We start from the raw sequence: 144179 nt of genomic DNA, 5'->3' as shown, positions 1-144179 counted from the left end.
GTGTGTTTCTTTCTTTGTGTCTCAGTAAATAAACAAACACAATGTTTTCTCACTGCTAATGAATCTATCCAACATTTATGGGTTCATCTAACTGGCTCTCTCAGGAGCTATTGGAAAGTAGCACAACTGATGATTTTTAGCAAAAAAAAACACGATTAGTGACTGTCCCTTTAAGGTTACTATTACAAAACTGATTTGAAGCATTCTTGGTAATAAAGCAACCCTGTCTTACTACAATGACATTTAATGTATTGCACTATTTATAATCGTAGGGTTCATGACTCTTTATTGGGTAACAGAAGGTTTCCTTTGAGGGAGACACGTGACCCTCAGTTGATGTTGCATGACAACAACAGTCTGTGTATTTATGGAATGCATTACACCTGCAGGTTACTAGTTTCACTATGACAGCAGAATTTCAGATTCACTTGTTCAGCATTTAAAATATGAAAACTGTAAAAGAAATTTCTTTGAGAGAATATATCCATGGCTACATGTGTTATCTACAGCATTTCACGCATAACCTACAGGATTTCCTTTATGATCTTTTCAGAGTTGATGTTTACATTGTTCATAGGAAGAAGCAGGCCAATGACAACATCACCACCCAACTTAGTAACATAAAATTGTATTGCATTGGAAGTAAACACAAGATGGTTGCTCAGATGTTATAATACTTTTCCAGTTCATCCAGTGCTTTCAGTGTGAATCAGTTCAAAGGATTTGTTTTCTGCCCTACAGGTCTACATAAATAAAAATGAAATAGAGATAGATCAGATATTCTTTCAAACCCATTTGTAGCCCAAAGCTCTCCATCAATGGTTGAGAACCAACTGATCACATTGCATACTTGAGCAACCTGAACTGATTATTCTGTATTGAATCTTTAGTTTTTTTGCTTTCAGCTGATCTTACTGCTCTGCTAATTTGGGTGAAAAAGTGATATTGCATCAAGAGATAGTCCACTGAACTATTTGCCTGTTTAGTGCTGGATTTTCAAACCTTTCCCCCTGTCCAAATCCGCACCCCCCCCCCACCCCTAAACGAACCGGAAAAGAAAGAGAAAGTGAAAATGGGGTAAGGGCGGAGGACAGTTGATTCTTTTTCATCCAATGCTTTGTTAAAAGTCTTCAATGATGTCTTCATGCACTATTCCACAGCTTGTGGGCAAGTCAAAAAGGGAGTATTTTACTTCAGGTTATACCTGGAGTTAAATTTAACAATGGGGAAAATTTAGTAAGTACACAAAAACAGTGAAAGAAGTGTTTAATACATAAGGGGTTTCTGTCTGAAAGCAGTGGTCTTATGACCGTAGGCAGATATTTCTCAGTAAGACTATGGCAGTGTATGGGCCAGGAATGCAGGGAAGACAGTAGGAATGTGCAAGATTTACAACAGCAGCAACTTCAAATAGTGGGCCTACAACAAGAGATAGCTACTTTGGCGTGGCAGTGTAGTGGTGTATAGAAAACCTGGGCTCGATGAAGGAGATCAATGAAGACCTGCAGGCAGGAACAGTCAACCCCCAGTGCCACAGATGGTCAATACTGCCCTCAACTTTTATGCCACAGGGACTTTCCAGCTGCTCACAGGGGATGTATCAGGAGTTAACCCACTTTGTTCAGTTTTTTGACAACTAAATTTAAAAAAAAGAAAAGTGGTAAACTGCAAGATACAATAAATGTGAATTCATTGTATTTAGCTGTGCAGTGCTGTTGGTTTACATGTGTAAAGTGCTTGGCTGTTTATATTTCTCTATTGTGTGCCTCTTGTGTTGGTGATTGTTATCTGTTTGGGAACAGTTATAAGAACTTTATGGTAAATTTAGTCATGGAAAGCTTCTATTTTTCCATTAACACTACTGCAGTTACATTGTCAGGAAGTTCAGGTTTCAAAGTTTGGCATTGTCACTTTTTTATTTGTTTATGGAGTGTGAACAACACAGGCAAGGCGACATTTATATCCTATCCATTGTTAACCTGTGGTCCACCTTTCTGAACCACTGCTATCCATGTGGTAATCCCGCCATCACATTGATATTAGGTGGGGAATTCCAGGAAACTGAACTAGTGGCAATGATGACTCGCAACATATGCCCAAGTGAGGATGGTGTGTACTTGGAGAGGAATTTGAAAGCAGCGTTGTTCCAAATTATACTGTTCTTTTTTTGGAGGTGGAGGTTGTCGACATAAGCTTGGGGAGTTGCTGCAGTGCCTTTTGTAGATCATAGATACTGCAATCACAATGCAGTGGTGATGAATACTGAGCTCACAGCAGGGGTGTTGATCAAATGGATACTTTCTCCTGGAAGGTGTCAAACTTATTGAGGTGACACCCATTCAGACAGGAGGTCAGTATTTATTCCTGATTTTAGCCTTGCAGATGGTGGGGAGGCTTTGAGGAGTCAGAAGGCGAGCTGCTGATTGCAGAATGCCCAGCTGCTGCTCAGTTCTTGTTGCAATGGTGCTGATATGGCTGCTTAAGTTACGTTTTTGGTCAATAGTGGCCCTCAAAATTGTTGATGGCGAGACTCAGTGATAGTGGTGACGTGCAAGGTTGGGAGAGAAAGCAGGGTTTCTCCTGTTCAAGATGGTCATTACCTGTCACTTACATAGCACAAATATTGCCTGCCACCTGTCAGCCAAAACCTGAATGTTACCCAAGTCCAGCAATAGACAGGCATGCGCTTCTTTATCATGAGAGGAATTATGATCGGAGCTGAACACTACAGAATCATTGGCAAATAGCCCCAATCCTGACCTTATGACAGAGGAAAGGTCAACTGGTGAATGAGCTGAAGGTGATTGGACTAAGAATGTTTTCCTACTTACTTTCCAGAAAATAGGCAAAAAAGCACTTACCTAAGTGATTCTGAGCACATCTCTTACAACATTCTTTCCAAACCATGTTAGTGGAGATAAGCATCCCTTGCTCCAGCACTCCTCTGCCTTGCAATAGCATAACCTTCCTCTCACCATGAGCAATGCCATGGAAGATCTACTAGTAGATTTTAAACATTAAAACATCTATATAACATAAAGGAACTAGTAACAATGTATAATTGTAGCACTTTTTGTAAAAATGTGCAGATGTGCTTTTAATTAGAAGTGTAGGACAATTAGGAATGGGCAATAAATGTTGGCCTTGCCAGTGACGCTCGAATCCCATGAACGAATTAAAAAAAGCTTCTTCATTATAGTATCTGAAATTATATAGCTTTGCTTTAAATACCTCTTTATTTGCATAACCTTGGTTTTGCAGCTAAATCTCATGAAATAACCTATAGATATGCAATAACACCTGGCTTCAAAAATTTTGCTTTTATCCATTTTCTAATTTTACATAAATTTATGGAAACACTTTATTCTAAGTAAACATTAAGCTATAATTACTGTATAAGAAGTAAATGTTCACTTAATTCAGTTTCTTCTACTAAGCAAAGCACTGCCTGGAATTCTGTCCTTGAGTGCAACTTGGAAGTTAAATCCAAAATTGCACCCATTCTGCCAGTGTCAAGTTACACTAACTTTCCTGCAATTAGAATATGCCCAAATGTAAAATGGGCTAAAACCAGCCCAAACAATCAGGACCCAAGAAAAATGCCAAATTCGCACCATATATTTCTTCTTTTAGGCATGGCATGTTTAAGAACCTGCAATAGGCGAAGTTCTTCAATTTTTAATGTGACTTATGTTCATGCCATAAAAACCATTCAAAGAAACAGAAAATACAGAGCAGGTCTCTGAGGATAAATTTTTTAAAATGCTGAACAAAAATGCAACAAAATAACAGAAAAAATGATCGTTTCCTGCTGCGTTTGATAGTCTGGTTGTAGTTTGAAGAATGCTTCCTGCGCAAGAGCAATTGCAGGAATCTTGGCTATAAGTGTTAATTGTGTTTAATCATATGCAGGTGCAAGGTGTTAATTAGGGTCTTGCTTGAGTATATATAAGGAGACACTTAATAAAACTGGGTGAAGGTTTGAATGAGAAGCTGCATTTTGTAATCTTTTTACTTTGTAGAATAAATGCAAGATTGAGTAAAGATCGGCTCTAGCATAATCCTTCAACAACAAGCTTTCTGGAGTATAACAATAAGGCTCTGCAACTTGGGGGCAGGGCTAATATTATGGGCAGAGATGTTTTCAGGTGGAGAGGTTGATAGACAAGCGCAAAAGGTCAAGGAGATTTGGACAAAATTGTACTTATGGGCGTAACTTCCTTATGCACAAAATTCCCCAATCTTTAGGCCATGTAATTAATTTATACCCAGATTGCGGTGACTCTGAGTGCAAATGCATAGGAAATTCCAGGCATATATAAGAAATAATTTGATGGCTGAGCATATGGTCCTTTTAAAGAAATGACATTGACAGGCTGCCTGTTAATTGGTATTAATATATAATATTGTACAGCTTTTATTTTGTTGTCTTTCTATTGTGTGGAACAACAATTTATATACAACATCTGTAAAGTAGGGATGATTCAGTGCACTGGACACAATATTAATCTGAATCAATCTGAAATTAGTTATATTTAACCCTCACCATGTTGGGGAGACATACAACAAATCACATCATAGCCAAAGATGTTTTGCACAGTTCTTTAGATTAGAAATGAAGGCATAAGTGGAGTGAGATATATTAGAGGTATATGAGTGTGTTAGAGTGATAAGCTCTCATATATTAAATGCCTACTCATCTACCTATACCATTCAGTTTTATTCCCTTTTTAGATATATGCTAACAAGTACAGTTAAATAAGAGATAACTAGCCATTGGCTCCACTGTGCTGTTCGGCAGAACTCTGATTCTCAATTACTTTCCAAGTGCAATTTTTCCTTTATATTTTCCAATGTCATCCTACAGTGCATGTGCTGGTATATTTAGTTACAGAGTCATTTTTTTGTGTTGATCAGTCGCAAGTAAGTAAATAGAACACAGTATTAACTTTTAATATGCTAGAAAATGTAGAAAATTAACAGTCTTTCTGGTTGTCTTTTTTTGTCAAATGTATTTAGCTAACAATCTATGAACTAATTGATGATGATGAAACTTCTAGCAAGGGACCCTCCTCTTACTTTCTTGACCCCATTCCCATTAACCTCTGACCACCCAACCTCCTTTCCTGACCTCCATGCTGGCTGACATTGTAAATGGCTTGCTTTCACTAGGTTTTGGCCCCTTCTATTTCAAACCAACAACACCTCATCCTTCCTCAAAAAGCCATCCTCGGCCCCAATGTCTTTGCAAACTACTGCACCAACCTTCTATTCCTCTCCAAAGTCCTTGAGTGTGTTGTCATCTCACCAATCCATTCATATCTCTCCCCAGTACTGGCCAGGTTTACAACCCTCCAAAAAGATTTCTGCCACTATAATAAAAACAAAAAGTACTGGAAATACTCAGCAGATCTGGCAGCATCTGTGAAGAGAGAAACAGAGTTAACATTTCAGATCAGTGACCTTTCATTAGAACCACAGGTTCACTGACCTGAAACGTTAACTCTGTTTCTGTCTCCACAGATGCTGCCAGACCTGCTGAGTATTTCCAGCACCACTTGTTTTTATTTCAGATTTCCAGCATCTGCAGTATTTTGCTTTTATTTTAGGTTTCTGCCACCCCCAGGGCACCATAATGACCCTAACCAAGGTTATGACCATCATTCCACTTCCAACTTAGTGTGACCATGCTCATTTGGTTTCACTCTTACTTACCCAATCATACCCAGAGCATCTCCAGCAATGTCTTCTCTTTCTCTGTGGAATCCCAAAAATCTAACTGATTCTGTCCTATTTCTCATCAATCTTCTCTTCTTCATCGACATGCTGCCCCTTCATGGTATCATCTGCAGACATGATATCCTTTTCTGCATGAGCGTTGATGACTTTCAGATCTACCACTCCACCAGTTCTCTTGACCCTTCCACTGCCTCTGTTCTGTCAGACTTCTTGTACGACATTCAGTCGTGGTTGAGCCACAATTTCTTCCAGCTAAATATTGGGAAAAATGAATCCATTGTTTTTGGACCCGCCACAAACTGCATTCCCTTCCCTGGGCACTGTCTCCTGCTAAACTACATTGTTCGCATCCTCAATGACCTATTCAAGCAAGTACTCCAATGCAATATCCTCACAAAGACAAAGATAGCCTATTCCACCTCTATAACATCACCTGCCTCTTCTCCTACTGCAGTCCATCTACTGCTGAAGCTCTTATTTGTACTTTTGTCACCTCCTGACTCAAATATTCTAATCCAGCCCCATCCTCCATATCCATAAACCTCTGCTAATTCAAAGCTTTGTTGTTCATATTCTATCCCACACCAGGTCATGCTCACCCATCTGCCATACCCTTGCTGACTTACATCGGTTCCTGGTCCCCCAGATATCTCAAATTTAAAATTTTCATTTACGTATTTGTCCCTCCCCACGCCTGTAACATCCTCGAGCTCTACAAAGCCTTCCAACCCTCTGTGCCTCTGATGCTGGCCTCTTGTGTATTCCATTTTCCCTTTTTCCCAAGGCCATGTTAGTGCATTGGCTTACAGGATCAATGCACAGGAGCCCAGGCTAGATATGGAGCCCTGCAATCAAAGCTCACTACAAACTTACACGTAAATAGCACTGCCCGGTGATTGCATTAATCAGAATGCACATTTCAGGCAGTGACTGGAATTTGAGTTAAAAAGAAGAAATACTGGAAATACTCAGCAGGTCTGGCAGAATCTGCGGAGAGAGAAGCAAAGTTAACATTTCAGGTCAGTGACCCTTCATCAGAACTGACAAATATTAGAAATGTAAAAAGTTTTAAGCAAGTAAAGCGGGGGTGGAGTAAGAGATAACAAAAGAGAAGGTGTTGATAGGACAAGGTCACAGAGAATAACTGGCCTGAAGGTCATGGAACAAAGGCAAACGGTATGTTAATGGTGTGCTGAAAGACAAAGTGTTAGTCCAGAGAGGGTGTCAATTGACAGTATAATTTTAGTGTTGGGGTGGGGGATGGTAAGGGTTTAGTTACCTGATTGTGGTCACAAGTGATCCCAGTGGTGGGGAGATACAGTTGAAGCCTGTGAGTGAAACGGGAAGAGGAGAAGATGCCATTGGGGCCTCACAGCAGGCAGGAAGATGTTGTTATAATAAAAGCAAAATGCTGCGGATGCTGGAAATCTGAAATAAAAACAAGAAATGCTGGAACCACTCAGCAGGTCAGGCAGCATCTGTGGAAAGAGAAGCAGAGTTAACGTTTCGGGTCAGTGACCCTTCTTCGGAACTGACAAATATTAAAAATGTCAAAGGTTATAAGCAAATGAGGTGGGGGTGGGGCAAGAGATAACAAAGGAGAAGGTGTAGATTGGACAAGGCCACATAGCTGACCAAAAGGTCATGGAACAAAAGCAAACAATATGTTAATGGTGTGTTGAAAGACAAAGCATTAGTACAGAAAAGGTGTTAACGGACTGAATATTGAACAGTAGCAAGTGCAAACATGAAAAAAAAAGTGGGTAAGCAAACTGAACAAACTAAGATGAAATGAAATAAATGCAAAAAAAGGTTGTAAAAAATTTTAAAAAGAAAAAAAGAGAAAAAAGAAAAAACAACTAAAAATGAAAGTAAAATGGGGGGCTGTCATGCTCTGAAATTATTGAACTCAATGTTCAGTCCGGCAGACTGTAGTGTGCCTAATCAGTAGATGAGATGCTGTTCCTCGAGCTTGCGTTGATGTTCACTGGAACACTGCAGCAATCCCAGGACAGAGATGTGAGCATGAGAGCAGGGGGGAGTGTTGAAATGGCAAGCAACCGGAAGCTCAGGGTCCTGCTTGCGGACTGAGCGGAGATGTTCCGCAAAGCGGTCACCCAGTCTGCACTTGGTCTCCCCGATGTAGAGGAGACCACATTGTGAGCAGCGAATACAGTATACTACACTGAAAGAAGTACAAGTAAATCACTGCTTCACCTGAGAGGAGTGTTTGGGGCCTGGGATAGTGAGGAGAGAGGAGGTAACTGGGCAGGTATTACACCTCCTGCGATTGCAGGGGAAGGTGCCATGGGACAGGGACAAGGTGGTTGGGGTAATGGAGGAGTGGACCAGAATGTCGCGGAGGAAACGATCCCTTCGGAATGCCGACAGGGGAAGGGAGGGGAAGATGCGTTCAGTAGTGGCATCACGGTGGAGGTGGCGGAAATGGCGGAGGATGATCCTTTGGATATGGAGGCTGATGGGGTGGAAAGTGAGGACAAGGGGAACCCTGTCACGGTTCTGGGAGGGAGGGGAAGGGTTGAGGGCAGAGGTACGGGAAATGGGCCGGACACGGTTGAGGGCCCTGTCAACCACAGTGGGGGGGAATCCTCGGTTGAGGAAAAAGGAGGTCATACCAGAAGCACCGTCATGGAAGGTAGCATTATCAGAGCATTATTATAGGAAGATGTTGTTGATGGATTTGTAGAAGTCTATGCAGCTCTTCACAAGTTTGAATATTTAATCTTGAGACATTTTACCACACAGTTATGTTTTAATGGATGAAGTGCGGTGGGGTGGGTGGTGTTGTGTGGGGTGGTGCATATGCTCTTGGTGCCTAAAGCTCCAAGTATGCAGCTGGGTTGAACCAATATGTGTTCAGATTGTGGCCTGAAAATTCCACTGGGGTTCTCCTGATCTTCTGCCATAACATCTGTGGAAAGGCGAGAGAAATGGTGCAATCAACTGAAAGTGGTTATGGCAGATATTTCTCTGAGGATTCTGTTGCCCTCCTACTAAAGTCACAGTGAGGGATTGGGAGAATCTCTGCAGTATTTTCACATCTTTGTTTTAGTGTGAAGCAGAAATAAAGAAGGAATTGGATTGTGAATGGGAGGCACCATTACGACTCTTCCCTCAGTTGTTTCTGCCTTATTGCATATTTGTAGAATGAATGTCTTGAATATGACCCAGTGCTTTATTGGCAACTTTGACAGATTAATTAAAATTGTCTTGTTCTTTTCCCAGAGAATAGTGAACCTCTGGAACAGGCTTCCTGCTCCTGTGCTCATTCAATGGGCTGAATTTTATATCAGCACGGGGGCTCCTGGTGGCAGGCTGGAAGGCAGGCGCCAACCCCACAGCCCTCTATCAGAACCCTGGCTGAATTCAATGCCTGGCTGCCGTTGGGGACACCATCACTTCAAGAGCTGCTGGCCAATCAGAGGGCTGGCAGCTCAGCAGTATAAGCAGCAACACCGGGAGTGGTGGCCATTGCCGGTACTGCAGGGGGCACAGAGCAGCGAGGATGGAGGAGACCCTGGGACCAAGGTAATTGGGGTAGGCCCTAGAGGGGGATAGGGGGTGTGGTTGGTGAGGGCAGAGGGGGTTCTTGCTGCGGGGGTGGCCTGCGTCACCTGGGGGGGTGCCCTCTGTGGGCCATGGATTGCGCCTAGAGGAGAGCAACCCCCACCCCAAGCCCGCTAGGAGGCTGCTAGGTCTCATCTGGTTATCTCTCCACACAGTGGTGGGCCCTTCCGACATTTGTTAAATGTCACTAGAGTTGGGAGGTGGCTCAGGTGGCCCTTAATGGGCCACCTAAGTGGCTTAATTGACCTCCCAATAGGCCTCATCTGCCGCGGTGCCGGCCACAGACAAAATGGGGCAGGAGAACTTCAGGCATGCTGCCCAATGCCACCATTTTGTGTGTGCCACTAACCCCCACCCCCCACCACCACCTCCCAGCTCTTTTCCAAGGGCCAGATTAAATCCAGCCCAATTAATCCCTTCAAGGAAAGACCTGTTTATGGCTGGGATGGAAATCACCTCATACAAAAGGTAGGTACTGCATAGAATTATCAGATCCAGAGTGGTCTCCTGGACTAGTTTTGATTGCCTAAAGTGGTTGGAGAGGAATTTCCCAGATGTACTTTCCCAAATTGGTTTGGGTTTTTTGTCTGGTTTTTTGCAAGGTTGCGGGAGAGATGGGAAGTGTGTAGGACAGGCTGGATGGACCAAAGGGTCTTTTCCTGTCTCCATTGTTTGAATGTTCATATAGACGTATAGTATCAAATTAGCACCCAAGCTATGATATAATTAGAATATGTGCATTAGGGACCCATTGGAAATTATAACTATCTTTAAGGGGTAAGCACCAAATCCTAAGTACTGCAACCTGTGAAGAAAAGTAAATAGATTCCTTAATTGAGGACGACTCTATGAACAATGCTGGGTAGGCAATTTAAATGATTATTGTATCCAGTGATTCCTCAATAAGAATTCATTGTTTCAAGTGATACTGTGTGAGGATAAAGTAACTGTTAATGATGCAATGACTTCATAAAATACATTACAATCTGAAAACTGGTCCATGCAAACAGCATTTTGTGTGCTGAAAGATGAAGCATGTTGTATATAATCAATATAATGAAATCAGTCCCACTTCCATTTCCCCATCTTCCTCCCCAAGCCCTATTCTGCATTCCTGTCCTCAAGTGCAAGTCCCCTTCTCCGTTCCTCTTTCCTAATTTCCTCTCCAGCACTAACAATGGTTATTGCTGACATAACAAGTAATAAAATCTTTCAGTGCCTGTATGAAACAGGGATTAGGACCTTCAAGATGGCAGCTGTGATCTGTACGAGTCCATTGAGACCATTTCTGTTGCGATCTTTTTATTTGGCAGAGTAGCTATCTAGGCTGGACACACGACACCGTATTACATTATTCAGTGCTCCAGAGCTCAACAGCAGCACTTTGGGTGAAAAATGGGCTGCTTACACTGGCAGCAGTGGGAGAAGTTGCTGCTAATTACGCATCATGTCAGCTACCAGGGAGAGAAAGCTCAGGGCTGATGCTCCACAAACTCCTGTTGAACTATCAGGAAGGTGGGGAGGGGAAAAGCAGATGTGAAGGAGATTTTTAAAATATTTTATGCAACCTAATGCTGATTATATTGGGAAATCGTTCTAAAATGCTTTGAGTCCTTAAAAGGATAAAACTGCGATCACACACATCAGTTCACATGGCGACAAAGCCAAGCAGCAAAGCTTTGAGCTTGAAGATTTTTGGGGACAGAGTAATGGGTTCAGATGGCCAGATCAGGCTGAATGTTCCGCTGCATTACTCTTGTATTCTTTTCTCCAGTCAAGAGAATGAGACAGGCTATTACATGGCTTGCATTGGAGATATTAATTATTCGTTAAATGCTCCCTAGGCTGTCGTTACGCTGCTTTAGGTGACAGCTGTTCAATAAAATTTCAAAAAAGCTGCCATGATTGTTAAATGTTGATGTGCAAAGGGTCAAGAAATGGTTAATAGATCTTTATTTTCTGAATCTGAGGACACTGATGGTGAGGGAAAGGTGACAGAAGGTGTCAGGCATAAATTTTATTCAGTGTATCCATCTACCAATCCCTCATGAAAACTAGTGGGAAGTGCTAGCTAACCCATACTGGCTGAAATATATATTATATAAAATAACTACCTTTCACTGTCAGTCAATCGCCTTCTATGGAATGACTTTCACATGATAGATTTTCTTGAAGTGTTATCTGTAAATGCAAATACAAATGGTTTCAAAATACATGACACAGAAATAATTTAAATAAGTACTGCTTGCTTCAAACATAACAAATGAACCATTTTTTTATTCTGATTTTCACACTGTAGGTTATTAGAAGGGTATTCTAGTTGGTTAAATTAGCTTGTGCAATAGTTTACCTAGTTAATGTATGAGGGGCGATTGCAATAATACAATGAGCAGTGTGAAATGTGTGTCATTTTAAAAAAAATCTTAATTTTTAAAAGGATATCGCTTACATGGAAAGTGTTTGTTGAACAATTTTTTTGTTTTGGAGGCTGAAGGTTCACAGAGATGTTACCTGCAACTGATGTGATGTTAGCTTTTACATATGAACATACGAATATACGAATTAGGAGCAGGAGTAGGCCACTCAGCCCCTCGAACCTGCTCCGCCATTCAACAAGACCATGGCTGATCTGATTGTAACCTCAACTCCACATTCCCGCCTACCCCCAATAACCTTTCACCCCCTTGCTTATCAAGAATCTATCTATCTATCTACCTCTGCCTTAAAAAAAAGACTCTGCTTCCACTCCCTTTTGAGGAAGTGAGTTCCCAAGACTCACGACCCTCTGAGAGAAATAATTTCTCCCCTACTCTGTCTTAAATGGGCGACCCCTTATTTTTAAACAGTGACCCCTAGTTTTAACAGAAACGAACTAGAAAATGTTTGCCTAGCAGGTTTTCATAAAAAATAGCGTCCCCCTTTATTAAAAGCTAAAACAAAATGATTGAGAAAATTCACTTTGAGAGAGAAGCACTATCAGCTATCGTACAAACTTGTTGTAATAACTATTGTGGCAGGGAGGCAGCAAAAGTCTAGAACTGGCTGTTCCAAGAAACAAAGTGGTCTTAAAGGTCACTTTTGTGGCAATAAGCTTTGAGCAGCGAAATAGGCTGGCTTCCTTCATTCATTATCTTCTAATACTCATGCACATGCAACAAAGAAGATTAAAGCTGAGGTGGAGAACTGTAATGTATCTGACAAAGATTTCATACAAAATATCTTTTTTTTTCAAAAATAGCAACTTAGATGTTACACAGCTTTGCTGCTAATTTGTGTCTATGCCAAGCATCTTTTGTGACTTCATAGGATCAATCCATGATTCTTAAAATCAATCTACACTTCTAGTTTTGGGTAGCAGAGTCGGGTCGGGGAAGGTTGAAATGAAATGGTCACTGAAGGGATGCAATCATGAGCCTACATAAAGCTGGAGAGGCACCAACAACCTATTAACAGGGAACTATTGAGAAGCAGAGGAAATGGGATTAGTTGCCTCTGTTATTTTGTGAATATGCTGACATGCCCATATGTGTCTGTTTTTTTTGTTAGATTGTTTGGTGGCACTATGAAAGGGAGCTCCCTGATTTTGAGCAGATGGAAGGAGGATGTCAACACTCCAATCCACATGCCAGTAGTGCTTGCATGAGAACATTTTGAAAGGATGTGGAAGGTGCTCTGGTAACAACATGTCATATGTGAGTGTTGACAGGCTATTCAGCCTTAAGGGCGTCACAGATAAACCCCATCTTGCCCTCACCTTGCATGTGCACATTCCACAGGTGGGAAACCTGACTGCTTTACCTCCTTCAAAAATGACACATGTCTTGATAAACTTCCACCATAATCTTTTCAGTAGGACCACTGTTTCATGTTTTCATGTCTCACTTGAGACATTCCTGACTGATCCACTGCTGTGGAATACTAACTGTCCTTCCACTGCAGCATGATTTTGTGCCTCCAACTTTGTTTTATAAGCATCAAATGATATGGAGAGGCCCAAGAACCACTCATTCACTCTCCTGACTGTAGTATTGTGATTGGATACAAATTCAATTGAAGAATTTAATAAAAGGGCTGATTTTAACCCTGCCTACCCAGTGGAAACTAGATGGGTGCAAATGGCATGTGGGATATACCCACACCGAACCCTCCATCTTCCTGTGGGTTCTGATCTTAACCTACTTTTCTGAGCCATCGGAGGTCACCAGGGACCTCCTTTAAATATGCAGAGTGAGCTCTGATGGTATCATCAGGGCACAGCTGCAATTTTAACCAGAGGCCTGGTGGGAAAGCCAATTGTGGCTTCCCCACCAGGCCAACTCAGTGTGAAGAGGAGCTGGGGCCAGAAGAGGCCCAAAAGCGTAAGTGGATTTTCATTTTTTTAAAATTTCCTGTGAGATCAGAAAAGCAGGTGTGTTCTTCCAGGCCCCATAAGAAAAGTTTAGGCCTCCCCTGCTGGGCTTGGGCAGGAGACTATCAGGACCTAAATTAAAAAGCAGAACTTCAAAGGTAATAGTCTCTGGATTACCTGAGCCACAAGCAAATTGGAGTATGGTAAATAAGACTAGAGAGTTAAATGCATGGCTCAATTATTGGTGTGGGAGAAATGAGTTTCAATTCGTGGGGCACTGGCACCAGTACTGGGGAAAGTGGGAGCTGTATTGTTGGGACGGTCTTCACCTGAACCATGCTGGGGCCAGTGTTCTGGCGAGTCGTGTAACTGGGGCAGTAGAGAGGGCTTTAAACTAAATAGTGGGGGTGAGGGATCAAGTGAGAAAAGATATGATAAATTAAAGAGAGAGGACAAGCAAGAGAGCAAGGTAGCAATAAGGGAAATAATAATCAGAGCGTGGCAGGAAGGGACAAAATGCACAAAATTAAGAGTGTGCAAGCAGCTAAGGCTAGAGGCTGCGTAAATAGTAAAAAGACAGAACTAAAGGCTTTGTATTTGAATGCACATAGCAGTCCTAACAAAACAAATGAATTGATAGCTCAAATAGATAAATATGTATGATCTGATAGCCATTACAGAGACATGGCTGCAAGATGACAAAGGCTGGGACCTGAATATTCAAGGGTACATGACTTTTCAGAAAGACAGGAAGCTAGGAAAAGGTAGAAGGGTAGCTCTTTTAATTAATGATGATATGAACTAATGATAGTTCAATAGAGAAAGGTGATCTTAGTTCTAAAAAATCAAAATGTAGAATAGTAAAGGCAGGAAGTGACTTGTGGGAGTAGTTTATAGGCCCCCTAACAGAAACCGCACTGTAGGACGGGGTATATGGGAAGAAATAATGGGGGCCTGTGAGAAAGGTACAGCGATAATCATGGGTGATTTGAATCCACATATAGATTGGACGAATCAGATTCCAAAGGTAGCCTGGAAGATGAGTTCATGGAGTGTTTTCTTGACAGTTCCTTAGAGCAGCACATTCTAGGGCCAACCAGAGAGTAGGCAACTCTAGATTGGGTAATGTGTATCATGACCTCATATTAAAGGCTCCCCTAGGTAGCAATGATCACAACATGATTGAATTTTGTATTCAGTTTGAGGGTGAGAAGGGGGGATCGAAGACTAGCGTTTTAAACAGTGGCAGACATTTGAGGAGATATTTCATAACACTCAGCAAAGATACATTCCACTGAGGAAGAAAGCCTCTAGGGGAAGGACGCACCATCCATTAAAGTGATTTATGACTTTAACCCCTTATGTGGACTAAACCAAATCAGGAGTACATCCCTATAAATCTCCTTTAATTAAGTTCAAACCAGACAAATTCTCAGACACTTATTTGGGTCCAAAGAATTGTACTAGCTTGCCCTCAAAGAAAGAAAACCACCAGAGAATATTACCAGCTTTTGGATAGCCTATTAATATTTATGGCTAAGTCATAAATATATCAGATATTATAAGGGTCTGGGAAACTCTCTTCAATACGTATCACTCCACTTAAAGAGACACAGAGAGTGGGTTCTTGTAGCTGTATACAGAATACTACATGAGACAATTTATTAATTTTTAAAGATTTATTAAAGAATCTAACATAATAAAGTTAAGTGGATAAGTATATCACAATATCAAATATTACTGAGAGATGTATCACACATTCTTATTTCTAACATAGAATCCAAAAGTTTAACCTTGCTAATGTTACAGCAAAGTTATCTTAGAATAGCCAGAATATCCATCAAAATTTAAAGTAAACTTTTACCTAAAATCCCCCAAGCAAGGCATGGGATGAGATGCATTTCTTGTTTTTATTTCTGATTTCCAGCATTCACAATATTTTGCTTTTATTTTATGGGATGAGAAGTGTTGTTTGAGGATACAACACCTCTAAACTTTGCTTTCAAAATCTCTCATTTTTATACCATTTCTAAGGTGTCATCTGACCGACAACATTTATGTGACCTTCCTGTGTTCTTTTTAAAATCCATATTTGATAGTATCATGAACTGACTCTCCACTTAATGTTTTACTGGAAACCCCCTGTTTTCTGAAGTTGTAAGCTTTTATCTGGTCAAAATGTTTATAATTTTGTTTACTTGACCTCTTATTCCTATAAGTCCATTTTCTATAATTGCCTTTTAATGGTACCTTAAAACAACCTCCAGAGCCAATTTGTCTGCATCAACAACCCCATAAACTAATTAAGTCTATTGCGACCTCTTACTGAGGTCACACAGGATATTTCAATGTGTGTGTTTATCTTCCAATTCCCTGGCAACAGAAATTCTATTCTAACAGGGACCTTGAAATACTTAACTCTACCTTCTTAAAGGGCAATTTTAGTGAGGTCTGAAAACTGACCATTTATTCAGTCTTTACTTCTAAAAGGCATAATACACTAACTATTTCCAAATTCTACTTAATTAAGCCTATTATATCTATATTCTATCACACCGTGGCTAACTATGGAAGTTAAAGATAGTATCAAATTGAAAGAAAAAGTGTACAATTTAGTGAAGAGTAGTGGCAGGTCAGAAGATTGGACAGAATATAAAAAACAGCAAAGAATGACAAAGAATAATGAGAGAAATTAGAGTATGAGAGAAAGCTAGCTAGAAATATAAAAACAGATAGTAAGAGTTTCCACAAGTATTTAAAAAGGAAAAGAGTAAAGACTGTTGGTCCTTTAGAGAGAATCTGGGGAGTGAATAATGGAAAATAAGGAAATGGCAGAGGCATTGAACAGATATTTTGCATCTATCTTCACTGTAGAGGATACAAATAACATCCCAGAAATAATTGTGAATCAAGAGTTGAAAAGGAGTGGGGAACTTAAAACAATTACAATCAATCACCAGGGAAAGGGTACTGAGAAAATTATTAGAACTAAAAGGTGACAAGTCCTCAGATCCTGATAGATTTCATCCTAGGGTCTTAAAAGAAGTTGCTGCTGAGATAGTGGATACATTGGTTTTAATTTTCCAAAAATCCCTAGATTCTGGAAAGGTCCCATTGGATTGGAAAATAGTGGCTGGAATTTTACAGTGGGCTGACGGGAGCCGGACTCCAACGTAAATGTCGGTGCCAAACATGCTTCCGCCCAGCCTGGGGATCCGTCCCGTATTTTACGGATCCCCAGGCTTTAATTGGCCCGAGGCGGGACTTCCACCCACTTGAGGGAGGAGGTCCCGCCTCAGTGAGCTGCCGGCCAGTCAGCGGGATTGTGAGCGCCACCGAGAGCGGTGGCCACTGCTGGGACTGCAGCCCAGCCGACCGAGGAGGACACCAAGGAGCCGGGACTGAAGGTAAGTTTGGGTTGCCTCACCAGGGGAATCGGTCGTATTCTGGTGAGGCTAGGGTGGTCATTTGGGGGGAGGGGAGCGTCTTGGATCTCGGGGTTGGGTTGGAGGCGGGGTGGGGCCCTCAATTGGGCACTCTGTGCCCGATTGCCAGGCTCCCCCTCCCAGGGTGCAGAAAGGCCGGCAGCTATAGCTGGGCGGCCTTTCATGTCCCCGGCACACCTGCTTGCCATGGGTAAAATACCCGTGGAGGCGGGCAAGGGCTCTTAAGTGGCCGTTAAGTGGCCACTTAAGGGTCTTGATTGGCCTTGGGCGGGCGGGCCGCTTCTCTCCCCCCACCCCCCTCCCCCCACCGGAGTTCTGTAAACTTGGTTGGAGGTGGAATCGGGGCAGTTAGGCCTCCCAGAGCTTGCCGCTCAATTTTACGCCACCCACACGCTACCATCCGACCCGCTGGGGTGCTGTAAAATTCCAGCCTGTGAATGTAACTCCTCTATTTAAGAAAGCAAGAAACTAGAGGCCAGTTAGCTTAACATCTGTCATAGGGAAAATGCTGGAATCTATTATTAAGGAGGTTATAGTAGGTCATTTAGAAAATCTCAGTGCAATCAGGCAGAGTCAACATGGTTTTGTGAAAGCGAAATCGTGTTTGACTAACTTATTAGAGTTCTTTGAGGAAGTAACCAGCAACATGGACAAAGGGGAACCTGTGGATGTGATGTACTTGGATTTCCAGAAGGCGTTTGACAAGGTGTCAAATCAAAGATTGCTAAACAAAATAAGAGCCCATGGTGTAGGGGGTAGCATTTTAGCATGGATAAAGGATTGGTTAGATAACAGGAAAACAGAGAGTAGGCATAAATGGGCCGTTTTCAGTTTGGCAAGCTGTAACTAGTGGAGTGCCAAAGGGATCAGTGCTGCAGGCTCAACTATTTACAATCTATATGAATAAGTTGGATGAAGGGACAAAATGTATGGTTGCTAAATTTGCTGATAACACAAAGATAGGTAGGGAGAGTAAGTTGTGAAGAGGACATGAATCTGCAAATGAATATAGATAGGTTAAATGAATGGGCAAAGATTTGGCAGATGGAATATAATGTGGGGAAGTGTGACCTTGTCCACTTTGGCTAGAATAATAGAAAAGCAACATATTATTTAAATGGAGAGGGATTGAGAACTCTGAGATGCAGAGGGATCTGGGTGTCCTGGTACACGAAACACTAGAAGTTAGTATGCAGGTACAGCAAGTGATTCAGCAGGCAAATACAATGTTGTCATTTATTGCAAGGGGAATGAAATATAAAAGTAGAGATGTTTTGCTACAGTTGTACAGGGCATTGGTAAGACCACATCTGGAGTACTGTGTATAGGTTTCATCTACTTACTTAAGAAAGGATGTAATTGCATTGGAAACAACTCAGAGCAGATTCACTCGACTGATTCCCGGGATGAGAGGGTTATCTTATGCGGCAAGGTTTGGACAGTTTGGGTGTGCATTCATTGGAGTTTAGAAGGATGAGAGCTGATCTTATTGAAACATATAAGATCCTGAGCGGATTTGACAGGGTGGATGTTGAAAGGATGTTTCCCCTTGTGGGAGAGACTAAAACTAGGGAGCACTGTTTAAAAGTAAGGGGTCTCCCATTTAAGACAGAGATGAGGAGAATTTTTTTCTCTGAGGGTCATGAGTCTGTGGAACTCTCTTACCTGGAGATCGGTGGCGGGGTCCTGGATTGTTTTTAAGGCAGAGGTAGACAGATTCTTGACAAACAAGGGAGTCAAAGGGTATTTGGGGTAGGCAGGAAAGTGGAGTTGAGTCCACAAACAGATCAGCCATGATCTTCTAGAATGGCGGAGCAGGCTCGAGTAGCCAAATGGTCTACTCCTGATCCTAGTTCTTATGCATATTTGTATGTATGTACCTAAGCAGTTTAGGCCCGGCAGCTAAAATCTCCGGGGCCTCACTTTGTTGAGATGCGGACAAGTTGGAAGGTGGAATTTGAATTTAATTAATAAATCTGGAATTTAAAAATTTAAAAAGAAAAGCTAGTCTAATGATGGCCATGAAACCATTGTCGCTGGTTGTAAAAACCCATCTGGTTCACTAATGTCCTTTAGGGAAGGAAATCTGCTGTCCTTACCTGGTCTGGCCTACATGTGACTCCAGACCCACAGCAATGTAGTTGACTCTTACATGCCCTCTGAAATGGCCTAGCAAGCCACTCAGTTGTACCTAACCGCTACGAAGTCAATAAAAAGGAATGAAACCAGACGGACCACCTGGCATCGACCTAGGCCCCGGAAACGACAACGGCAAACCCAGCCCTGTCGACCCTGCAAAGTCCTCCTTACTAACATCTGGGGGCTTGTGCCAAAGTTGGGAAAGCTGTCCCACAGACTAGTCAAGCAACAACCTGACATAGTGATACTCACGGAACCACACCTTACAGACAATGTCCCAGACACTGCCATCACCATCCCACCGGCAGGACAGACCCACCAGAGGTGGCAGGACAGTGGTATACAGTAGGGAGGGAGTTGCCCTGGGAGTCCTCAACATCGATTCCGGACCCCATGAAGTCTCATGGCATCAGGTCAAACATGGGCAAGCTAACCTCCTACTGATTACCACCTACCGCCCTCCCTCAGCTGATGACTCAGTACAGACAGAAACGTGGAGGTTGTTTAGGGAGCACTTGCTGCTGGATGGGTTTGTCCCGATGAGGCAAGGAAGGGATGGTAGGGTGAAGGAACCTTGGATGACAAGAGATGTGGAACAGCTAGTCAAGAGGAAGAAGGAAGCTTACTTAAGGTTGAGGAATCAAGGATCAGACAGGGCTCCAGAGGGTTACAAGGTAGCCAGGAAGGAACTGAAGAATGGACTTAGGAGAGCTAGAAGGGGACATGAAAAAGTCTTGGCGGGTAGGATTAAGGAAAATCCCAAGGCGTTCTACACTTATGTGAGGAACAAGAGGATGGCCAGAGTGAGGGTAGGGCCGATCAAGGATAGTGGAGGGAACTTGTGCCTGGAGTCGGAGGAGGTAGGGGAGGTCCTAAATGAATACTTTGCTTCAGTATTCACTAGTGAGAGGGACCTGGTCGTTTGTGAGGACAGCGTGGAACAGGCTGATATGCTCGAACAGGTTGAGGTTAAGAGGGAGGATGTGCTGGAAATTTTGAATGATATGAGGACAGATAAGTCCCCGGGGCCAGACGGGATATACCCAAGGATATTACGGGAAGTGAGGGAAGAGATCGCTGCGCCTTTGGCAATGATCTTTGCGTCCTCACTGTCCACTGGAGTAGTACCAGATGATTGGAGGGTGGCAAATGTTGTTCCCTTGTTCAAGAAAGGGAACAGGGATAACCCTGGGAATTATAGACCAGTCAGTCTTGCGTTGGTAGTGGGCAAATTATTGGAGAGGATTCTGAGAGACAGGATTTATGATTATTTGGAAAAGCACGGTTTGATTAGAGACAGTCAGCATGGCTTTGTGAGGGGCAGGTCATGCCTCACAAGCCTTATTGAATTCTTTGAAGATGTGACAAAACACATTGATGAAGGAAGAGCAGTGGATGTGGTGTATATGGATTTTAGCAAGGCATTTGATAAGGTTCCCCATGGTAGGCTCATTCAGAAAGTGAGGAGGCATGGGATACAGGGAAAGTTGGCTGTCTGGATACAAAATTGGCTGGCCCATAGAAGACAGAGAGTGGTAGTAGATGGAAAGTATTCAGCATGGAGCTCGGTGGCCAGTGGTGTTCCGCAGGGATCTGTTCTGGGACCTCTGCTCTTTGTGATTTTTATAAATGACTTGGATGAGGAAGTGGAAGGCTGGGTTAGCAAGTTTGCCGATGACACGAAGGTTGCTGGAGTTGTGGATAGTGTGGAAGGCTGTTGTAGGTTGCAACGGGACATTGACAGGATGCAGAGCTGGGCTGAGAAGTGGCAGTTGGAGTTCAACCTGGAAAAGTGTGAAGTGATTCATTTTGGAAGGTCGAATTTGAATGCAGAATACAGGCTTAAAGACAGGATTCTTGGTAGTGTGGAGGAACAGAGGGATCTTGGGGTCCATGTCCATAGATCGCTCAAAGTTGTCACCCAAGTTGATAGGGTTGTTAAGAAGGCGTATGGTGTGTTGGCTTTCATTAACAGGAGGATTGAGTTTAAGAGCCGCGAGGTTATGCTGCAGCTCTATAAGGCCCTGGTTCGACCACACTTGGAATATTGTGTTCAGTTCTGGTCGCCTCATTATAGGAAGGATGTGGAAGCTTTAGAGAGGGTGCAGAGGAGATTTACCAGGATGCTGCCTGGACTGGAGGGCATGTCTTACGAAGAAAGATTGAGGGAGCGAGGGCTTTTCTCATTGGAGCGAAGAAGGATGAGAGGTGACTTGATAGAGGGGTACAAGATGATGATAGGCATAGAGTGGATAGCCAGAGACTTTTTCCCAGGGTGGAAAGGGCTATCACCAGGGGGCATAATTTTAAGGTGATTGGAGGAAGGTTTCGGGGAAATGTCAGAGGTAGGTTCTTTACACAGAGAGTGGTGGGTGCGTGGAATGCGCTGCCAGCGGTGGTAGTAGAAGCAGATACATTAGGGACATTTAAGCGACTCTTGGATAGGTACGTGGACGATAGTAGAACGAAGGGTAGGTATTTAGTTTGATCTTAGAGTAGGTTAAAGGTTCGGCACAACATCGTGGGCCGAAGGGCCTGTACTGTGCTGTACTGTTCTATGTTCTATGTACTCCACCATGTTGAACACCACTTGGAGGAAGCACTGAGGGTGGCAAGGGCACAAAATATACTCTGGGTGGGGGACTTCAATGTTCATCACCAAGAGTGGCTCGATAGCACCATGACAGACCGAGCTGGCCGAGTCCTAAAGGACATAGCTGCTAGACTGGGTCTGCAACAGGTGGTGGGGGAACCAACACAAGGGAAAAACATACTTGACCTCGACCTCACCAATCTGCCTGCTGCAGATGCTTCTGTCCATGACTGTATTGGTAGGAGTGACCACCGCACAGTCCTTGTGGAGACGAAGCCCCGCCTTCACATTGAGGATACCATCCGTGGCATTGTGTGGCACTAACACCGTGCTAAATGGGATAGATTTCGAACAGATCTAGCAATGCAAAACTGGGCATCCATAAGGCGCTGTGGGCCATCAGTAGCAGCTGAATTGTACTCAACCACAATCTGTAACCTCATGGCCCGGCATATCCCCCACTCTACCATTACCATCAAGCCAGGAGACCAACCCTGGTTCAATGAAGAGTGCAGGAGGGCATACCAGGAGCAGCACCAGGCATATTTCAAAATGAGGAGTCAACCTGGTGAAGCTACAACACAGGACTATCTGCATGCCAAACTGCGTAAGCAGCATGCGATGGACAGAGCTAAGCGATCCCATAACCAACGGATCAGATCGAAGCTCTGCAGTCCTGCCACATCCAGCCGTGAATGGTGGTGGACAATTAAACAACTAACTGGAGGAGATGGCTCTACAAATATCCCCAACCTCAATGATGGGGGAGCCCAGCACATCAGTGCGAAAGATAAGGCAGAAGCATTTGCAACAATCTTCAGCCAGAAGTTCCGAGTTGATGATCCATCTCGGTCTCCTCCTGAAGTCCCCAGCATCACAGATGCCAGACTTCAGCCAATTCGATTCACTCCACGTGATATCAAGAAACGACTGAAGGCACTGGATACTGCAAAAGCTATGGGCCCTGACACTATTCCGGCAATAGTACTAAAGACCTGTGCTCCAGAACTTGCCACTAGCCAAGCTGTTCCAGTACAGCTACAACACTGGGATCTACCCGGCAATGTGAAAAATTGCCCAGGTATGTCCTGTACACAAAAAGCAGGACAGATCCAACCCGGCCAAATACCGCCCCATCAGCCTACTCTCAATCATCAGTAAAGTGATGGAAGGTTTCATCAACAGTGCCATCAAGCGGCACTTGCTTAGCAATAACCTGCTCAGTGACGCTCAGTTTGGGTTCCACCAGGGCCACTCAGCTCCTGGCCTCATTACAGCCTTGGTTCAAACATGGACAAAAGAGCTGAACTCAAGAGATGAGGTGAGAGTGACTGCCCTTGACATCAAGGCACCATTTGACCGAGTATGGCATCAAGGAGCCCTAGCAAAACTGAGGTCAATGGGAATCGGGGGAAAACCCTCCGCTGGCTGGAGTCATACCTAGTGTAAAGGAAGATGGTTGTTGGAGGTCAATCATCTGAGCTCCAGAACATCACTGCAGGAGTTCCTCAGGGTAGTGTCCTGGGCCCAACCATCTTCAGCTGCTTCATCAATGACCTTCCTTCAATCATAAGGTCAGAAGTGGGAATGTTCGCTGATGATTGCACAATGTTCAGCACCATTCGCGACTCCTCAGTTACTGAAGCAGTCTGTGTAAAAATGCAGCAAGACCTGTAAAATATCCAGGATTGAGCTGATAAGTGGCAAGTAACATTCGCGCCATACAAGTGTCAGGCAATGACCATCTCCAACAAGAAAGAATCTAAACAATCTCCCCTTGACATTCAATGGCATTAAAATCGCTGAATCCCACACTATCAATATCCTGGGGGGTTACCATTGACCAGAAACTGAACTGGAGTAGCCATATAAATACTATGGCTCCAAGAACAGGTCAGAGGCTAGGAATCCTGCAGCAAGTAACTCACCTCCTGACTCCCCAAAGCCTGTCCACCATCTACAAGGCACAAGTCAGGAGTGTGATGGAATACTCTTTACTTGCCTGGATGCAGCTCCAACAGCACTCAAGAAGCTTGACACCATGCAGGACAAAGCAGCCCACTTGATTGGCACCCCATCCACAAACATTCACTCCCTCCACCACCGATGCACAGTGGCAGCTGTGTGTACCATCTACAAGATGCACTGCAGCAACGCACCAAGGCTTCTTAAACAGCACCTTCCAAACCCACAACCTCTACCACCTATGAGGACAAGGGCAGCAAATGCATGGGAACACCACCACCTGCAAGTTCCCCTCCAAGCCACATACCATCCTGACTTGGAACTATATCACTGTTCCTTCACTGTGGCTGGTCAGAATCCTGAAACTCCCTTCCTAACAGCTCTGTGGGTCTACCTACCTCACATGGACTGCAGCGGTTCAAGAAGACAGCTCACCACCACCTTCGCAAGGGCAATTAGGGATGGGCTATAAATGCTGGCCTGGCCAGTGACGCCTACATCCCATGAACGAATAAAAAAAAAAATTGTCATAATTATAATGATCTTGATTTATATAATGTGCCATTATTAATCAAAGAATGTTTACAATATTGAATACAATATTAAGTAAACACAAAATGCTTATTCCCGTCATTAATCGTCCTTTGATCTCACAAAATGGTAAATATAAAAGATCTGTTTTTCACCAGTCCAACACTGGATATAGAAAGTATATTAGTATATTTCTTACAGTTAAAGGATTTATCTTGGAACCCTATATATGTGTGTAGATTACAATGTACAGATCTTAAAACTGTTAAAAGCTTGTAGCCTAATTACTGCTTTTGAATTACACCATCTTCTAACTAACTAGTTTTAGCCTCGTTGATTATCAATCATTGTGAGCTTTGGCCCTTTGCTTTCTCAAAGTTTCCTCAATCATGCCTTTGATGATGTCTCCCAACTCTTTACCAATTCCATTTTAGTATTCTATCCCTTCCACCCACCCCTCGTTTGAGGGAGTTGTGCAACATTAGGGTTCTGTACAAGTAGTTTTTAAAAAATGGAATAGCTGATTGATGGCCCAATTCTAAAGAGTGGGTTGATGGTGTACAGTAGGTCTCAGAAAGATTAACATCCCAGCTATAGGAGTAAGAGATAAGACCTGGTTGGAGGTTTACATAAGGCACCTAACACCTCTTTTAAAAATTGGTTGCCGATTAATGGAGCAGGTGCTGGGCCTGCTCCGCTTAAGATACTTCAGCAAGACCAGCCGGCAGTGACATTTCCGCACATTTTTTTAAAAGATCATTGTTGTGGAGCCAGAATAAGCAGGAGTGCTTGTTTGACTCCCCAGTGCTAACAATCGTCTCCCTCACCCCCAATCTCTACAACCCCTCTCCCACACTTACCTTCAATCTGCTGCCTTAACAGGCAGCTCACTTATGAGGCCTGAGGCCTAATTTTGGACCAGCCTCAGGCCTTGCATTTGTGACATGTGGCTAACCAGCCCAAACAAATTTCTACCCTTCGGTGACCTCATATTTAGTGTTTTATGAGTACTCATGATATTCCATACATGAGTCCTTCCCCAAAAGATAAATATTCATTTGAGCGAGAACTCTACTTTTAATAACAAACTGTGATTACCATATTAACTCAAATATGGGTTCCACATTTCTAAAAAGAAAAGAAACAAATCATTTTAATGTTGGTTGTGGCCTACATGAGTTAAAAAAATTGTTCAGGATTCAAGTTTAAGACACAGCCAAGATATCCATCAAATGCTATTATGTTTCTTCTTTCTTTGAACTTGTACTGAATTATCTAACTGGTTCTGTGATGGAATAAAGGACAGAACATTAACTGAAGTATTAAGAGCACAGATGCTTAACTTTGCTCATGTCATGGTGGGGAAAAAGGACTTCAGCTATTCTCAGCAAATTTAGTTGGTTTCAATGACTACTCTGTTGTGTTATACATTCATTTTATTACTTTTTTTAAACATCAGCACATCTCTGTCTCTTAACCTCATATAGACAGAGGAATCGGCCAGGTGTGGTTAAAAACAAGAACTTTTATTCAACAATGAAGTTATTTCCTTCAGGTCAGGTCAAGTCACTTTGCAATTATCAATAAACAGACTATTGGAAAGTAAGCATTTTCTGAGAAAACCAGAAGTCACAGATATTAAATAATCAGCTGTACAATTCTTCCATCATTTCTTAATGGCTAGAGGTACAAAGTTCAGAACAAAATTAATACAAATTAGGATACCCTATAGAGAGAGAGGTCAACTCAGCCTTTACCTACAATTACTGCTAAAACAGATTGGCCCAGAATTTGCTGTACTAATGACAGTGCAACTGTCAGCGCTTGCCATTACTGTAGAAAATTGACAGCAACTTCTGGCATCCGCACATGTTCAGTTAAACACGGTGTCAGGCAAACCCCACCTGCCAAGACTGAGGCACACATTATTTCGTCACATGAACATTAAAACTTAAAATTGCAAGCCCTGACGGGAAAGATGTTTCCATGGTAACAGACAATGTTGAAACAATGGGGATCCAGCAGTTGCTTCTCCAATACACATAAGTAGTCAGACCAGTTTTGGAAACATAACTGGCTAGAGCTTTTGAATTTGAACTTCCAACCAAGGAGTTTGAGGAGACTGTTCCATATATTCAAAGAGAGCTAACTGCATTTTATTCTCTTCCCAGAGACAAGCAGGTGGAGGGAGCATGTGGCTTCGATGGGATTGCAGACTTCCCCATGATGCAAAGTCAATCATGAAAAGTTTCAACTAGATTCTATGCAGCACCATATGTCTGGGGTGCAGTTTTCTTTCCATTAAATAAGTTCACAGTGCTGTGGGCCTCAATATCTCCCTGACAGGAGAGATCATGTAGCACTTATTAGACTTATTTACAAGTCCTAGGACTGTGCAGCAACACAGGTAGATAAGGTGGTTAGGAAGGCATACGGGATACTTGCCTTTATTGGCCGAGCATGGAGTATAAGAGCCGGGAGGTTATGATGGAGCTGCATAAAATGCTAGTTAGGTCACAGCTGGAGTACTGTGTACAGTTCTGGTCATCACACTATAGGAAGGATGTGATTGCAGTGGAGAGGGTGCAGAGGAGATTCACCAGGATGTTGCCTGGGCTGGAGCATTTCATTTATGAAGACAGACTGGATAGGCTGGGGTTGTTTTCCTTGGAGCGGAGAAGGCTGAGGGGGGACCTGATTGAGGCATACAAAATTATGAGGGGCATTGATAGGATAGATAGGAAGAAACTTTTTCCCTTAGCGGAGAGGTCAATAACTAGGGGGCATAGATTTAAGGTAATGGGCAGGAGGTTTAGAGGGGAGTTGAGGAAGAATTTTTTCACCCAGAGGGTGGTTGGAATCTGGAACACACTGCCTGAAGGGGTGGTAGAGGCAGGAATACTCACGACATTCAAGAAGTATTTGAGCACTTGAAACGCCATAACATACAAGGCTACGGGCCAAGTTTGGGGAAATGGGATTAGTGAGGACGGGTGCTTGATGGTCAGCGCAGGTGTGTTGGGCCGAAGGGCCTTTTTCTGTGCTGTAAAACTCCATGACTCTATATAAGGAGCTAGTCACATGACTAACCTGTGCACATTAGGAGTTTCTTTTGCATTTGAACTCCCAACAAAGGTTTTTTTTGAGACAAAAGCCGTGTGCTCATGGAATAAAGACCTCTCTTGGAACTGAGAAAATCTCCTCTCCTGCCTGCCTTCATTTCTTCCCATGGAACTGAACCTTGTGAAAACATGTGAAACTCAAAGAGAGAAGTTTTAAGAAGATTACTGGGCCCCAATGAATCGCAAGACCATATCTTCAATCAAGGACTACAGCGAGCTTGAGAAACAGTAACAAGATATTGCCTCAAACTGTTCTACTTATCTTTTCTGCTGTTCTTTTCTATTCCTATCTGCATGTTTATATCACGTGTGCATGCTAGCATAAGCGCGTAGTACATCCGTAGGCGTGAACCGTATTAGAGTTTAGATTTATGGTTTTAATCAATTTCCTCTTTCTGCTTTAAACCAAAGAAAGCCTGTTTGTGCTCAGTTCTTTGCCTTATAATTGGAAACTGTGAACAAGGATTCACACAAAGGGGAGCTCAAAACACAATGTGTTTAAAAATTAAACCCTGTTACAATAAGACCAGGTAAAAATAGCAAAAGATCCCTAAACATTGCTCACCTGGTCGTAACAATGGAAATCTGGAAGTTGCTGTCAGTGATACCCTACTCCTCCACAGGGTGCACTTTTGTCGTCTTCTCAGATGCAATCAACAGAATTGGAGATTCGATGTGAACTTTGACCTTTTAGACACTGTTCTCGCTGAAAAAACGGCAGCACAGTGGCGCAGTGGTTAGCACTGCAGCCTCACAGCTCCAGGGACCCGGGTTCAATTCCGGGTACTGCCTGTGTGGAGTTTGCAAGTTCTCCCTGTGTCTGCGTGGGTTTTCTCCGGGTGCTCCGGTTTCCTCCCACAAGCCAAAAAGACTTGCAGGTTGATAGGTAAATTGGCCATTATAAATTGTCACGAGTATAGGTAGGTGGTAGGGAAATATAGGGACAGGTGGGGATGTTTGGTAGGAATATAGGATTAGTATAAATGGGTGGTTGATGTTCGGCACAGACTCGGTGGGCCGAAGGGCCTGTTTCAGTGCTGTATCTCTAATCTAATCTAATCTTATGTTGAGCCTTGTTGACTGAAGTATAACAGGGTTTTTAACAGCGTAGTAAGTCATAATTATGACTGACCAACGCTCTGGCTCTGAAAAACTACTTCTATAAGTGTGGACTTTCATTCACTCCATTCCATGATAATTCCATAATTTTCAAAAGTAATAAAAATAACTTTTATTTTATTTTTTAAAGTTTGTTTATGATGTTTCAGCTTCTACCTTAATCCCATGTGTATGTTCCAACCTTTATTTTGCTTTCTGGAAAATTATTAAAATGAAGGATTAGAGGGGAGTTGAAGAGAAAGTTTTTCACCCAGATGGTGGGTGAGGGTCTGGAACTCATTGCTTGAAAGGGTGGTAAAGGCAGAAAGCCTCATCACAATTAAAAATTACTTGGATTGAAGTGAAGTGCTGTAACCTATAGGGCTATGGACCAAGAACTGGAAACTGTGAATTGGCTGGATAGCTCTTTTTCAACCAGCTCAGATATGATGGGCTGAATGGCCTCCTTCATGTACCATAAATTTTGTGTGTTTCTATGTTTGTTCTATTTTTAAACTGTCCAAACTCAGAAGAGTGGGATTTCTAGACTGGATTTCTGTTGGAAATGAGCTTCAATAGAGGCAGAAATACCAGCTAACCTAATTGGCATATCTTTGTGTATGTTTCAGAAATCCTGCAGGATTCATCCAGGTTTTGTGACAGATAATATATGAACCTATTTGCCAGATTGTAAGACTATGTTTTCTGTGCCTTACAAGATCTTGGATGATCTTTTAAGGTAAATTTATTTTTTCTGCTGGAATGGGGATTAAGGGTTTTTCAGAAACAACATTTAAGTTATATGCATCAAGATCAAAAGAAAAGAAATAAGGGGAAACAACAGTGGAATTGAATCTTTTAGTCATAAAACTTTGGTGGGTTTTGGGAGGTGCTGCTAGACTGAGGAGAAATTATTTGACAATCCCCAACCATTATCTGATCACAGTGACCTGGAAGTCATTATTACTGTCATCAGATGCAATTTAGTAAATGCTCTGTTCACTGGCATTAACTAATGGCAGGGACAAGACGTTCTTGAATGTCACTGATGTACGATTTATTATCCCAATGTGACATTTCAGATTACATATTTTTTTGAACTAGGCAATGTTCTCGTAAAATAACAAAAGAAATTTTTGAATGAAAACCAGTGCACAGTTTGGTTCTTCAGTCACTCCCACAGAAATGGAAAAACTCACTTACCAGCCTTTTTAAACTAACGTATTTTAATTTGAAAATTGCAGTAGAATTTCTGTGTTATGCAAAAGAAAATAACAAGATCTCAAAGATGACTGCAATTGCTCAATCATCTGAGGTTTGGTTCATTTTTCTGACTAATGTTTTATCAAATGTTTTAGGGTTGAAAAGAAACTCCAATTTTGAAAAAGCTCAACTGTGTTCCTTATCAAAGTGGCTCATTTAATCCTTAAATCAACACCTTTTTAGATTTAATCAGTTTAAATTTGATTGCAGTTTTTGTGTTGGAATAAAACTGGGGTTTAATTCACGTAATTTAGTTTTGCTCCAGTACTAGCTTGGCATAATTTTGTTGTCAAATCAAGCTTTGTTGTTAATTTTACCCTCAATTTTTAAAAGCAGGAGGCATTTATACAATGTACAGCATTGTGTGAAGAACAGATAGGACAGTCACATAAAAGCAGTTATGTTTTTGATGCCTTGCACAGGTGTGATATCCAAAAGAGAGAAAAAAATAAATAGGCATTCTGCTATTTCAGCAGACAGATTATATGGAAATAGCCATGCGGAATCGAAGATTAGAATAAAGGCTTGGCAGAATTTATTCCTTTTTAATTCTGTTTAGTTTCTCCTTCAGCTCAATACAAAGTGTTTCATATTAATATCCTGTGTTAAGCCTTACAGGGAGCAATCATGATATCAACTGCTTTTCAGTGATGGTTCTTAGAAACAGGAAAAAGTATTGCTCATCTGTTTTCAATCATAGAGTATTTTTTGTTTCATGTTGTTCACCTCTCTTTATTCAAAGAAAACTCCAATATTATTGTGAGCGGTATATTCAGCCTCGCTCTCTAAGTTGTACATGCAGGAGTAATTGATTGGTGTTATGATCTATAATTGTAGGTGGCTGTTTCCACATTGACTTCATTCTCTCCCTCATTTTGTTTCAGCTAATTTTGACCTCAATCTCCTCCCTGAAAGAATTAGTGCTGAATGCCCTTGGGCCTAGGCTGTAGCTGAGGAATAATCTGGGTGGATAAAGACAGACAGACATGGTAGTGGGACTTGGTAATATTAGATCTCTGCTCCACTGAGCTGGAAGTGGGAGCAAGGATAGTAGTTTATTCCACCCCTGAAAGCCTGAATTATGAAAAGGACCTGGGGCCAGTGGGATGGTGCCATCTCCAGAATCCCAGTTGCACCTGCCTCCTCTGCCATAAACAAACTTGATGCCAACTAAATGAGTTGAGTTGTGTTGAGTGGAGCAGCAGAAGTGGGGACCACTGAAATGTTTCAGACCAAGGTCATGGCCTGGGCTACTCCATGAAATAAATGTATGACCAAGTAAAACCAAGCCTCTTGTAAAGGGGCCTATTTCTAATTTAATCAACTGTTCTAAACTGGCCCTGCATCATAGAATGTGGGTGCCCTTTCTCTGCACCCTGTAGCTACTTTTCTCCTTACAAGCATTCCTTGCTGTTTGCAGCCAGAATACACTTCCTTCTTCAGAGGTGCTGGTTGACTTTAAGTGTCATCAGTGAAGCCCGATTTCTCACCCACCAAATAGCAAAAGAGCCAATGATTGGAGTGAGTAGTGCTGCATGCTTATCTGGCTCACCAATTTCACATGGTCCCTGGAACACAGGTACTGCAACAACAACTTCCATTTGCAGAGTGCCTTTAATGTTGAAAGGGGTCTCAAGGTGCTTTACAGAGGTCTAAGGGGAAAAAGTGGAAATAGGCTGGAAAGTACCAAATAGAAAATACTTTATGCATAGTATACAAGATCCATTGGATACTGGTTTGAGAACAGAATGGCTAGTGATCCCTGCTTGAACTTTCTTAAGAAGGAGTTGTGATTAAGAAACTGGAGATGCGGGTCAACAGTACAGTGTCTTTAATGGCACATTGGTGCATAGCAGTCTGTTGGCCAGAATCCACACATCGCTCTGACTGCTGTGGGTTTCCTGACCCTTGAAAATGTAACATCTGTGCTCAGCCTTCAATACAACCTGTATAATTAAATATGGGACTCTACTGAATGGCTGTGCTATTTCTAGTTCCTGGTTGATATATATGTTGGACTGACCATCTACAATCCTGCTATTTCAGTGATAAAGGAAATAGTATGCTGCAGTTAACTAGTGGTGAACTCTGAGGCTATGCTCCTCTGCAGTACTTACCCATCTGAGCTATTGAGATGGATGTTAAAAGTCTTGTAGTATTATTTGAAGAACAAGGATTTCTTCTTAATGTCATGGCCAACTGTCCTCTTCTAACCAGTATCACCAAAAACACACTAAATGGCCATACATCTCATTTATTTCTTGTGGAAGTTTGACATTCACAACATGATTGCCATATTTACTTCTATAGCAACAGCAACTGAACTTACATTATTTTAAAGTATTGAGGAATTTTGAAAGTCATGATAAGGTATAAATGCAAGTATACTCTTTATCATAAGTAGTTCATAGAGAGTTTCTGCAATTTGTTTTTATAGAGAATTTATAGCACAGAATGGGGCAATTGGACCCAACTATTTGTGTTCCACATGAGCCTCCTCCCACTCTACTTCTAACCCCATCAGCATATCCTTTTAGTCTTTCTCCCTCATGTGCTTTTTTAAAAACTTCCCTTTAAGTGCATGTTTTGTTATAAGTAGTATGTAGGCTAACTTTCATAGAGTCGTACAGCATAGAAACAGGCCCTTCGGCCCACCGCGTCCATGCCGACCATAATGCCTATCTATACTGCCTGCCTGCATTAATTCCATATCCCTCTATGCCTTGCTCATTCAAGTACCTGTCCAGATGCTTCTTAAATGTTGCTACTGTTACTGCCTCCACCACCTCCTCTGGCAGCTCATTCCAGATACCCACTATTCTTTGTGTGAAAAATTTACCCCTTTGATCCCCTTTAAACCTCCTCCCTCTCACCTTAAATCTATGCCCTCTAGTTTTAGTCACCCCTACCATGGGAAACAGACTCTGGCTATCTACCCTATCTATGCCTCTCATAATTTTATATACCTCTATCATGTCCCCTCTCAGCCTCCTTCGCTCCAGGGAAAACAGACCCAGCCTATCCAATCTGTCTTTATAACTCAAGCCCTCCAAACCAGGCAACATCCTTGTGAATCATTTCTGCACCCTCTCTAGCTTTATCACATCTTTCCTGTAGTGCGGCGACCAGAACTGCACACAGTACTCCAAATGCGGCCTAACCAACGGTTTGTACAACTGTAACATGACGTCCCAACTCTTGTACTCAATGCCTCGGGCGATGAAGGGAAGCATGCCATACGCCTTCTTCACCACCCTGTCTACCTGTGTTGCCACTTTCAGGGAACTATGTACTTGCATCCCAAGGTCTCTCTGCTCAAGAACACTCCCCAGGGCCCTGCCATTCACTGTATATGTCCTGCCCTGGTTTAACTTCCCAAAATGCATCACTTCACACTTGTCTGCGTTAAATTCCATTTGCCACTCCATTGCCCACTTTCCCAGTTGATCTATAGCCTGTTGTAACCTTAGACAACCTTCTTCACTGTCCACTATACCACCAATTTTGGTGTCATCTGCAAACTTACTAATCATGCCCTTTACAAAGAACAAAGAACAGTACAGCACAGGAACAGGCCATTCGGCCCTCCAAGCCTGCGCCGATCCTGATGCCTGCCTAAACTAAGCCCTTCTGCACTTCCAGGAACCGTATCCCTCTATTCCCATCCTATTCATGTATTTGTCAAGATGCCTCTTAAATGTCGCTATCGTACCTGCTTCCACCACCTCCCCTGGCAGCAAGTTCCAGGCACTCACCACCCTCTGTGTAAAGAACTTGCCTCGCACATCCCCTCTAAACTTTGCCCCTCACACCTTAAACCTATGTCCCCTAGTAACTGACTCTTCCACCCTGGGAAAAAGCTTCTGACTATCCACTCTGTCCATGCCGCTCATAACTTTGTAAACCTCTATCATGTCGCCCCTCTACCTCCGTCGTTCCAGTGAAAACAATCCGAGTTTATCCAACCTCTCCTCCTAGCTAATGCCCTCCAGACCAGGCAACATCCTGGTAAACCTCTTCTGTACCCTCTCCAAAGCCTCCACGTCCTTCTGGTAGTGTGGTGACCAGAATTGCACGCAATATTCTAAGTGTGGCCTAACTGAAGTTCTGAACAGCTACTGCATACTCTATGCCCCGACCTATGAAGGCAAGCATGCCGTATGCCTTCTTGACTACCTTATCCACCTGCGTTGCCACTTTCAGTGACCTGTGGACCTGTATGCCCAGATCTCCCTGCCTGTCAATACTCCTAAAGGTTCTGCCATTTACTGTATACTTCCCACCTGCATTAGACCTTCCAAAATGCATTACCTCACATTTGTCCAGATTAAATTCATCTGCCATTTCTCCGTCCAAGTCACATCCAAGTTTACATTCACATCCAAGTCATTATTATAAATGACAAACAACAGAGGGCCCAGCACCGATCCCTGCGGTACATCACTGGTCACCGTCCTCCAATCTGAAAAACAACCCTCGACTACCAGCCTCCTATCACCAAGCCAATTTTGTATCCAATTTGCTAGCTCACCCTGGATTCCATGTGTTCGAACCTTCTGGACCAGCCTACCATGCAGGACCTTGTCAAAGGCCTTGCTAAAATGCATGTGGATGACGTCCATCGCCCTGCCCTCGTCAATCCTCTTGGTCACCTCCTCAAAAAACTCAATCAAATTCGTGAGACATGATTTCCCACGCACAAAGCCATGCTGACTATCCCTAATCAGACCATGCCTTTCCAGATGCATAATATCCTGTCTCTCAGAATCCCTTCCAATAACTTTCCCACCACTGATATAAGGCTCACCGGCCTGTAGTTCCCTGGCTTATCCCTGCTGCCCTTATTATATAAAGGCACAACATTAGCTATCCTCCAGTCTTCCGGTACCTCACCCGTGGCTAACGATGATACAAAAATCTCTGCATGGGCCCCAGCAATCTCCTCGCTTGCTTCCCATAGCATCCTCGGATACACCTGGTTATGCCCTGGGGATTTTTCCACCTTAATGCGCTTCAAAACCTCCAATACCTCCTCCTTTGTAATGTTGATATGCTCCAGGATATCGGTGTTCCCTGCCTTGAACTCACTAGCTTCCATGACCTTCTCCACGGTAAATATGGATGAGAAATATTCATTTAAGACCTCGCCCATTTCCGTGGCTCCACACATAGATTGCCACACTGATCCTCAAGGGGTCCCACTCTCTCCCTAGCTACCCTTTTACTCTTAATATACTTATAGAATCTTTTAGGATTCTCCTTTATCTTTATCTGCCAGGGAAATCTCATGGCCCCTTTCGCCCTCCTAATTTCCTTCTTAAGTGTAGTCCTACGTCCCCTATACTCCTCGAGGGACTCGCTCGTTCCCAGCTGCCTATACCTGACATATGCCTCCTTCATTGTCCTGACCAGACACTCAATATCCCTCGTCAACCAAGGTTCCCTAAACTTGCCAGCCTTGCCCTTCCAATTAACAGCAACATGCCGGCCCTGAACTCTTCCTATCTCACTTTTAAAAGCCTCCTGCTTGCCAGATGTCCCTTTACCTGTAAACAGCCTCTCCCATTCAACTTTTGAGAGTTCCTGTCTGATGCCATCGAAATTAGCCTTCCCCCAATTTAGGACTTCAACCTGAGGACCAGTCCTATCCTTTTCCATAACTATCTTGAAGCTAATAGCGTTATGGTCACTGGTCCCAAAGTGCTCCCCCACTGACACATCAACCACCTGCCCATCCTCATTTCCTAAGAGGAGGTCGAGTGTAGCCCCTTCTCTAGTAGGGCCATCCACATACTGCTTCAGAAAACTGTCCTGGACACACTTAACAAATTCTTCCCCATCTGATCCCTTAGCACTAAGGCAGTCCCAGTCAATATTAGGGAAGTTAAAATCACCTACTATTACAACCCTATAATTCCTACACCTATCTGTGATTTCCCTACATATATGCTCCTCCACTTCCCTCTGACTATTGGAGGGCCTATAGTATAATCCCATTAAAGCGATCACCCCTTTCTTATTTCTAAGTTCTACCCATATGGCCTCGCTGGACATTCCCCCCGGGATATCCTCTCTAAGTACTGCCGTGATGTCCTCCCTAATCAATAGTGCAACTCCCCCTCCTCTCTTACCTCCACCTCTGTCACGCCTGAAGGATCGGTACCCCGGGACATTGAGCTGCCAGTCCTGCCCATCCCTCAACCACGTTTCCGTAATAGCTAGAATATCACAATCCCATGTACCGATCCATGCTCTGAGTTCATCTGCCTTACCTGTAAGGCTTCTTGCATTAAAGTAAATGCAGTTTAGCCTACCAGACCTTCCACGCTCCCTGTCCTGCCCCTGCCCGGCCTGCCTACTGGACTTGCTTGCTTTAACCTCTACATTTGCCTCAACTATCTCATCGGAGAGACTACTACTTTGGGTCCCATCCCCCTGCAAGACTAGTTTAAACCCTCCCGAGTAGTACTAGCAAACCTCCCTGCAAGGATATTAGTCCCCCTCCAGTTTAGATTCAACCCATCCTTCTTGTACAGGTCACCTCTGCACCAGAAGACATCCCAATGATCCAAGTAGCTGAAGCCCTCCCGCCTACACCAGCTCTTCAGCCACGCATTCATTTGCCTAATCCTCCTATTCCTACCCCCACTAGCACATGGCACAGGGAGTAATCCTGAGATTACAACCCTAGAGGTCCTGCTTTTTAACCTTCTGGCTAACTCCCTATATTCACTTTGCAGGACCTCATCTCTCTTCCTGCCTATGTCGTTAGTACCAACATGGACCACGACCTCTGGCTGCTCACCCTTCCCTTTCAGAATGTCCTGCAGCCGAACTGAGACATCCTTGACCCTAGCACCAGGGAGGCAACACACCATCCTGGAGTCTCGTTTGTGGCCACAGAAACGCCTATCTGCACCCCTTACGATAGAATCCCCTATCACTATAGCTCTTCCAACCTTTTTCCTGCCCTGCTGTGCAGCAGAGTCCTCCGTGGTGCCACGAGCTTGGCTGTTGCTGCTTTCCCCCGCGACCTCTAGCAACGAGAAGGACAAGGGCAGCAAATGCATGGGAACACCATCACCTGCAAGTTCCCCTCCAAATCACACACCATCCTGACTTGGAACTATATCGCCGTTCCTTCACTGTCGCTGGGTCAAAATCCTGGAACTCCCTTCCTAACAGCACTGTGGGTATACCTACCCCAAATGGACTGCAGCGGTTCAAGAAGGCAGCTCACCACCACCTTCTCAAGGGCAATTAGGGATGGGCAATAAATGCTGGCCTAGCCAGCGACGCCCACATCCCATGAATGAATAATAAAAAAAAAGTCATCCCCCTCAACAGTATCCAAAGCGGTATATCTGTTTGAGAGGGGGATGGCCACAGGGGACTCCTGCACTACCTGCCTGCGCCTACTACTCCGTCTGGTGGTCACCCATCTCTTTTCTGCCTGTGCAGCCATTACCTGCGGTGTGACCACCTCACTAAACGTGATATCCACGATGGCCTCAGCATCGCGGATGCTCCACAGTGAATCCACCCGCAGCTCCAGCTCTGTAATGCGGGTAGCCAGTAGCTGCAGTCGGATACACTTCCTGCACACATGGTCACCAGGGATACTGGAAGCGTCCCTGATTCCCCATAATGCGCAGGAGGAGCATATCACGGGGCTGAGCTCTCCTGCCATGACTTACCCTTAGGTTAATTAGTTACTCCCTTAATTAAAAAATACTAATTATACTAGGGGCCTTGTTCTACCCGCTCCACTCTAAAGTCCTTAAAATAAACACTTTAGTAGTACTCACCTCATAACCAGAGGATTTTTTTTCAACAAAAAAAACTTTCCCTTTTTTTAAAGATATTTTAACAGCTGCTACTCACCAACCAATCACCTTGCAGCTCTCCTCTGACGTCACTGTTTGCCTTTTTTTTTTCAAAACTCCGGCGCGCTGGAAGAGCTCTGACTGCTCTCACACAGGTCCGCTCCGCTCCGCTCCCAGAAGGTAAGAGACTGGGCCTAGATCCTCAGGCTCGATTTATAGGCTCTGCTCTTGGCGTTCTCCCCACAGATCCGCTCCTCTCCGCTCCTGGAAGGTAAGAGCTTTCCTTGGAGCTATTAAAAGGGATAGCCAAAGGTTTGGTCAAAGAGGTGGTTTTACCAAGGGTCTTACAGGAGCAAAGTGAGATAGAGATGTTTTGGGGAAGAATTCCACAGTTTATAGCTAGACAGTTGAAAGCATGGCAGCCAATGGCGTGGGTCAGGGACGGGGTGGTGCACAAAGGGTCAGTAACAGAGCAGTGGAGAGTTTGCGGGGGTGATTTGTAGGCCTGGAGGAGATTACATAGATAAGGAGGGGCGAGGCCAAGAAGGGCTTTCAGAACAAGAATGAGAATTTTAAATGGAGGTGTTAGGAATTGGAAGCCAGCGTAGCTCTGCAAGGAGAGGGGTGATAGGTGAAAGGAATTTGGTATGGGATAAGATACTGGCAGCAGAGTTTTGGAACAGTTGAAATTTGCAGTGTGGAAGACGGGAGGACAAAGGAAGAGCATTGGAATTTTTTTTAAATGTCAGGCAGGAGAAAACTGTTGGTCCATCTAGCCTAACTATCCATAATATTGCCTTGGTACATTTCTAATCAAGCTAAATCCCATTTGTTGACAATAAGCATCTAGTTTATTTTTGAAGCCCATTAAGGCTTCTTGTTCCACCACCCATGCCAGTAACCTGTTCCACATACTTACCAATGTTTTAATAAAAGTTTCTCTTACATTTCCTAGTTATTTTTGGTGTTAATTTGCAAATATGACCCCTTGTATTTAACTTTTATACACATCAGAATAGTTGAGTGAAGAGATGACAAAGTCATGGATAGGGGTCTCAGCAGAAGATGGACTGAGGGAGGGATGGAGGCGTGCGATAACATGGGGTGGAAGTAGGCAGCCTTTGCGATGGAGAGTATATGTGGTCAGAAGCTCAGCTCATAGTTGAATAAGACAGCAAGATTGTAAACTGTCTTGCTTGGTCTGAGACAATGGCTGGTGAGGGGGATAAAATCAGGAGTTTGTGGGAGGCAGAAAATGAAGGCATCAGATGAAATGTTGAATTGGAGGAAATTGTGGCTTATCCAAGACTAGATATCACCTGCTTGAAGCATCTGTGGGCAGCATATTGATTCATACCCTTCGTGAGGCACTGGGAGAACAGTTGACAGCAATGCTAAACGTGACTGCCACTAGCCGTGTTGTCCCTGTGGTGCAGCTCGGCTACAGATCTCCTCGCAGCAGATCGCAACTGGTGGCCTGCTGACCAGAGACTGTGAAGGCAATTTTGCTTGGTCGTTGCCAGGTAGGTGTGCTATAACTTATAGATGTAGTTGGTGAGATAATAGCAGGTGAGGACAATCTGCCTTATGTGCCTATTGATATCTCTAATATGCCTTTATTCATCTTGCACCACTTGAAGCATGAATACTGTGTTTGGGATGTAGTAATACCAATTCCTGTCATTAATTTTAACTTGACTTAGAGACCGCCACAGGATTCTGCAGCTTGTCTGCTTTGACACTCACAGGCCTCTCAGGAAAGTTTATATTGCCGGAACCTTTTCTCATGTCCCTTCTTTTTTACACTTTACATTTTTTTGCTCAAGTCTTTCAGATGTTTCAATTAAATTTGCTTTCTGATAAAAAAAAATTCTAAACATAAATTGATAAAATGCAAAAACAAAATCAAGGGGAAAAAAGTCCCAAATAATAAGAACAAAAATAAACGTCTAAAAACTGTTGGAAAAATTAAAATTAAAAGATTATATTGAAGTATCTGTCTCTTCACTAATTCATTGCACATGGAGCTTCCCTTTCTGCTCACCCTGGGGCTGGATTTTAAGAGCCCGCTGTCGCTCCCGGTGGTGAGCTCAACAAATGGTGCGCCGCACGTCCTAGAGCCGCTGCGATCTCCTGCATGGCAGCTTATTTAAATAGCCGGGGTGGCCCAGCTCCCCCCTAACCACGTGGAGGGGGGTGAGCTGTCTGTCACAAGCAATGGCGTCAGCTGCCTGTGGGCTGGAGCCGTTTTTAAAGGGCAGCCAGCCCTGCTGGAAAACTTGAATTTTTAAAGTGAACCCACCCTCCTCCCCACAACAAAATTTACAGAATAAAATTGTAATGCCCCTTTCCAATAAAAATTACAGTAAGTTTTTGCCCTTCCGCCCAAAACACTTACCTTTGAATTCTGACCTTCCCCCACCCCACCCCCACCAAGTCTTCAGTAAGTTGAAAGTGCACCCCTTCCCACCATCCCCTACACTAATTATGTTTATTTGACCCCGTTTTCTCCTACCCCTCCCCAGCAATATCATGCTTGCTTTCCCCAGACGGGGAATTGAAAGCGAGGGAGTGCTGGCTTCCACGCCAAAGGTCGCGGCAGGCCCAGAGGATTCAAGGTAAGTTGATTCAAATTTATTCATCTCATTAATTTAAATATTTAAATCCAAGTGCCATCACCCAGCGGCGAGGGGGCCACCACGGAGCCTTGCCGCCGCTGGGAAGATCTGGCCAGGTCCTCCCGGCATCGGCTTCCGTGGTGGGCCTCTGTCACAACCAACTTCAGGCCCAACCCCCCGGCATGGAGCTCTAAGTCATGGGCTTGATAAAATCCAACCCCTGATGTGTGAATGGGGTGCACATTGGCACATGAGAATGGTGAAGATCGTGCTATTCCGATTGAGCAGGGTCCCACCAAATAATTCTCCACCCATTTTCCTGGCCCTTACTGATATTTTGCATTGGTGAGAACAAGTCAATCGGATGGAAAATGCACTCTTATATTCTTATAAATTAGTATTGCTGCATCAGAATCATTGAAACAAAATGTGTAATTTCCACAATCTTTCAGTCCTGAAGCCAGAAGTGCAATGATTTTTTTTTATTTGCCTTGTCATCTGCCATTGTTCTCTTGTACTTGTTTTATCATTCATTCATTCATTCATCTCTTGTGTTTCCTATACCAATTGGCCATCACACACTGGTTTTTGCCATATCATGCAAAAGTGATACCAGTGTGTGACATAGTTCTTCCTGTGTCACACACCCCTTGCATCTCTAATGCTTCCTGTCATTCTAGTGCTTCCTGTTACATGCCTATTGCTCTAATGTCCTTCCTGTGTCACACACCTGTTGCTCTAAACTCTGTCCTGCGTTACACACTCATTGTCCTCTAACGCTTCCTGTGGTCATGTGTCTATTGCTTTGTTGCATTTCTCCTGTCATGCAGCCCTTATTTTCTCTCACTTACCCCAACATGCACCGATTGCATTCTTGCACTATGTCATGCACTCACTGGGCTGGATTTTGTTGAGCTCCCGATGTCGGGCTCCGTGGTGGAGTTGTGGGAGATGGGGTGGTGGTGGTGGGGGTGTTGCTGGAAGATTGCAGCAGCCTGCCACGGAGCTGGATGCCGAATTGCCTGGCCTGATCTTCCTGGCGGTGGCGAGGCTCCATGGTGCCCACCCCCCCCCCCGCTGCTCGGCAAAGGGATCCAATTTTAAATCTTGAAATTAACTTTATGCATAGATTTAAATGCAATTAACCACAATCTTGCTGTCGGATCCGGGATGGGTGGCACTCACGCACCTTCACTTTCCCATCCAGGGAAAGCTGGCACCTGGCACTACCGAGGTGGGGAAGGGGGGATCAGAGCATTTTTAGTGTGGGTGTGGGTGTGGGGGGAGGGGGGGTTGGGGTTGGTGGGGAACAGGGTCTACTCTGCATTTTTAGTGTGAGGGGGGGGAAGGGGTGACAAATGCCAGTTAATTAAGGAAAGTCAGCATGGATTTCTTAAGGGAAATCATGTTTAACTAACTTGCTGGAGTTTTTGGAATGGTAACAGAGAGGGTTGATGAGGGCAATGGTGGACATGGACTTTCAAAAGACGTTTGATACAGTGTCACACATCAGACTTGTGAGCAAATATGTAGCTCATGGAATAAAAAGGACAGTAGCAACCTGGATATGAAATTGACTGAGTGACAGGAAATGAAGAATAGTGGTTAATGGATGTTTTGCGGGCTGAAGGAAGGTTTGTAGTGGCATTCCCCAGGGATCAGTGTTGGGTCACTTGTTTTTCCTGATATATGTATTAATGACCTAGACCTTGGTGCACAGGGCACAATATCAAAGTTTGCAGATGATTTGAAACTTGGAAGCATTGTGAACTATGAAGAGGATAGTGTAGCACTTCAAAAGGACATAAATAAGTTGGGAGAATGGACAGTCAGGTGGCAGATAAAGTTCAATGCAGAGAAATGTGAAGTGATTCATTTTGGTAGGAAGAACATGGAGAGACAATATAGAATAAAGGGTACAATTCTAAAAGGGCTGCAGGAGCAGAGGGACCTAGGTGTATATGTGCATAAGTCATTGAAGGTGGCAGGACAGGTTGAGAGAGCAGTTAGTAAAGCATACAGTGTCCTGGGCTTTATTAATAGGGGCATAGAGTACAAGAGCAAGGAAGTTATGTTGAACTTGTATTAGACACTAGTTCGGCCTCAGTTGGAGTATTGCTTCCAGTTCTGGGCACCGCATGTTAGGAAAGACATGAGAGCATTGGAGAGAATACAGAAAAGATTCACGAGAATGGTTCCAGGGATGAGGAATTTCAGTTATGAATATAGATTGGAGAAGTTAGGACTGTTTTCCTTGGCAAAGAGAAGGCTGAGAGGTGATTTGACAGATGTATTCAAAATCATGAAGGGTCTGGACAGAGTAGATAGAGAGAAACTGTTCCCACTTGTGAAAGAATCGAGAATGAAAGGGCACGATTGAAAGTATTTGCTAAGAGAAGCAAAAGTGACTCGAGGAAAATCTTTTTCATGCAGCGAGTGGTTAAGATCTGGAATGCGCTGCATGAGAATATGGTGGAGGCAGGTTCAATTGAAGCATTCAAAAGAGAATTAGACAGTTATATGTCTGGGAAGAATGTGCAGGATTATGGGAAGAAGGCAGGGAATGGAACTGAGGGAATTGCTTTTTCAGAGAGCCACTTGGAAAATTGCCCAAGTATGTCCTGTACACAAAAAGCAGGACAAATCCAACCCAGCCAATTACCGCCCTATCAGTCTACTCCCGATTATCAGTAAAGTGATGGAAGGGATCGTCGTCAGGGCAATCAAGTGGCACTTTCTCAGCAATTACCTACTCACTGATGCTCAGTTTGGGTTCCGCCAGGGTCATTCAGATCCTGACCTCATGACAGACTTAGTCCAAACATGGACAAAAGAGCTGAATTCAAGAGGTGAGGTGAGAGTGACTGCCCTTGACATCAAGGCAGCATTTGACCGAGTATGGCATCAAGGAGCCCTAGCAAAGCTGGAGTCAATGGAAATCAGGGCGAAAACTCTCCGCTGGTTGGAGTCATACCTAACACAAAGGAAGATGGTTGTAGTTGTTGGAGATCACTCATCACAGTCCCAGGACATCACTGCAGAAGTACCTCAGGGTAGTGTCCTCAGCCCAACCATCTTCAGCTGCTTCATCAATGACCTTTCCTCCATCATAAGGTCAGCTGATGATTGCACAATATTCAGCACCATTCGCGACTGCTCAGATAATGAAGCAGCCGATGTCCAGATGCAGCAAGATCTGGACAACATCCAGGTTTGGCTGATTAGTGGCAAGTAACATTCATACCACATAAGTGCCAGGCAATGACCATCTCAAACAAGAAAGAATCTAACCATCTCCCCTTGATGTTTAATGGCATTACCTTGGCTGAATCCCCCACTATCAACATCCGGGGGGGGGTTACCATTGACCAAAAACTGAACTGGATCAGCCACAAAAATACAATGGCTACAAGAGCAGGTCAGAGGTTGGGAATTCTGCGGCAGGTAACTCACCTCCTGACTCCCCAATGCTTATCCACCATCTACAAGGCACAAGTCAGGAGTGTGATGGAATACTCTCCACTTGCCTGGATAAATGCAGCTCCAACAAGAAGCTTGACACCATCCAGGACAAAGCAGCTCGCTTGATTGGCACCCCATCTACCACCTTCAACATTCACTCCCTTCACCACCGACACGCTGTAGCAGCAGTGTATACCATCTACAAGATGCACTGCAGCAACTTACCAAGGCTGCTTCGACAACACCTTCCAAACCCGCAACCTCTTCCAGCTAGAAGGACAAGGGCAGCAGATGCATGGGAACACCACCACCTGCAATTCTCCCCCCAAGTCATACCCCATCCTGACTTGGAACTATATCACCACTCCTTCACTGTCGCTGGGTCAAAATCCTGGAACTCTCTTCCTAACAGTACTGTGGGTGTATCTACACCTCAAGGACTGCAGCGGCTCAAGAAGGTAGCTTACTACCATCTTTTCAAGGGCAATTAGTGATGGGCAATAAATGCTGGCCCAGCCAGCGATGCCCAAATCCCATGAATAAATAAAAAAAACTCTTCTGCCCCATTAAATTTGGTGACCTCTGCCTCTGATGCTACAGCAGATGCATCTTCTAAGCTATTTGACCCTGTTTGCCAGACAGAACAGAGCAATTTCTTCATAGGATGTGTCTGTTGGATAAATATTAAACAATTATGCTTCACTTGAATAAAAATAAAAAAAAGTTCTATTTTTCGTGGTGTTCTACAGATCTTCACTGCTGATGTAACTGATTAAGCTGACTGGAAGATTCCAAGGCAAACGTGTCATGTGATGTAAAGATGTTGCCTTTCATCTTTTGTGCTAAAGGAAAAAACATAACAAATAGTCAGACCTGTATTTCCTGCAAATTTATGGATCTTGACATTTTTTTCCTGAAATGCGTCATCTTCCATTTAACATGATGACTACTTGTTATTGAGGCTGGAATTAACATTACTGCTGTTTTCCTTAATTCTGTCCATATCTCCTAAAAGTGGTGACTCAGGCAAGGGTACAATTTCATGGGCACCAGTTGCCTTTTGGTAACTCAGCAAATGGCCATTCTTCATGTAGGAGTTCAAAGCATGAGTGTTGCAAGCTATTGGAATATCGTGAACTTCGTCCCTGCCCTCATCCAGCAACTATTGAGGGATCAACTATTCACTGTATTCATTAACAACTCAGATGATGGAATAGAAAACCACATATCCAAATTTGCCAATTACACAAAGATTGGAGTATTGTAAGCAGAGCCCATGAAACCATAAAATTACAAAGGGATATCGATAGATTAAGTATATGGCCAAAACTGTGGCAAATGGATTTCAATGTAGGCAAATGTGGGATTATCCACCTTGGACCTAAAAAGGCTAGAACTGGGTGCTTTCTAAATGATGAAATACCTGAAACAGTGGAGGTCCAAGGAGACTAGGGGGTCCAAGTACATTATTCCATGAACAGGTACAGAAAATAATCAAAAAGGCTAATGGAATGCTGGCCTTCATATGTCAAGGACTAGATTACAATGGGGTAGAAGTCATGCTTCAGCTATACAAAGCCCTGGTTAGATCACACCTGAAGTACTGTGAGCAGTTCTGGGCACCACACCTTAGGGAGGATATATTGGCCTAGGAGGGAATGCTATGTAGATTCACTGAATGATAGCTGGACTCCAAGGAGCTGATATTAAACAAAGTAGGATTGTATTCCCTGGAATTTAGAAGGTTAAGAGGTGAGTTGATCCAAGTATTCAAAATATTAAGAGGGTAGATTGGGAGAAACTATTTCCGCTAGGTGGAGAGTCTAGGATGATTGGGTGTAGTTAAAAAATTAGAACCAGGCCTTTCAAGGAGTGGAATTAGGAAATACTTATTCACACAAAGGGCAGTAGAACACACTTCCACAAATGGCAATTGATGCTAAATCAATTGTTAATTGAGCCACGGCTCAGTTTGTAGCATTCTCACCTGAGTCACAAGGTTATGGGTTCAAGTTCCAGTCCAGGACTTGAGCACAACAATCTAAGTTGACACTTCAGTGCAGTACTGAGGGAATGCTGCACTGTCAGTGGTGCTGTCCTACAGGTGAGATGCTAAACCGTCTGCTCTCTCAGGCGATAGATCCCATGGCACTATTTCAAAGAACAGCATGGAAGTTATCGCCAGTGTCATGGCCAATATTTATCCCTCAATAAACATCACAAAAAAAGAGGTTATCTGGTCATTATCGTATTGCTGTTTGTTGGAGTTTGCTGCGCACAGATTAGCTGCCGCCCTTCCTACATTACAACAGTGACTACACTTGAAAAGTGCTTCATTGGCTGTAAAGAGCTTTGGGATGTCCAGTGGTTGTGAATGGTGCTATTTAGATATAAGTCTTTCTTTTAAAACTGAGATTGGTAGATTTTTGTTCGCTAAAGGTATTAAGGGATATAGGGAAAGGGTGGGTATATGCAGTTAGGTCCCAGGTCAGCCATGATCTCATTGAATGGTGGAACAGGCTTGAGGGGCTAGATGGCCTATTGCTATATCCTATCTAGATATGTGCATTCATTTTCCGCAGGAATGTCTGGATTGTGATCTAGAGAGAGCAAACCTTGAGGCTTCCAGATCTGTATGGTTCAGTACTAGAGCAATGGTGCATTTAAATACTGGGCCACTCTTCTTATCAGGCTACAGCATGACCTGCATAGTGAACATTTCTTTTGTTACTGTTGTAAATACTGGTCTAATATCTAACAGGTTTGATTGTACACCGCGAACAATTGACATTCAGGCCATGTATGTTGTAACTGGGACAATGCAGTTGCTAAATTAGACTCTAAATTTAAATAACTGTAGCTAATTTGACTGTTTTGATTTATATTGAGCACTTTAAAAGGTACCTAATTACATTTAGTCTTCTCTTGGGTCAATACAACCAGTTTCAGCTTTATGTAATTTTACACAAATCAGGTGATTTTGCTCAACATTACAGCCCTTTTTACCAGTAATGGAAACCCTGCTAATGAAGGGAGTTTACTGGAATGCCATACAAAATGCAGAAAATGTGCTGCACATTAATCACAGATCAATCGACTCTGGATGATGGACTATGAATCCCAATTAGCGTCATTAACCATGGTGTCAGGGACATTGAGTCCGCTCTGTTTCACCTGCTTTAATCACAAATGAGAATAACACGAAAAATAAATGTTTTTTTCTCTGCGGCTAAATATTTGATAAATGATACCAAGATGTGTATGAATGCAGGCACAGTCTGGAACGCAGCAGTGATCAATATTATGTGGGGCCACAGCTGCACAGAAACGATTCAGTTCATGAGTTTTGACCTTATAAACATAGATGCCAATCCAGCAAGTAAAAATAATGTGCACGCTAAGCTGGAATTATCCACTTTGTGATACATTGTTGGCTCACATGTGGCTTTTTCGATGTGGGTGATTTTAGGTACTCTGGGACTTGGCGCAATTATTCCCATGACACTATTTAACAGCCATGGCGCTACTAGTCTCCTTTCAGACAGTTGTTTGAGGTTTTTGTCTTGTTTGTTTTCCCCATCCAATTCAGTTGCCAGTCAGGTTGATCACAGCTGATTCTCCAACTTCCTTTTGCTCCTTTACATTTTCAATAAAAGGGCACTTTCCCCTTTTTCTATCTGTAGTGAGGCCTGGAAGAACTCACTCCTAATCTGGATTACATATTCATCTGTTTCTGTATCACTCCAACTCTGACTGATCAACAGTAGCTGTAACCTCAGCAATTTTTCCCTTGACATTTTTCGCTACCCTTCCTACCTTTCATCACGTTGTTGCGCACAGTTCTGCTTTAGTTCCCTCAAGAGGGTTAGCCATAGCGAGTGCCACAATTGGCCTCAACGTCCTCAATCTGGGTGAGGTTAGTTAACCAGACACCCTGTTTCTGACCGCTATCCAGTGGGTCCTGCTGGAAAGTGTCCATCTGTGGATGTCTGATGAAAATAGAATGAAGCTTTAACTGTGATGCTCCCCACAGTTGAATAGCATACTGACACAATTGAGAAAAGGCCAATGGAATGAGGTACTGGATTGTAACTGGTGGATTTGTACCCCAAATGCATGAGCACCATCAGGAGAGGAGAAAAAAATGGCAAATCAAAAAGAAAGAATAATACATAGCACTAAGACTGAGATTCAGATGATGATAAGCGATTTAAACTTTGTCCTCTTGTGTTAAGACAGTATCCAATGTAGTATAGTTTTGTAACATTTTCTCCGCCATGCCTGTTATGGAGATCATGGGCTGAATTTTGTCAGAGACAATGAAGTCACGCTGCCGGAGCTGAAAGCAGGAGCTGACCCCGCTTCGGCCGGCGGCAGGACCCTGGGCGGCATATTGCCGGCGGCAGCCAATGAAGAGGCCCAATTAGAGGGCTGGCAGCTCAGCATCACCACCACTAGTGGCGGCCATTGCTGAGGCTGCAACTCCAGGATGAGGGCACCTCAATGGGAGGGTGCCCTCGAAGACAGGTCACTGTAACTGGGGGGGCCCCCAGTGATCGGGGGGGGGGGTGGGGGGGGAGGGGGGAAGATGTTCTTGAACACCAGCGGTGCCATTGCCACGAGGATGGCCACTGCCACCGGGGTCTCATCCGTGCTTCATGGAGTGTCCATTAAAGAGGGATCCTCCCGGAACCCACTGGGAGGCCGCCAGGGTTTACCTGGTGATACCCCATGCAGCGGCAGTCCCTCCCAGTGCGGGCAAAATTCCCATCGATGTGGGAAGTGGTCCTTAATTGGCCACTTCAGTGGCTCAATTATCTGCTGGTGGGCAGCCGAGCGGCTAAGTTTCCCATCGCTGGCAATATGGCATGCCAGCGTGAAAATGTTGGACTCCCTGCCATTTTTGCCAGCCTTCCAGCTCATTGCCAGGGGGCCAGAAAAATTCTGCCCCATCAGTTTTCTTCAGCTGGGAAATAGGGAATAAATCACACAACTTCTTTCATAGTCATAGTCATAGAGAGATACAGCACTGAAACAGGCCCTTCGGCCCACCGAGTCTGTGCCGACCATCAACCACCCATTTATACTAATCCTATATTAATCCCATATTCCCTAACACATCCCCTCCTACATTAATCCCATATTCCCTACCATTCTCCTACCTACACTAGGGGCAATTTACAATGGCCAATTTACCTATTAACCTGCAAGTCTTTGGCAGTGGGAGGAAACCGGAGCATCCGGCAGAAATCCACACGGTCACAGGGAGAACTTGCAAACTCCAAACAGGCAGTACCCAGAACTGAACCCAGGTCGCTGGAGCTGTGAGGCTGCGGTGCTAACCACTGCGCCACTGTGCGTTGTTCTATATTTTTAATTTCAGATTTGAACTCATGACCGTCATTAAACAACATAACTTATTGGACCTGACAGTAATCTTCATTGGTTTATATAGTTACTTTTTTTAAAAAACAACCTTGAGAATTATGCGTCAATCTTACAGATCACCATTTGGTCATTAACATGTGACACCACACTGAAATTCCTTTTTGCCAATACAGGCACACATATTGAGAGAAGCAGTCAATTGGTGCCATCAGTTATTACCAGGTACTCCTTCTTGATGCAATGTTACAGTTCATGTTTGATGATCAGCACTGTTTTGGGACTTGCAGTGGCCTAACAAAGCCAATCAACAACAAGATGGTTTGACCTTACAGTAAAATATATTTAATTCCACCAGTCAGTAGCTATACATTAATCGGTATAATAAGGCTGGTTTGATTCCCCAATCTCAACATTTTTACATTGATTTTTCCCATTGATTTTTTTTAACTGATCTCACTATTAAAAATAAATGGAATATCTGATACAAATTCAGGCCAAACTGCAGACTACTAATGACTTCAGCAGCGCCTTTTATAGTCAAGGGGTAGTTTTGGAGCAGCTGCCTTTATCTCATTTAAAAATTTTCAAAACCCTGGTGTCTAATCCTGTGAGTTGGCTTGTGGTAAGCAGCAAATTTATCAGCAGTAAGTTTCACAGAAAATAAACAATTCTGGGCCTATAAGTGAATTCTGCACAGAAAAGAGAATCTCCTGTGTAATACGACTCAGGCTATTATTGCTATGAGTTTCATTTTAATACGTACCAACTGTTCCTGTATTAAAGTTGTAGTATCTCTTCTCTTGGGCTTGCTGCAACCCCATGTTAAATCCCAGCATTAGAAGCAGTTTAGATATTGCTAGGTTATAGAGCCATTTGAAAAGAGGAAATAAAAAATATAAGCAGTGGGGAAAGTAAAACTCAATGTTTTACCGCTCTTGAAGGCAGCTTGGTAATTGGAGTTACCAAACAGCTTTGCAGGCCCATTAATCTGTAGCTCATCACACCTGTTGCCATTTTAACAGCAACTACGTTGCTGCCACTTAACAGCTTACCTCAGTAATTTTTCCCCCCACATCGCTAGACATAGTGATACATTTTTATTTCCCATTTTCAAGTAACTATGTAACTGATGACGTGTAAACCACTTTTGATGTCGCTCTTGAACAGTAATTGCCACTAAAAAAACTTTAACAATTACCTGTGTCAAAATGCAAGCATTGCAGTGAGCAGATAAGCACTGCAAAGATTTTGTTGCATTGGCAATCACACTCACTCTTAGTTTTCAAAAATCAAAGTTTGTATTCAACATAATGAGGGATAGTGGATACAGGGCTTGTTGTGGTGCCAACACAGCAAAGCGATAATGCAGTTTGAAGAGAGAGAAACAGGGTTAACGTTTCAGGTCGATGACTTTCATCAGAATTATTGAGCATAGCTGTTATTTCTTAAATTATAAACGAGCAGGCGTGAGCTTCCACTCTTTCAGCTTTCTATTGCTGTATAAAAAATTTAAAAGATGCCCTTCATAACAGCTGCAGAGCAGTCTAGTTTCTTTCGAGAAGTAAATGGATAACAACAGATATCTGAGAGTGCAACCCTCAAAACAGTTTGCATTTTGACACAGAGCTGCATTCAACTTGTAAAGCTGGCTGAGAACTCCCCAGATAATATTTTCGTGTCTCTTTAAACAGTCTTAGTCATCAGTAAACACTCGTCCCCTCCCATGATGTTGGTAGAATTTTGTACTGTTGCTCCTGAAAACTGTTGGTATCCCTGCCAAAATATATCACAGTGAACTTGAAGGCAGTTGTGTCACAGATCAAGTCCAGACAAGTAACAGTAGACATGCAGACCGTAAAACATCCTTGATAAGAAAGGTACATGGAACAGATTTTACTGTGCATCTATTATTCTATTTTTAAACGTCTGTGTCTATCAGCCGCTGGGATCTGATGACCACATAAACTGTTTGAGTGTTGCACTCTCAGATATCTGTTGTTATCCATTTACTTCTCGAAAGAAACTAGACTGCTCTGCAGCTGTTATGAAGGGCATCTTTTAATTTTTTTATACAGCAATAGAAAGCTGAAAGAGTGGAAGCTCACGCCTGCTCGTTTATAATTTAAGAAATAACAGCTATGCTCAATAATTCTGATGAAACTCATTGACCTGAAATGTTAACCCTGTTTCTCTCTCCACAGATGCTGCCTGACCAGCTAAGAATTTCCAGCACTTTTTGTTTTTATAAAAGCTATGCCTGGGTTGAAGTAAACTGTGGCAAAAATAGGAATTTGTGTCTTTGGTATTATTATATGGTTTTATAAAGATAATTCTGTTTTTAAAGTACCATCAGCCACCTGTGTCTCTGAGATGTGTTTGTGAAGCTTTCTTTGTTTTGTGACCATGTTAGTCCAATCCCCATGACTGGCCACAATGTAAATAGCCTTCGTCACTGCTGGATTGATGTTCATCTGCGTAGTCTGTCAGTTGAATTTGCTAAAATTTTGCTTCATTAATTTATTCTGTGTGGATCACTGACATGAATGTATTTTTGTTGTTTCGTGTTCATGGTCTAAAGAGTGTGCAGGGACAGAGGGATCTGGGAGTTCATGTGAATAGATTTTTGAAGGTGGCAGAACCTATTGAGAGAGTAGTTAGCAAAGCATATGGGATCCGGGGCTTCATAAATAGAAGTATTGAGTACAAAAGCTGGGAAGTTATGCTAAAACTTTTATAAACCTCTGGTTAGGCCACAACTGGAGTATTGTATCCAGTTCTGGTCATCACTATTTAGGAAAGATATGAAGGTCCTTGAGAGGGTGCAGAGGAGATTTACCAGAATGGTTCCAGGGATGGTGGATTTAGCTACAAGGTTAGGTGGAGAAACTGGGGTCATTCTCCTTGGAGAAAAGGAGGTTGAGGGGAGATTTGACAGAAGTGAACATGATCATGACAGGTTTAGATAAGGTAGACAAAAAATAAGCTGTTCCCATTAGCTGATGGAACAAGGACTGGCGAGCACAGATTTAAGGTTTTTGGCAAGAGATACAGGGAGGATATGAATATATGAATTAGGAGCAGAAGTCGGCCATTTGGCCCCTCAAGCCTGCTCCACCATTCAATAAGATCATGGCTGATCTGTTAGGACTAAAAGTGACTGTGACCCTGGCGTAATTTGAGCACACAATCTCTGATCTGGAGTCAGACGCGCCACCGTTGCGCCATGAGGCCCACATCACTGGAGATGATCGAGGATTTCAAAAGGAAATTGGATAGGTACTTGAAGGAAATAAACTTGCAGGACTGCGGGGGAATGGGACTGATTGGAGTGTCCTACAGAGAGGCAGCAATGACTTGACTTGATGGGCTGAATGGCCTCCTTCTGTGCTGCAATTATTTTATGGGCAGAATTTTTCTTCCAGGGGTGTGAAACAGAGGTCGGACTGTTTCATGTCCCAAACCTGCCCCCGGAGTAAACAGTCACTCATTGTGATTTTCACAGGTAGACTCCCTTAATTGGTCTGGAGACAGATTCACTGTCCAATTAAGGACAGCGGGCAGGTTCTTGAAGTTGGAGAGGACTTCCAGTTTGAAAGGAGCAGCAGGCTGCAACAGAGGGTAAGTAAGGAGAGAGGGTGCTTCAAGATGGATAATTTGAAAATACTGCGTTTTTAGCTCCCCCTTAGTGAATCCTTGTTCACTGCTCCAATTGTAAGGCAAAGAAATCAAACAGGTTTCCTTAGATTTAAACAAGAAAGGTAGAACTTTATTAATCATAAACTCTAATCCGGTTAATGACTACGAATATGTGACCCAACCACACTAGCATGCAAATGCGATAAACACACACGCAGATAGAGACAGAAAAGGTAGAAGGAATAAAGGGGAAAAGTTTGAGGCAATATCTGGTAGTTGCAGTCCTTTAAGTTCAATGTGGAGTCTTTGGTTACCTGTAAGTCTTGCAATTCATTGGGGCCCAGTTCACGCTTCAACTTGTTCCGATGTAGGAGTCTTTTCTCTCATGAGGTTTACATGTCTTCCATGGGAGAAAGTGAGAGAGAAAGAGAGAGAGGCGCCCTTGTTCCAGCTTCAGTTGCACACTCCTTTGGAATTCAAACTGTCCTGTGGCTAGTTCATAAAACCTGGACCAGCCAGTTAGTCATGTGACCAGCTGGTTTAACCAGTCCTGGCTCTGTGGATTGTATCATCTTAGGGCCTGGAATGTGCTTCCTTACACCTTCAATGTCTGGTGATCAAAATCCATTTGGGTTAATTGGAGCAGGGAATAGCCACTTGTCTCTACAAGCAGCATCTCTTAGTATGCAAATGTCCTTCCAGCCCAGTGTCTGTTGATCTTCAAACAAGTCATTTCTTCACTCCAGCAACAGTTTAAAATCAATGTTCATATGACAAAATTAATATGCCTCATTCTTGGCAGGTGGGGATCTGCATGACCATTTTTATTCAGTTTTTGTAGTATCACCTTATTGTCTCTGTTATGTTTTAAGGAGACTTTGATTATTTTTACACACAGGATTTTTAATGGTAGGGTGAAGGGAAATTACATTTGAAGGTTGTGGTTTAAAACAAAGTGTATTTATGCAAGTTTTTTGAAAAATGACATGGAGACAATAGAGGTAAATGATTAAAATAACAATGGATTAAGCTTTGAGTTTGTTTCCCCATAAACTGCAAATAGTAATCAATTCATCAGGCTGTTTTGGTATTTAAGCAACACCTTACAACATTGTGTAGAGGTGGGGGGTCCAGGTCCAGGGCATTTAATAGTGGTTGTCTGGTATATAGGTCTGTGCCTGTGAACTTGAGAGACAAGAAGGCAAGGAGAGAGGCATATGCCGTCAGTGAGGTCCACAAAAAGCTGCAAAGTTTGTCTGGTTTTTAAACAGAAAATTGCCAGGCAAATTTTCACTAGACTCAGAAATTTTGCATGCTGCTGCGTAGCCAGAAGTTACTTTGTTTAAGTCACTGATGTGGGGGAAGCATAACATGTTCATTATTTTACACAATTATACGACCAGATTTTGTACTGATTGGATTAAGTGAGTCCTATCCATAACTATAATGAAAGCAAAATACTGCGGATGCTGGAAATCTGAAATAAAAACAAGAAATGCTGGAACCACTCAGCAGGTCTGGCAGCATCTGTGAAAAGAGAAGCAGAGTTAACGTTTCGGGTCAGTGACCCTTCTTCGGAACCGACAAATATTAGAAAAGTCACAGGTTATAAGCAAGTGAGGTGGGGGTGGGGCAAGAGATAACAAAGGAGGTCTAGATTGGACCAGGCCACATAGCTGACCAAAAGGTCACGGAGCAAAGGCAAACAATATGTTAATGGTGTGTTGAAAGACAAAGCATTAGTACAGATTAGGTGTTAATACACTGAATATTGAACAGCAGCAAGTGCAAACCTGAAAAAAAAACAGTGGGTAAGCAAACTGATGGTAAAAAATGTAAAAAAAGAATGTAAAAAAAAAAAGGAAGAAAAAATAACTAAAAATGAAAGTAAAATGGGGGGCTGTCATGCTCTGAAATTATTGAACTCAATGTTCAGTCCGGCAGGCTGTAGTGTGCATAATCGGTAAATGAGATGCTGTTCCTTGAGCTTGCGTTGATGTTCACTGGAACACTGCAGCAATCCCAGGACAGAGATGTGAGCATGAGAGCAGGGGGGAGTGTTGAAATGGCAAGCAACCGGAAGCTCAGGGTCCTGCTTGCGGACTGAGCGGTTGTTCACCTTTTCCCTGGGCACTACATAGCTCTTTGGTCTCAACACTGACTTTAGCCACTTAAGACCTTGATTTTCCTATTATTCCCATTGCATTTTTTGACTATTTATTTATTTAGAGATTTTTATTTTTATTTATTTATTTAGAGATACAGCATTGAAACAGGCCCTTCGGCCCACCGAGTCTGTGCCGACCAACAACCACCCATCCATACTAATCCTACATTAACCCCATATTCTCTACATCATCCCACCATTCTCCTACCACCTACCCACACTAGGGGCAATTTATAATAGCCAATTTACCTATCAACCTGCAAGTCTTTGGAGGTGGGAGGAAACCGGAGCACCCGGCGGAAACCCACGCAGACACAGGGAGAAGTTGCAAACTCCGCACAGGCAGTACCCAGAATTGAACCCGGGTCGCTGGAGCTGTGAGGCTGCGGTGCTAACCACTGTGCCGCCCTGTATCCACACCATATTTCAGTCAGTCCTTTTAGGGATTTGATTTTCTTTCATTTTTCAGTTCTGTAGAAGGGTCTACACTCAAAACATTGGTCTATCCTTTTTCTTTGCAGGTGTTGGTGGTCCTGCTGTGAATTTCTAACATTTTCTGCTTTTATTTCACATTTCCAGCATATATAAAAAAAGAAAGTTTTGCATTCATATAGCGTCTTTCATGCCCACCAGACGTTCCAAATCATTTAACAACCGATAAAGTACTTTTGAAATGTAGCCACTGTTGTAATGTAGGAAACATGGCAGCCAGTAAGCACACAGTGATAATGACCAGATAATCTGATTTTGTACTGTTAAAGATTGAGGGATAAATATTGGCCAGGACACTGGGGATAACTCCCTGCTCCTCTTCAAAATAGTGTTCTTTTACAGCCACCTGAGGCCTCATTTTAACATCTCATCTGAAAGATGCCACCTGCAACAGTGCACTCCCCCAGTACTGTCATGGAGCATCAGCCTTGATTTCTGTGCTCAAGTTCTGGAGTGGGACTTGAATCTACAACCTTCTGACTCAGAAGCAAATGTGCTACCAACTGAACCACAGCTATTAGCAATTAACAGCAATAAGAATAACATTTAACACACCTACCATAAAAATCTGGAGCCTAGTTTACTGAGCACAGGGTAGATGTTTGCCAATCATGCCGATCTTTGGCGTCATTGTGAAGCAGCCTTTTTGTCTTCCTGCATCGATCCTCGTTTCATGTGCATGGTGAGCGTCTGATCTTTTGGAATGGACGGAGTCTGCCATTGGTAGTTTGCCAATAGGGAGGGTGGGATGATCTAATAAGGCATTGGCAGCTACTAAAGAGCTGCAGCTTGAGATTTAAAGGGATTCATCCACTTTAAGGTAGGTGGTTACATGGGGGCAATAATTTTTCCCTGTCTGCCAAAGACTTTATGGAGCTTTGTGAAGTGTCTGCAAACACCATAGGATGGAAAGACAAGTATAGAAGTTGGAAACTAAGGGTAACTGATGGTATGGAGCATCACCCAAATCCTCTTTGATGGATGGCCAAGTGCAGGTGCTGTTGCATGAAACAAGTGTGAGGAAGACTGCTTTGTTTGGCACTCCAGACCACCCTCCACTGAAGACAACTGTGTCTCATACCTAGCAGGTTGTGAGCTAGTGGCAATATACCTGCAGATCTCGGAACAGATGCGGAAGCAGATGGAGAGCCTAAAGAAAGCTGCCAAGGTAAGGTTGCCCAACAACACCATACACCAGATAGATGTCCCACGTATGTGTGCCAACCAAGTGTTGATTGCCAACCTGCTAAACATTTATTGTTGTCCTATGCCAACCCTTCACACAACCTTATAGTGCTTAACTATGCATGCCCATATGCTAGCAGAGCACTTATTCAAGCTGCAACTTACAAGTGAAGCCTATGGCATACTGACCTCTTATAAAGGGCAATTAAAAACTCAGGCCTGCTTTAGATACCTTCTCAGACTCAGTGGCACCAGTCACTTCTGTAAATGGTCTGACCATTTGAGGCTTGATTCACACTGTCCTATATCTGCATGTACAAAGCCATAATCTAGGGATGTGATCTGGACCAGATACTTGTGTATTTCGCACATATATCCTTTCAAAGTGAATTGAGTTAACAGGAGATATGAAGTAAATTAATAAACTGTTTTTTTCCATAGTCCGGTGAAACTTATGGAGAGATAGTTGCTCAGTTCAGTTGAAACATTTTGGCTTTATGTAAATGATGTAAAAAATAATGCAAGTGTGATGCTATCCCACTTTGTTGGGTTGGCTTACTTAACTTAAACAGATGGCCCGGATATTCCTGTCTAAATAACAGTAAACTAATGGGGCTCAACAATATTTATGCACAAATTGCATGGCAACTTCAGGCGAGGGCAGACACAAAGTTAAATGTGAAAATTCAGAAGTTGCTGTCTGAGATACTCCACTGCACCATTACTTCATGGAAATGGCGCCTCACTATCTAACTCAACATTAAGATGCATTGAATGGCGTGAGGTTCCTGTACTGGCATGATAGATATGAATTAAACTTGCCACAGGACATTTGGGGCTTGCCCATTTCAGTCCAAGTATCCTTTTGAAAAAGGTGGTAAGTCTTAATTACTGATAAACAACCTTTCTGACACTGAAAATTAACTATTACAAGTATGGAATCTCATGGCTTTAATTGTTGAAGATTTAAAAAAATAAATTTTAATTACTTTTTAATCTTTTTCTTTTTGTCTCCTTTTTCTCTCTCTCAATCCAATCTTTATTCCCCTCTCCTGAGTTCTCAGCTGCACCTGATTTGATATTGAATCCACCAGTCTAATTTATACATACGAGTTCAGATTCTGCACTGTTCATTTCAGAATCGTTCAATCTGATTGGTTGAGGAGATAGAGTCATAGAATTTTACAGCACAGGAGGAGGCCGTGAGACCCATCATGCTGGTGTTAGCTCTTTGAAAGAGCTGTCCAATTTAGTCCCACACCTCAGTCTTTTCCCAATAACCCTACAAATTAATTCTTTTCAAATACATGTCCAATGGCCTTTTGGTGGAATCTGCTTCCACCATCATTTCAGGCAGTTCGTTCCAGATCATCTTAATTCACCGTGAAAACGAATTCTCCTAGTTTCCCCTCCAGTTCTTTTAACAATTATTTTAACCTCTGACTTCAGGTTACCAAACCACTTGTCAGAGGAAAACATTTCTCCCATTTTGTTCTATAAAACCCCTCATTATTTTAAACATCCTTATTAGATCTCCACTTAACCTTCTCTGCTCTAAGGAGAACACAGTGGGCTGGATTTTACCAGCCCTTCAATGCCGTGGATTGCGGCGGGGGGGCCCATAAAAATTCAGTGGGTAGAGGCCGCCTCTGTCCCCGACATCGAGAAGGGCCTGCCGCATATTACCGGGGCGGCGGGGGCGGGGAGGGGGGGGGGGGGCTTGGTGTGGCAGGTGGCGGGGCCTTTATCTAAATATTCAAATTAACATAAGTTACATTTAAATAAACCTACGTGCAGGCGGCGGCCGTCCCACACCAATTTTACAGCTGCCGATCGCACCGCGTGCCTTGGGAACTCCATATGGAGTTCTGAGGCGAGAACCTGGTGGGGCGGGGGGAGCAATAAAATTTTCAGGGCGGGAGGGGTGGGGGAGCAGGGAAACCAATTTTTATTGGCTGTGGGGATGGTGGGAAGGGGTTGAAGGGCAAATGTTAGAAGGTTGGGGGGGAAAGTTCGGGTAGGGAATAAGGTACGTTTTGCAAATATTGGGCAGTGAAATGACTGTTGGGGTGTTGGGGAAGGGCCTCCATCTCCTAATTATTTAGTAAAAACATATTAAGTAAAATACATCTTTAAAAATTTAAATCTCTGCTAAGGGCTTAAAACTCTGTAAAAATGGCGCTGCGCCTGCTTGGTGGTGCCAGCTTCCGTTGCCAGGAACGCAGCAGCCACTCCCTCTTCATCATCAAGGGCTGCCACTCCGCCCCCTCTATTTAAATCAGCCCCCGCACCACGTAATATCGCGGGGGCTGTGTGGCAGCACTTCTGTGTCAGACGGCCGACGAGTTCAAAGTGCGCCGCCACAGAATGTGGAACATGGCGCACAAGTAAAATAACGGGGGCACAAAATGGCAAGGGAAGGCGGGGCATGGTGTGCCTGTCACCTTACCAAGACCATAAAATTTTACCAGGAGCGATGAATGCCGAGGACAGTCTTCCCACCCTGAGGCCAGTTCAGGGCCACTTAAGGGCTTCTTCCTGCCACCACTGGTATTTTACTGGTGGGGGTGGGGGCGGGGGGGAGCCTTTCGCCATGTGGGGAGGCCACCCAGGTAAATCTGGTGGCCTTCCTTTGGGTTGGGGGTGATGGGGCCTCCTGATCAGACACCCTGTGGCTCACAGAAGGCCCCTCCAGCAGCAAGGGCCACTCCAGGCTGAAAGAATCCCCCTGCCCTCACTGATGACAATCCCCGCCCCCCCCCCCCCCCCAGTTCCGAAGAAGGGTCACTGACCTGAAACGTTAACTCTGCTTCGCTTTCCACAGATGCTGCCAGACCTGCTGAGTATTTCCAGCATTTCTTGTTTTTATTTCAGATTTCCAGCATCCGCAGTATTTTGCTTTTATTCTAGCTGTATAATGCATGGCCAGATACTGACACAGAGACGCTGATTTTAACTGTGGGCTATTTCAGGCAACAGCTGTTAAGTGGTGGGATCAACGATTTGGCCATCCTGTGGGCGCCTTGCAATTGGAGGTGGGGTTGGTAGAGATCACCACAATGGAGGCCTAAGCCTTGGCCATGTCAGCTCCCAGCAGCTCCAGGACATGTAAGTAACCTGGGTGATTTTAACTGCACTTGTCCAGCTTCTGTCAGGTGGATAGGCTCAAAATCACCCCCACAGGGTGGGCTGCAAGCCAGACACATCTCTCGTAAAAGAGTATATGCTTCTTCAGCTTATGGCATCTTAAGACTATTTCTCTACTTTCAAGGCAAGGTGACACCTCATGCAGTGGGCAGACATGAACTGGAAGAAGGCCCAGTAATTATCAGCCTTTGACTGTATGTAAGGAGGCTACCAATGTTGCCCTTTCCTTAAGAAATTACAGCTAGCAAGGGAAAGTGAAGCCAGAGGCCTCAACTCAAGCTCAGGGCTTAAATCATCCTGCAGCTGTTATGCCTTAGTTAACATGATACCCAAGCTTCATTAGCTCGCTAACAACTCAGAGCCCAGGTTTCTACATAAATAGCCACTTGGGATGGAGTAGCAAATGATTGTTGCTGTCAATGGAATTGTACCTCAGTACCTTCAGCTCAGTAGGGCTAAAGGCGGAAAACTGATGTGTTTGGGGAGGTTTATGTTATGTTGGACTTGAGTTAAATGGCAGAGTATAGCTGAATGTCAGATTAACAGGTGTTGGACACACTCCAACCACTAATTGGCTGTATGAATGAGGAACAGGTTGGTTGAAATGTAAAATAGAGAACAGGATGCATGAAATCTTGAGCAGGAATGCAATCCAGTGTATCGGGTTCAATGTTTGATAGGTATTGCTTTAGTTCATTAACCAAGGTATCAAATAAGGTTTTGCAACATGGTTCTTCTATGTGGGGTTGACTACTATGATCGAATATCCAGTGCTTTAGGTTCAGTGGAAGAGAATACAATGTTATTGCCCATTCAAGCTATTCACCCACTCCAGCAGTGCTGTTCCAGCAGAAAACTCCTCCATGAGCTGAAAGGGGATCTATTAACATAATGTTACACTGTTTTACATGATAAAATCACACCTGGTGCATTAAAAGAGCAAACCCATATAATTGTTCCTGTGGTTTGAGCAAGATGCAGCTTTGCTTTGAATGAGGATGTTGTGAATGCTTCTAGTTCAAGGCTTACCAGGTGCTTCATTGTAACACTGTACCTCTCAGGTTTTTATGGTTGGGGGGTGTGATGGAGGGTATAATGCTGTTGATGTGTGCGAAAGGTTTTCTCTCCTCTCATGTCAATATCATGTTTTGGAAAGTAATCACTTACAAAGCTTTTGCACTTAGCTACGAGGAGCGATAGTGGAGGCTATTACTAATGAAAACTGTACTGTCGGTATGAACAATTACAAGGAAGCAGTTACTGATGGAAACTTTGGTATGAATAGTTACAAAGCATTGTACACAGGAGTCAAAACTAAAAACAGTCTTCAGCTGTCATGGAGTTAGAGGTCGGGTGATAACTGGACAGATTGTGTTGATGCAATTTTTTATTTTGAACTCATGCTTCTTCAAATACCTATGGAATAAAATAAATGTATTTTATCATTTGTGGTTAAGAAGCTAAACCTAAAGCAATCTGAAAGTAGAGTTTAATGGAACATAAGAGTTACTGTGCAGTACAGCCTGAGGAGCTGGGTGATCTAGAACTAAGGTACTACAGTGCCACAAATAGTATTAATGTGTAAGTACAGCATGACAATTTTACATAGACAGTTTCCATTAGAAATGTGGACATAGTCATAGAGTCATTATGGCACAGAAGGAGGCCATTGAGTCCATACCGGCTCTCTCAGAGCAATCCAATCAGTTTCATTTCCCCTGAATATGAATTTATGAAGGAAAGGTTGATGAAAAAGTGTGACAAAAAATGATAACGGGAAGTAATGCTTGTAGGTGGTGCACACAGACTCAAAACTTTTAACATAGATAGATGCAGTGTTTAATATGGAAAACAAATTATAGTTTTTATTTCAGTCTATTTTATAGTTACCAGATTTGTGTATTATCTCATGTGTTGCTTTTCTTATTTTTTAAGTTTGTTGCTCCCCCTATCATCTGGCTTTATCTCACGGCTGATTTTATTTTGGTGGTTTTTAATAACATGATCTGATTCCTGACCACACATTGCCAACTGTCTCAAACTGATACTTCTCTCTCAGGTTATTCTTGTCTTTGCTGGTTCTTGGCCACAGTCTACCCTGCTCTAACTGTCTATTTACCCTTTGACCCTCTCCAACTCTTACTCTTTATTAGCAGTTCTTTGGCTCTATTTATATTTCACAACTTTTCTGAAACTCTAATAGATCCTTCTTAACTTTTCTATGCTTCCAGTCCTCCTTTTCTAGCCTTTCTCCAGCTCTGGTCCCTTCTGTTTTCAAGCTTCAGCCTTTCCCCACCCCAGTCTTTCTTCTCGCCCCCTTTTACCAACTCCTTTCCCTACTCACTCTCCACTCCAGCTCCACATTCCCATGCCGCCTTCCCACCTTCTCTCTGCTCCAGCCCCTCTAACCCCTTTTAATCCCAGCATCTCTTTTCCAGCATCTCTTCAGTTCCAGCTCCAGTTTGTTTTGTTGTAAGTTGTTTTTAACGAAAAACTAAGAAAATCCCGAATGCTGCAACCAAGATTCAAATTTCTCATTGGGGAGATTTAAAAAAAAATTTATGTACTGAGAGACTGTTTTATTTTAAAACTTTACTCCCCACCTCCCCTTACTACACCCTGCTACTGGAGGAAAAGAAAAGGAAGAAATAATTCAAAATATGGCAAGTAGGGATTGGATCCCTCTGGGCACCTGAGAGCAGGATTTAAACCCATTGGCCCTGAAATTCTGTGGGGATTCTCCGGTTCTCCCACTGTAACTTCAGGAGACTGTCAGAACCCCAGAGAAACTGCAAATAGCTGAAAGTGGCTGATTGCACCATTGCTTATAGGATTCTGCTGGACTCCTGCCGAAGTGGAATTTTGAAGTGGAATTTTGAGACTATTATTTAACGTTCTCATGTCGAATATTTTTAAGTAAAACAATAAAACAAAATAACATATTGGTTTTTTTATTTTCTAACATTACTAGTTCCTTCTCTGCTCATAGTCGATAATTACTAGGAAATAAAGTTTTGGTGTTTAGATCATTCAGAAATATTGAATAATTTTTTATTTTTGAGTATAATCCCCTTAATGAGAAATCAAGCACTCAAACTTTACTGGCACTAAACTAATATGTTTTGAAACCCTATGTGCAACTACAAAGTGAAGAGAGGACAGGAAGACTTTCAATATTGTTGATAAATGGTAATTCTGTCTCTCTTTTTATCCCTCCCTTGTCATCTCTAATCCTCTTTTTTTCCTTTCTCACCTTGTGTTTTTCTGTTGTTCTCCCTCTGACTGCCATGAAGTTGTTAGTTAGCTGCTACTTATAGGATTAGAGGCAGAATGGCAATTTCTGCTTCCATTATAATTTTGCAGTCAAAAACAAAAATGTTTGGGTGCAGCAACAGTGTCTGATTTCTTGCTGTCATGCCTCCAGTCCCTGTGCAGTCTAGTGATGGGTCTTGAACTTTATTTCCATAATGTTCCATAACGTTTATGTTTCACGCTGGTCCACATAGCAACCTGCAATAATTACTATCAAACTTCAGATTTGATACTACTTGAACTGTATAAACTCCAATGTTGAAGTTCCCTTTCCCCATTCCGACAAAAAGACACTTATTCCAATTGCAGGCAACATAAGAGACTCTTGTAACTACAGGCCATGTTTTGAGGTGAATATAGTTGAGCCCTCTTATGCCACTCGATGTGCCAGCCACACTCGGGATGTAACAGTTTTTCAAACAAATGTCATCATCACCTTTTGAAAAACAGTTACAAAGAGTTGTAATTAATGTTAACCCTTCAGCTGCTATATATGGATTCCTATTGTGGATTCAAATGCATTTTCATATTTTCAGCAAACTAAAGATGAGCATCTTTTTTTTTGTCTTTCTGGCTTTTTTGACATCTTTAACATTCATAAAAATATATCGGGGAAAGTCAACCTAATTGTGAAATTGAACTGTATTAACAGGCAAAGTTCAAATGACTCTACCAATGATGTGTTTAGGATTATTCAAAGTTAATTTGATTCTCAGCATCTGTCACAGCTCACCAAGTTTTTTTTCTATTGACCTACAGACCAAGAAGGTCCCCAATCTGTGCGCATATGTGTTAACGTTGAGTGTGACCAGGATCAGGTTTAGCTGTGATGTTCCTCAAGATTGAACAATCTTTCAGCGTTCAGTCCCTATAGGCTTAAATGAACACTTGTCATTGGGTACGGTAGAATATAGCATCTGATACTCTTGAACAGTATCCCAGGAAGAAGTCAATACCATCAGAGATGGAGGAGAGGAGAAAATTGGCAGAAAAAATTGGGGAGGAATAAACTTTCCTCAAAAACATGGTTTATAGTGACAAAGGTCTCTTATGTTGTTTTGTGATTTGATTAACCTTCTACCATATTTGTATTGGTCGCTTCAGTATGAAGAATTAGTGCATTTGATAAAAACCTGTGCATGTAAACTGTATGCCATGATAATAACTCCTGCATCATAGACAAATTCTCTTTGTGAGTGTGATCACCCTGCCAACAATTGGAATGTGATAACTTACAATGCAGCAACAAAGCTCTGTTTCACGCATTGAAAACATGTCTGAGATTCATCTGATTGTGTCATAGATACAATTGTGTCAAGCTTTATAGCTGTGGTATTCAATTTGTTGAAATATGACACTCGTTTAATTTTTAGCCAATTTTTCTAAAGTTGCTCCAACCTCAAAAGTGGATGATGGGATCTGGGTGATAGAGAAATCTGGTGAATCAAATATCTTGGGAATATTAGAGCAGGAGTAGGCCATTCAGCCGCTCAAGTCTGTTCTGTCCATCGATTAGATCTTGGCTGATCGTTCACTCAACTCCATTTAGCTGTCTTTGATCCATATCCTTTGATTCCCTTCATAATCTGTCAATCTCCATTTTAAAAATGTCAATTGATTCAGCATCCACAGCCTTTTGGGGTAAGAATGCCATATTTCTGCAATGCTTTCTATGAAGGAGTGCTTGGCTCTAATTTTAAAATTATGCCCCTTTGTTCTGGGTTCCCCCCTCCTCCCATTGAAGAAAGTTTTTCTATAACCACGATAACAAATACTTCTATTATTTTCAACACCTCAACGCCATCACTACTCAACTTTCTAAACTAAAGGAAATATACTAAGTCTATGCAAGCCTCATAAAACCCTTTAACCCCTAGTATCATTCCGGTGAGTCTACATTGTACTCCTGTCCTGAGGTGCAGTGCCCAATACTGGACATTGTACTCCAGATGGGGTCTGACCAAGATGCTGTAGAACATAGGCATGGCTTCCTCCACTTTGCCTTCCAGTCCCCTTGAAATAAACACCAATGTTCCATCAGTCTTTTAGATTACGTTTTGTACCTGTGTACTTGCTTCTAGTGATTTGTATATATGCACATACAAATCCCTTTGCTGTCAGGCAAGACCATTTCTAATGTCTCACCATTAAGAAAATATTCTGACTTTGCATAATTTCTCTGAAAACAATACATAGAAAAGATAGGATGGGAAATAAGTGTTCGAGGGAAGAAAGTAAAGTAGAAAGGACGCGTTCAGATTTCTTTTATTTATATTTTTATGTTTATTTGGCTGGATAGAGTTAAAACTGTAATTATAATTACCCCTGATGGCAGAGTAGTTTTGTTATTATAATATTTGTGTTTCTGTATCAAAAGATCTGAATATTTTTTGGCAGCCTAAGAGTTAAATGTTGTGGAATAAAATAAATTAAAAACATGGCTCTGAAGGTATGGCCTTAAAGTCCTTATAGCTGCATTCAAACTTATGCTACATAAATATAATGAGTGCCTTAACTTCAAATCAATAATTCCATAAATTCCCCTGAAAGAATATTCACAAAATGATGTTCACTTGGTTCTGCCATATGTAGTGTGAGTGCAGTTATTTAAACCACATCAAAAAAACCCTTAGTGAATATAATCACCTTTGTAAGCCTGCCCAAAGATGCTTCACCTCCCGAAAGACGCGGATGAGCTTTCCAGACGTCGATGGTGGGAACTGAGGAAATGGCTTATTACCTGCACCCGCTTTCCCCCCCCTTCCACCCCACCTTCCCCTTCCCCCCTTTCCACCCCCCCTTCCCCTTCCCTGCTCCACTCTCTCAGCTCACCCCCTCACAACCCCGTCCCAGCCCCCTCCCCCGCACCATCTTCCCCCTGCACCCCCTTCCCCTGCACCCCCCCCACCCCCTTACAGCCCCATTCCCAGCTCCCCCTCGCACCCCCCTCCCTCCACCCCTCCCCCTCGCATCCCCTCCTCCCACCGGCATCATCCTACCCCTGTGTAGGGGCCCTAACAACCCCACTGCCTTGTGGGCGTCTCGGGAGAGACCAAGGCTAAGGGAGTAAACCCTAACAGATAATCCGGAGCGGAACCCCGTAGGCGGTCATGTGTCACCTTTGGCATGTTTCCGGCAGTTCCTGCAGCCATACCGGTGCCAAACGTCGTGCTCTGCACTCCTTTGGACCCCACCAGAAAGGCCGAGAGGTGTGTTTTGACGACTGGGCAACTCTCAACCTCCTTAAATTCGCCCAGGCATGCGCCATGGAGAGGTCAGTCCATAGTTGCCTCACAATGCAGTTATCTACCCTGAGGAATTTTCCCCTTTCCCACTGAAATTTGTACCTATTTGGCCTGCAAGGGATATTTGGATTAATTTATATTGTTACTGCAAAGGTAAATTCAGTTCACAAGAAGGTAACTTGCAAAAACACACCAGATATTTTGGCTAATAAAAAAGTTACATAGTGTGGATGCTGGAAATCTGAAATATAAACAGAAAGTGCTGGAAATACTCAGCAGATCAGATAGCGTCTGTGGAGAAAGAAACAGGGTTAACGTTTAAGGTCAATGGCCTTTCATCCCGAGTGCTAACTATCAATTTATACTGAAAAACTTCAAATCAAAAGTGTTTATCAATGCCAATCTATCCAAAAATAGTTCAGTCTCCAGTGGGAGAGGGAAGCTTGGCTCTTGGTGGGGACCCTTCCCCCATCATTCAAGCATACTTACTGAGGGTAATTTTGACTTTGTGCAGTAATAGGAAATGGGTGACAATGAGTCAACAGTCCGTTTTACATCTCTCCCAGTTTTTATTCCCTGAATTCAATAGAAATACAAGTCAGGAGAGATGGAAAACAGGCTGTCGACTTGCTATCACCCATTTCCCACTATCTCATAAAGTCAAAATTACCTCCCACCTCTCCCCACCACTGATTTTCTCACTAAGCAGCAACAATAAGAGATGACAGCAGGCCCTTAGGTGTCTGCTATAATCCAAAGAAATTAGACGCCACAGCTTGGCATCACTTAACTCCCAGCTCCTGATTTATTTTTTCCAATTACCCGTAAAAGGATGAGGAATCCCAACTTGATTCTCCCAGAAATGAAATTTGGACTACCACAAGAGAAGGAACATAGAGAAAGAATTCTCTAGATGCTCACTCTTGCCTCTGAGTCAGAGGCAAGTAATTGAAGACCTGTCATGGATTTGAGTACATAATTTAAGGCTAACACTTCAATGCAGTACCCAAGGAGCCCTGCGTTGTCAGTGGAGTCAGCTTCCATTCATAAAGTGTTAGTGGAGATAACTGGAAGTGTGGTCAAAAAAGTAGGTTCTGAGGAGGTCTTTAGAGCTGGGGAGAGAAGAAACAAGGCAGAAAGCTTTAGGGAGGGCGTCCAAATTGTAGGGCTCAGATGTTTTGGAGACTCTTCTGCCAATGGGTGATGGACAGGAGGTCGGAGTGGGAGGGCTGAAGAACAATGACTGGGTTGTAGGAGTAAAGGAGACTGTGGAAATTGAACGGGGGAAGTACATGGAGAAATTTGTGAATGAATATGAGGATTTTAAAGTTGATGGATTGAGCATTTGGAACCAACGAATGTTGGCAAGCACAGGGGTAAATGAGCAAGGTTCCGTGGCCAGAATACAGGCAACAGAGAACCAGGCATGATCTTAGGTTGTGAGAAACTGGGAATGGAAACTATCCTAATGCCACCGTTTTGATTACGGCTTAATATCGACAATGAGGACAGTGCCAGCACAGTCTGAACAGGCTCACAGTGCCCAGCCTGTCTCTGATATGTGCATCACTGCACTGTCATTAATCCTTTACACCCTTGTGCCTGTCTTGGAAAGTCTGCAGCTGTGTGAATATTGCTTTCTTTTCAGTTGTATCTGAAGTGAATTATATTGGGATTCATTGAATGCTTGTGACCAATTCATACTAATTTAGCCTACAAAGGACAAAGGTTAACTGAATTTCGCCTTAACTACTCTTAAAGAACAGACTCCATCTTTTGAATCAGTACCTCTGTTTTGTGATGCACATTTTTAGCAAAAGAGAGGAAGAATCATGCAGGGGAATCAAAGAATTTTCTGCTTCATACCCAGTGAAACCAGTAAGCTGAAACCAGGCCTTTATTTATCTGTGTAACACCGCCTGATGATCTGCTCATCAACAGCCCAACTTATTTGCCCTGGCGCACATTTGGGTGAGTATTCTAAATTTCTATTCTGCATTCGATATCCTTTCAGGTTCAATGCCACCAGCCACTTCTGTAAGTGCACTCTGCATCCCCAATGATCAGTAGTGTTCTGTCCGAACAACCATTCAAATACCATTCAGGCATTAACTTTATTTATCCCCAGACTATTTACATCCTTCCATCAAAGCAGTACAAGAAAAGACATTAGAGTGCAATTGGACAATGCACTTAACTCCATCTGGAAAACACAAATCTGTCTTTAACCAAAGGTTTCCTCTGTATCAACGCTTCCTACAAACTACAGATAAAGACATTCTTATTGCATTGTCGAGAAACCCACCAAAATCGCAAGCTTCAGACAATTTTCTCAGTTCTGTCATAAGGTACTTTCACCATCCCTTTGCCTCCTCTGGTTACACTTTATCTGTTCCCCAGTAACAAGTGGCTTCAGGCACAGATGTTCCTTGACCACATGGACTTATTCCTCGCATGTTTTGCCTTTAGGCTGGGCAGGAACAATCAGTTTTTTTTAGCAATGTGCATGTTGCAGGTCCACAGATAGTAAGTAAAACTGCTCCCTTTGTGTCATCTGTTGTAGATCTATTTGCCTCAAAATCAAAATTAAGTCTTTCTACATATTCACTCCAGCTCAAACCATTTGATGCTCTTTGATTTTTCCAATTAATGTCGACACGATAAAATAAAAACTTCAGTGACTACCTGAGGAATATTCCATCTTTTTAGCAATCCACTGTGCGTTATCTATGCTGTTTGCATTGTTATGCCTGAGTAAACACTCAAATTGGTACAGTAATAAATAGCTGCTTTTATTCCCAGACCTTCTAGAACATTCCATCAAAGAATAACAAAGCAATACAAGTGAAGACCTTACTGAAGTAAAATACTGCAGAAGCAGGAAGTCTGAAATAACAGAAAATGCTGGAAATACTCAGCAGGTCAGGCAGCATCTGTGGAGACAGAAACAGTGTTAATAGGCAAGATATTACCACAGGCTTTGGGACCTTGATGTAGGGATGAAATGGGGTTCCTGAGCCCACACCAGCAGCGGGACCGGCTCAGTAGTTTTCCCAGGGGTGGCCTCCTAGTTGGCTGCCACCGGGCTCACCATCCAATTAAGGATGGTGGGCAGGCTGCCAATGCTGCTGGCCCAGTTAGAGGGACAGCAGCTCCAGAGCTTCGGCAGGCCTATTGGGGGAGGTGGGAACTGCTGAGGCAGCTCAGGGATCAAGAGGCCTCAAAGACGGAAGTAGAAAATTACAAATCAGAGTGGCCAAGCTGGCAGCCTCTCCAGATGGCCTATTAAGGCTTAGGGATGGCCTTCCCTGCCCGTGGCCCCACCAGGCTGCCACAGGGAGGACGCCTCCATGAAGCTGGTAGCCCCTCCAGCTGGGGGTGGGGGCGGTGGTGATGGAGGGGAACTCCACTACTAGCATTTTGACAGAGGGCCTGAGGTATGGACGCTAAGTGGGTCCTTGATTATTTAAATTGGCTACCCCCTCCATTTGGTGGACAGCCGCTACGCATCTGGTCTGGCTGCTGGGAAATTTCCCCAGTGATGGGACTGCACCGGGGAACCATCCTGATGCGGTTCCCCACTATTTTCATGGACCCCCCCCCCCCCCCGCACACCCCCAACTCCCAGCCTGCCACCCCGAAGCCAGGAAAACCCTGTCCAATGTTTCAGATCAATGACATTTCATCAGAATTGGAAAAAGATAGAGGTGTAACAGGTTTATCAGGTACAGAGGCAGAAATTGGTGTTGGGGGGGACAAGAGGCCAGTGGTATGGCGTTGGAAAGAACAAAAGGCAAGGTCTGTGAAGTGATGACCTAGTGTGATTGCTACAGTATGTTTACTCCAATCAGGGGTACTCCTACTATTCAGTTAACAATATGTAAGTTCCATATATATCCAGGAATAATCTTTTACTGCTCAATGCCTAGTTAAACAATAATGTGGCCCAGAGCCTCTGGGGTAAGAGCACTCATTGCAGGTACTGGATACTGTGATCTCACACATGTCCCTCTCCTATCTTTAGGGAGGTGGGTTGATAACCTCTCCAGTGAGATGAAGCCAATTGTAATCCAGAAAACAGATTTATTTATACATGCAATGTAGTTTTCCAATGAGCTTCAAACAATTATTTCTGGTATTCATAACAAATATAATAAATTTGACAAAATGTTCCCTTTTGACATGGGCCTACTTCACTAACTGCCAGTCCCTTAGAAGGTGAAATTTATTTGCCTCTCACAGGCTAAAGTACTTCTGCTTTTTCTCCTTAGCTAAAGCTTAGCCTCTGCCCCTTTTCTAGCTCTCTGGTTTGAGGATTATCTGCCTGAGTTGCAAATCAAAATTACCAACCTGAGTGAGGAACTCCGCTCTTCCCCCTTTGTAAGTGATGGCATCGACATTTACTGTTTAACTAAGAGCATTACTGTGCTCAATGAATAGAAGCCATTATAATATCTTTTAGGAGGCGGTCAACAATCCCCATTATCACAAATTAATCTGGTATACAACAGATAATTCTGAGATGCTTGGTATCCCAGCTAATTTGCTTTAAGCAAGAGCCTAAATAGCTTACTGAGGATTGCCCTCCACCTTGGCCGACAGGGTCCTCGACCTTGTCTGTTCCATTTCCTGCACTTCTGCCCTCACCTCTTCCCCTCCCTCCTAGAACCATGATAGGTTTCCTCTCGTCCTCACCTTCCACTCCACCAGCCTTCATGTTCAACGGATCATCCTCTGTTATTTCTACCATTTCTAGCATGATGCCATCATTAAATACACCTTCCTCTCCCTCCCCTTTCAGCATTCCGAAGCGATTATTCCGTCTTTGACACCTTGGTCCACTCCTCAATCACCCCAACTCCCCCTCCCCTTCTTATGGCACCTTCTCGTGCAAGTGGAGGAGTTGCAAAACCTGCTCTTTTACTTTCTCTATCCTCATCGTCCAAGACCCAAAACATTCCTTCCAGGTGAAACACCGATTTGCGTGTACCGCTTTCAATTTAGTATACTGTATTCACTGCTCATGAAGCAATCTCCTCTACGTTGGAGAGGCCGAAGGCAGACTGAATTATTGCTTTATGGAATACCTCCATTCAGTCCACAAGTGTGACCCTGAGCTTCTGGTGGCTTGCCATTTTAATTCTCCATTCCACTCTGACCACTCTATCCTCGACCTCTTGCACTATTCCAATGAAGCTCAATGTAAACTCGTGGAGCAAAACCTCATCTTTTATTAGGCGCTTTACAACCTTCCGTACTCAACATTGAGTTCAACAATTTCTAATCATAACCACTGCTATTTTTTCACACAGCAGGTACTGGTAATGATTCTGCAATTGGCATTTATACCTCCTCTGGTCTCATCTTTTGCTTCTTTACTTGATCCATTTCATCTCCTTTTGTCTTACACCATTATCCCTTTTGTCAATTAATTTCTCCTGCCTTCCACCCTATCATAGACTTTCTCATTTGTTCTTCCCCCTCCCTCATTCCCTGCTTCTGCATTTGCTTAAGACCTGTCACATCTGTAACATTTTCCAGTTCTAATGAATGTATTTTGTTTTAGTGTTGTATTTAGCACTCAACCTGGCCTGATAAAGCTATGAGTCTCCTTTCCCTACTCGTAAGTGGATGCAGCAAAGTGGTTTTAATGGGTTTGCAATGACCTCACTCTTTGTCATAGTAAATTTAATTCTTAAATTTCCTAGATGTTGACCACACATAAAGAACAAGTTTATTCCTCGATCAAAGCTGTCTGTGAAGCTTGGAGTTTGATCATCGCTGATGATAACCCACAATATCTTTCTGGCTGTTCCTTGCTGCTCTGAGCTTCTGCTGCCATTGAAATGAAAAACAAAGTCCATAAATTCTTAACAGTAGATTCACCCTTGAATGCTAAAACATGTTTTGAAGAGATCAAAATAATGCTTGCTGCAGTGAAACCAACTGCATTGCCTACCAGTAGGGGGAGTGTTCCAGTCAGTTAGACAGTAAGCAAGGCTGTGGTCCGGGTAACATCTGATTAAGGAGAAAAATGCCCTTCGCACTCAGTTTATTTTAGTTTGCCAGTACCACATAAGCCTATTTAGTGCTTGTAAAGCCTTAAGTAGGGAATTAAAGAGCTTGTGACATATTCCCTGTTGTCACAAACATGTTTGACAGGAGGATACTGCAACCTGATTAATAAAGAAGCAAAAGGTGAAAGGTACAGGCAAAATGATTCAGCCCACTCCCTCTGCAACTCACAGCAACACACCATCCTCCCAATGTTTTTGATGTTAGAAGTATACTGGTAAAGAGCTAAAGTCACGCTTTCGATCATAAGGAAAATGCAGATGCTCCAGAGGTCATGACAGTTGTTTCACTGATATATTTTAGTTTGCTTTAAAGTTCTTGCTCTAGTACTATCAGGCAATGGTGAGCAGTTTAACCCCTTCACAGCACAAGGCTCTTTTTCAGTTTAAGCACAATGCCTCCAGGGCAGCACCTGCATTTTCTTAGTGAACGCTGCCATTTTGTATAGCCAATCGAGCTGTCCATTTGTGCGCAATTTGTGAAGGAAGAATGGAGGTAACCCAGGCATGGGTAAGCAAGTGAGATTCAGAAACCTGCTTCAAATCGGTTCTTCATCACTCAGCCGGTTAAAAACTACAAACTCTGCATGCCACTCTCCAGCTGAAATATTTTTAAGTTCTAAAATAAAATCACAGTTGTATACACCTGTACCAGTGAATATGTATGACTGTGTTTCTTTCTCCAAAAAAGGTGTTGCCTGGCACTGACTGATTTGATGGGCAGTTAATAGATTAGTAGCTGAGATTCAGTTTTTGGGACACAGGGTGGTTTTAGCCAGAAGGGCCAGGGTGACACAGTCCTGCCACTCAAATAAGTAAAGTAGCAGTCACGTGTTCAATAATGTATTTATTATCTATTTTATTGGGTACTTTATTCTGGTTATTGAAACATCCACCAGTTAATTGATGTATTGACATTGTATCCATTGGATCCTTCGTACAGGAAAGTTATGTGTTTATAATGCAATCTATTGGGTCTTTTATATGGACACATGAAGCATTTCTAAACCTGTCCTACTGAGATTGTTGAGCTCGGTAAATTGATGTGTTTAGAACTTATGCTATTGGATGATTTATTCAAGCAAGTTATATGTTTTTAATCCACCTTGTTGAATATTTTCATACAGATACATACTCAATATTTAGTTCATACTTTGGATACTTTTCTATATAAGTATGTGATGTGTTTGCAAAACATCTTATTATGTTCTTTTATGCAAGTACTTAATCTGAGACAAAAACAAGAAATGCTGGAATCACTCAGCAGGTCTGGCAGCATCTGTGGAAAGAGAAGCAGAGTTAACGTTTCGGGTCAGTGACCCTTCTTCGGAACTGACAAATATTAGAAAAGTCACAGATTATAAACAAGTGAGGTGGGGGTGGGGCAAGAGATAACAAAGGAGAAGGTGCAGATTGGACCAGGCCACATAGCTGACCAAAAGGTCACGGAGAAAAGGCAAACAACATGTTAATGGTGTGTTGAAAGACAAAGCATTAGTACAGATTAGGTGTGAATACACTGAATATTGAACAGCAGCAAGTGCAAACCTGAAGAAAAACAACCTGAAAAAAACAGTGGGTAAGCAAACTGAACAAACTAAGATGAAATGAAATAAATGCAAAAAAAGATTGTAAAAAATGTAAAAAGGAATGTAAAAAAAAGGAAGAAAAAATAACTAAAAATGAAAGTAAAATGGGGGGACTGTCATGCTCTGAAATTATTGAACTCAATGTTCAGTCCGGCAGGCTGTAGTGTGCCTAATCGGTAGATGAGATGCTGTTCCTCGAGCTTGCGTTGATGTTCACTGGAACACTGCAGCAATCCCAGGACAGAGATGTTAGCATGAGAGCAGGGGGGAGTGTTGAAATGGCAAGCAACTGGAAGCTCAGGGTCCTGCTTGCGGACTGAGCGGAGATGTTCCGCAAAGCGGTCACCCAGTCTGCGCTTGGTCTCCCCAATGTAGAGGAGACCACACTGTGAGCAGCGAATACAGTATACTACATTGAAAGAAGTACAAATAAATCACTGCTTCACCTGAAAGGAGTGTTTGGGGCCTGGGATAGTGAGGAGAGAGGAGGTAAATGGGCAGGTATTACACCTCCTGCGATTGCAGGGGAAGGTGCCCTGGGACGGGGACGAGGTGGTGGGGGTAATGGAGGAGTGGACCAGGGTGTCGCGGAGGGAACGATCCCTTCGGAATGCTGACAGGGGAAGGGAGGGGAAGATGCGACTGGTAGTGGCATCACGCTGGAGGTGGCGAACCAAGCGCAGACTGGGTGACCGCTTTGCGGAACATCTCCGCTCAGTCCGCAAGCAGGACCCTGAGCTTCCAGTTGCTTGCCATTTCAACACTCCCCCCTGCTCTCATGCTAACATCTCTGTCCTGGGATTGCTGCAGTGTTCCAGTGAACATCAACGCAAGCTCGAGGAACAGCATCTCATCTACCGATTAGGCACACTACAGCCTGCCGGACTGAACATTGAGTTCAATAATTTCAGAGCATGACAGTCCCCCCATTTTACTTTCATTTTTAGTTATTTTTTCTTCCTTTTTTTTACATTCCTTTTTACATTTTTTACAATCTTTTTTTGCATTTATTTCATTTCATCTTAGTTTGTTCAGTTTGCTTACCCACTGTTTTTTTCAGGTTGTTTTTCTTCAGGTTTGCACTTGCTGCTGTTCAATATTCAGTGTATTCACACCTAATCTGTACTAATGCTTTGTCTTTCAACACACCATTAACATATTGTTTGCCTTTTCTCCGTGACCTTTTGGTCAGCTATGTGGCCTGGTCCAATCTGCACCTTCTCCTTTGTTATCTCTTGCCCCACCCCCACCTCACTTGTTTTATAATCTGTGACTTTTCTAATATTTGTCAGTTCCGAAGAAGGGTCACTGACCCGAAACGTTAACTCTGCTTCTCTTTCCACAGATGCTGCCAGACCTGCTGAGTGATTCCAGCATTACTTGTTTTTGTTTCAGATTTCCAGCATCCGCAGTATTTTGCTTTTATTTTAGTAGTTAATCTGAGAGTCTTAGTTCTATTTTACACTTTGCATCAGGACCCCTGCTTTTTCAGTTAATTATTTTATGGAAGCAGATCATGAGGGAACCTCATTCTCAGGCCTGGATGCACTGCCGAATACCTGTGAAGAAAGTCTTTGAAAAAAATACCTGTGAGCTTGGATGCTGTACTCTGTTCAGCGCTGATCTGTGCAGGCAGTGAATGCAATTCACTACCTACCTGACTCAAAGGTTGCCCTGTTGGATCATCGCACACTGCAATGGGATGTCTGTATTTGGATTTCCACCCTTTGAATCTTTCAAAATAAGTTCTCTTCATAGTCACTGGGAGTTTCCGATCCTCCATAGGTTAAAGGGAGAAAATTGGAGAGTGGCTTACTAAGGGTTAAGGGAAGATTTAATAGAGGTGTTCAAAATTATATAGGGTTTTGATAGAGCAAATGGGAGAAATTGTTTCCGCTGGCAGGAGGTTCAGTAACCAGAATACACTAAATTGAAGATAATTGGCAAAACATCCAGAGGAGAAACAAGAACAATTTTTTCACGTGGCAAGTTGTTACAATCTGGAATGTACTGCGCAAAAGGGTGGTGGAAGCAGATTCAAGGTTAACGTTCAATTAGGCATATATTGAAAAGGAAAAAGTTGCAGGGCTATGGGGAATGAGCAGAGGAGTGGGACCTCTTTCAAATAGCTAGCATAGACATGATGGGCTGAATGGCTTCCTTCTGTGCTCTACCCAGCACCTGTTCTACCAGTCAGCTCAAGAGATATATTATCAGAAGACTGCAAGTGTGTCTTCTACAACACTACTTCTGTACCAGGCAAGTGTGAAGAAACAAATAGAAGAAATAATTTAAAGATGATGAATATAAAACAGAGAAATATTATTCAAAATATTCAGTCCAATATAAACGAGGTTTGTTTGATTTTGTTTGTGTGTGAAACACTAATGCAGCATACATTACATGGGAATGTTCATCCTCCAGATGAATGCAATCTCTAAATGGAAGTCTTCATTGCCTTATGACATGCCTATTTACCCAACAGTTTTGCTTATCACATATATATTGACAATTTTCTCCTCTTCAAGGTTTAAATAAGTGGTTATCCGCTTTCCATCTTTAGAATATCTTTGTAGCTGTTTCACAAATGGTGACTTGTATTTTTCATTATTGCAATGTTCTTTCTTTTGGGCCTCCTTATCTCGAGAGACAATGGATACGCGCCTGGAGGTGGTCAGTGGTTTGTGAAGCAGCGCCTGGAGTGGCTATAAAGGCCAATTCTGGAGTGACAGGCTCTTCCACAGGTGCTGCAGAGAAATTTGTTTGTTGGGGCTGTTGCACAGTTGGCTCTCCCCTTGCGCCTCTGTCTTTTTTCCTGCCAACTACTAAGTCTCTTCGACTCGCCACAATTTAGCCCTGTCTTTATGGCTGCCCGCCAGCTCTGGCGAATGCTGGCAACTGACTCCCACGACTTGTGATCAATGTCACACGATTTCATGTCGCGTTTGCAGACGTCTTTATAACGGAGACATGGACGGCCGGTGGGTCTGATACCAGTGGCGAGCTCGCTGTACAATGTGTCTTTGGGGATCCTGCCATCTTCCATGCGGCTCACATGGCCAAGCCATCTCAAGCGCCGCTGACTCAGTAGTGTGTATAAGCTGGGGATGTTGGCCGCTTCAAGGACTTCTGTGTTGGAGATATAGTCCTGCCACCTGATGCCAAGTATTCTCCGAAGGCAGCGAAGATGGAATGAATTGAGACGTCGCTCTTGGCTGGCATACGTTGTCCAGGCCTCGCTGCCGTAGAGCAAGGTACTGAGGACACAGGCCTGATACACTCGGACTTTTGTGTTCCGTGTCAGTGCGCCATTTTCCCACACTCTCTGGAGGTTCATAAAATTGTTGCCTCTTTCCTGCAAATACCACGGATGTGGAAAAAAATTAATTATTTCCAAAAAAGCAAACCATGCCGTGGTTGACTTTGTTTCTTTTTTTCTCCAAACTTCACAATGTGACCCCAATGAACAGTTTTCAGTGGAACATCACAATATACCAGAGAGGGGATTAACATTCTAGCTGAAACTTTAGCCACAATAAAGATTTTAGGACATATCAAAGCATAAGCTCATGCAACATGCATGGTGCAATGAAGAGCATGCACACCCTACTCCCCGCATCTCCCACCTCCCCCACCCCCCCACCCCGCTCCACTTCTTGTATGCAGACCAGTAAATCTGTCACTGTATTTACAACTTTAAAAATTTGATTTTTAAGTCACTGAAAGTTGAAGAACAAAGTGCAATTTAAAAAAAAAAATCTCCTGGCCCCTGAGTTCAGAAAAAGATCCCAACCTCTATTGTTTTCTGGTCACCAAACCAAACCATGAACAACAGATGCCCCTCTATGTTGCTTTCATTGATCTCACCAAAGCCTTTGACCTCATCAGCAGAAGTGGTCTCTTCAGACTACTAGAAAAGATTGGATGCCTACCAAAGCACTAAGTATCATCACCTCATTCCATGACAATATGAAATGCACAATTCAGCATAGTTGCGCCTCATCAGACCACTTTCCAATCCTGAGCAGCGTGAAACAGGGCTGTGTTCTTGCATCTACATTGTTTGGTATCTTCTTCTCCCAGCTGCTCTCACATGCATTTAAGTCCTCAGAAGAAGGAATTTTCCTCCACACAAGATCAGGGGGCAGGTTGTTCAACCTTGCCCGTCTAAAAGCGAAGATCAAAGTACGGAAAGTCCTCATCGGGGAACTCCTCTTTGCAGACGATGCTGCATTAACATCTCACACTGAACAGTGTCTGCAGAGACTCATCGACAGGTTTGCGGCTGCCTGCAATAAATTTGGCCGAACCATCAGCCTCAAAAAAATGAACATCATGGGACAGGACATCAGAAATGTCCCATCTATCAATATCGGTGACCACACTCTCGAAGTGGTTCAAGAGTTCACCTACCTCGGCTCAACTATCACCAGTAACCTGTCCCTCGATGCAGAATTAAACAAGCGCATGGGAAAGGCTTCCTCTGCTATGTCCAGACTGGCCAAGAGAGTATGGGAAAATGGCGCACTAACACAGAACACAAAGGTCCAAGTGTATCAAGCCTGTGTCCTCAGTACCTTGCTCTACGGCAGTGAGGCCTGGACAACGTACATCAGCCAAGAGCAACGTCTCAATTCATTCCATCTTCGCTGCCTCCGGAGAATCCTTGGCATCAGACGGCAGGACCGTACTACCAACACAGAAGTCCTCGAGGCGGCCAACATCCCCAGCATATACACCCTACTAAGCCAGCGGCGCCTGAGATGGCTTGGCCATGTGAGCCGCATGGAAGATGGCAGGATCCCCAAGGACACATTGTACAGCGAGCTCGTCACTGGTACCAGACCCACCGGCCGTCCATGGTTCCGCTTTAAAGACGTCTGCAAACGTGACATGAAGTCCTGTGACATTGATCACAAGTCGTGGGAGTCAGTTGCCAGCGATCGCAAGAGCTGGCGGGCAACCATAAAGGCGGGGCTAAAGCGTGGCGAGTCGAAGAGACTTAGCAGTTGGCAGGAAAAAAGACAGAAGCGCAAGGAGAGAGCCAACTGTGTAACAGCCCCGACAACCAATTTTATCTGCAGCACCTGTGGAAGAATCGGTCACTCTAGAATTGGCCTTTTTAGCCACTCCAGGCGCTGCTGCACAAACCACTGACCACCTCCAGGCGCTTACCCATTGTCTCTCGAGACAAGGAGGCCAAAGAACAAGAAAAAACCATATAGACACATTTTTTTTAGATGCTCATTCGATGTAATGGCTGTACTGAAGGGGTTCTACTGCCCAGTGGCACATCAGTCAGGCAGCTCCACAATGTGTTTCTTCATCAAGTGGGCACTGTTTTAATATTAATATAGATAAGTGCTTATCAGTGAAAACATTGACTTGTCGAATTACGTTCTATTTTAAGAAATGCAGTGCTTTGAGACTATACCAAAACCAGATTGAATTTTTACACCATCAGATTGAGTTTTCATTTAGAGTTGAGCAGAATTTCTTCCTAAAGGCTACATGTATCCTACAGTTAAACATGATTTTTGGAAGAGAATGATTTTGTGACACTACATGAGACAGAGATGACTGCATTTAAATTTAAATAAAATTTATTTAGTAAATGAAGATGAGCAGGCTTTAAATGTTGACAAACATTGTGATATGTAGCTGACAAAGAATCGTTATGATAAATGAACTCTTTGCATGATTTGATATCTGAGGCCATTTTGTATGAGGTGCAGAGCTGCAGTAAATTTGTAAAATTCATCATGATGGTAAAAAATACAGCCGTTATTTGTAAAATAAGATGCAAATATATTCAAGCAGATAAGTACTGTGTGTTCCCTTCTATATGTTTAGCCAAACCAGCTTTAGCTTTGCAAAAACTAAGAGAAAGTCTGGTGAGACAAGTCCTTTTCTCCGTGCCCTAATACATTGATTTGACACCATTGATTTGATAACCTCTGAACTGAAATAGAAATTAAATCTATTTGGATCTAAACTGAAGAAACCTGGATTAATTTAGGTGAATTCACATGTCTCTAATTTGGCTTTTAATAGTTTTATGCAAATAGAATGCTAATTGTGTTGACGTGCACATATTCCATAGTAGAAAGCTATCAACAAAATCTGTCAGATATCTGTCACCTGAAATGTGGAATCTTACTTTTCCTTTTTTCTGCTTTTGTATGTATCAAGCTGCATGTATCTATGCTTAGAAATGAAATATTTTTAGTGTCAGATAATCCTTCACACAGCACAGTTTAGAGTTCTCTTTATTCTGACCAAACAATATACTTTAAGCATAGATTCAAAACATAACCCTTTACTGCATCTTGAATGAGATTGCCAGTTTGTGCTGAATTAGGAGTAAATGACTATCAGGAACTTATCTGGGACTGTCCAAATTCATTTCATACAGACTCATAGCCATCACAAAGAGGAAGCTTCCATTTGTCTGGGCGGAGATTGAAGCTAGATCCCAGAGGTATATCAACCATTATAGCACACTTTCCCCTCATGTTGTTTTCATCTTAATCTAATGGGAAAGTGAGGTCTACTTCTCTAGTCAATAGGAATGATGGTGAATAACTTCTCTGATATTTTGCTAATTCTCTTTCAAGATCTGACTATAAAACTATGAGATTGTACAAATGAGAAAGGTTGTTCAGTTAATTTAGCTTGGTCTGATTTTTATCTCCACGCATAAGCAAATAATTCATCGATGTATATAGGGTATGGACTTTGGGTCGGTGTTTCCAATAGGATTTTGCACTCAAGCTGAAATTTGTTTCAGATTTACTTCTGGGTTGACAATCGGGCACTTTTTAAACTTACCAAGTAGTACAGTTTTCTAAAAGCCAAATAAATATTTTTCTTCATGTAAGTGATTTCAGGCCCATCAACAAGCTAGTTTGTGATTCTTGTTATAAAAGCAGAAAAATGTTGGAAATACTCAGTAGGTCTGGCAGCATCCTTGGAGATAGAAACAGAGTTAAGATTTCAGCTCAATTGATTTTCATCACAAATGAAAGTTCATCAACCTGAGACATTAACTCTCTGTTTTACTCTCCACAGATGCTGCCAGAGCTGCTGAATGTTTGCAACATTTTCTGTTTTTATTTTAGCTTTTCAGCATCCACAGTATTTTGAAAGAAGAAAGACTTGCATTTCAGGACCATAGGACATTACAAAGTGCTTTACAACCAATGAGGTACTTTTGGAGCATAGTCACTGTTGTAATGTAGGAAACGTGACAGCCAATTTACAAATAGAAAACTTCCACAGTCTTCAATGAGCAGATGTTTTTGTGATGTTGATTCAGGGCTAAACCTTGACCGGGGATAACACCTGTGCTGTTCTTTGAAATAGGGCCATGGGATCTTTTATGTCCATGTAAGAGGGCAGAGGGATTTTTGGTTTAACATCTCATCTGAAAGACAGCACCTCCAACAGTGCAGCACTTCCTGAGTACCGCACTGGGCTTTCTGCTTAGAGTTTTGTGCTCAAGTCCTGGAGTGGAACTTGAACCTGCAATCCTCTGATTCCGAGGCGAGAGTGCGACCAACTGAGGCACAGCTGACTTTTGCTTTTGTGATTTTTGTTATCTGCTTGTTGAATGAAACATTTGCAGAGTCATACCATCAGGACCTCTTTTTAAAAAATAAAGCAACAAAACATGCACTTAATATTAACACTACATTGCTTTAGAGGAATGACTTACATTTATATAACACCTTATGTTCTCAGTATATCCTGTGGCGATTTACAAAATATGGATTGCTTTTTGAAGAATAGTCACAATGGAAAACATGACAGCCAACTTGCACAAAGCAAGGGGGTCCCACAAACACCAAACAAATAAATGACTCAGTAATCTTGGGTTTTTTGGCAGTGATGGTTGGGAGAGCAAGATGGTCAGAACACTAGGAGATCTCTCTGCTCTCATTTAAATATTGCCACATGAGCCTTTACATCCACCTGATCAGATGAAGGGTTTAATGTTTCATCCAAAAAAAGGACATCTCTGACAATGTAGTACTCCCTCAACATTGCACTGGAAGTGCCAGCCTAGATTATGTGCTCCAGTCCTCAAATGGCGAGTGAATCCACAATCTTCTGTCTTTGAGGCAAATGAGCCAACCTTCCAACTTTACTCATTTATTTCTGCAAATTCTGGTCTGCACAATCCAGATCCACCAGTCATAACAAGCAAGCTTTTGGCTAACTACAATTTAAGGGTTTTTTTGAAATGTGATTCTTCTGGTGAGATCTTCATTTTAAACATAATTAGTGGAGGACAAAAGCATTTTAGTTTTCAGCTGCTGGTGTGATTATCATTTAATAGCTAATTGTGGATTTTTAAAATTAATTTATATGAGGTGCTATGTCTGTAAACCTCATTGGGAACTTTTCTTTATATCTTTTAGCAAACAAAAATATTATTAAAAATGAGACTTTCTTGGATAAACCATAATTTTTTTCACTTGGTGCATGTGCTTGGGGGCATTGTTGAGAATTGGAAGATCATGGAAAATGCCACGATGGTTTATAGTTTTAATAAGTAAAACCTTTTCAGTTCTCAAGGTCTCTTGCAGCTTTCAAAAATGAACAAAATTAATCTTAGACAGTGTCTGTAAATGCATCCGTACAAAGATAAAAAAAGCAAGTCTCAACTCATCCCCGTAACTCAATTGGCTGATTGCACCCAAACAGAGTGCACAAGTTCAAGTCCCAGGATAGCTTGTCGTTACAACAAGTATTTCTGAGCTGTATAAGCTGAATCAGTCCTGACCCAAAGCTGCTGGATGAAGCACCCCATGGATGTCAGGCATTTTATCATGGTGGGGAAGCACTGAGATTATCCGTAAGAATCATACTTTCTGCTGGGTAATCAGAGAAGGGAATTGACAGCATTTGAGGGGATGATTGGATCTCAGGCCATGCTACCCTCCTGGGTGAAAGAGGGTGCGTAGTAGTTTAGTGGGTAAAATATGGCAGAAAATATATAAAGGTAGAGAATCTCGAGCTAGGAGTTAATTCTTTTCTCCTTTCCCTCAGAAAACCTAAATATTGTTATACACTTCATTCTGGTGCACAAATACTCCAATCATCCTCCTATTCTTAAATATAGGCACATTGAAATAATACAGCTGCATATCCCCTTTATAAGTCTGACCACATTATCAGGAAAGTTCTTTATGTGATCCTGTATCAGTGAAGAGACCAGAAACTATTTGTCTTGTATTGGAGGTCACAGTATTAGAAACCTTTATTACATCGTTTTATAGTCACTGTGAATACCCCTCTTGACATTTCTATATGAGGGTACTTCAAAAACTAATGATTCTAAATAATTTTCCTAGTGTGTTTAGTGAATTTATGTTTGTAAAAGAAAAAGTATTGGAGCATTCTTTCCATGAAGAAATAACTGTTGAATTATGAATCAGGCCTGCAGTACTGAAATCTAGAAGAAAATGTGTCAGTGCTTAAAGTAAACATGTGCAATGGCTACAGAAATTATTAGCAAAGATTTAGTCTTAGGTGAGAACATGAAAATTAAAGCTGCCCAGTAGAGTTTTGATTCTTTTAAATAAGAATAAAAGAATGCTTGTTCTCCATAGGGTTTCCTTTCTAATGAATACTGGCTTCCACTGGCAGATTATCTCTTTGTGTTATGATATAGTTCAGGTGTGCGGAAGCTGCCAGCAAATAAAGGCCTCCTGCTAGGCCAGACCTAACAGCAGGTGGACGTTTTTTGCATTTGAGGTGTTGATAACAGTGACCCTTGGTGTCCTTTTGTGCTTCATTGGTCAGGCATGAAAGAGAGGCTTGGAGAATTTGTCACATTAAAACTAACAGCCCAGATTGGGGCATCCCCTTTCAGTGGCTCAGTCTTGGACTGTGGATGAGGGCTGAAGCGATAAAGAGATTATCCAAGGGGGATCAGTTCATTTGTTAAAGCAGCGAGAGTCTTCAATCATCAATAATACTGCTCTCTAAAGACCAATATGAAGGTTATCTAAATAGGATAGACCTGATCTAACCCATGGATTGAGGTCTCAAGGCTTTTCCTAACATTTATGGCTATTTGATTAGCCATTCTTAGGGAAAAATAATGACTAGCTGCTTGCTTAATGGCTAAAGAGGCCAAATCTTTGCTTTGCAAACCCTAGGCCTGTGCAGTATATTCCATCTGCTTTAAGTAGATAAAATTCCATAATGAACAGACATGCACATTATGAATTCAAAGTTTCTTCAATTAGAATTTGCATTTTTTTTTAGCTCTGTAAGAGATGCAAATAAAAATCCAGACGTGCTTTATCAGATAGATGAAACCTATTCCCAGTAGCTAAGTCCTGTATACTCATGTGAAAGAAGCTCTAGTGTTTTAATCCACTGCTTGTGAAGCAGAACAGGAAATCGGAAATTAAATATATGCATCATTTCTACACCAGCTTATTCTGCTACAGTCTATAGAGCTGTGCTCTTTATGGTGAGAAAGGGAGACGGTTGAAGTAAAATCAGCAGGTATATATTTCTCATATATGCGGCTTCATGGTAAATTTCCTCATATGTATAAAATGTCACAATATCAGTTGTGCAGTGATGTTTTTCTTTAGTCAGTTACTGTCGCATGCAAGTCTGATTATAGGCAAAATTATTGTGCTATGATTTATTGCATATGTACAGATGATGATGGTGACTGTTCAGTGAATTGCAAGGCATTATTTTGAGGGGAGTGGGTTTTTCCCCAATTTTCTCTCTTGCTCCCTCTTTTTCACTTGCTCCACTGGTCAGGGTAGCCTTCATGTGTGAACCATGACAGTGAGTGATGGCAGGCTTTCAATCACGGAATGAGTGCTTCGCATCCAAGGTTGATCCTCTCTTCATCTGGAAAATATACATTCCAGCAAGGCTCACTGCTTGGTGATCAGAAGTGGGAACTCTGGCTGACCTTTTATCCCCTCCCTGCCCAAGAGATGTTGTTTCTGGCGATAACACAAAGAGTGGGGATTGACCTCAGGACTTTGTTGCTCTATTTGGCTAAGCAGTCAGATCACAGCAGTATATTTACTCCCTAAAATGTGAGGGAAGCTCTGATCATCTCAACTGAAATGGTCCTTTCTTATCATTCCCTGGTTTCCTGGCACCTGATTCTGGATTTCAAGTTCATCTACAGATCTCCAGCTGCATTCTTCCAATTTTTCTCCCTTACCTCTCCACTCATAGAAGCAGCAACTTTTGCTGAAATTTTGCCCTTTCAAACCCTGTAGAAGGTATGCCGTTGCCTGTGGAATCATGACAAGTGGTCCATCTTTGTTAATGAGCCTAGATGTTGGGCTGGATTTTACCAGGCTCCCAACGTCGGGGGTCGTGGTGGTGGGGGGTGGGGTGGGGCCATGATATCCACCGCCACGGGCCTTGACGTTGGGAAGGGCCCGCCCCAAATTACCAGTGGCGGCGAGGCCTCATGGTGGCCTCCTCACACCCCCCCACCCCGCCGTTTGGCAAAGGAGACCTAATTAAAATATGTTAAACAATGTAAATTGGATAAATAAACACTTATCTTTTCACGACGGCCGTCCCGTGCCGATGTTACAGCCAGTTGCCGGAAGTCCTATGCCTTCGGATCTCTGTTCGGAGATCCGAGGCAGAACATTGCTGGGGAGGGGGGAGGAGTGAAGTTTTCAGGGTGGGGGAGTGCAGGGAAAACCCTATTGGTTGCGGGGATGATGGGAAAGGGTTGAGGGTCAAAGGATATAAAGTTTGAGGGCGAAAGTTCAGGATATGAATAATAGTTTTTTTTGGAGGGAGAGGACAATTTATATATAGATTACTCTCGGGGGAGAGGGATTGGAGAGGGGATTCAAAGTTGCAATAAAATTTTATTTTTATTTTCCAGAGACTGGGACCTTTAAAACTTTAAATGACGGGCTTGAAGCCATTTAAAAATGGCGCCTGCGCGGTGGCGCCGGATGCCGTTGCCAGGACGAATCGTCCGCCCTCTGTATGTCATCGGGGGCGGGCGGTCCACCCCCTCAATGTAAATGAACTGCTGCGCTAAATATCGTGGCAGCTCAGGGCGGCACAGTGGCGCAGTGGTTAGCACCACAGCCTCACAGCTCCAGGGACCCGGGTTCGATTCCGGGTACTGCCTGTGTGGAGTTTGCAAGTTCTCCCTGTGTCTGCGTGGGTTTTCTCCGGGTGCTCCGGTTTCCTCCCACAAGCCAAAAGACTTGCAGGTTGATAGGTAAATTGGCCATTATAAATTGTCACTAGTATAGGTAGGTGGTAGGGAAATATGTTTGTTGGGAATATGGGATTAGTATAGGATTAGTATAAAATGGGTGGTTGATGTTCGGCACAGACTCGGTGGGCCGAAGGGCCTGTTTCAGTGCTGTATCTCTAATCTAATCTAATCTAAATCTCGCGCGTGTACTGCACTGTTTTTGAAGCTCGGCGGCACGCTAATAAAATTCAGCCCATTGAGTGCCAATTGGCTATTCATCCAGACTGAGGATATCACAAACAAAACCAATCCTCAATCAAACATATAGGCCCAATATTTGTGGGGAGGCAGGGAGACTAAAATTGGCCAAAGAGTCTAGGAAGGCCGGAGACACAGAGGTCTTGCTAAAGAGGCAGGACCTCATTAACATTTTTTGGATCCATTTCCCACCCAGCCACCAGCCAAATTAACAGCCTGGTCAGGACAGAGAACCTGTGGCAGGAGGCCATACCCTTTGGGGATGGTCTCCAACAAGCAGGGATGGGGAAGGCCAGCCTTTGTGATTGGGGGAGAACGTTGGGCTTCGAGTGTGAGGTGGTTTTTTTTTTTTTATTTCCAAAATATACTTTATTCATAAAAATCTGTAAAAATTACATTGCCAAACAGTTTCCAAACAGCACGAAAAAATACAAACATTGCAAAAGAGATCAGTTTCTTTCAATAATGTCATGAGTTTCTTCCCAACCCTTCCGTTTCACAATTGTCATGTCAATTACAGTTTTACATTTACAGCAATTGAGAAAATTAACGATACAGTTCGAGGGGCTTCCCATGGTTCCAGCCCCTCAGTCCAGCTTGGTGGGGGAACCTTTCGAGTGTGAGGTGGTTGGCAATTGGGAGGGTATGAAAAAGGCTGTAATTGGTAGGGGATGGGGGAAGGATTCATTGAGCAGCAAGGGTAGTGCTCCTACTCCTCTTGGTCCACAAGGAGTGCAGGAAAAGGTCGAGTTGAACTGGCAGCTTACCCCTCCCTTTTACTGCCAGGTTTCCTGACCCCTGGGAAACCGCACAGCAGCAGAGAATTTTAAATTGGCATTCCATTTGCACTGTAGGAATTTAAATATGTTAATGAGGTGTCCTGCCTCTCAATGCTGGGATACTCGGACACCATGATATCCACTGTTGCAGGCATGTGCACGATGGGGTTTGGTCATGTTCCGTTCATTTGACAGTTTAACCCCTTTCCTCCACTCTCTCTGGCCCATCATAAAGGGGTTAATATCAAAGCTAAACTTTCCATTGGAGGGTGGGGCCAGTGGATAGTGTTCAGGAGCAAACAACCCAGCCAGCTTTTCCACATAACAACAACAATGTGTATTTATATAGCGTCTTTAACACAATAAAACATCGTAAGGTGCTTCACAGGAGCATTACAGTCAGAATTTGATAGTAAGCCACATGAGATTTAGGACAGGCTTGGTCAGAGAGGTGGGTTTTATGAAGAGAGAGAGAGAGAAATAGAAAAACAGAGAGATTTAGGGAGGGAATTCCAAAGCTTAGCGTCCAGATAGCTGAAGACATGTCCGTCAATGGTGAAGCGATTAAAATCTCACCTCAGCCATTGGGCAATGAAGCCAATTGTATTATCCTCAGCATTGCTGTGGCTGATTTCAATTACCTCAGCACATAAAAGCAATTAAATCAAAATCTTTCCTGGTTTCTAAGGCTCAGTATCACTTCGACCAGTGCATTTACCCCACTGAGCACATATGATTTGTAAGGTAAAAGCAAGATGGCATGTCCTAGAACCAAAGGAGTTATTGATTTTTGTTTTGTGGTGTTGAAGCTGAAACTATAATATTTCATGGGACAGGACCTCAGAGATTACTGCAATCCTTCTCCCTCCCCTCTCCAAGCAAACAGATTTCATTATAATACAATTCAACTCCCAACATCACTAAATCAGATCTGGTCATTGTTGTTGGACCTTGTTGTCTACATATTGGCTGCCATGTTTCCTACATTACAACTGCGCTTCAAAAAGTAATTAATTGGCTGCAAAGTGCTGTGAGGTTGTGAAAGGCGCTATATAAATGCAAGTATCTTTTTTTTTTCTCTGTAGATGGTGCAAAGACATTTTGTTTTATATTCCCCTCCAGTACTTTTACAGTTCAGGCAGCATTTCAAGGCCAAGACCTAGTAAGAAATGCATTCCTTTGTATTCTAGCCAAGCGCAGTAAACAATGATTTCAGATAAATCTATAGTCACCCAGTGTGCTGGGCACAGTAGGGCAGCTGCTAAGCTGGCAACACTATTCTTTGCAAAGTGTTGCAGAAAAATCATCAAATATTTATTGGCTAGTGTGGAGCTCAAGGAAGAAATCTAAGCCTTTGGGGAAAATTTTCTTTTCCTGGCTATTTCTCTTGATTTCTTGATTTTTTTTTCTCTTTAAAGCATTAAGTGCTGATGACATTGTAAGGGGAGTTGGCTTGGATCAGCCGGACAGCATTAGATGAACTGAATTAATCCGAGCAGATAGTTATAAATAAAACTGCTGCAATGATTCTGGCAGCTTGACAGAATATGTTAATCTACATCCTTCGTACACTTGGGCTCAGTATCTTTCAAGTTGCTAGATGTTGTCATTCACTACTCCCTGGTTCCTTCCACAGTCTATATTTTTTTATTCAGCAGGAGAAAAACACGACATAAATTATTTTTGAAAATGCATTTTCCACATCAATGTTCTGGCCTCCACTGCCCAAAGCGATAAATTATACCGGGCTTTGCTAACACACCCATCAGTTTTCCTGAGATACCCCATCCAAGTACCCATTCAGTGTGTGAACTTAAATAGTAAGCGTTTATAGGCTATTCAACTGCAGAGAAATGGCAACCAGGCCTAACTCTGTACGCACCTGACAGCTATCTACAAACACTTCCCAGCAGGGGGCACTAGATAGCATGTTTCTCTTACCCACCTCACAAGTTTAAAGCCAATTATAGCACCCTCACCAGCACCTCACAATAAATTTTGACAGTTTAAGCTTTAAAAGTGGCCCTGATGGTGAAATTTCTTCTTAAAGATATTGTTTTTGGAGTAGTTTATTGTATAATTTAGCATTGGAAGCACCTTGAAATTGCAGTCTGATTCTTAGGATCAAAAACAGTTTTTTTGTCAGCTTTATGGCTGAAACAAATGATTTGAAATTGTATGAATTTGAAGAAAAGATCCTTGCACGATCAGAATTATTAAAATGTCTTCGCAGAAGTTCGGACCTGAATCGCAGCAGATTGTGCACACTGAAATTTCTTTCATTAAAAAAAAATCATTTATTTTCCTTATGAGAAAAATAATCTGCTGAAGAAATGTTTCCATAACTGAATTTAAAATTGTCTCAAGCTGCCTCAGTGTTTCTGTGCTTGCACTTTGCACATAATCTTCTCGTAAAAGAGTGTCCTTTTTCAGTAGGTGGTCTTTGATGAGCTTTACGTGTACAAAACTGCTTTTAATCAACCTTTTCAATTGGCTTTGTTTTTATCTTGATGGAAAGTAAATGTGTTGCACATGTAAGATAGTGTTGGGCAATGAAACTCCGTGTATGACTTTGAATATCTAAATTGCAACAATCATGTTTGTTAATAGCGCAGCTATATGAATCATCCAGTTAATTCCTTCACTAGGCAACTGTATTCATTGTAAAAACCAACATGCAATTGTTGTGAAACTGGGTTCATTTTTTTCTTAACGTCTTGCTAGGTTTTAGGCATTAAAGTCATTGACACACAGCCATTTATGTCTTGACTTTCATTGTTTCAGACCAAAGGCCTCCTGCAGAATGCACATGTCCATGAATGCTGTGCAGATGGTCTAAAGGGGCCACAACTTCATTGCGTCATTGAAATTGTTCACGTACGCCATCATTACAAAAATTACAGCAGACGCATGAACATGGTCATGTTGAATTCCCTCCTAATTGGTCCCATGCAGTTACAGGATGACACATCTACTTTAATATCAAAAGTTGACAACTGTAGCTGCCTGGTAGCCAAGGGGTTAATATCCAGATAGATACATGACGTAGGCACTGCCCCCGTCATCAAAGGGTTACAGTATTTGAATACAAAAGTTGAGGAAGCATTTAAAAAAATGTATAAATTTCAGAATTCTGAGACTTACATTGTGATGTGAATTCCCAAATATCATCAAGCCTGGAAGAGGGATACCCGATCTAGCTCATCTCGTTGGAATTGTGCCTTCTGTCACATGATTATGAGACAGCCATGTTACTGGTCATGCAAGATGCCTGTGGCTTCAATTTCTGTTTGCCTGGACTCAAACAGACTGGGCTGGATTTTAAGAGCCCGCCGTGACTCTGAAAATGGCATCCCGGAGCCGCTGCGATCTCCTGTACAGAGGCTCATTTCAATCACGTGGAGGGGGCAGGCTGCCTGTCCCCAGCAATGGCGTCAGCTGCATGTGCGCAGACGCTGGTGCCATCTTTAAAGGACAGCCAGCCCTGTCAACTCACTAAAAATTTTTAAAGAAGTATCCCCAAAAGAATTATACAATAAATTTCTAACGCCCTTTTCCCAACCCTCAATAACATTTACATTAATTATTTGTCCTTTCCCCCCACCCCCGCACCAAAACACTTTCCTTTTAAATGTGACCTTCCCAGACCCGCCTTCAGGTTCGCCATGCCACAGATCATGATGTCAGGGACTTGGTAAAATCCATCCACTGTGTGGTGGGGGGGGGGAGAAACAAATCCAAAAATTAACTTTTTCCTTAACGAAGGTCTTGAAAAGGTTCATCTTGCACATGAAGTAACAATCTCTAACTTCCCAGTAAACCTGCTGTTGAAATAATCTTTTACTATTAAAGTATTGGGCATGATGCCCTATTCCTCCTGATCCAATACTGTCATCTTCCTGAGTATGACACAGTCTTTGTCATGTTGTCATTTACAAAATTATCAAGCACACTATCTATGCAAGAAAACTTCCAAACATTTTTTTTAATGCGCACTGGGTGTTAATAAAGAATAACAAATAGCTGTGGAGATTTTAAGGCGGCATTTCAGCCTTAAAGTTCATTTAATCTTCATAAGCCACTTGAGCTTTATGGCATTGTTAGAGCCAGCCGATTAACTTAGTACCTGCCATCTATTATCCTCCATCTCATGATAGCTTTGTAATATTAGTTTATCATTTCTATTCAAATTATGATAATTTAAAAAACTAAGACCAATTAAGTTGAAAATGTGGTAAAATGACACTGTTGATTTTCATTTACACAATCTTATGCTTCAATTGAAACCCCAAAATAACAATCTGTCCGCTTTGATCTTCGAAGAGGGTAGAATATTTCAGCATGTCTATGTCCTACAAATTAGCCACCTTGTCGTTCTGTTCAACAATGACGGCTGTTTGCAATGGTTGTTTTCCATCTCTGTTATCCACAAATCTGTTCCTTTCTTTCGTTCTCTTCCCACCTCCCCCTTCCCACCACCCCCCTCCCCCCGCCCTCTTTCAGCAGCTGCCATCTTTTTTCATTATGAGTGCTTGTGCAATGCAAGCCAAAGCAGCTTGCAGACAATCGGTAACTAATGGACTGACTGTGCCTATTGTGAGTGTTTAGAACATGGATCTGTCATTGTGTCCTGTCACTGCTGCTGTTGTATGGGGAAAATACAGAGGCAGATGTAATTCCTGGCCTCTGAGTCATCAGAAACAGATGTAGATTTCTCAGAAACCTTTTGTATCACATGTAATTTATTATTCACAGGCACTGGACAGTAAAAAAGGGTGGAGAGGGGGATCATCCCCATCCAGAAGGAGTGGGGAGGTGATTGATATCTGGCAAGAAATGGAAGCAAAAATCAATTTCTAGGTAAAGCTGTGATATTTGGCATGATGGAGGGTGTATGTGTGGAAGGAGCATCTTGCAAAATTTGTCCCTTAGCATCCATTCAGCACATTTGGTAATGTGACCAGAACATTTATTCTATGATATGCAATTGTATCTCACATTCATAGTCCAGTTCAACTTAAAAGACCACTTACAGTTTAAAGTTGGATTCTCAACTTAAAAGGCTTGTCTGTTTAAATAAGACGATTGTAGATAATTTGCAAACCTGGTTGTCTGATTAAGTTCTTCTGAGCAGCAAACTATTTAATAAAAATAAAGTGTTAGTATTTGATGCATCCAATAATGCATATTATTATTCAGCTGATCGTGTAGTTTTATATGCCTGTGGTTGCGATTTAGTTCAATACACATGTGACATGCTTGAATTTTGACTTGTTTTTGCTACCCGATTACCTTATTTTCAGTATTTAAAGTGAGAGGCGTGAGACAGAATTCTGTTTATTTTTGAGTCTAATCCAAAAGAAAATTTGATTGACAGGGTGGCAGTGGCAACCTGTAATTAAGATCAGCCCAATGAACTCCAAGTTGGTAACTGTGTCCATCCTATTCCACCTTTGGATACTGTCTAGGTTGCCAATTGGTCACTGTGATTGATTTCCTGGCATTCTTTTCCATCATATGTAGCCCTACCTGTCAAATTTAGTGTGATTAATCAATATTACTCTGCTTGTATTAGCGCCATCAACAATGTAGCTGGATCTCAACTTTAGTCCCAAAATGCTCCAGTTGACCAGGTGGGCCAGTTCCACTCTCCCTTCATCCCAACACGGCTTGGTTGGTGAGTATTGAAATATTTGTATGGATTAATGCTCAGTGTCTCAGAACATTAAGGCTGATTAACGGTGTATTCACACTATAAATCTGGCATCTGTGCAAGGCCAAAAAGTAAAGATTAGATTAGATTAGATTAGAGATACAGCACTGAAACAGGCCCTTCGGCCCACCGAGTCTGTGCTGACCATCAACCACCCATTTATACCAATCCTACACTAACCCCATATTCCTACCAAACATCCCCACCTGTCCCTATATTTCCCTACCACCTACCTATACCAGTGACAATTTATAATGGCCAATTTACCTATCAACCTGCAAGTCTTTTGGCTTGTGGGAGGAAACCGGAGCACCCGGAGAAAACCCACGCAGACACAGGGAGAACTTGCAAACTCCACACAGGCAGTACCCGGAATCGAACCCGGGTCCCTGGAGCTGTGAGGCTGCGGTGCTAACCACTGCGCCACTGTGCCGCCCAATGAAGTGACTTTGCAACAATGCTAAACTTGATCGAGTGTTATCACTCAAACTGACTCCAAAGGGAAGCAAAGTAAGCTTACTCCCTCCTAGGGAAGTATTAATCATGCCAGTGCTATATTTATAGTATGAATGCATGCTAAGTTTCCAAATCACCTTTAAAATGAATTCCCAGATGAACTGGTTTTCACAATCATTCAGTTTTCTGAGAATGGGATGGATAGAATGGATGTGATCTAAGTATGTAGCAGTGAATCCTATGATTTGATTTCTCAAGTAACAGTTGCCTGGCTGCCTGAAGGATGAACCAGAGAGAGATGGTTATTCTTTCAGCTTCACCTCAGTATGGCTAGACAGTGAAAACAAAATTGATTGCCAATATTCAATCATACCTTAAAGGTTTTTATATTTAAGTAAAAGATCCCAGAACACTATTTCAAAGGAAAGCAGGAGAATTAACCCTGGCATCCTGGCTAATATTTATCCCTCAACCAACACTACTAAAACAGATTACCTGATCATTTATCTCATTGCTGTCTATGAGATCTTACTGTGTGCAAATTGGCTGCCCTGTTTCCTACATTATCACAATGACTATACTTCAAAAGTACTTTATTGGCAGGAAAGTGCTTTGGCACACCCTGAATTTGTCAAAGGCACATTATAAATGTAAGTCATTCTGTCTCTCCTTTTTCTTCTTCCCTTCCTTCCTTCCTTTCTTTCCTTTTTAACTTCTTTCATTATTTGAGCCTTTTTTATGCAAAGTCTTGGCAATACGTATCTTTTATGCATTTTCTTCACAAAGCCATGAAATGGGCACCCCTATATTCAGAACCAAAGAAGTTTTCCTGATCTCTCCTTCTCTCTAAATGTGGTGTCGCATGCCCATGTACAGTTCCAGAATTACCACCCATCCACCAAGGCCTCATCCAAGTGGCCATTCTTTTTCAGTGAGCAAAGACATTGTGAACTGGCAGGCAATTTGACCAGGGAAGGCACGTTACAGAGGACACTAGATAACAATCAAGAATAGAAGCCCTGCTGCTTTTCTCCCCTTCTCTAATTGAGAGAAAAAGAAGCCTAATGATGTGTCGCAAACTTGACTCAGTTCATAAGTTGAACCTATGGTTCAGGACCAAACTAGGCATTGCATTTACCCACTGAGTTACTGGAAATCCTCCTAATTCCTGGGCCAAGATTTTCTGATTGACAGTAGTTTAATGCTAGCTGTGACCTATTAATTTTAGAAGGATTGTCGATGGTATTAAAATAATGTCAACTGGAAAATTTGGCCTCTGAGGTTTTAATTAACCACATACCTTAAATAAAGGTACAGCATATCACTTTGATTTATGACAAATACTGTATGGTTTATTCTCCTAGTCCCTACTGCCCACAGTTCAATCCAATCTAAATTCACACTCTTATTAGCAGTAGAGCTCAGCTGTCCTTCCTCATCGTTTAAGGTGGCATTGGGAAACTCGCCAAGATTGGGAGTGCCCTTTCTAAGGCTACTTCATGTGCTTGAGAACTGCGAGAGGGTAATAGAGCAATTCTGCCACACATGGGGAAATTGAGCGAAGGAGCTCTCAATGGGTGGTAAGTGCTTCTCTTCCCAGTTTTTTGAAACCAGCCTAGAATGAATGAAAGCAAAGATGCCATGGAAACAAAACATGCTTTAGTTCGGAGCATGTACATTGAACACGCCACTCCTTGGTCCAAGTGTCTGCTGAGATCAGGATATGCCACTTCTTATTCCGTCAGGAGCACCTGGGTGTTTTATTACGGTATTAAATGAGCTATGAACAAATTGGCAAAATAATAGAGACAAGGCATTATGGATTTTCAAAAATTTGAGAAGTTCATAAATGTATTATAAGAATATTGTTTAAAAATGTTGGATAAACTGTTCATCTTATAGAGGCATTATATATTGCTTAACAATAAGCCTAATCACTCTGCTCTTAATGGTGTTTTGGAGAAACCCAGCTCAAAACACTTCTTTTATTGTCCACCAGGGGGACACCATTACTGTTTCTACTTGCAGTATAATCTGGAAAGGACGGCATTGCTTCTGCCGAGTTTGTGGTCTGCAGCCATGCTAGGTAATTGTCCTCAAAACTTGGACTCATTAAAAATAACAGTTAATATCTGCCCTAATTATGAACTCCAATTCAATACTGAGCTATGCACAATTTACAAATTGACCTCAGTGATGTCATCATACACAGAGTGCACTGCAGAAATCAATGAACAGTGATGTAAATTAACAGCAATGTTACATTGCAGCACTTCAGGAGACACATCTCCCTGCAAGCAGATCTCTAAGAGCGCAAGACTACACCTCCTTCTGGCAGGGTAGGGATCCTGAAGAACCAAGACAGCATGGAGTGGACTTCACCATCAGAAACCCTTTGCTCAGCATGTTCGAGCCACCTTCAAATGGCTCGGAACGCATACTGTCCATCCGACTGCTCACCGCCTCTGGTCCAGTACACCTACTCAGCATCTATGCTCCAACACTCTGCTCCCCACCTGAAGTTAAAGACCAGTTCGACGAGGAACTCCATAAGATCATTAGTAGCATTCCTAATACCGAACATCTGTTACTGCTGGGGGACTTTAACGCCAGGATTGGGGCCGACCATGACTCATGGCCCTCCTACCTTGGGCGCTATGGCATTGGAAGAATGAATGAGAATGGACAGAGACTGCTGGAGTCGTGTACCTATCACAACCTCTGCATCACCAATTCGTTCTTTCATTCTAAACCCTGTCACCAGGTTTCATGGAGGCACCCTAGATCACGTCGTTGGCACCAGCTGGACCTCATCGTCACAAGGCGAGCCTCTATAAAACAGTGTCCAAATCACACGCAGCTTCCACAGTGCGGACTGCGACACCGACTACTCCCTGGTGTGCAGCAAAGTTAGACTCAAACCAAAGAAGTTACATCACTCCAAGCAGAAGGGCCGCCCGCGCATCAACACTAACAGAATTTCTTATCCACAGCTGTTACATAAGTTTCTAAATTCACTTGAAAAAGCTCTTCAAAACACTCCTGCAGGGGATGCAGAGACCAAATGGGCCTACATCAGAGACGCCATCTATGACTCAGCAATGACCACCTTTGGCAAACATGAGAAGGAGAATGCAGGCTGGTTTCAATCTCACTTTGAAGAGCTGGAACCTGTCATAGCCGCTAAGTGCATTGCACTGTTCAACTACAAGAAAGCCACCAGCGAGTTAACAATCCGTAGCACTTAAAGTAGCCAGAAGTGCTGCACAAAGAACAGCATTAACATCCCACGCAGAAGAGTGTCTGCAGAGACTCATCGACAGGATTGCGGCTGCCTGCAACGAATTTGGCCTAATCATCAGCCTCAAGAAAACGAACATCATAGGACAGGACGTCAGAAATGTTCCATCCTTCAATATCGGCGACCACGCTCTGGAAGTGGTTCAAGAGTTGACCTACCTAGGCTCAACTATCACCAGTAACCTGTCTCTCGATGCAGAAATCAACAAGCACATGGAGAAGGCCTCTGCTGCTATGTCCAGACTGGCCAAGAGGGTATGGGAAAATGGCGCACTGACACGGAACACAAAAGTCCGAGTGTTTCAAGCCTGTGTCTTCAGTACCTTGCTCTATGGCAGCGAGGCCTGGACAACGTATGTCAGCCAAGAGTGGCGTCTCAACACATTTCATCTTCAATGCCTCCGGAGAATCCTTGACATCAAATGGCAGGACCGTATCTCCAACGCAGAAATCCTTGAGGTGGCCAACATCCCCAGCATATACACCCGACTGAGCCAACAGCGCTTGTGATGTCTTGGCCATGTGAGCCACGTGGAAGATGGCAGGATCCCCAAGGATGCATTGCACAGCGAGCTCGTCACTGGTATCAGACCCACTGGCCATCCATGTCTCCGCTTCAAAGATGTCTGCAAACGTGACATGAAGTCCTGTGACATTGACCACAAGTCGTGGGAGTCAGTTGCCAGTGATCGCCGGAGCTGGCGGACAGCCATAAAGGCGGGGCTAAAGAGTGGCAAATCGAAGAAACTTAGCAGTTGGCAGGAAAAAAGATAGAAGTGCAAGGAGAGACCCAAGTGTGTAACAGCCCCGACAACCAATTTTATCTGCAGTGCCTGTGGAAGAGTCTGTCACTCTAGAATTATAGGGCGGCACAGTGGCGCAGTGGTTAGCACCGCAGCCTCACAGCTCCAGGGACCCGGGTTCGATTCCGGGTACTGCCTGTGTGGAGTTTGCAAGTTCTCCCTGTGTCTGCGTGGGTTTTCTCCGGGTGCTCCGGTTTCCTCCCACAAGCCAAAAGACTTGCAGGTTGATAGGTAAATTGGCCATTATAAATTGTCACTAGTATAGGTAGGTGGTAGGGAAATATAGGGACAGGTGGGGATGTTTGGTAGGAATATGGGATTAGTGTAGGATTAGTATAAATGGGTGGTTGATGTTCGGCACAGACTCGGTGGGCCAAAGGGCCTGTTTCAGTGCTGTATCTCTAATCTAATCTAATTGGCCTTTATAGCCTCTCCAGGCGCTGCTTCACAAACCACTGACCACCTCTAGGCGCTTACCCATTGTCTCTCGAGACAAGGAGGCCAAAGAGTAGAGAGAGAGAGTACAAGCAGTAACCCTCCACAACGACACACAGCTCAGAATATTAGTCTGTGACTGAAATAATAAAATCGACAATTTTGCTCAAAAAGTTCTTCCCCTCAATTACGTTTGGTGTTTCAGCAACATGCAATGTCAAGCAACTGTTTGATCTACTTCCAATCTGAAAACTTAACCAATGTTATCATAACTGCTTGTCTGTTTGTCTTAAATTAATTCAGACTAAGATTCATTGATGGCTCAGTGGATAAATGTTATCCCCATAACATATTGAGGGTAGCTGGGTCATATGAGACCTCGGGGTGGTGGCTCCTGCCCTTTTGCGAGTCCCCCCATGCCCAGGTAAGGGTGCCATGCTCACAGTTACGAGCCATGGCCAACAATGGGACCAACGAATTTTTGATGGTGATGGCAGAAGAGCTAAAACCTCAAGGGACTACGGCTCCCTACAGGCGGAGTATCCTTTGGGAAGAGGACTTGTGTTTCTTTTAAAGCACGTGTGAGGAAGCCAACGGGAAACCACCTCATGTACTTTTCCCCTAGTCATATTGCTCATTTCTCATGGATGTTAAAATATGGGAGACACTTACAAGCAATTGAAGAGGAAAGCACAGAACCATGAGGCGTGGAGAAATGAGTAGAGGACCTGCCTTTGGGCATATCACCACTACCTCTACTTAACATATTGTGGCATCCTTTATAAATTGGGTGCACACGGTAATAGTGCATCAATGAATAAGGTCCATGCAAAGAATAGAAGTAAACAAATAAAATTAAAGGCTCTTTCTCTGAATGCACAAATGTTTTGCACAAATAGAGATAAATGGTTTTGATCTAATCACCATTACAGAGACATGGTTACAATTTGACCAAGGTTGGGAAATAAATATTCTGGGGTAAACAACATTTAGAAAAGACAAGCAGAATGGAAAAGGTGGAGGACTAGCCCTCATAGTAAAGGATGACTTAAGGATAATAGTGAGAAAGGATCTTGATTCAGAAGATCAGGAAGTAGAATCAGAATGCGTGGAGATTAGGAATAAGAAAGATCAGAAAGTGCTGGTGGGAATAGTTTATAAACCCTCCAGCAGTAGTTATGCCATTCGGCAGAGCATTAAGCAAGAAATAATTGCATCTTGTAAAAAAGGCAATTGTGGACAACTTTCATCTTCATATAGACTAGACAAATCAGAGATCTATTTTGGTTTATGTCACAATTTTAATATTTTTTGTGAGAACTTGGGGTCTGTACCCACTTTCATTTTGTTACTGCTCTGACTGATCACAGTTGGAATATACATGCTGCTTGGGTTCATACCTATTTTCCTCTGATGCTGTAAATTACATACAAGGAAAAGACCAGACAGATAGAATTGAAGTCTTAACATCCTCTTGAGCAAATGAGAAAAGACTCAAAGTGAGACCCAGGTGATAGAAGCAATTAATATAAACTATAAGGACCTTGATCCTTCCAGATTTACTGTCTATTTCATGTACTATTGTACTAAGTATTAGATGAGTTACCAGCTTCATGACTGTCACAACCAGGGGATTTTGGTTATCAGACACACAGCTTGCCTGGTCCTAGAAATTAATAAAGGGCTGGAAACAGTGTTATGACCGAAGTGGGAGGAGTGCATTGTATTTCTCTGGTTCCACTTCTCCACCCTGTTACCGATATGGCCAATTATATACTCTGTTTTTATTTCAGAATGAAATTCATCAACAAGGTTTCTTTAATAAATAACAAAATTATTTATTTATTATAAAACAAGACATTATTCAGTAAAGATGCAAAGCATTAACATAAAAATTGAAATATGAAAGTTCGCTTCTAAAATTAGCCCAACGCACAGCAGTTAAAGAAAAAATAAAGATTTTCTTTGCCGAGATCTCTACAAAAATGACAAAAAGAAACCTTGGCCAAATACTTGTTAATTCTGGAAGGAAAAGGAGAAGATACGGAATGATATCAGTTTTACCTTTATTCTGACATCCCAAATGTATGTAGATGGCTGTCACTGGGATCTTTTTGGAGCAGTTCTCTTGAGGCAATGTCGAGGGGTAGTCTGGCCGATTTTCCCGGAGAAATGCGGCATCAGGGGTTTCAGCTATCACAATGGATATTGGAGAAAAAAGAACTGGTGTCTTCTCTCTTAGCAGGCTCACCTCCAGCTGATTCAAAACAATATCCAAAACGAAACCAACTCTTGACCACCATGAATCTTGACATGTCACTTCTCTGTAAACAACACCCCTTCGTCACCAAGGCTCTTGCTGTTTACTTAGCTGAAGACATGTGACTTCCAGTAAATGTGTTTCTAAATCAAGTCCCAAAGTCCTTCCAGTGACCTTTTCTTTTTAAAAAAAACAAAGTTCAGCATCTATGTAATCTGTTTAGTCCTCCAAAAGAATCCATTTCCACAATTTTAAAACACGAGTCCTCATAAAATATTTTAAAAATGGAAGTACTTTCATAACAGGAGGCACCATTCCAGTACATTTGACCTCTATTTTTGATGAATAGCTCTAAAGCCAGAATCTGTTTGTTCTGGATATAAGTGTGGCACACTTTCTCAGTTCACCCAATCCTCTTTTCACTGCATTGCACTCGAGTGGAGGCTAATGGAGAACTCAGTGATGTTCTTTCTCGTAAAAACATTTCATCAAGGACACATCAAATTCTGGCGAAAGGTCATCAACCTGAAACACTAACTCAGTTTCTCTCCCCATAGATGCTACCTGACCTGCTGAGTGTTGACCAGAATTTTCTGTTTTTATTTCCTTAAGAATACAGTTTACAGAGAACTGCGAAAGTGGCCGTAACTTCTTACTTTGAAATTGACAGAGATCATGTGGGGTATTATAATCTAGTGAAGTTTGCCATGTTTGCTCTTGATTTGGTTTAATTTAATTTCTTAATAAGCCTGACTCATGGTTTATAGGCCAATAGATATGGTTTTTAAGAGTGTTATTTGACCATCTATCAAATAGACCAGAAGAATATTTTCACTGAGTTTATCACCAGCAGAGGGGCTTATTGGTCACCTGGAGGTGACACTTACCAGGTGACATCACATAAAGTCACAATGCGGTGCACAGGAGGCATAGGTTTGCCTGTGAAAGCCATCCTGTGCATTAGGCACCAGAAAAAGTTTCAGAAGAACATAAGAGCAAATGAAACAGGATCAGGAGTAGACAATATGGCCCCTCAAGTCTGTTCCACCATTCAATATGATCATGGCTAATCTTCCGCCTCAACTCCACTTTCCTGCCGGCTCCCCACATGCCTTGATTCTCTGAAAGACCACAAATCTGTCTATCTCAGCCTTAATTATACTCAATGATGGAACAACCACAACCCTCTGGGATTACAAAGATACACAACCCTTTGAGGGAAGATGTTGCTCCACATCTCAGTCCTAAATGATCGACTCCTTAACATTGTTTGCGACTGGAGTACTTCGCTTTCAAACTTAATATGGAAATCAATATTATTATGATCACTTTTTCCCAGGGATTTTAAAATCTTTTTAGAAAAAATAGCGCACAGGAGGAGGCCATTCAGCCCATCATGTCTGCACCAGCCAAAAAAACTATCCACCCAAACTAATCCCACCTTCCAGCATCTGGTCCATAGCCCTGCAGGTTACAACGCCTCAGGTACATGTCCAGGTACCTTTTAAAAGAATTGAGGGTCTTTGCCTCCACCACCATTCCTGGCAGCGAATTCCAGACACCCACCACCCTCTGGGTGAAAAGGTTTCCCCTCATGTCCCCTCTAATCCTTCTACCAATCACCTTAAATCTGTGCTCCCTGGTAATTGACCTCCCCACCAGGAAAACAGATCCTTCCTGTCCACTCTATCTAGGCCCCTCATAATTTTGTACACCTCAATCAAGTCGTCCCTCAGCCTCCTCTGTTCCAGTGAAAACAACCTTAGCCTCTCCAATCTTTCCTCGTAGCTGCAACCTTCAAGCCCTGTACTTCTCCTCCGTACACTCTCCAGAGCAATTATGTCCTTCCTATAATGTGGTGACCAGAATTGTATGCAAAACTCCAGCTGTGGTCTAACAGCGTTTTATACAGTTCCAACATCACATCCCTGCTTTTGTACTTTATACCTCGACCAATAAAAGAAAGCAATCCATATAACTTCTTCACCAATCTATTCCCCTGTCCTGCCACCTTCAGGGACCTGTGGACATGCACTCCAAGGTCTCTCACTTCTTTTACTCCTCTCAATATCCTCCCATTTATTGTATATTCCCTCACTTTCTTTGCCCTCCCCAAATGCCATACCTCACACTTCTCGGGTTGAATTCCATTTACCACTTTTCTGCCCACTCAACCAAAACATCGATATCATTCTGGAGTCTATGGCTTTCCTCCTCACGCTTAACTACATGGACAATTTTTGTGCCATCAGCAAATTTCCCAATCATGCCACCCACATTTAAGTTCAAATCATTAATATATACCACAAACAGCAAGGGATCCAACACTCATCTCTGTGGAACACCACTGAAAACTGCTTTACATTTGCAAAAACATCTGTCGACTACTACCTTTTGTTTCCTGTCGCTGAGCCAATTCTGGATCCAACCTGCCACCTTCCCCTGTATCCCATAGGCTTTCATTTTACTGATCAGTCTGCCATGTGGGACCTTGTCAAATGCCTTACTAAAATCCATGTAAACCACATCCATTGCACTACCCTCATCAATCCTCCTTGTCACTTCCTCAAAAAACTCAATCAAGTTAGTAAGACATGACCTTCTCCTAACAAATCCATGCTGACTATCCCTGATTAATCCATGCCTTTCTAAGTGACAGCTTATCCTGTCCCTCAGAATAGAATCGAACAATTTACCCACCACCGAGGTCAGACTGACTGGCCTATAATTACCTGGGTTATCCCTCGCACCCTTTTTAAACAAATTATGAGATTACTAAATAAACCTGCTTTATTGCACAATACTAGATATAAAATAGCTTTATCCCTGGTTGGTTCCACAAACTATTGTTCCAAAAAACTGCGAAAGCATTCTACAAATTCATCATTCAGACTGCTTCTATCACCTGGGTCTCATTTTTAGTCTTTTCTCATTTGCACAAGAGGATGATAAGACTTCAATTGTATCTGTCTGGTCTTGGCTATGTATATCCTTGTATATAATTTGCAGCATCAGAGGAGAATAAGTATGAACCAAGCAGTGTGTATATTCTAACTGTGGTCAGTCAGAGCAGTAACAAAATGAAATGGATTGCAGACCCCAAGTTCCCACAAAAAATATTAAAATTGTGACATAAATCAAAATAGATCCCTGATATAAAAGCCGGCTCGGATCTGCAAATGAAACCTGACCCCGAGCCCAACAGAACCACATCCGACCTGAGTCCTTTTCATTTTTTTCCCACGCCTGACCCGACCTGACCTGACCTGACCATCAGTTAACCTACCTTCCATTTTTCACTTTGTTACTAATCTGCACAAGCTTAAAAAAACTGTAACTAAACAACCTTTCTAGTCCAAAAAGTACATTAACATTGGAGCCACTTACCGGAGGTGGTGATAGAGCGTATCTGACCCGAGTCCGAATGCCGGACCCGGAAGAGCGACTTAACCCGACCTGAACCCGACACGTGTCGTCAGGTCCCATCGGGTTCGGGTCGGGTAGCCATGCTCTACCCTGATATGTCACAGTTACATTGAATCATCCAGATCATAAGGACCTAGGGTTGATTTCTGGTTTGTGATGGTGTGGCAACAGGGATGTTATATTGTTATTGGATTCATAATCCAGGGGCCTAGATTAATGATCCCAAGAATGTGAGTTCAAATTCCACCATGGCAGTTTGAAAATTCTGGAAAATAACAGTGACAGTGAAGCTGTCGGATTATCATAAAAACCAAACTGGTTCACTAATGTTCTTCAGGGAAGGAAACACACTGTCCTTATCTGTTGTGGCTTTTATATGGCCTATATGGCTTGTTCAGTCCCACACCAAGGGATGGATTTTGTGTTGGAGGCGGGACTCCTGGCGTGAGCTAAAAAGGCAGGGGAAAGCCCACCAATGAGTTTTTGTGCCCCTCCCCACACACCCCCGGAGCGATCCTCCTGTCTTTTTAAATCGAAGTTTCAGTAGCTGTGATCCTGCCCCTTTAAAGACGGGGATCCCGCCTCCAAGAGCTGCCAGCAGACTGGCAGCTGAGCAGTATTTGCAGCACCACTGGGAGCGGTGGCCACTGCCGGTCTGCTGAGGCCTTGGACACAGGCCCGGCACGGGAACCCCTGAGGCAGGGTCACCAGGGCCAGTCCGGAAGGCTCTGGCGAGGGTGGCAGGGGTGATTGTTGAGTACAGAGGGATGGGGTCCAGGGGGTAAAGTGGTTCCCGGCGGGGATCCTCCATGGGTCACAGATTTCCCACCCACCACCCCCACCCCCGTCAAGCCGGCAGGGATTGTGCTTCATGTAAGATCTCAGCAGCGGCAGGAAGAGGCCCTTAATAGGCCACTGAAGGACCACAATTGGCATCTGGGCAGGAAGGCCATCATTGCCCTATCGCCCCCGGGAAGGTCGCTTGGTGACGGGGAGGCAACGGGTCCTCTGGCCACCCCCCCTCCCCACCGCCCATCGTGATACTCTGTGCCCCCCAGCTTCCAACCCCGCCTTGTGGGGGGGGGGGGGGGGGCACATAAAATTCTGGCCCAACTGTGCTCTGAAGTGAAGCCTTTAAGTTCTAACTAGGATTGTGAATAAATTTTGTTCTTGCCAATGATGCCCAATGAATAATAAAATATATATTTATATATGTTTTTAATTAGCCTGAGCAACCAAAGATAATGAGGGAGAAAATTAGCTAGGCTTTCTGCTGCTGATTACTATCTAGTAGTTTCTGCTGGGGAACTTGCACATGTGAAGAAGACATTGGAGGAAGAGAAGTTGAGGTTCAGCTGTGATGGCTGCATGTATGAATAACCTACAGACGTCCATTTTCCACAGTGATAGGATCTCTGCTGGTGTGACGTGGGGTGTGACTTCTGCTTGTCAAACTGCATCAGTGCTGACTCCACCACAGTTTCTGGAGTCAACAAGGCACTTTACAGAAGTGTCATAAAGCAAAATTTGACGCTGAGCCACGCAAGGCAATATTAGGGCAGATGGTCAAATGCTTAGTCAAAGGGATAGGTTTTAAAGAACGTCTCAAAGGAAGAAAGAGAAATAGAGAGTCGGAGAGGTTTTGGGAGGGAATTCCAGAGCTTAGTGCCTAAGCAGCAGAAGGCATGGCCACCAGTGGTGGAGAAATTAAAATCAGGGGTGCACAAGAGAGCAGAATTAGATGAGCGCAGATTTCTCAGAGGGTTTGTGAGGCTGGAGGAGATTACAGAGATGGGGAAGGACGAGGCCATTGAGGGATTTGAAAACAAGAATGAGAATTTTTAAATCAGGGCATTGCTTGACAGATACCAGTGTAGGTCAGCAAGCAGAGGGACTTGGTGTGAGTAAGGACACAGCTAGCCGAGTTTTGGATTACCTCAAGTTCACAGAGGGTAGAATGTGGGAGACCAGCTTGGCATGCATTTGAATAGTCAAGTCTAGAGTTAACAAAGGCATGAATCTGGGTTTCATCAGCAGATGAGCTGAGGCAGGGGCGAAGTTGGACGGAGGGCAAAATAGTGATGGTGCACATATGCGGTTGGAGGCACAGCCAAGGTTGCAAACAGTCTGGATTAAACTCAAACAGTTGCCAGGGAGAGGGATGGAGTCTGTAGATATGAGGTTTGGAGTGGGGCCGAAGACAATGATTTTCAGTCTTTCCCATATTTAATTGGAGGAAACTTCTGCTTATCCAATATTGATTGTCAGATCAGCAGTCTGATGATTTAGCAACAGTGGAGGAATTGAGAGAAGTGGTAGTGAGGTAGAGCTGGGTGTCATCAGTGTACATGTGAAAATTAATAGTGTGTTTTGGGATGATGTCACGAAGGGGTAGCATGTAGATGAGAAATAGGAGGGTGCCAACGATAGATCCTTAGGGGACACCAGAGTTAACGGTGTGGGAGTGGGAAGAGAAGCTATTGCAAGTGATAATATGGCTACGATTAGATTGATAAGAATCAGCAAGCCTAATTCGGGTGAGATACCGGTATTGGAAATCATACTCAATAGAACCTCACCTACTGGGGACTTCAGGACTGGGGACTACAGCAGGACTTCAGTACCTGCAACTGCTTTAATAAACCACAGAATAGAGCTTCATTTTGGGTACAGGACTGAAATATCAAAATGTTGGGGAGGGCCTGTTGCAGGGACAGAGCCCCCAATGCAGAAGTACTCCTATGGGAGGTTAAAGGTAGGGAAGAGGTGCTGATTAGAATGGAGCAGCAGAGAGCTAAAGGTCCCAGCATGTCAGTCCATTGGAAGGAGGTAGCCAGCGATGTCAGCACCAACTCCTCGACTGTACACCCTGCCAATCAGCACAGGAAGAAGTTTAATGAACTTACTGGTGTAAATGAAAAAAAATTATAAACCTAGAAATGCTGGAAATCTGAAACAAAAAGAGAACATACTTAAATTACACAGCACAATAAGACAACTTAACCTTTTGAGTAGAAAAGGTCAAAACTGAAAGATAACCAAATATTTTAGTTGAATCATAAAGAAAATCCAAAAGATACTCCAGTCAGAGAAGAAATTAATGGGTTAAATAACCCTGAAAGTTGTTGAAAGGAAGGCAGGAAATTGTTAGATAATATTAACAACAATCTCAGTGAGGGAATAAAAGACGTTTTTTAAAAAAATCAAAAGGATGTGCAGATGGCTATTGTGTGGCTATTAGGTGGCACAGTGGCGCAGTGGTTAGCACTGCAGCCTCACAGCTCCAGCGATCCGGGTTCGGTTCTAGGTACTGCCTGTGCGGAGTTTGCAAGTTCTCCCTGTGACGGCGTGGGTTTCTGCCGGGTGTTCTGGTTTCCTCCCACAGCCAAAGACTTGCAGGTTGATAGGTAAATTGGCCATTATAAATTGCCCCTAGTGTGGGGATATGGTAGGGAATATGGGATTAATGTAGGATTAGTATAAATGGGTGGTTGTTGGTCAGCATAAACTTTGGTGGGCTGAAAGGTTTGTATTGCTCTATGTCTATATGTGAGAGGCCACCGAAATAAAAGGGTGAGAAAATAGGGGATATTTAAAAATAATGCAGAAATCTTTCAGATACAGCTCTAAAATGGAATGGGAAATGTTGACAAATTTGAGAAGTAGCTAAATTCTGAAGTCAATGTTCAGACCATCAGACTTTAGAATGCTTAGGAGAACGATGAGATGCTTTCCGAGATTTTGAGCCATGCTTGGTTCGAATAGTGTAATGTGACAATGGGAAAGAAGTTAAAGTGATGACTCAGGGTCACACTTGCAGAGGTGCTTGGAGAAACAATCACCTGCTCTGAGCTTGCTTTCTCCAGTGCGCAGGAGATTGCATTATGAGCAGCAACTGCAGTCTGTTGGATTTGAGGAAGTATGCATAAATTGCTGTTTGACCCAGAAGGAATATTTGGGGCTCTGGACAATGATGTGGAGGGAGATGAATGGAACAGGTGTTGCATCTGCTGCAGTTACTCAGTAAAGTATCAGAGGGAGGGCAGCAGGGATAGTGGAAGAGTAAACAAAGGCCATTCCCTCCAGGATGCCAATCAGGAAAACAGAGGGGGAAGGAGTTGTGCTTGGTGGTATCATATTCGAGGTAACACAAATGTTGGAAGATGAGCTGGTAAATGATGAAGGCTGGTGGGATGGAAGATGAGAATAATGGGGAGCGCGGTGATTGTTATGAGAGGACAGGGAGGGATGAGAGCAGAGGATCTGGAAATAGGACAGATGTGATCAAGGGTCAAATGAATGCTTACAATACCTTCTGCTTCTCTTTGTATTGAATCCTTCAATTGTCAGTGAACGTTGATGTCCATGAACTCTGCTCCTGATGAAACCATTCTAGTCATTGTTACTCTTTTTGTTTTATTTGTTCGTGGGATGTGGGCGTCACTGGCTAGGCCAGCATTTATTGCCCATCCCTAATTGCCCTTGAACTGAGTGGCCATTTCAGAGGGCATTTAAAGGTCAACCACATTGCTGTAGGCCTGGAGTCACATGTAGGCCAGACCAGGTAAGGATGGCAGATTTCCTTCCCTAAAGGACATTAGTGAACCAGATAAGTTTTTACAACAATCGACAATGGTTTCATGGTCACTATTAGACTAGCTTTTAATTCCAGATTTTTATTAGTTGAATTCAAATTTCTCCATCTGCTGTGGTAGGATTTGAATCCATGTCCCCAGACCTTTAGCCTGGGCCTCTGGATAACTTGTCCAGTGGCATTATCACTACACCACCTCCCTCCTTTAGATGTGGAGAACGACTAAGAAAATTTCTTAGCATTGGGTGACACCATCTCAGTGAAGCATGTGCTATCACTCACTCCATCCTTCTCAAACACCAGCCCAGAGACATTCACTCTAGGACAGTTGGATTGTGAGGAAGAGGGGACTGCACTGCCTGAAACGCAGAGCACAAGTGAGCAGCTGCAGCTGGTGGTGTCTCATTTAAAAAAAGGTTCTCAGGATGCGGCTGAGGCCACATCTGTTGCCCATCCCTAGTTACACTAAGAAGGTAGTGAACCATTATGTTTTTTGTGGTGATGGTACTCCCACAATGGTGTTAGGTAGGAAATTATTTTTCTTACTTGTCTGTTTTACGACTGAATGGCTTGCTGGGCTACTTCAGCGACCAAGTGCATATTGTGGGACTGGAGCCATGCATATACCAGACCAGGCATGGGATGACAGGTTCCCTTCTCTAATGAGCTGTAGGTCAGGTTTCCTTTGTGAAGTACTTCTCCTGAGGCAAATGCAGATTAGAGTTTTTCTGAATATTCTGATGTGGAAGTACCAGTGCCCGGGTGAACTGTGCTAGTGCCCGGGTGAACTGTGCTAGTGCCCGGGTGAACTGTACTAGTGCCCGGGTGAACTGTACTAGTGCCCGGGTGAACTGTACTAGTGCTCGGGTGAACTATGCTGATGCTGTTGCCTGGCCTCCATCGATTGCTCCTCCTCCTCTTTCTCCAGAAGTCATACAAGGAAATTCCCCAGTGGGAGACATATTGGGCCTAATTTTAACTCACTGAAAGCCCATTCACGTACACAGTGTTAAAATTGGGCCCATTGTGTCCCATCTGAAATAGTGGCATGGGTTGGAGAATACAGCCACGGCAAATAGTACAAAAGTAGGAGCTAATGCAGTTGTCAGTGATAAATAGATATTAAAAAAACTTTGCCATAGCTAGTAAGAGGAATGAAGAGGGGAATTTTCCCAGGCCCTTGGAGGCAGATGTATAGGGGGTTGGTGGGGTGGGGGGGGGAGCAGTGGTGGGAGTGGTGCCAGGAAAGTAGCAGAAAACCTTTTGGATTGGCTCCCCAATGTGTTCCCACCTCCACACCCCCCACACACTCATGCTCCTCACAGCTCTGGAACTTGTTTTTTTTAAAACTGACTTTGGAGCCTTTCATGAGTGTTTTCATTTTGATGCCCATTCCACCACCCGACCACCCCCCCTTCCCCCACCCCACCCCATCCCCCCACCCCACCCCATCCCCCCCAATCCGGAAATGGTCCTGATGCCTGAAAAAACGAAAGATTCTGACCAAATTTTCAGCAGAGGCTTGCACTGTAGCTGCCGGGCCCTTTAAATCTACCTCTGCTTTTCTGTAGTACCTTGCAATGCTAGACATCTGTTTTGTACAGGCAAGACTATGACTGACTGCAACTGAGGCAGTATTATTAGGAAATGGAATCTGTGACATCACTAACTCTTTTGCCGTTGTCCACTGGAAATTACAGCAGAAAATGGGGCAGCCACTAAAATGGCTTCACATCCCTCCCCATTTCCCCATTGCTGTCTACCTGAAAATTGAATAGTAAAGCAGAAGAAAAAATGAAGGCATCTGCGTCGAGGCTCACACGGGAAGACAGTTATTTGCACAGCATTCCGGAGAGCATCCACTGCTAATGAAATCACATCTCAGCAAGAGTCAGAGTCTTCAGGTGTGGAGAAGAGAAAATTAGAGGGAAAATATGTGCTGAAGTTGCTCAGTATATCAGGAAATAGTGAAATGTTATATCATCTCTACAACAGAGTCCATTTGTATTCCCAGCAACTGATCGACAGGATGACTATCAGACAGACACACAATGGAACAGGTGGAATGTGCTTTCTACAGATATTTATCCAACATTGCTATCACCAGTACAGTTTATACTTTTATTTTTTGCTTATTGTGTTTCTAATAAGATAGAAGATATATAAGTCACTATTTATTTTGTTAAATAGCTTAGTGGACCAATTTAAAGAAGCATTAAAGAGCAGTTGGCATCTTAAGCATCACCTGCATGTCAAAGTGGTTTGCCTGGAGCCCTTTGACCTGTGCAAGAGAAGCCTAACTGCAGCTCGTTCTGAATCTCAAGGTTGTTTTTTATGGATATCATGCAGGAGTACAGGATCAAACTAGAGCCGTTTGTTGCATGTAGTAATATTTTTGTGCCAGGTCTAAATGCAATGCGTAGCTGGAATTTTCCTTTGCTTTCATTATAATGTACAGGGTGTTTATAAAGTCCTTGTGTAAGTTTAAACTTTAATAACTTTGTGCCCATAATAGAAGCAAACTGTAAATGACATGAGAAAGCATAATTCATCAGGTTTTTTACCGTTGACATTGTTAACGCTGTGCTAATGTTTTCCTGATTGAGAATGGTGACAGGATAAGAAAAGGTGAACTGTGTGTTATGGGCAGCAGAACTGAATCCATAACAGCTGAGAAAGCAAATTCATTGCTCATTATAGGAAAAATGCACCACTTCGAAACTTCTTCATCCAATTGATAATTGGGTTCCTATCATATCTTATTAAAGTCCAAAGTTGCACAAGGTCTTTATAAACACCCTGTTTGTAATAAGTAAATAAAAGCAAAATACTGCAGATGCTGAAAATCTGAAATAAAAACAAGAAATTCTGGAAATACTCGGCAGGTCTGGCAGCATCTGTGGAGAGAGAAGCAGAGTTAACGTTTCAGGTCAGTGACCTTTCATCAGAACTGTTCCGATGAAAGGTCACTGACCTGAAACGTTAACTCTGCTTCTCTCTCCACAGATGCTGCCAGACCTGTTTGTAATAAGCATTGGCTTGCAGTCTATTGGAAGACCACAAGCTATATTATCTTCTTATAAAATAAAATTAATCAAACACATCACAACAGTTCAAATCATGTAATTAAATAGTGTTTTAGTTCAAATCATGTAACTTAATGAATCCCATCACATCTGATTGCCAAAAAATGAAATACAAATAAGCCCATGAACTCCATCTCCATATATTATGTAGAGTAGCACAGGTTTGTGTGGACATTGCATTTTTGAGTTCCATTAATGTTAATCTTTCAGTTTAGAGGTGATTTGAACCCATCAGTGTGTTACTCCCTTGTAACACACGCCAGCCTAACTTTCAACCTGTTCATAACAGTCCAGCCTACACATACACTACATTGTTTGCATGGTAGCCTAGTGGTTATTATACTCAGCCAACAGCCCAATGATTGTGATTCAAATCCTATCATGGCAAGTTGAGAAAGTGAATTCAATACAATCATATTCCAGAATAATGGACAAGAACAAAAGAAAGGTTTGCATTTATAGAGCACCTTTCATAACCTCAGGATGTTCCAAGGCACTTTACAGCCCACAAAGTACTTTTTTTTGGAATTGTAGTCACTGTTGTACCGCAGGAAACTCAGCAGCCAATTTACTCTCGGCAAGTTCCCACAAGCAGCAATGTAATCACATAATCTGTTTTTGTGATGTTGATTGAGGGATAAATATTGGCCAGGACACGAGGGATAACTCCCCTGTTCTTTAAAATAATGCCTTGTGATTAGTTACATCCATTTGAGAGAGCAGGTGGGCCTCAATTTAACATTTCATCCGAAAGACAGCACTTCCAACAGGGCAGCATCCCTCAATACTTCTGACTCAGAAGCAAGAGTGCAACCACTGAGCCACTGCTGACCAGAAAGCTACCAGATTGCCATAAACACCCAACTGCTTTACTAATGTCCTTCAGGTATGGGAACCTGCCACCTACACATGATTCTTAATACCTTAGGGTAATGAATGCAGCCTTGCCAGGGTTGCCCATGTCTCTTTTTTTAAATGCAATGTATTCCAATCGATTTGTTGTTCTCTATCTAATATATCAGGCCTATGTTATCTGAATGCTCCATTTTTTATGTGACCCTATTTGACAGACACTACCAACATTGTGTTACTCTGTATATATTGCTTTTCATCCTTCATGTTATCCTATATATAACGTGCTGCATCCTATGTTATCCTATGTGTAACATTTGATGTCATTAACACAAGACTGAATCTTTGCTGGTTATGGGTTTATAAGATTGTCCACCGTTTTATTGATTCTATTGCAGCATTCTAATAATTTATAACACTATCGGGTCTCCTGTGACGATGCATGTGTCTCTAACTCCCTCTCTCTCACACACAATGAAACACAGCAGGTGTGGTTAAAAGTTCCTTCTTTTCAGCCACAAAGATGGTTGCTGTGAAGCCAAGCCATTACTACCGGTTACAAACCAAATGGGCAGTTCTTACGGAAACAAAAGTCACAGATATCCTAAAATAAAAATGTGCATTTATTTTGCCAAAACTACATGAACCAGTTTATGGCTCTTTGTTTTTACCAAATGCTTTAGTTTCAATTTTATACACAGGGCGGCGCAGTGGTTAGCACCGCAGCCTCACAGCTCCAGGGACCCGGGTTTGATTCCGGGTACTGCCTGTATGGAGTTTGCAAGTTCTCCCTGTGTCTGCGTGGGTTTTCTCCGGGTGCTCCGGTTTCCTCCCACAAGCCAAAAGACTTGCAGGTTGATAGGTAAATTGGCTATTATAAATTGTCACTCGTATAGGTAGGTGGTAGGGAAATATAGAGACAGGTGGGGATGTTTGGTGGGAATATGGGATTAGTGTAGGATTAGTCTAAATGGGTGGTTGATGTTCGGCACAGACTCGGTGGGCCGAAGGGCCTGTTTCAGTGCTGTATCTCTAATCAACTAGTGTTTCCTCTTGCTACAGAGGAAATCTTCGAGCTTCATCTGGAAATATTAAAATTTGCCTGATAGTATTTCCTTCATGTTTAGAGATAAAAAGTACAATGTTTTGAGCAAAAAATTTTGTTTCAAAAATTTCCTGGAAAGTAAGTGATCACAGTAGCTCCTTGCCTAAAATATCTCATAAGCAGATGCCCTCATCAGGGCACTGCTGCTTCGTTTAGTTGAGCAAGAAATATAAAACCAATGAAAAGCTTACACAAATTCGCATAGTTCTTTCATTATCAAATTATCTTGGTGCCTAGTATCAATGAAAGATTCTGTTAAATAAATGCAGTTTAACTTTTTTTTGTAATTCAGAATCTCCCTCATTCCAATTGCACTTGCTGCTCCCAATAATGTCTTGCTGCTTTTTAGTACTGTCAGTACTTATCCATTAGTGGACCGAAGTGATGAGGCATACAGGTAGTAAATGCTGACGTGGTATGTGAATAGGAAGTTGGTAGGTATGGCAATGGTTCAGTTGTGATTTGTTACTGTTTTATGAATATGCTTATGAGCCAATCATCTGCAAGTGTGGCATAGAAATTTGTGTGTGAGAAATTGTAATGTCCAAAATGACAAAATGCATGCTTATCAGAAAGCGGTGCCTAGGGTGCCACCAAAGTCCCCATAATAAGGGGGCCAATCCTTTTTTTTAAACTACTTACCCATTGTTCAAGGGTTCAGGCTGTTCCCATTGCCTGAACCTTCACCAGTGACGCTCATGTGCCCATGTGGAGGCTAATATGCTTCATCCTACAGGAGGCACTGGCCGCCAGTAATATGCCACCACCTGATGGAGCCAGGGAAGTGGGAACTCCCAGTGTAGGGAGTACCCACTACAGGCTGCACTCCTGAGGCTGGTCCTAATGTCATTGGTCTTGTATGGAATGCCCATTACGAGCCCAATCGGAAAATCCTGGAGTGGGTGGATATCTGTTTTGAGGTGGATTCTGATGGACTCTGACCGGAGCTAAGGTGGCAGCTCAGTGCGAACTGAGGAAATTTGGGGGTAGAGTATTATTCTGCTGCAGGTGTGTAATCCTAAAAGGCTATAAGAAATTATTCTTCTGCATTTTTGAAATCAATGTTTGGATTAGTTGTATGTCAGGCTGCAGATCAGAAGCCTAGCTTTGCTTATGCAAAGGTCTGTTAAGAAATTGCAGACATTCTGCAGTAAAGCATAATGATTTTCTTCTTAGAAAATAAAAGTTACAGATTGATTTGGTCATCGGAATCTTAAGTTTGATTCGAATATTTCCATGTGACTACATTGTTTTTGCAGCGTCATAAGCTGAATGATACGAGTTGTCTGCATCTGTATTTGGACATAGGCACCATCGCAAAGCTCAATGCTATTCCTATAATTTGAAGTGATTCTGTGTGAATGAATTAATATCATGAGAAGTTGCAATGGATATATTTATTTTTCTTAAATTTGCTCTAGCTACTTAAAATTATGGACTGAATTTGATCAGCCCTCGATGGATGGGCAGGGTGGCAGAGGGCCTCATGAAATGGCGAGGGAAGGTGGGGGGTGGAGTTCCCATTGTCTTCCCTATGCCATCCAATTTAGTAAGGGACAGGGAAGGCCGAGGATAGCTTTCCTGCCCAGAGGCAAATTAAGGCCCTTAAGAGCCTCATTCCACTGCTGCTGGTATTTCATCAGTGGTGTGGGGGGGTGGGGGGGTGGTGGGGGTGCCTTCATCACATGGGTAGGTCATCCAGTAACACCAGGTAGCCTCCGTGTGGGCTGCTGGTTGGGAGGGGTGCGGGGGTGTCTGCTGCTTGAGAAATCTGTGGTCCACAGATGGCCTCCAGCAGCAAAGGCCTACCCTATGTCATCACCCCACCTTGCCCTCAACAGTCCACCCCTCCAACCACTTGCCTGGGCCTGTGTGACTGGTCATGGCAAGCCTGCCCCCACTTACCTCCTCTCTGAGGCTTCATGGCTGCTCCTGGTCCTGGGTCTCCTGCAATAGCCGCACCTCCCAGTGACACAGCAGGGACTGCTGAGCTGCTGGTCCTCTAATTGGCCGGCAGCTTTTGGAGATGGGATCTCCTTTCCTAAAGCGATGGGGAGCCTGTCGCCGGGCAGTCAATTATCTGTGCTCTGTAAAATGCAGCCAGGGTTAATAAACAGCCGAGGCAGTGTTTCCCTCCCCTTTTAGGCCTGGCATCAGGACCCCCGCCAGCTGCATAAAATTCAGCCCAATATGTTTTATGCTATCTCAAATTATGACCCCAAAGGTCAGGAACTTTGTGTTAGAGATGAAATAAAATTAAAATTTATCTTTGCACATAATTTAAAAAAAAGACCTGCAAAATAATTGTAGGTGGCCCTTTAAGCTTGCTGGACAGCTTTCCTAATAGATAAAAATAAGAATTCCATTGCTGAATTCCTTATGGAAACTTCAGTTCTGGGAGAGCATCAATTGTGTGAAATGTTTCCACATAAACTGGAACTTGCTAAATCAGCCTGTGTGATCTATCAACACCATGGTGTCTGGCAGCCCGTTTCTGGTTTTAAAGATTGCGATTACTGTAGATGCCGTGACTGGAAACATGCTGTTTATTCAGAGCTTTACCCCTGCGGCTGCAATGTTTTCTTTTAACATAATACCAAAAAAGTCTGTCTTTTTAAAGATTAATATTATAAATGAGTGCTATGTAGCAAGCTTTCCAACATTTCATATATGTGGATTTCTCAAATGTTATTTTATACTACTTTCAATTTTGGTTTGAATTTTTATTCCAGGCTTCAAAAGGCAGAGAGAAAACAGGTCTGTGGAATGTTCCTCAATTGATTTTAACGGAATGTTTCATGAGTCATTATCTTTGGACATATATTATAAATTTTAACTTCACTAGCTGGACAAGGAATGATTTCTCTCAAAAGTCAGCCTTGTCTCAACATTATTGGCACCCACTTTTTTAAGGGCCAATGACAATAATGGATTAAATCTTTTTTTTTGTTTTCTTCACAACATAGGTTTTGTTTCTTTAAGGTTTTTTTTTTGTTAAATCAACCTTTTTTTTCTAGGTTACTACTTCCTTGAATGATTTAATGTAAGGGTTTGTTTAAAACTGTTTGAACATGATTTTTTGTTTATTCCCCTGTGGAAACTTTTCTAAAGGGCATTAGCCATGTAAGCAAAACGGTCTGCAAATCTGTGATTTAATTTTGAACTGTTGTACACCATCTTCCATATGGAAATGAAGATAATCCAACTCAAGGTTTTTGCACCTCATTTAGGGGAGCCTGAGCCTTGAAGATTATCGCAGGCTCACACTGAGGAAAGATTTTATTCAGCATGGATTGACCAACGCACACTTCCCTAAATCCTGTGCAACAGAGCAAGTTGATGTCAGACCCTCCATGATAAAGATTTAAAGAAGGAACAAAAAAGGGGGGTTCATGGGTAATGTCATAGGTCACAGGGATTTAATATATGATGTGCAAAAGCTGAATGACAGCTGAAGATTTAAACTGAAATAATCACTGAAGGACACCTCAGTGGGCCTATTTAGCATTCTTTAATGCTATCATATTTGAGCAATTACGTACATGGATAAATGCATGAAGATCTAAACAGTAGTCAATATTTTCATACAGCTGCTGCTTCGTCAGATGTAACCTGACTGAACAGAATGATGGTTGGAACAATTAACCATCATTTCATGTGTTTTCTTTCAAAAGCACAGGTAGGGATAAATTAACATAATCTACTGCAGCCAACTGGGGCTGATAGAGATATCCATTAGCAAGCTCTTATACTCATGTTCTTCATTTGTACTTTGTAAGATGAATTTTGAACAAAATATATGGCGATGATATTATGTTGCTAAATAATATTGTTCCAAATTCTACTTTTACTCACCTGTAGAAGTATCTAATTTTGTAAGGAATCACTGGTAATTAAAGAAAAACCCTGGAACAAATAATTGAAAGGGGAAAAACGAGAGAGAAATTAACAAGAAAAAGAACATTTGAATAAATGAAGTGCTAACTGGTTAAACTGAATGGAAGTAAAGAAAAATGAATGGCTAATTTCTCTAATTAGTAAGGTTGAGACTGAGCTTTGTTCCTTTGATGTAGCTATTAGCATCACAATTTTGTCTCAGTCCTTTGTGGTGATGTCACTGAAAGGGATAAACACCCAGCTTCCTCTGCTCACATCTAGCGCTATTTCAGATTTTCACTTTTTGAACAGTATCTTGTTCCAGAGGAATGGGGAACATCCAGTTGTTGTGATCCATGTTGGGACCAATAACATAGGAAAGAGTAGGCAAGACGTCTTGTTTGGAGAGTACCAGGAGCTAGGAGCTAAATTAAAGAACAGGACCTCAAGGGTTATAATCTCTGGATTCTTAAAGGAGTGGGGTAGAAAAGAGGTGTCATTCCATGAGACACTGACATCAGTACTGAGACAGGAAGGAACTGTACCTTTGGGATGGGCTCCACCTGAATTGGGCTGGGACCAGTGTCCAAGTAGAAAGGATAAATAGGGTAATCACAAGGACTTTAAGCTAGTAAATGAAGCAACGGGGACATGAGGAAAAACCTTTTTACGCAACGAGTGGTTACGATCTGGAATGCACTGTCTGAGTTGTATGGTGGAGGCAGATTCAATTGTGGCTCTCAAAAGAGAATTGGACAATTATCTGAAGAAAAACTTTTTTCAGGGCTATGGGGAAAAGGCAGGGGAGTGGGACTAGGTGTGCTGTAACCGTTGTATGTTTCTATGATAAATGGGGTGGGGGGGTGCGGGGCTCTGGTGGAAAAGAGTATAAATGATAATTCTGAAACAAGTGAAAGGGAAGAGAGTAGAGTAACAGTCAAACATCGTGCTTTAGGCCCTCCAGGTAAAGGGAAAAAGAAAAAATCTAAAGTAATTAAACCAGGCAAGAGAAGTAAGCAATGTGTGAGTAAAACGCTAGAGCAGATGGGCAGGTTAGGGTGTGTGGCCCAAATAAGCATTCTTTATACAAATTCACAGCGTATAAGGAACAAACTGAATGAATTGTAGGCTCAAATTCAATTTGGATGGTATGACATAATAGCCATTACTGAGCAATGGCGCAAGACAGTCAGGACAGGGAACTAAATATACCAGGTTATAAGATCTACAGGAAAGATAGGGAAAATGGTAGAGGTGGAGTAGCAGCACTGGTGAATAAGGATGAAATTACTTCAATGATAAGGGAGGATATAATGAAAGATAAGCAAGCACTTGAGACTTTATGGATAGAATCAAGAGATAGAATAGGATTTAAGACAGGAATGAGAGTTGTATATAAGCCCCCTGGTAGTAGCTGTGAAGTGGTAGAATGTATAAATGCAGAGTTTAGAAAAGCATACAGCAAAGGAAGATTGGTTTTAATGGGGGTTTTTTAACTTTCACGTAGATTGGGATAAGCAGATTAGCACATGTCAGGAAGGTAAAGAATTTTTGTGTGTTCTGGATAGCTTTCTGCAATAACATGACCTAGAATCATGTCATATTAGATTTAGTAATGACTGATGATACAAATTTAGTTCACAGCCCAATGATGCATGAATATTTATCTAACAGTGATCATAACATGATGGAGTTCAATGCAGTGTTTGAAAGGGAGAAATGCGAGACAGCTAGTATGATTCTAGCTTTAGGTAAGACTGACTTCAATGCGATGAGACAAAGACTGTCCATGGTAAACTGGGCAAGTCTGTTAATGGGTAAAAGTACAGAAGATCAGCGAAAGGTATTCAAAAAGGAATTTAATGTGATTCGGCACCAGTTTATATCCTTAAATGGCAAGAGTTCTACTTGTCAAAAAAGATAGCCATGGACAACTAAAGAAGTAAAGGACAACATAAAACTGAAAGTAAAATGACACAGAAAGTGCAAAAAATAGCACAGGTCCTGGCGAATTGGAGAGATGCAAAGAGGAGCAAAAGGTCACAAAGGAGATAATAAGAGCTACAAGAAGAGAGTAAGAAAAGAAACCTGCAAGGAATATCAAAATTAACACGCAATATTTTTACAATTATTTTAGGAAAAAGAGGGTGCTTAAGAGCAATGTGGGCCTCTTAACTGATAACGGTGATGTTGTAAATGCGAATAAGGAAATTATGGACATTGTGACGGAAAACACACGTGCCAAGTGGAAACATATTAATTTTGGCATATAGAACACTATTTGAACTGTTACTGGACATTGAACAGAACTTGTTTAAAAAGACCACCAAGCAGTGGCTGAAAACATGGCTGCACATTTGCATTCTGAGAGACAGTTGCCTAGAGAGATGATGTGAGTGCTCCCTTAGTCAATTAGCTAGATGGGTTTTGTCAATAGTGATGATCCAAAGACATTGAGAGTCATTGTCTGTGTAAGAGCCAGCACTCCACCCTCCACCCCCACTGAGTGTGTCTATTAAGCTTTGAAGAATCAACAAACCTTGCAGGCGATGCTGTCTCAAACAAAGAGCTAGGTCACATGACTAACCTGCTGGTCAACCTGGGATGTGATTGAATTGTGCTCCCTAAAGTTTTGAGACAGATTGCATTTTTAAGACCAAAGAGAAACAAGGTCTCTCTCTCTCTCTCTCATGCAAAGTTCCAGGGACCCCCTGAAGTAACTTAAGCCTCAAGACAGAAGACCCCTGCAGCCTTTTGGTACTGGCTAAACAAGTTTGAAAGTATGCACCGGGCCCTAACGAGAACTGTAAGACTTCAATCAAAGACTTTACATCCAATCCAAAACCAGTAATTGAATTCCATCTACAACTTCAAACCTTCCCCCTTTAATTCCTTCTCCTCCTCTGTATCTATTTGTGTGTGTGTTTATCACGTATGCATGCTAGCATGGTTGTAATATGTATTTTTAGCAGTTTTAACTGAGTTAGAGTTTTAAGGTTAATAAACTTACACCTTTCTTGTTTAAGCTTGAGAAAGCCTGTTTGATTGAATCCTTTACAATTACAATTAGAGAGCAGTGAGCAAGGACTCACCGAGGGGAAGCTAAAAACACAGTGTTTCTAAAAGTTAAACCCTGTTATGGCCAAACCAGGAAAGGGCTGAGAGGGGAGCCTGAGACCCCTTCCTCACCTGGTTGTAACAGAAATTTGGGGGCTAGCGTCCAAGATTGGACCCACAGACAAACGAGAAATTGGAAGTGGGAAGTCAAATTGATCCCAATCAAAAACAGAAAAGGTTTCAATACAGGTTTTCTTGAGGTTGTGTGTGCTAGAATACTGACATGTCTGCGACTGAAGCCAGTAACTACCCAAGGCAGGGTGAAGTAACTTGGGATAAGTTAAAGGCACTGTCTATGGAAGAGTTGAGGAATATGGCTGAGCAGTGTGGGATTACTTTGCATGCCAAGGCTAGGAAATCAGAACTCCTAAGTCAAGTGGCCAACCATTTTTCCCTCAAATCTGAAGAAGTAGAAACAGGGTTAGAAATAGACTCCGACAGGGTATTGCTAGCAAAGATACAATTGGAACAGAGGAAACTTGAATTAGAAGAGAGAGAGAGAAAGAAATTTCCAGATGGAACGGGTGGAAAGAGAGCTGAGTCGGCTTGAGTTAACTAGGGGGCGACAGAGTAACCCCAGTGAAAGCATGGAAAATACAAGTAGTGCAGGGCTGTGTACTGAGTTTTTAAAATTTTCCCAATTGATTCCAAAATTCAATGAGGGAGATGTGGAAGAATTTTTTGTATCTTTTGAGAAAATTGCAAGGCAGTTAAAGTGGCTGGCTGAGAGTTGGACTCTTCTGTTGAAAAGTAAGCTAACAGGAAACGCCCATGAGGTTTATCCCCTGTTGCTAGATGAGAGTTCATAAAATTATGAACTGACAAAAAATGCTATCCTCGGGGTATATGAGTGAGTACCGGAAGCCTACGGCCAGAGGTTCCGAACCCTCAGGGAGCAGACTGATCAAACTTACTTGGAGTTTGAGAGATGTAAGCAGCTGGCTTTTGACCAGTGGAAGAAGGCTTTTAAAGTGCTGCATACTATGAAAACCTCAGAGCGGTCATTTTGCTAGAGGAATTTAAAAACATTCTCCCACTTTCCATAAAGAGCTATGTGGAGGAACAAAAAGTGCATAGAGCAAGGCTGGCCGCAGTTCTGGTTGATGAGTTTGCTCCAATATCCAAGACGGTTCCCCAGGGGAAAACCGGAAAAGGACAAAGGGTGGGAAAGTGATAGGAGCCCAAGCAGTCCAAGGAGAGAAGGAAAAGCAGGACACACAGGGGGCCCTCCTCCAGCCTAAAAGGATAGTGCTGTAAGTAGGAGTGTGACCCGGAGACCTGTGTGCTTCGATTGTAATAAGGCAGGTAATCTAAGAGCTGACTGCTGGAAACTACGGGGAAAACCTGTAGGGTTAATCAGGGCACACCCGCTCAGTGAAGGAGATGGGACCCTGATGGAAAGCACAGCTTTAACTGCAGCAATAGTAAGGCCCAGAAAACATACTCCTGCGGGTGCAGGAAAATTTAATAGGACTCCTGAAGGTTATCAGGATTTTGTGTTTGAAATGAGAGTGGGACAAGCAAGCCCATAGTAATACTCAGGGACACAGGGGCCACTAGATCCTTTTTCCTGGGAAAAGGCCTGACCTTGTCCCGAGAGAGTGCAGTAAATACCAGAATGGTGGTAAATGGTATTGGAGGGCAGTGTACATCGGGTGCACTTGGAATGCGACCAAGTTTCAGGACCAGTGACCGAAGGGATTGTCCCTAGTTTGCCTGTGGACGAGGTTGACCTGCTCCTAGGTAATGATCTGGCGGGGACGAAAGTGGTAGCCCTTCCAGTAGTGAAAGAGAGACCGCCAGAGGTCAGAGAGATAGGGCAGTGGCAGGAGACAGTCCACTGCAGTTCCCCTGAATGTGTAGTGAATCGGGCCATGATCAAACCAGCTCCCCCAGAGGAGACTGATTCCACACAGCAGACAGGTGACCATGAGGTCTGTCTGTCTGTCTGAAACTTTCTTTGGAAAGTTAGAGGACCCAGGGAATGGATTAAATGGATCTTCCCTAGTTGAGGCTCAGTGAGCCGACCCAGTATTGAGAAAGGCTGCCCAGTCTGAAATTGAAGCAGAGGAAGTCACTGATTGCTATTATTGAAAGAACGAGGTACAGACCTGAGGACAAAGAGCGGACAATGGCTGCAGAGGTACTGGAAAGAAATATGAAGAATGGCCCATAAGGTTGCAATGGCTGTACATGTTGGTATATGAAAAACCAAAGCCTGCATAAGACAGCAGTTTGACTGGCCAAAACGCAGAAAGATGTGGTGGAGTACTGTAGGAGTTGTGAAATCTGCACCCCTAATTCCTATATCGGCTTTTGGGAAATCCTTCAGCAGAGGGCTGGTGAATTGGAAGGAACCACTACTGATAACAAAAGGGGACAGACAGGAACAGGGCTGGCAAAAAATTAGAGAGGGAAGGGGAAAAATGGACAAAGAGGACAGATTAAAGGAAATCCATGAGGAATCCCAAATGAAAACCCCTACTGTCCTGTCAGCCAACCCCGAAATGTTGGAAAAATTAGACCCCGCATCCTCCTATGTAAATGCAGACACCAGAAGCACCCCACCAGAGTTGCTAACAGCATTTACAGAAACCTTCAGGGACAAAGAAAGTCCTCAAGAGGGCAGAGAAACTGTGAAGGTTTTGCCTCACCTAGTCAAAGTGCCGCAGAGGAGTGCAGTAGAATCTGGACAAATACCTGCAAGCAGGAATGTCCCAGAGGACAAAGGGAAGATTAGCAAAGAATCCACCCCCACAGTCAGGAAAAAGAGAAACAACCATAACCCTAAGGTGAAAGCATTGCATGACTCATCAGAGCATTGAAAGAGAGAGCAGAGTGGATCCACCCACTGCCAACTCCCATGATCAGAACTCCAAACCAGAGCTAATTAAATCTAGCCATCCCACTGCAGACCTCAACAGGAACAAAGGCACCCTAGACAATCATGGAAATGTGCATATTGCAAACCTCCCCAAAAATCACATGTTTATTGGGATGCCTAGTCCCAACGTAATGTAGTGTGCTGTACTGTACTGTACTGACGGAGGTGGAGGGGTGACATGATAGAGATTTACAAAGTTATGAGCGGCATGGACAGAGTGGATAGTCAGAAGCTTTTTCCCAGAGTGGAAGAATCAGTTACTAGGGGACATAGGTTTAAGGTGTGAGGGGCAAAGTTTAGAGGGGATGTGCGAGGCAAGTGTTTTACACAGAGGGTGGTGAGTGCCTGGAACTTGCTGCCAGGGGAGGTGGTGGAAGCAGATATGATAGCGACGTTTAAGAGACATCTTGACAAATACATGAATAGGAAGGGAATAGAGGGATATGGGCCCCGGAAGTGCAGAAGGTGTTAGTTTAGGCACGCATCAAGATCGGTGCAGGCTTGGAGGGCCGAATGGCCTGTTCCTGTGCTGTACTGTTCTTTGTTCTTTGTTTGTTCTACTGTAATGATAGTGAAGAAATGTTAAACCCCTTGGGCAACACATAACTATCTCAGATCCACCTCAAGAACAAAAGGGGCAGTTTAAAGCAGCACTGCTACAAAGGAACAACAGACGATAACAATCTTAAGATTTCTGAATGAGTGAGAGAAATGCATGTGTGTTTTTCGATACTTTCTCTTCCTTCTAAATTTATAATGAAATGCTCCCCCCAAACGTCGCATTTGATTTGGCTGGATGTGGAGGTGTGATGGAAACCACATTTGCTAAGTGGAAACATATTAATTTCATCATATGGAACCCCATTTGAACTGTTACTGGACCTTGAACAGAACTTGTTTAAAAAGACCACAGAGCAGTCGCTGAAACGTGACTGCACATTTGCATTCTGGGAGAAAGTTGCCTAGCGAGATGATGGAGTGCTCCCTGAGTCAATTAGCCAGATGAGTTTTGGGGATGATCCAAAGACATTGAGAGTCATAGTCTGTGTAAGAGCCAGCACTCCACCCGCACCCCCCCCCCCACTGAGTGTGTCCAGTAAGCTTTGAAGAATCAACAAACCTTGCAGGCGATGCTGTCTCAAACAAAAAGCTAGTCACATGACTAACCTGCTGGTCAACCTGGGAAGTGATTGAATTGTGCTCACAGTAAAGTTTTGAGTCAGACTGCATTTTGAAGACCAAAGAGAAACAAAGTCTCTCTCTCTCTCCCGCAAAGTTCCAGGGACCCTTTGAAGTAACTTAAGCCTCAAGACAGAAGATCCCTGCAGCCTCTGGTACTGGCGAAACAAGTTTGAAAGTGTGTACTGGGCCCCAACGAGAAATGAGAAACTTTGCAAGAAGTCAGAGGAGGGAGGATCAAAGACAAGAACAAAAGACAGTAAGGGGAATAAGAAAAGTGATAGGCAGAGAAATCAAGGGCCAGAATCAAACAGGGCCACAGTGAAAAATAGTGGGAAGGGGACAAGTAATGTTAAAAAGACAAGCCTTAAGGCTTTGTGCCTTAACGCGCAGAGCATTCGCAATAAAGTGGATGAATTTATCGCGCAAATAGATGTAAACGGGTATGATATAGTCGGGATTACGGAGACATGGCTGCAAGGTGACCAGGGATGGGAAATGAACATCCAGGGATATTCAGTATTTAGGAAGGACAGACAAAAAGCAAAAGGCGGTGGAGTTGCATTGCTGGTTAAAGAGGAAATTAACGCAATAGTGAGGAGAGCTATTAGCTCTGACGATATGGAATCTGCAAGGGTAGAGCTGAGAAACATTAAGGGGCAAAAAACATTAGTGGGGGTTGTATATAGACCCCCAAACTGTAGTGGTGATGTTGGAAATGGCATTAAACAGGAAATTAGAGATGCATGCGATAAAGAAACATCTGTAATTATGGGTGACTTTAATCTGCATATAAATTGGACAAATCAAATTAGTCACGATACAGTAGAGGAGGAATTCTTGGAGTGATGGTTTTCTGGACCAATACATAGAGGAACCAACTAGAGAACAGGCCATCCTAGACTGGGTATTGTATAATGAGAGAGGAATAATTGACAATTTAGTGGTGCAAAACCCATTGGGGATGAGTGAACAGTATATGATAGAATTCTTAATCAAGATGGAGAGTGACGTAGTTGATTCTGAGACTAGGGTCCTGAATCTTAGTAAAGGAAACTATGAAGGTATGAGGCGTGAGTTGGCTATGACGGATTGGGAAACGTTACTTAAAGGGATGACAGTGGATAGGCAATGGCAAACATTTAAAGAGCACATGGATGAACTACAACAATTGTTTATCCCTGTCTGGTGCAAAAGTAAAACGGGAAAGGTAGCCAAACCATGGCTTACGAGGGAAATTAGAGATAGCATTAGATCCAAGAAAGAGGCATATAAATTTGCTAGAAAAAACAACAGACCTGAGGACTGGGAGCAGTTTAGAATTCAGCAAAGGAGGACCAAGGGATTGATAAGAAGGGGAAAATAGAGTACGAGAGCAAGCTTGTGGGGAACATAAAAACTGACTGTAAAAGTTTATTTAGGTATGTGATGAGAAAAAGATTAGTGAAGACAAACGTAGGTCCTTTACAGTCAGAAACAGGGGTATTTATTATGGCGAACAAAGAAATGGCTGACCAACTAAATGCATACTGTGGTTCTGTCTTCACAAAGGAGGACACAAATATTATACCAGAAACATTGGGGAACGCAGGGCTTAGTGAGAGAGGAACTGAAGGAAATCAGTATTAGTAGAGAAATGGTGTTGGGGAAATTGATGTGATTGAAGGCCGATAAATCCCCAGGGCCTGATGGTATGCATCCCAGAGTACTTAAGGAAGTGGTCCTAGAAATAATGGATGCATTGGTGGTCATCTTCCAAGATTCTATAGACTCTGGAACAGTTCCTACAGATTGGAGGGTAGCTAATGTAACCCCACTATTTAAAAAGGCAAATGGTATGTTGGCCTTCATAGCGAGAGGATTCGAGTACAGGAGCAGGGATGTCTTGCTGCAATTATACAGGGCCTTGGTGAGGCCACACCTGGAATATTGTGTGCAGTTTTGTTCTCCTTATCTGAAGAAGGGTGTTCTTGCTATAGAGGGAGTGCAGCAAAGGTTTACCAGACTGATTCCTGGGATGGTGGGACTGACGTATGAGGAGAGATTGAGTCGGTTAGAATTATATTCGCTGGAGTTCAGAAGGGTGAGGGGGGATCTCATAGAAACTTATAAAATTCTAACAGGATTTGACAGGGTAGGTGCAGGAAGGATGTTCCCGATGGTGGGGGGGGAGGGGGGGTCCAGAACCATGGGTCATAGTCTAAGGATACGGGGTAAACCTTTCAGGACTGAGCTGAGGAGAAATTTCTTCACCCAGAGAGTGGTGAGCCAGTGGAATTTGCTACCATAGAACGCAGTTGAGGCCAAAACATTGTATGTTTTCAAGAAGGAGTTAGATATAGCTCTTGGGTCTAAAGGGATCAAAGGGTATGGGGGGAAAGCGGGAACAGGTTACTGAGTTGGATGATCAGCCATGATCATAATGAATGGTGGAGTAGGCTCGAAGGGCCGAATGGCCTACTCCTATTTTCTATGTTTCTGTGATGTCCTCCTCCTCAGATGTGGATGGCTGTCCCCCAGGTTCTGTAGCTGCCTGATTTTGAAGAGTGATGAGAGAGCACTGTGCCTTCCAACACGTCCTTCTGATTACTCATCATCTGGAACTCCATGTGACCGGGGTGGCCACATGAACACTATGCTTTTTTCTCTCCAGAGAGGTCTATTCCCCTATCCTTTAGGCCACTCATGATCAGGGGGCTCCACATCCAGCTCACCCTCAGCAGTAGGCTGCCCTGTCTCCATGCCTACTCGCTCCAATGCCTCTTCTTCCATCAGTATGAGGATTGGCATATATAGGACACCGCCTCCAGTACGTCCTCTCCGTTGAGTATTGTGGGATCTTTTCTCCTGCAAGCATATAAATTACCATTGTCATTTGTCCATCATAGATGCGCACCACAGCTATGTTGGTGGTAGCCTAATGGTGTCATAGGGATGCCTGTTGCAGGCAGACTGGCAGTGCAGGGGTCAACTCTGATTGACCGGTGTTCTCCACAGTGAAGCTAACATGCATACACTAACAATGCTACTGCCTGGGCATTGCTGGTGACTCGGTGGGCAACTCCTTCTCCAAATTCATATTCACCTTTTATCACATCTAAGGCTTCAAGCTGAATGTTATGCAGTGCAGTCACCTTGCCAGACCACACCAGGTCATTGATCTGCTTTCTACACCGTATCCATGAACCTGGGACCACCCACGGCTGCTCACTCCCTCCACTAACTCTATTCATGTCCTTTTTCTCTGGCAAGCCAGCCTCTGTTCCGAGGGAAAAGGACTTCCCTCTGAGCCTGTGCCACCTGGAGGAGCAACTCCAGGGAAGTACAGAAAACCTGGGCGCCACTCTTCCTCTGCCTTCTGTCATTTCCTGATCACTCGAGTTGCCAGGCCTCCTTCTCAGTTTTCTCCGGGGCTCCTGCCTTTAAAACTACAGCTGGCTGGCTAGCCTAACCCAGTATGTCCCCCCACCCGTGCCTCCTAACTGGCTGGCTGCCACACCTGCTGGCCATTAATTGGATGGCCCCGACAATAACACAGTGCACTTCCACTCCTCACCCATACAGCAATGAAATCCGCTTTATGTCCCGACTTTGGGACTTCGTCACTGCTGGTAAAATCCCAGCCTATGTTCCTTTCAATTGTATCTGCTTGAGAGGTATGAATTTGAGCTGTGTTACTGAAGGTGAGTATTGTTCTGCCCTAAATAAAACACAAAAGCTGTCGCGTTCTGCATCCTGGTGCTTGGGATGTGGGTGTGGAGGATTTGTGGAGATGAGGGGGAACCACTTTTGTGTAACTAGCAGACCAGTCAATCGGTCTTCACTGATTGCTAATTGTATTTGATTGGTAGCCATGGGCCTTTTGAAGGTTTTACTTCCTGCCTTGCAAAATATATAATCAATGTGCACATTTCTAGTGAGCTTCAGCAGCTAGCCTGGATTTATTTTTTTGACAATCAAGAAACGTGCATTTCATTAAAGCTTTGTTGTGTTCATGGCACCTTTTTTTGCAGTAATTCTTTTATCTTGCACTCACACCCTGGGCATTATGAACATTCATCAAAGCAATTGACGTGGACAAAATTAGTGCTTCCTGCTATGTAGGTCAGATAAACTTTGTTGAATATTGATTTTTGACAAAGAAAATGACACTAGTCGGTCTTCACCCTTTATCTGAACAGCCCAGAAAGACATGGGAAAAGCTCACGTAGTGAAAAGTACCCAGAAGAATTACTGTTATCTCGTCTCCCACAAGACGAAGACAACAGATAAGCTCGGGGAAAAAAAATCCCTGAATGCAGCGCTGTGCCAATGGGTGCGTTGCAATTCCCAACCCAATTGTTCTGCTTGCTGGCACTGTTCGTATTTTAAGTCCATTAGGGAGGTTTATTGTCATGAGGCTTCGAAACCTCATGAGGGTCCGGTGTCAGGGTTTTTTTTATCGCTGTCTGTAACTGCGTAATTATAGAGTAAAAGAAGATAATTTTCAGGCAGTAAGCAGATAAAAGAAAATACAGTGCTACAGTTGTAGCTGGTTATCTTGTGTTCGACAGGCCAGGTAGCATTGTTCGGTTAAAAAAAAACTAGTGAGCTGCAATGGGGAGTCACAATGCTGGCAGATTCAGGAAGAATGATAGAGTCGGCATTAGTATGTTTCCTGATAGGAGAGGATTGAGGAAAATGTATCATCAGATCAGCCCTAACCAACAGTCTTTTAGGGAAAAGAAGGCACTGCTTGCTAAGGATGCCGTATCTGTTTCTGACCTAAACTGGCCACATATAAAAGGATTTAAAATATCTGATTTACATAACATCAACTTTCATATGCTTCAGACTACCCCAAAACGCTGGAGGATTTGTTCAAATTCACGACTTAAGCAGTTCTGCAGACAGTCCCTAAGACAGTGCAGTGAAATTTTATTAATGTGTGCTGAGCCTAAAATGATGGATATACTTGAACATTACATCAGAGCGACTACATTATATTCTTAAAAGGAAGGCATCAGCTTACAGTGGTGCTGAGATCCACGAAGACTGACATGCTCCCTCTCTATACACTCCGACGTCAGGGCTTTCTATCTCACAGTTATGCTTTACTCCAATGCCTTGTTAGGATGTGGCCTTAATGACTTTGCTCAGATTCAGGATTTTTAAGTGATTTTGTGTGTCATTGGGATCTTAGGCAAAATACAAACTGTGCTGCGGATGTCATTTTCAGAAATATGTTATTGGAAGATAATCACTGACAGGTCTGGGCAACACATTATCTAAAGTGCATGAAAAATAATTTCATAATATGGGATAGTTCCTGTGGCAGTAACAATATTTCGGTATATTGCAGTAAACTGGGTGTTTTCTCTGTTTTTTTTTGCCTTTTGCAAGGGTTTACATGGTAAAGAAGGGGGCGAGGAGGTGTGGGGATGTAGGGAAGAACTGTTTGGTCATGATCCTGTGACTTTCATGGTATGAGGCAGGTTTGATGGGTTGTTAGGTTGGTCTTTTCCTGCCAGTCGCTTTTGTATGTTCATATGCTCACATGAAGCCCATTTAATATTCAGAGCTTCACATGAACAGTATTATTGCAAGGTTCAAAACTGCAGCAATAACATTTTATATTGTTGACTCAAGAATTCATTAGTTGATACCCTGGGGGCTGAATTTTTCCTGGACAGCGGGGGTCCCAGTGATAGGTCGGAAGGAAGTGGTGGTGGGGACCCCACCTCGGCCATGTTTTGGACCCCGGCCGACTTTCACAGCGGGCAGCCACTTAACTGCCTGCCTTCAGGGTCCTCATCCCTTTAAGGACAGGGATGATGAGCCTAGGGAAGGGAGTGCAGATAGTCTCAGTCATCTCATTATCAAAAAGGAGGAGGTGTTGGGTGTCTTGCAAAGCATTAAGGTAGATAAGTCCCCAGGGCCTGATGGGATTTACCCTAGAATACTGAGGGAGGCAAGGGAAGAAATTGCTGGGGCCTTGACAGAAATCTTTGCATCCTCATTGGCTACAGGTGAGGTCCCAGAGGACTGGAGAATAGCCAATGTTGTTGCTTTGTTTAAGAAGGGTGGTAAGGATAATCCAGGAAATTATAGGCCGGTGAGCCTTATGTCAGTGGTAGGGAAACTATTAGAGAGGATTCTTCGGGACAGGATTTACTCCCATTTGGAAACAAACGAACTTATTAGTGAGAGACAGCATGGTTTTGTGAAGGGGACGTCGTGTCTTACTAATTTGATTGAGTTTTTTGAGGAAGTGACGAAGATGATTGATGAGGGAAGGGCAGTGGATGTTGTCTATATGGACTTTAGTAAAGCCTTTGACAAGGTCCCGCATGGCAGACTGGTGCAAAAGGTGAAGTCACACGGGATCAGAGGTGAGCTGGCAAGATGGATACAGAACTGGCTCAGCCACAGAAGACAGAGGGTAACAGTGGACGGGTGTTTTTCTGAATGGAGGGATGTGACTAGTGGTGTTCCACAGGGATCAGTGCTGGGACCTTTGCTGTTTGTAGTATATATAAATGATTTGGAGGAAAATGTAGCTGGTCTGATTAGTAAGTTTGCGGACGACACAAAGGTTGGTGGAGTTGCGGATAATGATGAGGATTGTCAGAGGATACAGCAGGATATAGATTGGTTGGAGACTCGGGCGGAGAAATGGCAGATGGAGTTTAATCCGGACAAATGTGAGCTAATGCATTTTGGAAGGTCTAATGCAGGTGGGAGGTATACAGTAAATGGCAGAACCCTTAGGAGTATTGACAGGCAGAGAGATCTGGGCGTACAGGTCCACAGGTCACTGAAAGTGGCAACGCAGGTGGATAAGGTAGTCAAGAAGGCATACGGCATGCTTGCCTTCATCGGTCGGGGCATAGAGTATAAAAATTGACAAGTCATGTTGTAGCTGTACAGAACCTTAGTTAGGCCACACTTAGAATATTGCGTGCAATTCTGGTCGCCACACTACCAGAAGGACGTGGAGGCTTTGGAGAAGGTACAGAGGAGGTTTACCAGGATGTTGCCTGGTCTGGAGGGCATTAGCTATGAGGAGAGGTTGGAAAAACTCAGATTGTTTTCACTGGAACGACGGACGTGGAGGGGCGACATGATAGAGGTTTACAAAGTTATGAGCGGCATGGACAGAGTGGATAGTCAGAAGCTTTTTCCCAGGGTGGAAGAGTCAGTTACTAGGGGACATAGGTTTAAGGTGCGAGGGGCAAAGTTTAGAGGGGATGTGTGAGGCAAGATTTTTACACAGAGGGTGGTGAGTGCCTGGAACTTGCTGCCAGGGGAAGTGGTGGAAGCAGATACGATAGCGACCTTTAAGCGATATCTTGACAAATATATGAATAGGAAGGGAATAGAGGGATATGGGCCCCGGAAGTGCAGAAGGTGTTAGTTTAGGCAGGCATCAAGATCGGCGCAGGCTTGGTGGGCCAAATGGCCTGTTCCTGTGCTGTACTGTTCTTTGTTCTTTGTACAGGAGGCCCTGGACCTCAGGTAAATGGGGTCGGACTTGCCAGGACCACTCCAGCAGGCTCCAGTAAGGGGGTGAGTGGTCCGTGGGGGTGAGATTGTTTGTGGAGGTGCGGCTTTTGCCCACGGAGGAGGGCCCCTTCCTCCCAGCCCACAGGGCAGCAGCCTTGTTTTACTGGGTGGGCTCCTCACATGGCGGAGGCACCCCCTATTGTTGGTAAAATACCAGTGGTATCAGGAAGAGGCTCTTAAATGGTTAGTAATTAATCACTTAAGGCCTTGATTGGCCTCTGGACAGAAAGACCATCCTCAGCCTTCCCCACTTCAGACTAAATTCGAAGGCATTGGGAAGGCGACGGGTACTCTGCCCCCTGCCTTACCTCGCAATTTTATGGACCTCCCACGCCCCGCCTCCATTCCTGTCCCTAGGGGGCCCATAAAATTCAGCCCATGGGCACTTCTCCCTGAATAAGTTGCAGCACCATGGAACAAACCTTGAGACTGGTGCATTAAGGGTTAAGCCAGTACTCTTGGCATGGCAGGAGTGACACCACCTCCTTGAAAACTAGATGTATTTAAACAGTTACAAAAGGGCATTTAGTATTCTGCGTTCATTTGAGCAATTATGCAAATATTTTTAAAACTCATACATTTTGTGGGAAGCTCATTTTCTTTTTATCATGTAGCCTTTTCAGGAAGATGTTGTTTTGCAAATTGTTTTTTTAAAAAAACTTGATATAGCAATATTCAACTAAACTGTTCAGTATTTGTTGATATGAAAAAGCCATTTGCGAGTGACAGGGGGTGGAAATATAAGGTTTTAATTACAAACTGCAGCATGCAGTTGTCATGCTGCCAATGTTGGGATTGTCAATAAACTATTTTCATCATAACAGTATTATTGTGTTATTGGAAGTGTTGGCTGCTAATACCAACATTGGTGCTTAACCATTTGAGCTATTGTATCTGGAATTCTCATCTTCAACTAAGGACAAGCATTCCTCTGAGTTTGTTCAGAGAATACTGCCCATTTTATAGGGCTGGTGGGTCATGTTAAAGTACTTTTGCAATGCAAGTTGCTGTGTTTCCAAGTGGTGGTGAATGGCCCCATGCTGTGCCGCAGATGTTTTATTGCCATCCTTTCTATCCTGAAGATACTGACTAATGGTCAGGTGCAGTGCCATGGCTGACGGCGGCCCTTTTGAACCTCGCCCAAGTGGCTATTTTTACACGTGATCTTGCACAGCTAATGTTGCTGGATAACTGATAAGTGGGGAGGGGTGGACCTGATCCTCTCCTCATCCTGTGCCCACACTGGAATGCTTTCTAGCGAGGTACACTGGATAGAGTGGGGGAACCTCAGTTAATTTTTCTCTTTCACAGCCCAGGGACACTGAGGTGTTAGTCCACAAATGGAATCTGGGACCTTCCTGTGCTACATGGCTCTTTGTCATGTCGCCATATGGTGCATTTATCCAATAACCTGGCAAACACCTTTCCTTACTCATTAATTTTAGTTTATATTAACACTGCACTGAAAGTATTTGTAAAGCTATTGAAGTAGGGTCGGAGATTGATGCTCTGGCCCACAGGGCAGGACAGCAGCAAAAGATTTTAATGTTGTAGCTCAGGTCTTGGGAGAGTGAGGCTAACTGTGGTGTTCCCCACATGTACCTTTCTAAACTACAATTAGTCCTTGTGAATGGGTTGCAGTGTGCTGGCCCACCATTCAACACTAACATAGACTGGCTGTGCCACTTTGACTAGAAGGCATGTGTGGAGAAATGATGTCATGGCGTTTCAATGTGGCAGCTCAACATGTGCGAAGACATCATGCTACTACCCCGACTGTGCTTCCTGGCCTCTGGAAGATAATTGGCCGACTGGAAAAAAAAGAGTCTTGCTTGCTATTTTTAGCAAAATTATATAAATGTCACCGACAGCTTCATCTGTCTGTAAGAAATAATTTTTAAAGCAGCTTGTGAACAGGGTGTTCCAAGGATTTAGCCTATCTGAAGACTCCCCACAGAGGCGATAATGGTGCAGTCTAAAACATTCGATGTTGTGTACAATTCAGCAATTATGCTTAAACACACATAAATTAATCTACAGAAATTCACTTCTTTCCTACACAACCCCCATTTTTAGAAATAAGCAAAGTCTATTCAGTGCTCAATGGGTTAATTTATAGCTGTGTGAAGCTCATGTCTATTAAAAGACCTCAGTTTACACCATTACCTCATTCAGCTAGGACTGTGCCGTGCAGCCACTGCTATTTTGTTTGGATCACACCACAGTTACTTAAAGGTTCTTCAGCCTAACTGCAGTGACATCAGCAGGTTTTTTTTTTATTAGGACTGAAATACCATAGAGTTCTGGTGCATCATGGAGTAAAAACAAACTTCCAGCTGCTAGCAGAAACCTAACAGCGACAGCAATATTTTCAAAAAAATATTGCAGGGCTCCAGAGACTTTTGCTCTTTTTAAAAAAGGAAATTCACACACTAGGTGTTGGTACCATGTGCAGAATTTTCAAAGGTTTTACTTGTCTGGGGTAGGGTGTTTCATGAGGTTTTTGAGGTGGATTCAAACCAAGAGAGCAGGTTCACGCAGATGCAACTCATTCAACTGTTGTTAAAAGGCTAGAAAATCCATCAATTCTTTTTATAAACTATTTGTCTTCCACCAGTTTCGCTCTAAACCTTTTTCTAATCAAATTGTGACAAATATTTGAACACCTATTCTCTTCTGTTCCACAAGCCACATTGATAAATCTTTTTCATTAGTTAAGGCATGGTGTGCAAGTCGACAGCCCTGCATTATTTTCCCTGGTGGGAATTGTCACCCCATTTAAATATGAATGTGAAGCACCCACTGGAGGTTTGGCAGAGTAGTCGACTGAAGTACAATATGCTGTGCCATATAGCAGTAGGAACATTGGCCTTGGGGCTCCTTTGAAGGCTTTAGCTAGAAGAGAAAATGCGTAACTGAGCCATACAGACCAGAGGATCCCAGGTTCTATTCTTGCTCTGATATCATATATCCCCGCAGAAGCCTGCACGGTGAGCTCCCAATGTCAGATGATCCATTGAGGGAAGGTGGAGGATTTCAACAAAGGAAAGGAAGGAAAATCAGAGATGCAGCTTTTGTGAGTTTCCTAGGTTAGCAGATACACTGCAGCTCAAAGACTGCTGTGCAACTACATTACCTTAGACCCAGTAATGTGATGTGCACACCATAACACCACACACTTGTGGCAAAGAAAATAAAGCACAAAAAAGTGCACATTTGATTTTGAGAATGCTTTAATCAGACAAAAGAATGTAAATGTTAAGAAGGAGAAATCGCTGTCCCTACTTACTAGTGGAGGCAACTATAACAGTGCAATGTCAATTAAAGACAAGTTTTTACAACAGTAGGCAGTTTGTCAATACAGATGTAGGGTGAATACTACCTCCACTGAGTAACTGTAGCACTGATTCCTCTTTGATCAGACCACTGGAGGATGCAATGATCAGAATAGAGGAACATTACCATAAGACAGTGGACTTGCATTATCATGAAGGCTGGAATCATTTACTAATCAAATCATTCAATCTACAAAATAAACTGAAAATCTCAATTTCCTTCCCTCCTATTCTAAAGGTGCTGATTTATGCTTGGGTACTTTTCCATGGTGTTGGCAGTCCTCTAGTACCTCAGCCAAACAGTTGTCCTTCACTGATCTATGCTGCATTAGCTGATTTCAGTCAGTTCAGCAGTGGGCTTGCTATCTTCTTACTACAAAGGAGAAAAATCAGCCTACTTTTATGCTCATGATCACTATTCAGTTCTCCCTATTGGAAAGTGGGTATGGTGGGGAGGTTTGGCTATGATATCCTGCATGGTAAAATAGCCTGCTGACAATGACTATCTTGGCTCATTCATGAAGGTCACGTGTGCATGGCGGCAAATGACTGCCCGTGATCAGTGACCATACAACCAGAGTCAGTGCCAGGAGAGGAGGGAAGATACTGGCCGGTGACAGGAGATGTAGTAGTGGTGGGGTGGGTGGGGGATGGTGGTTGGTTAGGGGTGTTAAGATTGGTTCAAGATTGATGTTCTGCCACTGGAGGACTGATTTTACAGCCCCAACATTGAAAAAGTGAAACAAGGACACACAAACTTTGACACTCTCTGAAGCTATACTGAACTGACCAATCAGTCTTGCATAGCGCGCTCCCTGCCTGAATTGGGTTTGCTAGTGGGAGCTCACATCAGCGGGAGGCAGGAAACAAGATGCAGCCTTTAAAAGTGGAGCTAACTTTTAATGGCGTTTCTTAAATCTTGCCAGACTTACCCTGGAAAAGGCTGGTCGTAGATGCAGAGTACCTTTGTTTTATAATGCTGTTTTATGGATGCTTGTTCAAGAAGTTCAAAAGAGAGGTGTTGTTCACTTGGGACTTATCAGCTCCCTCCACATAGAAGTCCCATTTGGTCAGTTTGAAATGAGGTGGCAGATTGAATCAAGGTTATTTCATTTACCCATAGGCTGTGTAAGCAGACTTTTTAAAAAAAAAGCTTAAACAAGTCTGCTAAGGTTAGGCTGGATAACCATTTATTATACTAAAAAGATACACAAATTTATGCATGCCATATTGAGTTTTCTCTCACCTTATTAAATCATGACTGAGGCTGTTTGTTAAGCTGTTGCAATCCATCCTTTCCAAGCTTCATGTGCTTTGGGCTCCCGTAGTGGGTACCTGAAGAAAATAAAACATAACATAAGAAATAGGAGCAGGAGTAGACCATGGGGGTGCTTGAGCTGGCTCCATCATCCAATAGGATCAGGGCTGATCTTCTGCCTCAGCTCTCCATTTTTCTGCCACATTCCCATTTCCCTTGATTCTCTGAGACACCAAAATCTATCTATCCCAGCCTTTAATATACCCAATGATGGAATATCCACAACCCTCTGGGTAGAGAATTCCAAATATTCACAATCTTCTGAGTGAAGAAATTTCTCCTCATCTCAGTCTTTAAATGATCGGCTGTTTATCCTGAGGTTGTGCCGCTGTGTTTTAGATTCTCCAGACTCAGTGAGTACCCTGTCAAACCCCCTTTGGAATCTTGCACATGCCAATGAGATCACCTGTCATTCTTCTAAACTCCAGAGCATATAGGTCCACTGTATTCAGCATCTCATCATAGGACAACCCTCTCATCCCAGGAACTAATCTAATGAACCCTTGCTGTACCATCTCCAAGGCAAGTATATCTATCCTTAGATTATGGAGACCAAAACTGTACATTACTCCAGGTGTGGTCTCACCAAAGCCCTATACAATTGTAGCAAGACTTCCTCAATCTTTTACCTCAATCCCCTTATAATAAAGGCCAATGAGCCATTTGCCTTCCTAATTACTAACTGTACCTGCATGCTAAGTTTCTGTGTTCTTTGTATAAGTACACCCAAGTCTCTCTCAACATCAACATTTAAAAGTTTCACACCTTTTAAAAAAAATTCTGATTTTCTGTTACTACCAAAGTGAATAATCTCTCACTTCGCCACATTATACTCCAACTGGTCACCTTGTTGCCCACTCACTTAGCCTGTCTATATCTCTTTGCAGCCTCTTTGTGTCCTCCTCACAGCTTACTTTCCCACCTAGCTTTGTGGTGTCAGAAAACTTGGAAACAGTACTCTCAGTCTCTTTGTCTAAGTCATTAATATAGATTGTAAATAGCTGAGGCTCCAGCACTGATCCTTGTGGCACTACACTAGCTACAGCCTACCAAATTGAAAATGCCCCATTTATCCCTACTATCCCTGCCTGTTAATAGGGGAGGCGGTGGCATAGTGGTAATGTGACTGGACTAGCAATCCAGAGGCCCAGGCTAATACTCTGGGGACACGGATTCAAATCCCATCATGGCAGCTGGTGGAATTTAAAATTCAATTGAATAATCTGGATTAAAAAAGATCGTCTTAGTAATGGTGACCATGAATCCATTGTTGTAAAAACCCATCTGGTTCACTAACATCCTTTAGGGAAGGAAATCTGCCGTCCCTACCTGGTCTGGCCTACATGTGACTCCAGACCCACAGCAATGTGGTTGACTCTTAACTGCCCTCTTAAATGGCCTAGCAAGACAATCAGTTGTACCAAACCTCTAGAGAAAAGTCTAGGATGGACCACCCGGCATCGACCTAGGCACTGGAAACGACAAAGGCACACCCAGCCCTGTTTACCCTGCAAACTTCTCCTCACTAACATCTGGGGGCATGTGCCAAAATTGGGAGAGCTGTCCCACACACTAGTCAAGCAACAGCCTGACATAGTCATACTCATAGAATCATACCTTACTGACAATGTCCCAGACATCACCATCACCATACAAACATACAGACTGTTAAGAGCAGAAGTAGGTCATTCAGCCCCTCTAGCCTGCTCCGCCATTCAATAAGATCATAGCTGATCTGGTTGTGTCTCGAATTCCACACTCCCATCTACTCCTGATAACCTTTGATTCCCTTGCCTAACAAGAACCTATCTACCTCCACCTTAAAAATATTCAATGATCCCGCCTCCACCACCTTCTGAGGCAGAAAGTTCCAAAGTCGCACAACCCTCAGAGAAAAAAATTTCTCCTCATCTCTGTCTTAAAAGGGCGACCCCTAATTATAAAACAGTGTCCTCTAGTTTTGGACTCCCCTAGAAGAGGAAACATCCTTTCCACATCCACTTTGTCAAGACCGTTCAAGATCTTATATACTTCAATCAAGTCTTCCTTCACTCTTCTAAACTCCAGTGAAAACAAGTCCATTCTGTCCAACCTTTCCTCATAAGACAACCCGCTCATTCCAGGTATCAATCCAGTAAACCTCCTCTGAACCACCTCCAATGCATTCACATCCTTCCTTAAATGAGGAGACCAAAAGTACACACAATATTCGAGATGTGGTCTCACCAATACCCTGTATAACTGAAGGATAATATCCTTACTTTAATTTTCAGTTCCTCTCGTAATAAAGGATAGCAGTCCATTAGCCGCCTTTATTACTTGCTGTACCTTTATACTAAACTTTTGTGACTCATGCACTAGAACACCTAGATTTCTCTGCACCTCGGAGTTCTGTAGTCGTTCTCCATTTAAGTAGTACTCTGCTTTTTTATTCTTCCTGAACAACTTCACATTTTTCCACATTACACTCAATCTGCCAGATTTTTGCCCACTCACTCAACCTATTTATATCTGTCTGCAAGCGCCATACGTCCTCTTCACAACATACTTTCCTACCTATCTTTGTGTCATCTGCAAATTTAGCTACCATGCCGTCGCTCCCCTCATCTAAGTCATTGATATAAATTGTAAAAAGTTGGGTCCCCAGCACAGATGCCTGTGGGATTCCACTCGTCACATCCAGAAAAGGCCGCAGTTTTGCATACTCTCTGTTTTCTGCCAGCCAGACAATTTTCTATCCATGCTAATACGTTACCCACTACACCATGAGCTCCTCCTTTGCGTAATAACCTTTTATGTGGCACCTTGTCAAATGCCTTCTGGAAATCCAAGTATAGTACATCAACGGGCTCCCCTTTATCCATAGCACATGTTACTCCTTCAAAGAACTCCAATAAATTGGTTAAACTTGATCTTCCTTTCACAAAACCATGCTGACTTGGGTATGTCCTGTCCCACCGGCAGGACAGACCCACCAGAGGTGGCAGCACTGTGGTATACAGTCAGGATGGAGTTGCCCTGGGTGTACCTTCCAAACCTGCGACGTCTACCACCTAGAAAGATAAGGGCAGCAGATGCTTGGGAACACCACCACCTGCAAGTTCCCCTCCAAGCCACACACCATCTTGACTTGGAACTATATTGCTGTTCCTTCACTGTCGCTGGGTCACAATCCTAGAACTCCCTTTGTAACAGCACTGTGGGTGTACCTACACCACATGGACTGCAGCGGTTCAAGAGGCAGATCACCACCACCTTCTCAAGGGCAATTAGGGATGGGCAATAAAGGTTGGCCTAGCCAGTGACACCTACATCTCGTGAAAGAATAAAAAACAACAATCCTCCATCCATGCTAATATATTACTCCCAACTCCATGAGCCCTTGTCTTACATATTAACCTTTTGTATGGCACCTTATTGAATGCCTTTTTGGAAATCCAAGTATCCTAGATGTACTAGCTCCCCTTTATCTTTATTTTAATTCACTCAGGGGATGTGGGCATCGCTGGCCAGGACAGCATTTATTGCCCATCCCTAATTGCCCTTGAGAAGGTGGTGGTGAGCTGCCTTCTTGAAGCGTTGCAGTCCATGTGGGGTAGGTACACCCACAGTGCTGTTTTTTTTTATTGACTTCGTAGCCGTTAGATACAACTGAGTGGCTTGCTAGGCCATTTCAAAGGGCATGTAAGAGTCAACCACATTGCTGTGGGTCTGGAGTCACATGTAGGCCAGACCAGGTAAGGACAGCAGATTTCTTTCCCTAAAGGGCATTAGGGATGGGTTTTTTAACAACAATCGACAATGGCTTCTAATGGCCATCATGAGATTAGCTTTTTAATTCCAGATCTATTAATTGAATTCAAATTCCACCTTCTGCTGTGGTGGGATTTGAACCTGTGTCCCCAGAGCAATACCCTGGGTCTCTGGGTTACTAGTCCAGTGACAATACCACTACGCCACCGCCTCCCCACTACTTACATCCTCAAAAACCTCTAATAAATTTGTCAAACATGATTTCCCTTTCATAAAACCATGTTGACTTTGTCTGATTATCCTATGATTTTCTAAGTTTAATAAGATTCTTGTTTTGGACTCGAGTATGTTGCTCTCAAAGGACTGTTCCTGTATTGGGTGAATGTGGAATTTGGTTGAAGTCTATTCTATGAAGGTCTCCTTTTGTCTGCAATATGTGTTCAGCAGTGATATTTTCTGACTGATCATTAGTGTCTTGCTGTGTCCTTTGTCTGTGATTGAGCCTCTTTCACCTCCACTGTTTGACCTCTTTTGAGGTCATAGTTGTGCAGCATGCAGCTGATTAGTAATCATGGCATTCCTGGTGAAACTGTATTGGATGATGCCCCCAGATTGGTCCAATGATTCAAGATGCTTATAGTACATTTGATAAGGATCTTGGTGCCTACAATGGCCTCGCTGCACCTTTGTTCTTCTGCTGTTCACGGTTGCCTCAATGGTGTATCAAGCCAGGGCTAAATAGAATACTCTTGTTCTCCTATAAGTTTGTTCTTTGTAAATTGCCTGCAAATAGTGCTAGCAAGAGGATTATCTTAGATGAACATGTCAGGATTGCTGCTTGGGCAATGTGCATTGGGCTTGCATGATTCTCTGCCAGTGGTCACTGACCACAGGCTACTGAAACTGATGAAGTGGACTCCTGTTGTTCATGAAAACCATGAGATTATGTGCTGGGTGCTGGATGGCACATTCTGCTTTCAGGTTCCTGTGATCAAAAAGCCTGCAGACGCACCCTGCTTAATGATCATCAAAAGAAAGACTTGCATTTATATAGTGTCTTTATAGACCATGGGACATCCCAAAATGCTTTACAGCCAATTAAGTACTTTTGAAGTGTCGTCACTGCTGTAATGTAGGAAATACAGCAGCCAATATGCACACAGCAAGCTCCCATAAACTGCAATGTGATAATGACCAGATAATCTGATTTTGTGATGTTGATTGAGGGCTAAATATTGGCCAGGACACTAGGGATAACTCCCCTGCTCTTCTTTGAAATAGTGCCATAGGATCTTTGATGCCCAGCTGAGAGAGTGTAAACCTGAGGTTTAACATAATCATCCAAAAGACAGCAACTCCAACAGAGCAGCACTCTCTCAGTACGACATTGGAGTGCCCACTTTTTTGCTCAACTCCCGAGAGTGAGACTTGAACTCACAACCTTTTGAGTCATAGGCAAGGGGACTACCAACTGAGCCACAGCTGACACCTGCTTTGGTAAGTTTTATTGTTTATGAATGTAAATAATATCAGATAATTATTGCTAAAGACAGCCATCTTTGGGAAATGATCTGTGGCTCAGCTGTTGATCTTTCGCCCATGCAGAACATGAGCTGCATCAAGCACTCCTTGATTGGTTTGTCGATTAAATTCAGAAATATCCTATTTTGGTGTAACATAAATATAGTTACCATGGGAAATGAAGGGGTTAAAGTGGACTTGTTTTAAATCAATGAATTTTTCCTTTGGGGTATAAAATTAATCCTTATTTTTGAATGAACTAGGTATATTGTCAAGCTAAAGTCTATGTTACAGCCATACAGAAGGATCCCAGGATGCTGAGCACATTACTCACACGTTGTAATCCTTTTCTTTTTTTAACATGCTGCATTTTGATTATTCTGCACATCAAAGCTGTGTGACAATCACAGCCAATGTTGTTTAATACCAGCCTCCTTTAAAATTTCCAGACGTTTAAATTCAGCAGCCATAACAGTGACGCTTATTGACAGAGTGACTGAAATCCATCCATCCTCTGCCTCAGGCTAATGTCTGGGATAAAGGTTACAAATTACATCTTCAAATATCTTTGACGGTAGGAGTCGTGGGCAATTCATCAGTCCTATGCAGAACTCTAGCTTATTTTCTTAAAACTAAAGACCCAGAAAAAGGCCTGGCAACTCTAGCCTCAGAGTGTTGGTCTCCAAACCCAGAGGGCAGTGTGCTTCAATTCCATTCCTGAATGACAGTCAAGCTCACCTGCTTTCATTGGCTGAGCTTCTGTATTTTCTCAGCCAGGCTGCTCAATGGAGAGCTCTGTCTCAGGAGGAATATGAACTGGCACAAGGATTCCTCCCATTCCATGAATCACACCTCCTAACAGATTATTATACAGCATCAGTGATAACATGCAAGGTAAAAGTCTACAACCTAGACAGTTGCCCCACCCTCATGACCAAAGAAAGTGAAGCCAACCTATATGGATGGCAGTTTCTCTCTCTTTGTCTTTCTCTCTCTGTCTCTCTCTATCTCTCTCTTCCCGTTCCCTCTCTTCAATCACAATCTCTTCACTCGCTCTCCCTCTCCCATCTCTCCCACTTTTCTCCCCTTCTCTCTTTTCCCTCTCTCTCTCTTCCCTCTTTCCTGCCCTCTCTCCCACTCTGTCCACCTCTCATACTCTCTCCCTCTTCCCTCCCTCTCTCTTTCCTTTTTCTTTCTCCTATCTCTACCTCTTCCCTCCACACCACACCACCCCTCCCCCCACTGCCATCTCTCTCAGACAAGACCACCACCATCCATTTTAAGCCTTGGAATCGCTTTGTGACAGCAGTGAGATCTATGTCTTAGAATCATCGAACGGTTACAGCACAGAAGGAGGCCATTCAGACCACCCTGTCCATGCTGGCTCTCTGCAAGAGCAACTCAGCTAGTCCTGCTCCCTCTTTCTTTCCCTGTAGCCCTGCAATTATTTTCTCTTCGGGCGCTTATGCAATTTACTTTTGAAAGCCACGATTGAATCTGCCTCCACCACACTCTCAGACAGTATATTCGAAATCCTAACCACTTGCTGAGTAAAAAAGTTCTTCCTCATGTCATTACATGTTAATCACCTTAAACTGGTGTCCTCTGGTTCTCGACCCTTCTGCCAATGGTAACAGTTTCTCTGTATCTATTCTGCCTCAACCCTTGTTGTTCCCCCGTTCCTGCCTGCCTCTAAGAACTTGGTTCAATGCCACTCATTAATGAGACCAACTTCTGTGGATTCCATTTACTTCTGCTCTCTCTAATAAGTTAGATCATTGCATATCTAGAAGTCTCTGTGGGAAAGAGTTTGATGGGAGTCCCATCAGTATCATGAATCTACTTTTCTCTTTCAGATTTTGGTTGACCTGTCATACATTTTCATAAATTTCTCCTTTTATTGTTTTCTCTTTGGTCCTATTTACTTCCTGTAGACCCCTGTCTTTGGTTCCATCGTTGGTTGAATAATTCCTTCTAACAAGCTAGACTCAGGCACTTTAGAGTAAAGGTTATCCCTATTGATCCCATTTACTCTCTGCTTCTCTATGAAGCTGAATTCTCTAACAACCTAGAATACTTTCTGAATGGAGAAACTGTGTTAGCATTCTGGGACACATGCTCCACCAAGTCTCTATTTAGAAGCATGTTATTCAACACTATTACAGGCAGAATGATATAAAAGTAGTACAAAACTAAATAAGTTCTTTAACAAAAAATGACAAAGAAGCAGTTTAATTGTCAGGCTGTGACCGAATGTGAGCATTTCTATTAAACTGTGATCATGAAACTGAGTCCTGCAGTGGTTGTCAACTGGCCCCCATCAACCATTACACATTTGCCTTTCTTTAGTTTTCATTATGGCATTATTTGCTTAGGATGCTGTAC

The sequence above is a fragment of the Heterodontus francisci genome, chromosome 23, assembly GCF_036365525.1.
Source record: "Heterodontus francisci isolate sHetFra1 chromosome 23, sHetFra1.hap1, whole genome shotgun sequence".
NCBI classification, from domain to species: Eukaryota; Metazoa; Chordata; class Chondrichthyes; order Heterodontiformes; family Heterodontidae; genus Heterodontus; species Heterodontus francisci.
This window is presented reverse-complemented; position numbering follows the sequence as displayed.